Source organism: Myripristis murdjan, chromosome 13, assembly GCF_902150065.1.
Source record: "Myripristis murdjan chromosome 13, fMyrMur1.1, whole genome shotgun sequence".
Lineage (NCBI taxonomy): Eukaryota > Metazoa > Chordata > Actinopteri > Holocentriformes > Holocentridae > Myripristis > Myripristis murdjan.
Window position 1 is genome coordinate 5,484,258 of NC_043992.1, and position 144,179 is coordinate 5,628,436.

The 144,179-nt window shown below is 41.4% G+C and overlaps 3 protein-coding genes and 1 pseudogene across 4 annotated transcripts; 2 read left to right on the forward strand and 2 right to left on the reverse strand.

Moving 5' to 3' along the window:
* Nucleotides 1-4,582: 4,582 nt before the first annotated feature.
* Nucleotides 4,583-29,072, reverse strand: LOC115370538 (pannexin-1-like). Its single transcript, XM_030067567.1, has 9 exons — nucleotides 29,055-29,072; nucleotides 28,638-28,893; nucleotides 25,632-25,851; nucleotides 21,402-21,517; nucleotides 19,116-19,303; nucleotides 16,678-16,956; nucleotides 11,837-12,059; nucleotides 11,038-11,287; nucleotides 4,583-6,841 (listed from the first exon to the last, which is right to left on the reverse strand). Exons 3-9 carry the CDS (start codon nucleotides 25,810-25,812, stop codon nucleotides 6,753-6,755), a joined length of 1,326 nt encoding a protein of 441 aa, XP_029923427.1. The 5' UTR covers nucleotides 25,813-25,851; nucleotides 28,638-28,893; nucleotides 29,055-29,072; the 3' UTR covers nucleotides 4,583-6,752.
* A 2,806-nt stretch (nucleotides 29,073-31,878) lies between these two features.
* Nucleotides 31,879-71,908, forward strand: rsf1a (remodeling and spacing factor 1a). 2 transcript variants are annotated; one of them, XM_030066473.1, is made up of 18 exons: nucleotides 31,879-32,069; nucleotides 34,159-34,250; nucleotides 35,902-35,994; nucleotides 36,172-36,377; nucleotides 37,578-37,708; nucleotides 38,277-38,441; nucleotides 39,694-41,206; nucleotides 47,866-48,070; nucleotides 48,158-48,400; nucleotides 50,772-50,876; nucleotides 51,210-51,289; nucleotides 51,387-51,435; nucleotides 53,148-53,254; nucleotides 53,670-53,737; nucleotides 57,306-57,480; nucleotides 63,086-63,306; nucleotides 64,398-64,598; nucleotides 65,522-71,908. In XM_030066473.1, exons 1-18 carry the CDS (start codon nucleotides 31,916-31,918, stop codon nucleotides 66,331-66,333), a joined length of 4,620 nt encoding a protein of 1,539 aa, XP_029922333.1. In that variant the 5' UTR covers nucleotides 31,879-31,915; the 3' UTR covers nucleotides 66,334-71,908. The 2 variants fall into 2 exon arrangements, with proteins under 2 accessions (XP_029922333.1, XP_029922334.1); XM_030066474.1 differs by having other exon boundaries at nucleotides 47,890-48,070.
* A 13,312-nt stretch (nucleotides 71,909-85,220) lies between these two features.
* zc3h4 (zinc finger CCCH-type containing 4) lies at nucleotides 85,221-107,256 on the forward strand. Its single transcript, XM_030066604.1, has 14 exons — nucleotides 85,221-85,519; nucleotides 91,509-91,815; nucleotides 92,398-92,505; nucleotides 92,735-92,948; nucleotides 93,104-93,264; nucleotides 93,873-93,969; nucleotides 94,903-95,039; nucleotides 95,419-95,535; nucleotides 97,094-97,205; nucleotides 97,878-97,987; nucleotides 98,448-98,926; nucleotides 100,448-100,779; nucleotides 101,478-101,735; nucleotides 103,297-107,256. The coding sequence occupies exons 1-14, from the start codon at nucleotides 85,440-85,442 to the stop codon at nucleotides 104,991-104,993; spliced, it is 4,209 nt and encodes a 1,402-aa protein (XP_029922464.1). The 5' UTR covers nucleotides 85,221-85,439; the 3' UTR covers nucleotides 104,994-107,256.
* Nucleotides 107,257-110,331: 3,075 nt separating this feature from the next.
* LOC115370459 (piggyBac transposable element-derived protein 4-like) lies at nucleotides 110,332-111,691 on the reverse strand (annotated as a pseudogene).
* Between the last annotated feature and the right edge of the window lie 32,488 nt (nucleotides 111,692-144,179).

Genomic DNA, 144,179 nt, shown 5'->3' on the forward strand with positions numbered 1-144,179 from the left:
ACCTGAAAATACATGGACTGAAGGAGAGAGACGATGAAGACATCCGAGAAGTTGTCAAGGAGATCCTGTCAAAGATGAACCCAGTTGACTACATCAGTGGACAGAGTGGTGATCATGCAATTCACCCAGAGGCACCACCGGGACGCTTTCTGGAAATTGTCCAAAAACAATTATATTTTTGCACTGTTCATTGTGCTCTGTATTGATCTAACTGATTTAACTTGAATGCACAAGAGAAGATTTAAATCTCATTTTGCACTAAAGCTTCCATTACTTACCTCCATTAGGGCTGCTTTAGTGTTAGTTTTAAAGCATATGCTTTTCTTTATTGCACTTCCACTTAAAGATCAAATAAGTGGTTCAAGTTACACATGGTCTCAACCAAACATGTTCACCTCCATAGAAATCAGCTTTACCTAAGTTCCAAGCTTGTTGGTTATTTGTGCACTTCTCAAGAGGTGGAGGAGATGGTTCTGTTATGAATGTTTACAACTAAGATATGTTCACTTCCTTTACTTTTGCTCTGATTTTTTTCTTAGCCTGAAGAGGTGGTTCAATTCAAGAAACTTTACTGTATGTTCACAATTGATAGACTTTATGACTTACAATGCAATGAATTCAACCTTTTGAAACAATACTTAATTTTTTATTCCCATTACTATACTTGTTATTAAGATTTTCTAGATAGGGGCTTTCATAGCAGTGGTTAGTTCACCTAAAGCCCACTCTGTTCAAAGAGGCAAGCACCCATCTTTATGTTGTTACATTTTAACTCCCTTTTATGCCTTCTTTATGTTATTCTATTTTTACTTTTGTTTCACTTAACACTAGGGTCTAAGAGATTCTATAAAAAAGAAAGTCAACTTTCCTATTCTGCATGAATGAATCGGCACAATGTTTTCTTCTTCAGGAAACCCACTCGAATTCTGCAGATGAGAAATTCTGGGCAGGTCAGTGGGGTGACAAAATATTCTTTAGTCATGGAACAAATAGGTCAGCAGGGGTCACTGTACTACTACACAATTTCCCTGGGAAGGTCATAACCAAAAGGGATACATCTGGGCACTGGATAATTTGTGTTTTTGAAATAAATGATAGATTTCTAATCCTAGGTAATATATATGGATATAATAATGTTAGCCAAAATAAAACTTTGTTGATTGAAATAGTAAGGAATGTAAAAGCTCTATTACAGAAGAATCCCATTGAAGGTCTTTAGAGGTGATTATAATATGGTAATGGATGAATGGCTTGATAGAGCACCTTCAAAATACCAAAGTCACCATTATAATACTGTTCTAGTTGACTTCTGTAATGCATTCAATTTAAAAGATGCCTGGCGCACTGAAAATCCTAGTATGCAGACTTTTACATGGTTTAAACCTGATGGTTCGATCAAATCTTGGAAGTTTAACTCGAACCTTCTGAAAAGTGAGCCTTTTTGGCAGGAAATCAAAGCAATGATTAAGGATACAGCTGAAGATACAAACCCTACAACTTATTGGGAGAAATGGGAATTTATCAAATATAAAGCACGCCAGATTTCCATCTCAAACAGTAAATTATTAAGCAGGGCTAGTAGAAGGAAAGAATTAATGATCATTAAAGAAATAAATTCTGTTCTATTTGCCTGTATTGAGTGAGAGTGATAAACAAAAACTGATTCCACTGCAATCATCTCTTGATGAAATCTACATAAATAAGGCTAAAGGAGCTTATATTAGATCCAGGGCAGAGTGGATAGAGGAAGGAGAAAGGAGTTCCGCCTATTTTTGTAGACTGGAAAAAAGGAGACAAGAGCGGAATGCTGTAAAGACTTTATTAATTGATAGTCCAGAATGCACTGATCCTGCCAAGATTTCTAAGGAAATATATCGATTTTACGGTAGTCTGTACTCTTCCTCCTATTCAGATGTAGATGCTGAAAATTTCAAGAATCTATGTAATGCAGCCATCACTATGGATGAAGTGGAAAAAGCAATGTCATGCCTGTTTTTAGACAAATCACCGGCTCAGATGGTCTAACTAGTAACTTTTATAGGCATTTCTGGCAAGAAATTAAAGACCTTGTTTTCCATGTGATAAAAGAAATTTCTGAAACCCACATTCTGCCAACTACGATGAAGCAAGGAATCATCACTCTCATTCCTAAACCTGATAAAGACCAAAAAGTAATTGACAACCATAGACCTATAACCCTGCTTAATAATGATTATAAAATATTTACTCACATGTATGCCAATAGATTGAAAACAGATATCACACAAATCATCTCAGAGACACAGTCTGGCTTTATTTAAGGGCGTTCAATTCAAAATAACAGCTTGTGCTTGACCTACTGGATTACAACTCTTTAACTGAAGATGAAGGTTTTATTTTATTTTTAGATTTTTTCAAAGCTTTTGACACAATTGAACACAAGTTTATGTTTCACACTTTAGAATTATTTGGGCTTGGGGAATCTTTTATAGATGTAGTTAGATTCCTTTACAAGGACACTACTAACACAGTTGCTCTAGCACAAGGTATGTCTCTAAGATTCTCGATCGTTAAGGGAATCAAACAAGGGTGTCCAATTTCTTGCCTACTCTTCATAATTGCAGCAGAGAAGCTCTCCATTCTTGTTAAAAAGACTGACTTTGAGAAAGTAACAGTTTTAGGTAAGCAGCTGGTGATAAGCCAACTTGAGGACGACACAACCATTTTTATGAAAGATGGCAGTCAACTTCCCAAAATCCTACAAACAATTGATTTTTTTTCACAGGCCTCTGGTTTAAAACTAAACCTTGAAAAATCCCTGTCAAATCGACTGTGAAATACTTAGGTATACACATTACTAACTTATAGTAGCGCTCTAACTACTCTTAACATCTGGAATATTCTAGATAAATGTAAGTCACTTTTGAATATGTGGTCTCAAAGAGACATCTCTATTATCGGTCGAGTCTTTCTTACAAAAATGGAGAGCATCTCACGATTCATTTACCCGGCTTATTCAAAGTCACTTCCTGACAAGGCGATAAATGCTATAAACCAGGCTAACTTTAATTTTATCTGGAAAAGAAAGTCACACTACATTAAAAAAGGTGTAATGGTGAAAGAGTATACTGATGGTGGTCTCAAAGCCATTGACATTGAATGCATTAATGGCACGATTAAGATTAATTGGCTGCATTCCTTTTTAAAAAAATGAAAACAACTTTTGGTTTCTTATCCCTAAACTAATTTTTGAAAACCTAGCAGGTATCAATCTCCTTTGGAGATGTGATTATGACCCCAGAAAACTCCCTATCAAACTCTCTGCGTTCTATCAACAGGTTTTACTTTACTGGAAAATGATTTATAGCCATAACTTTAGTCCCCATGTCACCCCACTGTGGAACTGCAGATATATAGTCTCTAGAAATAAGTCTTTGTTTAACCAAAAGCGGCTAGAAAAAGGTATATGGTCTGTAATGCATTTATTGGAAGATAACGGAATGTTTATTATGACTTATGAAATTTTTTATGGCAAATTTCACTTGAATGACCACAGACAATTTGACATTGTTGTCAAAGCAATTCCACAAGGACCTATTGTGTCTGCTTGTAATCTTTATCAAAGTAAGGTTACTCCTTGCCTTCCCAATCTTTTGATAAATGGATCTCACTAGCTCAAACTTGTCTAATACCACACTTAGGAAATTCTTTGTTGAGAAATTGTATCCTTTCCTGTCAAATAGAAATTCTATTTTACCGTGTTTCTCCAAAGTGGAAGATGAGCAGTTGAGAAGCAAATTCTTTACCTTTCCAATAGCGCCAAAGAGAAAGGAAGTTCACCTTAACCTTCGTATGACCACTGGACATTTTTGTCCATTTTCAAAATTCAAAACTCCCTCACAGACAATCACCATCCTCACCAGAGTTGATTTTTGGTGAGGGGGTGTCATTCTGGGTGAAATTTCAAAATCACAATCACAAGCACAAAAATCCATTTTTTGACCCTGTAATGCATTTTTAACCTATCCATGACCCTTCGTGGACAAAAATTTCCATTTTTTAGAAAGTGACCACCAAAAGGTCAGGGGGGTAATTTTGGGTTAAATTTGAAAATCCCAACTTTCAGCATGAAAATCCATTATTTGACCCTGTGATGCATTTTTATTACATCCATGACCCTTCGTGGACAAAAATGTCCACCTGTCATTTATCCATTTGTTATTGTTGCTATTTGTACTTATTATCCTCAAAATCTTTGAAGTGACTCATATGGAGTTACACTAAATCATTTTTAACATGGATTTCAAGATTTTAACCCCTTCCAGGCCATTTTGAACACCTCTGGGCGCTGTTTCTATAGAGGGCAAAACCACTAAAAGGGGTGAAAGAGGTGTACCTTAGAAATAAATTGTACTATCTACTGTACTGTTATTGCTCAAGATTTACTGTGTTTATTGTTGTAAATCAAATATAATATTTTTCTCATGTTGAACTCTTATTTTGATTTTATTTCTAAGGTACACCTCTTTCACCTCTCTCAGGTGTTCAAAATGGCCTGAATGATGATGTTGGAGGGATGTTTATGTTAAAATATGGTCTGGGCTGCAATCAACAACAAACAATTTTATTTGGCTATTTCTGGGTATTAAAACAACATGTGTAGTTGTAATAAAAAATAAAAACATCGCCGACTTTTTATGAAATAAAGCCAGTTCCACGAAATCCATGAAATCCACAAGTGTTTCAAACCCACAGAAAGGTACCTGACAAGTTCAATGACAGTGTTGTCCATACATTTATGATTTCAAAAATAGTACTTACAGCTATCCTCACAACACAAAGATCAAATTCTGCCTACTCTGTTGCCAAAGCAGGCAGGATAAATGTCAGTATCAGTACCACAATAACACAAAAACAAACAACAGCAGTTTTTTTTTCATTAAAAATGTCTCAGTGCACAAAATGTAACGCTAAAACATTTAATTGTATGAAAAAAGCACAGAAAAGCATGTAAAAACACATCAGAAACACATGCACTGCAGTGTAAACTAGACATTTACCACATCAGAAAAATATCATGCTAATATCTGAACATGTTCCACTTGGTGCAGCATATACAGGCAACCAAAAACGCTCTTATTCCACATTTACAGTGATAGCTATTTCCTGTGTACAGAGCTGGTTTTCTGGCTGAGACTGAAACAAGTATAGCAAGTGTTTCATTCTGCTTTGAGTTGTCTAAACCGTGAAAATCAACCAGCATTGATAAAATGATTGAAATTAAACCCCAAAACCGGAAATTACCTATACTGAGCACATTACTTACAAATTAATAAGGTATCTGAGGATGTAAACATACAGTGTTTCCCGTGTTTGTGCCACTGTTGTATGTAAACTGTAGATTATCATTAATCTATGAAGGAGAAAACTATCCAGTACACATAACTCAGACACATTTGTTTTTTAAAAGGGAAAACCATTATTTTTCATAGTCTGGACAGTCCAATAAATATGAAATATGAAATTAAACTGGAGAGACCAAACAAACAAACACACAATAACTCTTAACTCTCTTGTTTACTTCATGATTGCAATATTCATTGGCTTGTTTGAGACCAAACATAAAATCATTATCATCATATGATTCCTTATTTAAAGGTAACCCTGTTTAAACCCATGACAGTGGTTTGAAATGTGATTGAAAATTTTACATATTTGCATTCTCCCAGAATGACAGTTAGTGCAAATAAACACCCTGGCTGTTGCTGGACACAACATAATTGCTATTTTGCAGATTTATTTCGGGGGTTTTTTGACAAGAAATTTGTCACAGTCATAAAAATGTGTACATGTGTATGTTGGATTGATTTCATGACTTCACTCCCAGATAAAAAAGTAACTTTTTGCAGTTTTTGAGGCTCTCCTGCAAGGACAGTGATACTCAGCTTAACTGCTAAGGACATGAAAAATAATGTTTTATGTTTTTTTTTTTTTTATTATTTTAATGTGATCCCAATGATTTAGGCAGCCAGGCAACAGTTTGTGTTAAGACGTGGCCAAAAAGTATCTGCAACACACTAACCACGCTGCTTTTACTGTAGCAGATAAATATTTGAATTCAGGGATGTGATCAAAGAAAGAAGTTAAAATAAAAAACAGCACAAATGAAACAGCACAGGAATAGGGGGGAAAAAAATCACATCCCTGACAGGGATAAACATGAAAGTAGGTACAAGCTCTTCATATGTGGAGCATGCTGAATGGGTTTGTCACAAGAACACTCTGATGTGGCTATATCCCATAATTCATAGAGCAGAACAGTCACAGTTTTCAGTATTTTCCTCTGGTGCCAGTTGTATTTGAACTGTAACCTTGACCATTAAGATTCTATTTGTCCTGAAAGCCAAATGATTTCTCTCTCAAGCATCAAATGTTACATCGCCACTCCACCCTCATTACTTCCTCTCATCCTCCTTTAGGTTCTATTTCTTAAATCAATCAAAATGACGGCTATGAATCAAAACCTGGGGGCTGGTGGGATGTTGTCATGTCTGCTTGTCAGGCAGGAAAATATCTCTGAAGTCAGATAAAACCTAAATGTGATGGGTTGAAATTTGAGAAGCGGGTTGAAGGCGGAGCAGAGGGAAGAGGGATAAGCTCACTGGAGGAGACCTCATCCCCATGTGTGGCACAGAAGTGGGTCACCGCTTTTCTCCCAACGAACAAATGCCGGATACCTTGAGCCAGTCTCTTAATGCCATACCAGCAGCCAATCAGATCACTCGATGGCGGACGTTCCCTGCCTCGTTCTGTTTTTTTCCGTCCATTGCCTCACTGTTTTCTGGCAGCAGGGGAGTGAACTCTGGAAAGAAATTAGAATATTTCATGTAACTTTATGAGAGAACCATGTGTCTACAAATATCAAAGAGAACAAATGAATGCATTTTAAGACCTTTTTAAGACTGCTTTCTGGACAAATAATCTCTCTTATTCAAATAAGCATTTCAGTTAAGTGCAAATAAGTACAATATATCTGGTTTAGTACAGACGTTTAGTATAAGTTAGGAATTCATTTCAAATAAATCAACCCATTACTTTTGTTTCACAGAACCTGGGACATTTAAGTATAAGGATTTTCTTCGATAAATATGACAAGTGATTGTAGAGGCAGTGTTATGTTCAGAAGATTTAGAGTTTTGTAACATAGGACAAGTTGAATCATCTGCGGACAAAAAAGACTAATTTTGAATAAAAGAATGGATAAATTAAATTATATATGATTATGATAGATAGATAGATAGATAAAACTTAATTCATCCCCGAAGGGAAATTCAAATATCCAGTAGCTCATTCAAGACTCATTCAAGACAAGAGGTATTGAGATAGACACATAGGACAAACATGCTATTTCATTTGAAACGGCGTCATCCGAGTGTGAATATCTCTGGTACAAGAAAAAAAAAAAGAAAGAAAAAAAAAAAACACCTTATAGTGCAAACACAGCTGACTACGGCATTCAAGCAGCCTCTCCCTAGCAGTTCAGATCGGGCCAAAGCTATAACAACTGCCATCGGAGTTTTTATAAATATATATTTTATATACATTTTGTTTATAATGAGAATATTTATTGGAAAACTTATTACCAGCACTTGGCAGCAGTATTCTATTTTTTTATATATATTTTGTATAATGTTACAATAAAGTTCCTAACAAACATAAAATTGCTTATTTAAAGCACTTTTAAATTTTGTTCCCATACTGTACTGAAAATGTACTGAATTGAGACCCTCAAACCAAGGTATGTACCGAACCGTGATTTTTGTGTATCGTTACACCTCTAGTTATTATGGTGTTCCAGTTGTCTGGGGGTGTTGCCAGGCAGTTGCTATGGTGTTCTGGGTGGTTGCTAGGGCGTTGCCAAAGAGTTACTACGGTGTTGCTGAGGTTGCTAAGGCATTGCAAAGCAGTTTCTATGGTGTCTGGATGTGTTGCTAGGCAGTTGCTATGGTATTCAGGATGGTGGTGCCTAGGCAGTTATATCCCCCTGTTCTGTGGGCGAGACAAACCTCATGATATAGGCTACGACTATTTCCACCCATATTTCTTTCCCGCAAAAACGTGAAATTTGCATGACCCAACTTTCAAACTCTTCCTATGCCGTAAGGTCGATTCTCACGAAACTTGGCACACAGAATCTACACACACTCAAACCAAAAAGTTATCAAAAGAATTTTGATATGACAAAAAATGCCAGTTACAAATTTTTAACTTCCTCACCAATACATACAAAACAGGAAGTACTTTATAGCAATCTTTATAGCAAAAGCAATCTCTGTCTTGAAATAAAGTTTTGAAGCTGTGTAATGGAGAGGCTAGAAAAAATTTGCCCATGTTACACAGATGGGAACAAATTTTGCTTTAAGTGGATTTCTGAGAAATTGGAAAGTTGGATTGCTTAGAAAATTAATAGCACACCTCTCCCCATCAGGCTGCATGTTTTTCGTGTTTGCTGTTTGGGGGTGATGTGAAAACTGGGAAGAGTAGCGAACTGAAATTTCTATAGAAGAATAAAGTAAAATAAAACTAATAACTAGAAAATTTCAGAAGAAATTTTGACTGTGCCTGCTGCTCTAAACGTATAGTGGTTTGTGTAGTTGCCATGGTGCTTGTGCGGTTGCTCAGAAAAACATTAATACACTCCGCAAGGGACAGGAATCTAACCAGGGATCTTCCGACTGCAAGAAATTTTTCTCTGACCTCACTCTTTTCTATAGAGATGTAATATTTGGTTGCCATGTTTATATTAATTCAATTTTACTTTTTACAACAAACAAAACTAACTAAAAGGCAAATCAGAACAGTAAATGTGTGCAATATTTTTAATGTCTCAGTTAACTGTGATAATCTTTTTTTGTAACTTATTGTTTTTTTCGTTGCGTACATCTTTGTTTGAGGTATTGTTTTCGTTGTATTTTGTGTTAGAGCATTGCTGTTCCTTCTGTTTGTAAGCAATCACTGGCTTGAAATAAAGTTTTTGGGGAAAAGAAAAGAAAAAATTCAAAATGGCACCGCCAGCTTTTTATGCTTATATCAGCTGCTGTCGGCGTCACTTTGTTTCATTTGGTATTACTGGATTCAGCAGAAAACACTGAAAAGGTTGATATCTCATATGTTGTTAGAAATTACCATCCATTTGAAGCTAAAACCAAGTGGCTATTTTGACCTGGAAGTGTTAGCACAACCTGGAAGTGTAAGCACAAGTTGCTTTGCTAACAAAGCACAAGTTGACATACACAGACACAGATTTATGAAACACAGTGTGGTCCTGCCATTTAGTGCTTCTCTTTTTTAACTGCATTATGTCATCAGATGAAACATTCTTCAAACTTAAACTTTTTTTTTTTTTTTTTTTGCCAAAGTACAACAGATATCAAGATGATATTTTACACACAGAAAATGCCACTGGTGCTGACCTGTGTAAACTTGAAAGATAATAATTTCATAGTTACACATTTCACATTTTCTCAGACTTCACTCTTTTCTATAGAGACGTAATATTTGGTTGCCATGGTTATGATAATGCCTTTTTTCTTGTTAATATAATTCTACTTTTTACTAAGTTTCATATCCATGAATGTAAATTTGCTGGCAAGAAGTCACAATTCCTTGTATTAATGAAGGAAATGGAGCATTATTTTTTGACTATTTCTTTATCACAAAACAAAAAGGCAATCAATGCGGTAAATATGTGCTGTAGATTTATGTGTGATTTGTGATTTATTTTTTGTTGCAAAAAATCTTTTTATTTATTGATCTTGTTATATTTTGTGTTAGAGTATTGTTGTTCCTTCTGATGTCACAGACATTCATTTTATCGGCTGAAATGGTCTTAAAAGTCCGTCTCACTGAGTGTGTGGTAGAGTGGGGGAGGGGCATCCATTGAAGCAGGCTGCTACAGTCTTCTTTCAATACACTATTGTGTTGAAACATAAACTGCTGTTTCTCCCCAAGTGAAAACAGATATCAAGATGTTATTATGGCACACATAAAGTTCAACTTGTGCTGACCTGTTTAATCTTCAAATGGAGTTTTTTGAGGTTTATGAGGGAATGGTGAGGGTGCAATTCCTGAGATTTTAATGTGTTGCAAAAAAATCAGAAAGTCAGATTGATGTGAAAATTGACACACCGCTTCTCCTCACCAAGACGCACATTTTTCATAGTTGGTGTGTAGACGTAGAGCTGAAATCTGTGGGAGAAGTAGTGAACCAAAATTTGTACAGAAGAAAAAAATAAAATATGTATGCAGAATAGCAGTATGTGTCTGCTTTGTAGCAGGCACATAATAATATTAAGTATGCAGAATAGCAATATGTGTCTGTTTTGCAGCAGGCACATAATAATATTAAGTATGCAGAATAGCAATATGTGTCTGCACATGATAATAATGACTAAAAAAATTTCAGAAGAAATGTTGAATGTGCCTGCTGTCCTATGCCTAGACTAGGTCTTCACACGCTGTCTAACTGAGTGTGTGGAAGGGGCACCCATTGCAGTAGGCTGCCATAGTCTTCTGTCAATATAATATATTGTTCTTCAAACTTAAACTGTTTTTTCTCCTAAACTACAACAGACAAACACAAACAAACAAAGACCACTTTCATGAAAAACAAATTACACAAGGATTCAGGGTGTGATTCTTGCCAGGGTTGGAAACCCTCTGAAAGACGATGTACAGTATCATGGGACACGAAACAGAAACCACAATAATGAAATTGTGAGAAGTGGATGAGCAGCTGATTAAGGCATGTGGTGGGAGGTTTCATCGTGACTTTTACAGACCAAAATCTAAATCACTTCCTTACCTCAATCATATTGCCAGTGAGCGATACTGACCGTCCGATATCTAGTTTTTCTTTAATGGAGGATATCAAACTGATTTATCAGTCTTTCTCTACACCGGATGGCTACCTGCTCAGGATCAGAGTATCAGCTGCAAAAAATACCCAAAAAACTTGAATGAGGCCTCCAGGGAAAACCCAGCCCTCTTCACGCTCACCCTTCAGCTCAGTTCCCATCATCTGATCGGTAATTGAGGCTGGAGTCGTACCACCGGTGCTTATGGGTCCGGTGTTGGCTGGTCTGGGGTTGTCAGTGTTAGTTTTTCTTTGATCTATTTTCCCAACAGTACTGCCAGCTTTGTTCCCATCCACAACATCCGTCTTCACCAGACAGAGAGTCTGCAGCAGACCCATGGAGTCAAAATCCTCCCCGCAGTGTTCACCTCGTCTTCTCAGCAACTCCAGCACCTGGCAGGGACAACACAGCATGTCACACAAACAATATTATATAATGCAGGGATGAACAGTTAGTATATGTAACAGCATATTCCATAGGAATATGATAGGATTAGGACCAAAAAAGAGTTCTGAGAATCTCAGATTAAAATGAGAATTCTTTTTCTCAGAATTTTGAAATTCACCTCAAGACTCTTTTTTGTGTGTGTGTTCCAGTGGTGGTAGATTAGCAATAATAAAACATTTCAGTAAACAAGGTGATGCAGGCAGACCTCCAACTTGGATATAAAATGTAAGATAGAAAATAGGAAATAGATATAGATAGAAAATAGAAATACTACATTTTAATTAATGTACAATTTCATTTTAATTATTTGAATCAAATAAAAAGACTACAAAACAAAGAAGCAAGGTGCAGCAAATGATGCTCAAAATAATCATTGAGAACATTGAGAAAAATTAGTTTAGTGACTGAGATACTGACAAACACATATGAACACAACACACGCACGCACACACACACACACACACACACACACACACACAAAGATGTGCGCACACCTTCATGTATTTGTAGGACTTGAGTTCGCTGAGGTTCTCCTCCAGGAAGAGCAGGTAGAGAGAGAGGTCGTCCCATTGGCCAGCAGGGCTGGGCAGGATGCTTACGGTGGGCAGGGATTGGTAGGTTTCCAGGAAGCTGGCGTAACCATGGCAGAAGAGGGGGCGAAGACTGGCATAGATGACCACAGGAATCAGTGCAATGAATAAGACCAAGTTGACCAGGCTGGAAACAGAAATAAACAAAACTGCCTGTAGTTTGAAAGAAAAATATATCCAGAAACACAGCAGCTTATATCAAGCATCACAGCATCTCCTTTAAGGTCACACTGATCACATGTTGTCCTACATGAAAATATGAAAACCACAAAGCCCTCTGTATGGTTTCCCATGCTGTGACACATTTGACACATTAATAGATTTGGATTTCAACATATGCTACAACACCACACCACATCCTTTTCTTTTTACTCCCTCTTCTTCTATTAAGCAAATTAATATTTTTTCTCCCTCATTATCTTGCCACTGTATGAGGGTTTGTAACATAAATCTAAATCTTGCTAACTGTAATACTGTAGTAGTACTTGAGTATTATAGTTTCCTATTGGGGTCCCGTCTGTCTGAGGGAGTTGTGGATGCACTCCTTGAAGTACATTGCAAGACAAAGAACAATGCAGGTTCGACATAGGGCTGTATAGTAATACTAGTGGTGATAATAGCAGTAATAACAATACTAATAGTGGTTGCAACAACAGTAGTAATCATAATGAGACTGAAAGCAATAATACTGCTACCTCTGATAATAATAATAGTATCTAATAATAATAGCAGGAACAATGATAGCAAGAATAGTAATAATGGTAATTATAGGTCTGACAAGTGGGACTGAGTAACACTAATAATTGGAGTAGTAATAATATGACTAATGACAACTAAAATACATATTGTAGTAATAGGTTTTGAGCAAGATCATGGGGGGGCAGCAGGTGCTCTGTCATCACAGATGCAGACTCCACTGCTCCAGAGGCAGAAATACCTGCTTAAAAGCGACAGAGGGGGAGAAAAGGGAGAGGAGAGAGCACAAAAACTACAGGAGAGAGATGATGGCCAGTTAGTAACATGCATTAATGGAATATGGATATGTGAGGAAGGTTAGATGAGAGACAGGAGAGAGCGAGAGCTCAGTGCATCATGGGAGGGCTCCGGCAGTCTAGGGCTATAGCACATTACTATGGGACACCCAATTATAAGCTTTATCAAAACGTAAGGTTTTAAGCATACTCTTGAACAAAGAGAGGGTGTCTCCTTCTTGGATCCAAATTGGAAGATGGTTCCACAGAAGACGAGTGTGATAGCTGAAGGCTCTGCCTCCCATTGTACTTTTGGATACTCTAGGAACTACAAGTAAGCCTGCATTTTGGGAGCACAGTGGTGGGGTGGTAGGGTACTATGAGGTTATTAAGATAAGATGGTGCCTGACCATTAAGGGCTTTGTAAGCGAGGAGGAGGATATTAAACCCCGAATCAACTGAAGAATCTTTACAGACTTGTTGGGGCAGCCTGAGAGTAAGAAGTTGCAGTAATCCAGCCTAGGACTAACGCATGGACTACTTTTTCTACATCATTTTGAGAAAGGAAGTGCCTGATTTTTGCAATGTTGCGTAGATGAAAAAAGGCAGACATAGAAGTTTGTTTAATGTGGGAGTTAAATGACATATCCTGTTCAAAAATACCTCCAAGATTCCTTGCGGTGGTGCTGGAGGCCAGTGCGATGCTATCAAACTGTATGTAACTCTATGATTAGATAATGCATTTCTGAGGTGTTTAGGGCCTATTACAATAACTTCTGTTTTGACTGAATTTAGTAGTAGAAAATTGCACGTCATCCAGCGATTTATGTCCTAAAGACATGCTTGAAGTTTAGCTCACTGACTGATTTCATCTGGCTTCACTGATAGATATAATTGGGTATCATCTGCATAACAATGAAAATTTATGAGCGTTTCTTAATAGCCTAAAGGGAGCATATCCAAGATGAATAGTGAAGGTCAAGGCACAGAACCTTGTGGAATTCCATGTACAACTTTTGTGTGCATGGAGGATTCATCATTAACATGTACAAACAGAAAGCGATCTGAGAGATAGGACTTAAACCAGTATTTTGCAGTTCCTTTAATGCCAATTAAATGTTCCGGTCTCTGTAATAAGATCAGATGGTCAATGGTGTCGAATGCAGCACTAAGATCTAACAGGACAAGTACAGAGAGAAGTCCTTTGGCCAAGGAAATAAGGAAGTCATTACTTAACTTTCACCAGTGTTGTCTTTGTGCTGTGGTGCCCTCTAAATCCTGATTGAAAGTCCTCAAATAGAGTATTGTTATGAAGAAACTCACACAATTGCTTGGCAGCTATTTTCTCAAGGACCTTAGAGAGAAAGGGACGGTTAGAAATCCGTCTGTGGTTAGCTAAAACACCTGGATGTAGGGTAGAATTTTTAAAGAGGAGGTTTAATCACAGCTAGTTTGAAGGAATGTGGTACATAGCCTGTTAATAAAGACAAATTGATCATATAAAGTCGAGATGTGCAAACAGAGTGTAAAATTTCCTTAAGCAACCTAGTTGGGATGAGGTCTAGGAGACAGGTAAATGGTTTAGATGAGGAAACTGTCACGATTAGTTCAAGAAAGTCGATTGGAGGAAAGCTATCTAAATATATATCAGGCTTTACATCCATGATTAAGGTAAAAGTAAATTATGGACGCAATTAATCTGCCCATATCTTTTTTCAACTAAACATTTAAGTTAAGATTAAACATTTAACTAAACATTAAGGATGTTCTAGGATTTCTCTCTACTGGTAAACATGACAGCTAATAATAAACATAGTATTAGGCTAAACAGATTTAGCATTATAAGAGTTTATTATAAGAAATGTAGACTGCTGCAGGAGAACTTGATTAATTTTGACTATAAGAAATAAACATTGCACAAAAAGTAAGGAAATTTGTGTTTGGTAGATTATTTCTTTGTTGTAATAATGCTTCTTGGCAATAAATCTGATACTGTTGGAAAGCCTGTTTATTTCCCTTTTAAATGGTGCCACATCGGTAAGGAACATGCATTTGTGGGATAAAAAGCAGAGCTGAGTAGAGCGCCCGTGAAAAATTTGGCAAATCTTCTCTGCCAATGCCAAATAGCTTAGGCCAGACAAAAATAATTTCTGGGTTCCGGTTCCCGATCGAGTGTCCCATTTAACCCCCGAGTCAGGTTATTTTATTGGCCTCTGTGTAAATATAAAATAAAATAAAATAAAATAAAGGCACTATGCGACCGAGTGTGATCTTGTTGGCATTGGTCAAAAGTTAAGCAGGGCTTTTATTTTGATCTATGTTGCACTCGCCTTATTTGTGATGTTCTTGCGTAACTTCGGAAAATAACTTCATGGAATCGCGCGTCACCGACAGCACTGGCTGGAAAGAATGGACTTCTGCACGTTGTATGTGATTTGTTCTCGCAAACCACCAGTGAAAATAATCCGACTACAAGAGAAAACCTTTGCAGACGTAGTGAAAGAGGTGAAACAGTGCCATTGTAGATTCGCAAGTGCAGCAGGCTAGAGAAATTCAAGATTTTTAGTTTTGGTGCCCATTAATGGTCAATTGACTCCAAATTTTCGGTTCTGGAGATGTGATAACTTCCTTGTTAGGTATGTTTCAAGGAGGAAGTTAAAAATTTGTAACTTTGGCATTTTTCATGGAATCAAACTTCTTTTGATAACTTTTTGGTTTGAGGGTCCGTAGATTCTATGTGCCAAGTTTCATGGCAATTGGACTTACGGTCTAGGAGGAGTTCAAAATTCTTGGCAACACAACTTTGAGAAAAATATGTATAGGCAGATATGGATGTGGCCTATATCACGAGTTTTGTCTTCAGCCATTGAACGTGTGGATATAAGGCATTTGAATGTGTGACCTATGCTTTGGGAGATAAGGGTCAAAGACATTGACTTACAGAATAGCGCCCCCTATTGGTCGACACGTGTGATTGTTTAAATAAATAAATGGTAAATGGACTGCATTTCTAGAGCGCTTTTCTAGTCTACTGACCACCCAAAGCGCTTTACAATGTTTGCCTGACATTCACCCATTCACACACATTCACACACTGATGGCAGAGGCTATCATGCAAGGTGCCTAGCTGTCCATCAGGAGCACTGAGTGGTTCAGTCTCTTGCTCAAGGACACTTCAACATACTCTGTAGGAGCTGGGGATCGAACCGGGAACCCTCCAATTACCGGATGACCGCTCTACCTCCTAAGCCACACCACCCTTTTTTTGCACCTGAGGTACGTGCTACCTCCTGCACCAAATCCTAAAGTTTCGTTTACATAACTATTACGGTTTAGGCTGCAGTATTAGTTTTAATGATGGAAGAATTAAAAAAAAAATAATAATAATAATAATGATAAAAATCCAAGCTATTACAATAGGGTTCACAGCATCGCTGGTACTGGGAGCCACGCTGCGCTTGCAAGCGTGACCCCCAGCCCATTTGGGCTTGGACCCCTAACAACCCCAAAACTCAGTAATAAACAGTTAAGCGACTACACTGTCACTTTTGGCAAGATAATTGTTCTGTCTTACCTTTTCATAACCAGAAAGGCCAGTTAAAGGTCTTTCAGGTTATGATCTTGGCCTATATCATAACCTATCATAAAGATTATGATATAGGCCAAACTATTTTAATCACTAAAAGAAAAAACAAACACTAAACATCAATATTTACTGTCTTGAAGCTCTGAGACAACACTGAGCAAATGGTAAACCCATTCCACGTAGAATACCTCAACAAGGAGAAGACTCCGACTGCGATGAGCTTGCACTGCACCTTTTCAGGGATGGTGGAGTCGTTACTGAGCAGGCCCTCACGCAGGGCACAGCCAAACTCATCAGTGACAGAGGCCAGGCGGAGGTAGTATGCCAAGTAGACGCAGGCGCACAGCAAGGTGAGTAGGGTCAGGCCGCGACACACCAGGTAGTGGAACAGCAGCGTCCGCGAAAAACGCTTGGTCATCAGGTACTTCTCCACAAGAGGGTACATGAAACAGCCCTCGGTTGGGTCACTGGTCAGCCATGGAGTACATAAGAAGGGAGAAACAACACTGAAGGATATAATTTTGTAGAGTAGCATTTCATCTAGAGACACTATACAGTTGCGTCACAAATCTATGTACCTGGGATGTCATATCACGTGCCAGAGAAGGCTGAGATGAGATGAGTTAAAATACATGATGTAGTCTGGCTGGAATGAAAATCTTGGCATTTTTTTGGTAGCAGGCAATGATAGTCCTGCCCTGCATGTTCCTTGTTCTTGCATTTCTTACCAAAGCATCTTGAGTAGACATCTCTCCACAAAAACAGAAGACATGGAACTGCCTTGCTTGGATTTGAAATTCACCAGGTCAGATGTCACAGGAAATCTGCTGGATTCCTTAAAAGACGCTGGTCTTTTAGTCTAAATCTAGCTAGAGGCCACCACATGTCCACCACCAAGTGTGATGCAGCTGTGATTCCACTACTATTGGTGCCACATACTTGGCACCAATGGATTCTGTTGATTGTCTAGTTTTATATAATACCTGTCCTTTTCCTGTGGCTTCAAAGCTGAGTCTGCTAGAGCTCCTGAAAAACAGCATGTCAGCTGCCGCCGCTGACTGCCAAATGGAGCAGGTTATTCTCATTGCCAAATTTTAAAACAGTTTTATTTGTGGAAAAAGCAATTGAGAGTGGCCGATTTACACCAAAATTTTCACATAGACTCAAAATGGTATGGGAAGCAATTTTCCAAAGTTCCGTTTAAATTGGACCAACTTTTCCCAAGACATACATAAATGAGTATAACAGCACCACCTAGCGGCTGATTTGCACCAAATTTTGCAGACCCTCATACCCCTTTTCCACCAGGGCTGGTTCGAAGCCCGTGCCTGACTTAGCACCAGTTTTTTGGTTTTCCACCGCCCAAGCACCGGCCAAACTGGTTCCAAATCGGTTCCAAGCAAGCACCAACGGCGAGGAGGCTAAACGGGAGCCAGAGACAGAACCGATGACGCGGCCCACCGCGTCATTGGTGGGCAGACTTAACGGGAGCAGTGATCGCTATAAATGTATAGCTAAACATAGTCACCGTTCGTTCCGACCACGAATATGACGGGTAGCCGGCAATAATTGCGTTTTTCGCCTCTGGACCGCAATGTAGGCTTGTAAACACACAAGCAGTATTTGCATCACTACGGTGGGTCGTCCATGTTTGTTGTTGTGATTCCGAGCGAGCGTCTCGCACACCCACGTGATCACGTTTTACGATGACATAATGACGTGGCTCTGACTTGGCTCCGCTTGGCTGTTGGCCGGTGGAAAAGCAAACCGGTTCTTTGTTGGCACCAGTTAAGCACTGGCTCTAGCACCAGCTCCGAACTAGCACCAGGTGTTTTCTGGTTGAAAAGGGGCATCAGTGTCTTATTGGTCACTTAGCTACCAAATTTGGTGTTGATCAGACATACTGTTGCGGAGATATACAGTACTTCCTGTTTTGTACGCATCGGAGATAGAGTAAAAAATTGGTAATCTTTGACATTTTTTGTTGTATCAAAATTCTTTTGATGACTATTTGCTTTGACTATCCTTAGATTCTATGTGCCAGGTTTCGTGAGGATTGAACTTCTGACCTAGGAGGAGTTTGAAAAGTTCAGTTGAGCAAATTTCGCAATTTTATTTATAAGCGCCTTTCTCGACACTCAAGGACACTTTACAAAGATAAAACAAGTACAATCGTTGTTTCGGATGTCTGATGGGAGTGAGTTCCAGAGTTGGGCAGCAGAGCGTCTGAAAGCTCTGCTCCCCAACAACTGCATTTTAATACGAGGTGGGAACAGACAGTTTCTGGCAACAGCAGATGGAGACAGGAGTAAATGGAGTAAATGGAGTAAATGGGTAAATGGAAGAAAAAAAAAATCACATCAACATTTATCTTCTTCAGAAGAAAAATAAATGAGAGAATGAGAACAGGGGGACATGTAGTAACATCAGCTTGTTGCAATAGGGTTTTATGGCAGAGGTTTTGATCTAATTTGGTGGAACACAAGTGCAAAGTATACCGCTATTTTATGCTGTAGTGTGACCAATCATCTCCACCATGCTATCACTTATACATAACACTTAGATTAAGGTATCACATTTAAGTAATAATGCTGTCAATTCCAGCCCCAGACCTCCAGGGTCCTACCTGTCTGCAGTGGGTAGGCCCGAGGTGGCCATGCGCTTGGCCAGGGTGACGGCTCGGTTGTAACACCGGTCCAGCTCCTCCATGATGAAGCCGAGGTCAGACTGCAGCAGCGGCGCCGCGGAAAACCTCCAGAACAATGCCGGGGTGTACATAATCACGGCCACCAGCAGCAGGATGTAGGGGAAGAACTAACAGAGGAGAGAAAATAGAGGGATGAACAGAGCCAGCAGATTGTGTCTTACCTTCACTACAGCTCACTGCTGTTAGTGATGTCAACAAGAACTGACGCTTACATACCAAATCAATACCAACATTTTGAAAATACAAATACAAGTGTTTTCAGCATCAGTAGTATCGACGCAACTTGATAGCTTGTTCTGTAACTCACTGGTCTTATTCTAATGTAGCCTCTGTGTTAAAATACATGTTTCTGTTGGCTTGTTAATATCCGCAAATTAAAGGGATTTCTGTTTTTGCTGCAGTATCAAATCAAGTATCAGGGCACCCTGAATTGCTGTATGTCATTCCCTCTCCCTCCTCCTAGAATTTTAGAATACATGCTTGTTCTGTTCCATTTTATTTAGACTCAACTCACAAAAAAAGAAAAAAAAAAAGTGTAATGAACCTTGAGTCTCTGTGACTATGAGGACCATCAACCACATGCTTACATGCTTATTCCATCTTGCAGTGACTCAGCTGGCGTTTTTTCACACCGGTTGAGTCAGCTGTTTGAAAGTTGGTTGCTTTACAATCAAAAGTAACATTTTTGCATCATAGTCGAGTGTGCAACAGTCTGGCCTCACACGTCACCCTCACATATCACGGCTTTGAACTTGGCTCAGTCCTAGAGTATCAACAGAGTACTAAAGTATGATGTTTACTGTGACAATAAGTGTAACAATTCATTGCATCCAGAAATTCTGCCACTTCAACTGCGATTCACTAAAAGAAATAATAAATTAATAATTAATGAATTGCTCCAACTTCAGTTTGAATCGTAATGAAATGCTTTGAATCTATTCATTCAAAATTTTTAAAAACATGTCTAACAAATCTAACAAAAAACATACTTTGTATTTTTTTTTTAATAGAGTAAGCACTGTACTGTTTAAGTAATTATTGTCTATTTACTTAATAGATGTAAAATGTTGGCTCAACGTACTGAATTAAATCATTGCCTCATTGCTTCACTTGCCTAGATCACTCATCTTCATGGTAACCATCAGAGTCACTGGAATTCGAAGAATCCTTTCTCACGTTTGCTACCGTCTTACTACTAGAATTACCGCAACACATACTCTGTTCTAGTGTAAGCTGCCTAAACTTGTCCAATTTGCAACGTTGTGACATTTTTCTCTCTATCCTCTCTGCCTTCTCTCTATCATCTCTATCCTTTCTGATGCAGATACAAGCTTAAACTATTCACACAAACTTCGCCAGCCCCCTCCTAGCCCACCCCATTCAAAAGTCTAATTGACGTCGCATGCTGTCTTTGGCAGTCAACGTTTGGATTTGAATTGACGTCGATAGATGTCAATGACAGCCAATAAGTTAAACAAAATATGATTTTAACTGTGTAGCTGGTCGGGCAATACAAGAAAAGGCCTGCAGCAATAAACCGCATTTTATGTCACTCTGAAGACACAGTAATGTTACCCATGGCAGTGGTGAAATCGAAGTCCCTGTGCAGCTGATGTTTCAAGCCTGCTGTCTGTAGTGTATCACAGAGGCATTCAATTAGCAGTGAACATCAAGTGCCACACCATGTGCACACCATGTAGCACTACCTATATCCTCCAACATCTCACTCCAAAAACATTTCAATCACGCTCTAAACTCAACAAAAAGGCTAATAGGGGGTCTGCTCCACTGCACGCAAAGAAACTGTACAAAATAACCAACAGCATCTCACCCTCTAACTATTCTTAAAACACAGGCATACTTTCTAGATCAGATGGGAAACACCCTGCTTTTACTGGCTTAAACCTGTGGATCCTTAAACAAAGGTTAAGCTTTAAGCCTGGTTTAATGAAGCTGCTGTAATCATTTCCACAAGGCATAGCACAACAAATGGCTGCTCACTTGTATTTACACCCATATTTTTTACCACATGGCATGACTCATCAACATGCTGCCTGTCACAGACAACTCCCTCCCAGCTGCAAAATACTGTCATGTCTGACTTCCATATGGTGTGTGCAAGTGTTAAATTATAAACCCAATCACTAAAAATAGTTTAGGTAACCATAATCCTGTGTGTATGTGTGTGTGACTGTGTGTATATACCTTGTGCAGCCATAGAGGTAGAGTGTGTGTATGTACAGCTGCCCAGCAGTAGGAGTCAACATATGTAGCCTGACGCCAGGAGAAGTTACTGGGAGCAAAACAGCTGATTTGAGTACCTTAAAGACACACACCCACAGACACAGACACAACATATTATCAGGTCATGTGTCATTTATTTTGATAAGCAATTTTATCAAAAGATTTTAATCACATGTGCTGTAAACAAAACAGAGAACACAAACACATAAAAATAAGATAAGAAAACTGAGTGATAACAACAGGGGATCAGGGTTAGCAAGAGCCAACTGGTTGATTTTATCTTGATCAAGTTAACATTTTGACCTGCAGATTCTTAAATAATCTCAGAAATGACAGTTAGTAGGCAGAAGTTTGAACTGTATGCACAAAAATAATGAGCACATTCATCTTTGTATTAAATGGAGTGACGCAGACTATAAAAAGACAATATCCTCATTTCATTGACTTAAAGGTGTACTACAGTGTTGTGAAAAAGTATCTGCCCCCTTCATGATTTCTTTTTTTTTTGCATATTTGTCACACTTAAATGTTTCAGATCATCAAACAAAATTTGATATTACACAAAGATAACCCAAGCAAATATAAAATACAGTTTTTAAATGATGATTTCATTTATTAAGGGAAAAAGGCTATCAAAACCTACCTGGCCCTATGTGAAAAAGTAATTGCTGCCCCTCCTTGTTAAATCATGACTTAACTGTGATTGACCACATCTTTTTGGAAAGCTGAGTTCAATTTCACAAGCCACACCCAGGCCTGATTACTGTCAGACCTGTTGGATCAAGAAATCACTTAAATAGAACCGGTCTGACAGCGTGAAGTAGGGTAAAAGATCTCAAAAAGCAACACATCATGCTGTGATCTAAAGAAATGAGAAACAAAGTAATTAACATCAATCAGTCTGGAAAGGGTTACAAAGCCACTTCTAAGGCTTTTTGACTGCAGTGAACCACACTGAGAGCCATTATCCACAAATGGAGAAAACTTGGAACAGCGGTGAACCTTCTCAGGAGTGGCTGGCCTACCAAAAATACTCCATCCATTTAATGCCACATTTATTTATTTAATTCCCATTTTAATTAATTAATGACACTTTTAAGTATTTATTTAAAGATGTATTTATATATTTCATTCTGTCTCTTTTGGTCCTCCATACAAGCACAGACAGATTTGGAGGGCGCATAAGCACCCTCCAAAAAAAAAAAAAACAAAACAAAAAAAACAAAACAAAAAAAACAACGCCAGTTTTCTAGATTAATATCGCGTGACAATATATTTCCACGTCAAGTTGGTGCAGTGGGCGCTGAGGCGCCCCTACTATCACGTCAACTTGCTGCTGAGAGTCATGTATACAGGTCGTGTGTGTCAGAAGAAAAGGCAAGGGGGAGGGGGGCGCGGGGGATCAACTTGCGACTGCAGAGGCTGTGAGCAGGTCAATAGCGGTTTTTGACATGGGCTATGCAGCTGAAGGCGCCCCAGCTTGCTGAAAAGGTGATGTGATGGCACCCAGGGCAGCCCGCCGCCCGCTACAGGCGCAGGCGCAGGGGAGTATTAAGGAATAGTAACATGGAAGGGCGCAAGGCAGTAATTTCGCCTAGGGCGGCAACATAGGCAGAACCGCCACTGAGCACAGACATGTTGTATACTGTATAAACAGGATCTGGGAACTGCAAAACATGACCAAGAGTCTTATGGTTCTTTTCCACTAGTACCTACTCAGCTCGACACAGTTTAGGTGGTTTTCCATTACAGTTGAGTACCACCTCGCCGTGGGTGAAGTCGTCATAGCAAGGCGGCGCACCGTCCAGCTCCCTCTGGATTCTTTGGGTCGCCACTAAGCACAGAAAAGTCTCCACGTCTTTATTTGACCACGGTACCGGTTTGCTTGCCGTTTTCTGACTTTGCCAACTTCAGCGATGGTCAATGCGCACGGTCGCTGTTGCCGTTTTTTTTTTTCTTTAAATGCCGGGTTTGGTTTTCGTGAAAGAGTCGCTCTCATGTGTCGTCACTCCCTGTCCAATCAGTGGCCTGCACAATGTTTACATCACATTTCGGCTCGACTCAGCTCGACTGAGCTCGCTTGGAACCCCAGCTGAGTAGGTCCCAAAATAGTATCTGTTACCAGGTACCACCACCTAATGGAAAAGCTCTCAAACCGAGTAGAGTCAAGCCGAGTCGAGCCGAGTAGGTACTAGTGGAAAAGGGCCATTAGAGAAAAGCAGTTTCAAGTTACTTCATGCTACTTCAAGCAGTTTCATGTTACTTTCTCGTGTTTTATACTCTTTGTGACCTGATCTACTGCCTTACTGCTCCTCTTTTTTAGTATTGCCATTTTTATAATGTGCCATTTTTATTACTTGTGATTCCTTTCTTGGTGTTAAGCACCTTGTACTGAACCTGTGTGGCAGAAAGCTGCTACATAAATAAATTTTGACCAATTGATTCAATAATAAAACGAAAAGGAAAAACAAAAGGAAACAAATTGCCAAACAAAATCCAGTAACATTATTTGATAAGTGGTTTCCAGCATACAGCGATCATTTACTTTCCAATTTATCTGTGACTGTGAGTTTGAAGGCCAGTTTCTGGGCTGGTAAGTCCATCTACACTAACAACCATTTAGCACATTCATCCTTCATTTATCTCACTTCTGTTCGAGCTGACTAGTAAAATAAAAATGACTGGTGAACTGCTGAGTTTTAGGTATTTACTAGCCACCTGTCTGGGGATTCAAAAGAGAGATAGTTTACTTCCCTTGTCACCTGTTCATGACTCCAGACAAAGCTGGGTCTCTGCAACATTTTGCTTCTCTCAGTCGCACGTCTGTTTTGACTCAGACTCTTCTTGGTCTTGCCCATTACTGGAAGTTGAATGGACTTTCTAAAAAAAATATTTGCACATTTTGGAGGCAAAACATGAGAAATAAAAAGAGATGGAGTGTGACTTCATTTGTGATCTGACTTCCAGGTCAACGCTCCAATAGTCAAGTTCATTAGAATAAGAACAGGAAATTTGGAAAAAATCATTGTAAATTTGAATTCAAAGCTTCAGTTTTTCACCTGTCCTGTTCTTGATACATTTACAACTCCTGAATTTCATAGTTTTACTGAGGGCACTTGAAAATGGGCATGAGTGCAAATTGATGTACTCTATCAGGATCTGAAAATGTGTGACCTTTTTTGGAACGAGAGCAGTCCAGTGTGGCTCAGTGTTCAGTCAGTCAGAAAAAAACATCAAGGGGAAGGGGGTGTATGGTGACTTGACTTGACCAAAAACAAAAAAACCTACAAGCCACTGAGGGGCTGCTTACTGATAGTAGCCTAATTGTTGTGTTGCCTTTGCCCAGCATGTCAGTAAAATAATTTAAGGTTTCAAACTTCAGCATAGCCGTATTTAAGCGCATTCATTTGAGCATGACAATCCAAACTGATGACCATAGTTCATATATACTTATATCAAACATAACTTACAGGCAAACAAATTAATAGCTGCATGCCGCACTACATATGATGGTCAAAATTGCATGCTTTCCCTGGTAAACACCTGTTCTGTGATTGCTACTTCCCCCATTAGTACTTCACCTTTACTCCAGAAAAGGAACTACAATGAACACATATTACTTCATATACATACTATGAAAACAATACAAAAATGGCTTCAACGGCTTTATATGGGGACTAATTCTAATCCATTTGTCTATTAAAGTTAAATATTTTGTAGCTGTCATCAACTTAGCTAAATATTTAACACTGTAAGTAGGACATCACTAATACCACTTATTCAATAGTAGTACCAAGTATCAACCAATACTGATATCGAAGGTTAGTCAGTAACAAGTACAATCCAATCTTAACAGTGTAGGCTGCAACCTATAATTTGCCGTAACTGGACAAAATAGTTGATATAGATTACTAATTTTTCACCATTTGAGAAATTCAGGCCTCTGTGTGCTACAAACAGAGAAAATCAATTTGCTTTTACTTTTCATGTTTCTCAGGGCTTCTGGAAACGATATTAGTCTTGAGTAAAATCTCAGATAGAGATACTCCATTTAAGCCCAGACAAGGACTGTTCTGGTCTTGACTTGTTTTTGACTCTGCATGGACCCTGTTCTGACTGGACAACCCGCCCTGGTTTTGGAAAACCCTTGTACTTTGATTCAGCCTGTATAAAGTACAGATTACCACTCACCGACAGAGACTTCCTGAGCAAAGGCCAGAGAGATGAGGAGGAGTGGGAGGCCCACCGCCACGCAGGTCACAATCTTGTCGATGGCCAGCTCAGTTCGGACGCTGCGGTATCGAGCCTGGCTGGGCTCCTTCAACAGGAAGTCGCTGAACACGTACTCCGTAGCCACGTGGGCGATGGCCATCTCTCTGCTCACACGTCTACCTGCGATCAATGGTTTCACCTGGAAACACAAAACACAGATCACATACAGTGCATTCATAAAGTATTCAGAACCCCTTCACTTTTTTCACTTTTGTTATGTTGCAGCCTGATGCTATAATCTTTTAAATTCATTTTTTCTCTCATTAATCTACACTCAGTACCCCATAATGTCAAAGTGAAAACAGAATTTTTTGCAAATTTATTAAAAAAGGAAAAACTGAAATATCACATTGACATAAGTATCCAGATCTCATGCAACAACACTTGAAATTTAGCTCAGGTGCCTCCCATTTCTCCTGATAGTTGCTGAGATGTTTCTATGCCTTGATTAGAGAGGTCACTCTGACTGAGCTCCAGAGATCCTGTGTGGAGATGGAACAAAGTTCCAGAAGGACAACCATTACTGCGGTCCTCCACCGATCTGGGCTTTATGGCAGAGTGTCTAGACAAAAGCCTCTCTTCAGTGCAAAACACATGAAAGGCCACTTGGAGTTTGCAAAAAAGCACCTGAAGGACACTCAGACTGTGAGAAACAAGGTTCTCTGGTCTGATGAAACCAACATTGAACTGTATGGCCTAAATTCCAAATATTATGTCTGGAGGAAAGCAGGCACCGCTCATCACCTGCCCAATACCATCCCAACAGTGAAGCATGGTGGTGGCAGCATCATGATGTGGGGGTGTTTTTCAGCAGCAGGGACTGGGAGACTGGTCAGGGCTGAGGGAAAGCTGAATGGAGCAAAATACAGAGACATCGCCTAGGATCTCAGACTGGGCTGAAGGTTCACCCTCCAACATGACAATGACCCTAAGCACACAGCCAAGACAACACAGGAGTGGCATAAGGACAACTCTGTGAACTTCCTAGAATGGCGAAGAAAGTGCCCTGACTTCAACCCAATCGAACATCTCTGGAGAGACCTGAAAATGGCTGTCCACCGTCGGTCCACATCCAACCTGACCGAGCTTGAGAGGATTTGCAAAGAAGAAAGGAAGAAAATCCCCCAATCCAGGTGTGCAAAGCTTGTTACGTCATACCCAAAAAGACTGGAGGCTGTAACTCCTGCCAAAGGTGCTTAAACTAAGTACTGAGTAAAGGGTCTGAATACGTATGTCAATGTGATGTTCCAGTTTTTTCTTTTTAATAAATTTACAAAAAAAAAACTACAATTCTCTTGTCACGTTGTCATTATGGGGTACTGAGTGTAGATTAATGAGAGAAAAAATGAATTTAAATGATTGTAGCATCAGGCAGCAAGATAACCAAAGTGAAAAAAGTAAAGGGGGTCTGAATACTTTCTGAATGCACTGTATTTGCAGAATGCAAAATAGTCTTGGAGCAGATGGTGGTGATTTGCCGAAGTAGGCGATACACACTAGAAAAACTCACCAGTCACCAGAAGTTACCAATATTTGTCTCTTGGCTGGGAGGGCTGGGTGATATGAACAATATCAACTACACAAAACCTTTGACTAGGGCTGGGTAGCAAACTAAGATACCGCACTGCTTAGAAAGTACTGAGTTTCAAAAGATGCCATCGTACTGAAATTCAGTACCGAATGTCGTTCGGTACCGAATTTCAATACCTAAGGACTAAGGAGTAAGTGAGCCAATAAGCATACTTGTACTAAGGTTTAATAATGCTGTTCATTGACTGTCTAAGTTTACAAGTTGTAGACTCTTGCAGGAAAAACACTATATTACACTCTGAAACGAAATAAAATTGATTTTATCACGAGCTTTTATAAAATGGGTATTGAAAAAAGTATCATTTAGGGCCCGGTATCTCAGTCATGGTATTGGTACCAGTACTGGTATTGAAACTTTCTTAACAATACCTAGCCCTAACACCTCCATATCAATATTGTGACAATACTGTAGGATTAAGGTATTCCACAGCAACTTTAATACTGTTAGGCACTTGTGCTATTGTCTAGGCACTGAAGTGTATTTTACAGTTGCACTGGTAAATTATTATGAACACAGCTGTTGGCTAATTATTAAAAATGAATGGTGATAATAAAACCTCAGAATCTCGCTGGTTAAATTCCTTTCCTGATTACCGTGGGTTCCAGTTTCTCTGCTCACACATTTTTCAACCTTAAACTCCAGTTTTGACAGACAACATCCAGTTTAAAATCATATGACATCTTCTTTGGACACTTTCCAAAAAGTATTTGCTCTGTTTTTTTCCTCACCACAAGACCAATGCGTGTTAAATAACTTCTTGAACAGTCGTTCATGACCATGAAACGTGGATGATGTTCTCAAAGACCATGACCAGTCCGTGTGACTGTCTTCCAACAGCAGTCAAATGAGATTAATTTAGAAGTGTTGTTCTTCAATGTAAAACGTAGGCCTGGTTTAACTCCCAATTCAAGTTGCTTATTAAATAGTATTTGCATTTTTGACACTACCGGTTGTGATCAAAATACAACAGAGGGGACACCAAGTGAAGTCCTCGGAAAATTTTTGTGCATCCAAAAAACAGATATTTCGGTTAGAAAGAAAGAAATAGAAAGAAATACATAGAGACCGACAGAGAGAAAACAAGACGAACTTGTTCTTTGGGGATCTAAACACAGCGTAAAAACGGTCACTGAGTTTGTCAGGAATGGACAAGCTTGAGTAAAAATAGTTATATTTTAGAATCAATCACCTGAGCTATCTTCACCCAAACGCTATCTGGAAACACAGGTGGTTACTTTCACTCTTGCGCGGTTAATCAGTAACGCCACCGCTAATTTACCGTGGTAAACCTGCTTGCTAAAACTTTATTTTTAAAAAATACAGCCTGGACTCACCTCCCGGTCGGCTGCTAGCGGAGGAACAACATCACAGGGTTTAATTTGTTGATTTGAGTCGCAAGACTCAAGTTACACAACATGTAGAGCCCCGGGCAGTCGAGACGAAAACATAGGGCAACATTGATGAAGAACCCGCATTCAATAAAAGGACAAAAACAGAACTTTCAGGATGAATCTTCTTCCGGTTGCACAGAACTTCCTCCCTCCTTGCCGCTGCTGTCTTCACGTGCTCGCCGTCAGCTCCGATTTCCCGCTTTCAAACATAAATACAACTTTTGAACATGCTGTTAGATGACTGTGATACCTTAAATATGACAGTTTCACCATGTCACGTGATTATATACGCCTATTTCCCAATGAATGCTAAATGTGCATTTTAATGTTTTTCTATCTTTTTTAAATCATCTCTTTTACCATTAATTAGTGACATGGTTTTCATGTTCTGGCCCTCTTTCTCTTAGATCAGGGGTGTCAAACTGGTGCCATGGAGGGCCGGGAGGCTGCAGGTTTTCATTCCAACCGAAAACTCCACCAGGTGATTTCACTGATCACCCCACCTCCAAGCAGAGAGCAGGGACCAATCAGTGAAATCACCTGGTGGAGTTTTCGGTGGGAATGAAAACCTTCAGCCTCTCGGCCCTCCATGGCACCAGTTTGACACCCCTGTCCTAGATAATCGATTATTAGATCCCCATTTCAGAGACATGCCAATGTGAACTCTACCTTTTGATGCTATAAAAATTGTAACAATATGAAAGCAGTACCACAAAATTAGGTTGACCTCTAGAAAAAAAAAAAAAAAATGTGGGCAATCTTGAGGTAAATGAGGTCACTCACCGCTGCTACATCAGTCAACCCCAACGATCAGCATTTCCTCAGCAAAACAAACAAACAAATAATAAACAATAAATAAATATTATATGTGTGTATTAGACGTAGATATACAAGAGTTCTACAAACACACACACACACACACACACACACACACACACACACACACACACAATTTCCATGACACCAATCTACTACACAGAAAACGAGGGGGAAACGAGGACTTGTTTACAGTCTGAATTTGGGTTCCGACCTTGATTGTAATACTTCCCACTGCCCCTAAAGGCAGCACCCCAGCAGCGTGCCAAAGTGCGCAGCAGGAGCTGATGTTCAATGCTGAATTTAGGTGATTAATACTTTTACATGTATTTCTACTGGATGTTAACACGTATGTCAGGTAGAATACAACACGCGTTTTAAGATACAACCATTATTGTGGACTTACAAAGCAAATATAATTTTAACACGAGCTTGTTACCCACCCCCTTCTGTCTGTAATCCCGCCTCCCTCCCAAAATTACAGCCAATAAGAAGTCAGAGTTCCACCGGCACATCACGGCAACGTCAGCATGGTCCGCCTCACATGCTGTTTCATACCTAATTTAAAGAGAAAAAAATCCACAATCCCAATGTTATTTTTGTAACTGTGAATATAGAATTATGAAAATAAAAATAAATGAGATCTGTGTAAGACTAATTTGCTTTTATTATACCTCTTAAGCATCACTTAAACATGGGTTACAATATTGGGTATGACTGATAAAGGCTGGCCATAGGAGTAAAATGTCTTATTTTTGTGTGAAAACTTTGTAGCTGCTGACTGTAATAGAAATTTTAAAAAAGGAAAAAGAAACAAAAAACAAAAAAACCTCATGATGTTATTGTAGCGCGATGAATTGTGGGCACTTTCTCCCTCCCTGGTCCTCCCAACTTCTCTCCGCTGCGTCAAGTCCCGCAGAAGTAGCCTATATAGACATAAATAGACAGGAAGTATGGAGACTTTTGCCTTCAAAATAAAGGCCACGAATGTGTAACTTCAAATCAAAAAAGAGCTCATGTTCACTATTCGATGAGTGTGTATGTATGTACTAACAGAAAAACATTATTTCAACCAGATTTTGTCCATGGCTCCATCACATTATGATAACAACTACATGCCCTTACCAGAGTTATTATATTATTATTATTATTTTGTATTTTTCATTACTTTTTATTTTTATTTAGTTTTTGTTCTCATTTCAGTTTAGCTTCAGCTAGTTTCTAATGAGGGGTGTTTGTCAGAATAAGTATTCATAAGTATTCATGCTTGTTGTGCTCACACATTTTATGAAACTGACAAAGACAAAACATTTTCTGTAGCTTAGCCTATGCCGACTTTATTTTAGTCAGTTTTGCAAGAACACAATATTGTTTCAGTTAGTTTTCATTTTTTTGCCTAAAGTCTAGTTTGTATTTTTATTTCCCTAAACTAAAATGTGTTTTCACACATAAATTAGTTTTAGTATTTAGTTTAGTTTAGTGAACTATAATACCCTGGTCCTTAAAAACTTTTGTAGCTGTTCCACCGCTAGAGGAGACAGGCACCTGAAAAAGTGATGAAAGATGTAATTTTTTGACATTTCTCAACTTCAGAAAGTGCTCCATCTGTGCTTAGAAAGTAAGACACAGTGTCTTTTATAAGTTGCTTTCTATTTAACTTGTGTTTATTCTCAATTATATTTCAAGTTGGGAAAAAGCAGTGGCTAATTAAAAAATCTCTGCCTTGCTTTCTTCCTTTCTACTTTGCTTTTCTTTCTCCAGCTTCCTTGCCCTATCTTCATCATCTAAGGCAAAGACATTTTATATCACAAAAAAATGAAACAAAGGTATCATTTCATCAACTGTTTACTATTACTCATAACTGTTTGCTGTTACTGTCACTGCACACTTTTTTTTTTTTTTTTTTCACTATAGAACTATTGTCCATCTACTGCATCAATCGTCTACCTACTGCACCAACACCGCCTTGTTTAGTTATATAACAAGGTCACGTCTCCGGGGTTTTCTGTGTGTACTGTATTCATTTCTATTTTATTTTTATTTATTATTGTGTTTTTCTACTGTACAAGCTAATTTTTCAGGATTACAGGCTTTAAAAGTGCTTAAGGCCAATGTGTAGAGTACGAGCTGCTATTTTACTGTAGGCTACAAATATGCTGTGCATTTCTAATTTCTAATTTGGACTGAGTGTATTTACTGCATTACTGCACTGAGCTACTGGCTGCTTAAATTTCCTCTGGGATGATTAAAGTATCTGGCTATCTATTTATCTAAGACATTTACTGTATAAAAAATCAAACGGAAGTGTTTTGTCTCCATTTCGTCCAGCTTGACACTGGTACTTAGCTCTGCTCATTTCGTTCGCAGTCGCATCCCTCTGGCCCTGTTCTCTCAGCCTGGAAAACATGGCTGCTCCGGCGGCAGCGAGGAGCTCCAGTCCGGGGCTCTGCCCGAGCTTCGCAGTGGTCTGCTCCTTCCTGGAGCGCTACGGAGCGGCGCTCGACCTGCCCGAGATGACTTTCCCGCAGATGGAGCGCTATCTCCGGGACACATCGACAGGTGAGATTCAGTGGTGGTGGGAGGTGGTGAGGAGGAAGAAGTGGCGGAAAGCTGCGACACTTGAAACCGAAGGAGAAAGGGGCCTCCTCTCTGCCACCAGCATCATCACGAAGAGTATGTGTATATGTATATGTGGGTGGGTGGGTGGCCTGACAGGGCAAGAGGTACAGGAGTTACTCTGCCAGGCTCCTACTCTTCCTGCCGGGGGGGTGGAGTGGGGTTAGAGCTGAGTGGCAGGCTTGTCGATACTCTGGCGTGGCTAAATATCGATCTGTAAGCGGTAAAGTGAAAACTGTGGAGGCCATGATGCAGTACTGCCGACTGACTACACACACACACACACACACACACACACACACACACACGCACACACACATACACACACATACACACATACACACACATACACAGAGCCGGCTAACCAGTTAGCTCCAGATTGTTGTCAGGTGTAATTTTTCAATCGGCCCGGCCTTTACATTCAGGCTTGGCTTGACATTATATTTTTGTTTTCGCGTGTGTGTATTCTGCGGACATTGGGTCGCGTCGAGTGATTTTAAAAAACAGTAGACGTTTCTTTTTCTTTTTTTCTTTTCTTTTTTTTTTTTTTTTTTTTGGTTAAAGGTAGGGAGGGTGGCTGTCAACTCCGCGCAGGCGCAGCGAGGACGACGTTATCGTTTACTGTAAGTTAGCTTGGTTAGCTCGAATGAAGTGTGTGTGTATATGTGTGTGTATATGTGTATGTACATAGCGACGTTAAAGCCTACAGCTAATGTCACCATCATTATTTCCTAATGTTATGTCAGGTCTTGCCGTATGTCATTGATGTTTTTTGGGACTCGCACCCGTAAAAAAATAAATTGACTAACAGCTCAGCTTGCCAATACTGTGTTCTAGTTGGCTTCCTCAGAAACTTGTTCTGTAATATTAAAAATAATATTTCTTTGAGGTTTTAGTATGTTTATTGTTGACTCTGCGTATTCATCAATTTTTTATGACCTCACTATATTGTACACTTGAATATCAGTTAGAGAATTTCCCTCTTGTAATTATTTTCTTGTTAGACATCACTTTGTTCATGCAGTAACACAGACTTTTTTCATTGTTTTGATTATAGGGAACATATCATCAATACAGTCATCCTTAGGAATTCTCTTTATAGGCCAGCATCTATTTAATGGAAAGACATGGTGGAAACTGTTCCTAAAAACTATTCTTATTTTAAGTTGTCCACTTTTTCGCTTGGAACCCCCAGGCAAGAACCAGTTTGACATATTAAAAATCTCAATATTGAGTAGTGAGGCAGCATTGTGAAAACATTCACAAGTCAATTTACATCACATCATTGGGGTTTATATTAATCCTGTCAGTTCAGAAAACAGTGCATGACATATGTAGCATATAAAACAATATTCACAAGTGTTTTCTCTTTTATTGCTGGTTTTCATGGCATTTCAGTTCTCCCTGGTTGCAATTGCAAGTGCCAGCAATAAGACCCTCAGGATTACACAATAACATGGTTTTCACAAAATTGCTTTTGAATCGCCATTGGCTTTAGCTAGTACGAGCCCCTAAGACCGCATATAAAATACACGTTTAGGTGCATAAATATCAGTTTCTCATTTATACATCTAGCACTGGAGTGCTAGATGGTGCCATTTTTGCACCATTGCTTGAGGAAAAGTAAAATCGCAAAAGTACCAACAAGAATAACACCTATTTACGCTCCATTGTCATTAAACTTTCCCTTCTCATAAAAAAAAAAATCACATAAAGTACATTTATACCTCAAATGTGCATCATTACAATGGGATTATTACACGTCGACCCAAAACTAAATTTATCCTTGCCCATCACAGCTTTTTTTGTGACAGTCTGATGACACTAAATTTTCTCTTCTCCAGCTCTGCTCCACAGGAAGGTCAGAGTTCATGGTCAACTACAGAGTAGCACTTCTGAAGCTTGTAGTCTTGCTGAAGGGCACAACAGTACCATTGCTTGTTGACATGGGTTCAGGCTCCCCCCACCACCACTGTGCATACTAAGAAGAATTAACTTTAATGTGTTGAAAATCCTTCTGTGTGTTCTCCAGTTCCTAAGCCGCTGGTGGAGCTGCATGTGAAGCTGCTCAGAAAGCTGGGGAAGTCCGTCTCTGCTGACCGCTGGGAGAAATACCTGGCTAAGGTGAGGGGTGTGTGTGTGTGTGTGTGTGTGTGTGTGTGTAATGCAGTGCATTTGATGACTTTAAAGGGACACTCAAAATACAGAAAACAAGATATATTCCCACTTTTTGTGAGGTGGATAGATACAGATTGCCAGCTTCTTTGGTGGAAAATAGTCCCCAGTGAAACCCCTTCCCCCTGAGGACTGTGGTTTAGGGTAATTATCTGTGTATCGCGGTGCCAGGAGACAGGGAATATCTTGGCAGACTGGAAAACCTTGTTAAATCACACAGAAACTAGCTAGACTAGGGAATCTCCATCACTGAGGTGATCCGATTCACATCTTGATGCACTGCCAATGTATCAGCGTTGCCAATACATTAAAGATACATATAAAGCAACTACCAATGTGATACAATACAGTTCACCCCTATTGGGATGTAGTGCAATTTGACACGATTTGATTCAACCCAATGTGGTACAATACAATGCAATACCACAGTGTGGAGTTGTGTTGATTCTATTAATGTTCTACTATTTGTTTGCAAGAAGAAATCCTGACAGCTTTGTGAACTCCAGTGCCAGGAGACAGAGAGAAGGGGCCATTACAGTGGTGGTAACATTTTATAACGAGTTTCATTTGTAAATATTGTAAATGGCAATCTGTAAACAATACTTTAAAACTGCATTTTTTCAGTGAGATATGATAATACTCTGTCACATTAATAGAGCTGTGGGTTTGGTAATAGAATCTGATCGTGCAGGGGAAGTGGGTGAACATTTTGATTTTATCCTTTCCATGCTTGAAGCTACAGGTGGTCTTTCTCACGGCCAGAGTGACTGCATGATGTCTCTGGATGTGCACGGGGATGTTAGCAGTGCTACCTGTGTGTTTCACTACTGCAAAACAGTTAGGGAAAACGTGCCGAACAGCAAGGTTTCCCCCTGTCTTATAAAATGTGTGTTTTTTTGAATGTTTGGTAGTTCAGCATGCATTTCTTCATTCTCCATCAACATTTTTGTGGAGATGAAGAGGGAAGGCAGGAGAGAGGGGGAATGCTTGTGTTCTTTGAGTGAGGGGAGCAGGGGTCGTGTGACTTGATGTGATCCCTCACACCCATAGAGAGAGATACAGTATGTGGTAGGGGAGAGAAAACAAGAAGCAAACACACACAATGTGAAAGTAGCAATAATTAGTTGATGCCAAATATAAAACACATTCATGTCATATCTGGATCTAAAGAAACACAAAGTGCTGCATCAACATTTTTTTTCCACAATTCAGTTCCAGCTTTGTACCAATACAGGCCGCCTGAATCAATGTAGCCACAGCTTACATATTAAGCCCCAGTCCATCTTGCTGCATCCCTAATCTGGTAAATGAGAAATATATGCTCATATGTTTTTGCTTTTTTTTTTATGCCATCGGTCAACTGTTCCTTTAAATCACATCAAAACTGCACTGCACAGGGTCACGCTTTTGGCAGCCCTGTCCTGTATTTTTGAAAGATTGAAGGACTTCATTACTCAGAAGTCATGTAATGTGACAATGACATACTGTACACTCCTTTTTGATGAAGGAAGATGAGGGGAGACGGCTGTACATACACCAAGAGATGGAGAGTTTGCACAAGCTACCCTGTTTGCAGTAACTATCTAAATGTTTCTTGCAGGTTTGCCAGGATCTGAACAGCACCTGGGCATGGGAGCTGGAGCAGAAGGGCTACCAGGAGATGACCATGGAGTGCAAGTCCAGTATCCTCAAAGTACGACACCCCTGCCTTCCTGTCATTACCTTAATTTATTCTTTGATACATTGTGTGCGTATTGGTACTGGTAATATTAGAAAATTAGGAATATCCAAAAGCTGAAATACATTAACCCTCTCCTCTTCCTTCTCCTCCCCTTCTCTTCATCTCCCCCTCTTGTTTTGTACCCTGCAGTATCTCTGCGAGTGTCAATTTGATGACAACTTGAAGTTCAAGATGGCTATCAATGAGGAGGATCCAGAGAAGATGCGCCTGCAGCCAATTGGTCGGGACCGGCAGGGTTTGATGTACTGGCTTCAGCTGGACCAGGAGCAGAACATCAGGCTGTACACTGAGGAGCAGGACGACCTGGACGGATCCACCTGGAAGTGTATAGTCAGGTAATACCACTGTTGTAAAGGACAGACTTGATCCAAAATAACATAACATCCAACTTTATGGGTAACGTGATGTACCTTAATGTAAATCAGAAAAGAGCTTCAGAATATGTCTCCAAATCTTTTCTTTTGCACTGATGTTAATATTCTTTCAGGTTGTTATCACCCCTTTAGTTTTTTGTTGGTTTGAGCCATAGTGGGAAAAAAAAGTCTCGGTTGCATGTTTGTCAAGTTTCACACTAAGTAGCTTTTAGCTTGTTTACAGGACAGATTACAGGTTAGATTTTGGCAGCAGGGGCAGGGGAGTCAAAACAAATCCAATTTCAATCCCCGTGACTTTAGCTAAGCGTCATGGGCTTGTCTGTATTTTTCGCCATAACTGACCTTTGCTGGTGTTTCGTAACAGACGTAAACACAGGAAAACATAGCTCAATAATGCAGATTTATTGTGCTCTGATTTCCAAGCAGGAGGAACTTCTCGCCATCAGATGTCACCTCCTTTGTCTTTACAGCCAATTCCTTGCATTTTGAAGTAGTTTCATGTACTTGATTTGGATTGCATTATCACTGCTAATGAATTGCACCACAGGTCACCTTGAAAATTCAAGATTTAATACTTTATTGCCATGTTGACACAATTGGAAGGAATTTGTCTTAGTGCAGCTCTCAGAGGACAAACAAAATACAAAAAAGTGCAAAAAACATTAGTATCATTGCCATTACCATGAAAAGGAGATTGTCACAGTGCAGCTGTCTGGTGCCACCTGAGGTCAGATCAGTTCTAAGTTCATTGTTCTCACCCTCTGAATCAAAAAAGGAGTACAGGCATTGTTTTTTATTCATTATATCCAAGTCTGGACACAGTATGGATTCAAAAGTGTAGTTTAAACAAAGCCAGTCGAGTGGAAAAGCTCTTGGTTCTGTAGTTCTCATCTACACAAATGAACCCTTCCAGTGGAGTTAAATGCTCCAGATTTTAAAAATCAAATGGACAAAGTATCAGTACACCTTTGGCTTATTCTTTTCTTTCTGCTCTATGTGGAAATGAATAGTTTTGAGAGGCTGCAAATACATATCTCCTTTACTTTGTTCTTTTCTGTTCTGCTCTGACTCCGTTTTGAACATTACTTCAGCGTCCAGGCACATTTCATATTAATGATGTCAGTTGTGAAGCAAGCCACTGATCCAAACTGTTTTTTACAGAACTCGTAACGACCTGGCAGAGGCTCTGGAGCTGCTGAAGGCCCAGGTAGAACCAAACCAGGAACAGGACCAGAGGAGATCCAGGAGCACCAGCCCTGCCGAAAGAGAGAGCAGAGAAGACAAAGAAACAGGTAAGGTAGTCAGGAGATGATGAATGGATAGATATTGCTTTGTGTTATAGGTTTTATATGATGATCATTGTGTGGAGAGATGGAACATTAGTGGATGGATAGAGATATCAGAGAGATAAGGACCCCGTTACACAGGACGTGTTTTTAGCAGCAGAAGGCTACTTTATTTATTTTGAGTCAAGCGTTTCGCACACCGCTGTTGTATTTACTGGGTTCTTCACATTTTCAAAGAGTGCCTTGAGCACCCCATGTTGAAAAAAGTTAATCTCAGACCGCCCTATATCACTGTGAAGTTGACATCTGAGTCAGGACTTAGAAAAGTGGATTTATCTTAATCTAAACAGAAAACAGCAGAGCTCCAGGTAAAATAGTGCCTGGTAACTTTATATCATGTTTTTTTTATTGTTTATAGGTTTAAGGTTAGGGTTTGTAATTATATTTAGCTGATCATGTTGACTCTAGCCAATAGCAACTGCTATGTAGGCTTCAACAAAAAAGCTTTGCAGCTACAACAGAAAACGTTTAAGAACCTGTGCAGTCATGTATTCTCACCTTGATACTGACTTAGATTTTCAAGAGGGGATGACAGGACACCAGAAGAAGCCTGAATTAGTTGGTGAGAACTTGAAGGATAGGACCTGTCGCACCAAGCCTGATCCCTTCAGGAATACAGAGGAGCACACTAACAGCAAGATGGCGGCACTTGTAAAGGAAGAAGAACTTCTAAAGAAAGGTAACTGGATGAATGATATTTATGTCAGCCGCTGCCAGGTATCATGAAATTCATTTAGTTTCATGCGGAAGAATTTAAGGTATTTTAAGGTTTGAAGAATGAATAACAGTCTAAAGATTCTACATGAAAAATGTCATTGAAGTGGCTAAATCCTAATATCCTTAATTCATTAATTCATTCAAGATGCTACCTGCCTACCTAGCCAGAATTGGAAAAGAGAAATTATGACAACTTAAAACTGAATGTTTTTATAAATAAATTCTTTATTTAAATCTCAAAATGTCACTGTATCCCTATCTAATGGCACAATGTGCAGCCTGGCTGAGAGCACTTTATCTTTCTTGTTTTTTTTTTAAAAAAGAGCTCTAAGTCTCCCTTGTAGTCAAACAATTATGTGTGTGTGTGTGTGTGTGTGTGTGTGTGTATACATACATTCCGAAGGCGTGGCGGCTTTTATTTTGCCGTGGCGGTGCGCCACAATCAATTACATGTAGCGGAAACCCTGGAATTGCCTGGCAGGAAATAGGTGTGGCCCATTCAATGTGACAACTTCATGTGTTGCTCCTCAACCCAGAGCAAACCTTGCATCAAAATATTGTGGTGAAAGACTGGTCTCATGGGAAGTCACATGACTTTTTGTGGCATTCCATACCGACTGCCACGCCCCCTTTTTACTGAATGACCTGAAAAGCTAATCAGGTGTTCTGTGGCCCATGACATACCTGCTCTGCTAAATTTTTAAGACTGTGTGACTCTGTTCAGAAGTTATGAACCCTTTTGTGATATGCCCCGCCCACTGCCAGTCTTCCTTTAGGCCAAGGGGTGCTGAAAGTTTGGCAATTTTTCCCCGGCCCATGACCAACCTTCTCCCCAAATTTGGTGGAAATTTGAGTTTCTGTTTGAAAGTTATTCCACTGTGTGATGCATACCAATTTATTTTTCCAAACAATAGAAAAAATAGATAATTGCTTTCCTGCTCAGGAGGCTGGAAAGGATAAAAAGCCATCAGCCAGAATTTACTTTAATTTTAATGGCAGCTGATTAAAATTCCCAGCCTGATTGCAAACTACTGTGCTCACATTATTGTGACAATAATCAGTGTTAATATTTCTTACGTGTTAGTTGGTGTTAATAACCACAGCCCTCCATGCTTTCTGCTCCTGCCAGCCTGACCACTCCTTGTTTTTTGTCTGGCCCTTCCTTATTTTGTTGCACCTAAGAGTTTGACCCCTTGTTCTTCTCTGTTTCCCAGTGATAAAGCAGGAGGAGGCAGAGTCTATTAAGCAGGAAAACACAGAGGTTGAAGTCAAACCAGGTAAAACAGACAAGAAAGAGGAGAAGAAAGCAGAGATGGCATCACTGGTCATCGACAACCGTGTCAGCACGATCACCACCATTGTCAAATCAGAATCCAGGGACACTGACATCCCTAGCAATGCCGTGTCTGTTGTCAAAGCGCCGGCATCAGTCAAGACAAAACAGGAAGCAATCAAGGAGGACGAAGCAGAGAGGGCTGTTGTCAGGAGCAACCAGCAGGCCAAGATACCACTGAAGAAACGAGAGCTCAAGCTCGCTGAGGGTTTCCAGGGCAACCGACACCATGGCAACCACCTTAACAAAAACAGCAGTAGCATTATTGTTTGTAACCCCACGGTGATCCAGACAAAGGACAGTCAGGGCAAAGAGGGGAAACTGTCTAACTCATTAGTGCCACCTGTTGGCCTGGTTCCGGCACAGCAACAGCCTCAACGAGCGGATGCAGCATCCATGCCGGAGCTGACTAATGGGAGAATGCCTCTCAAGGATGGACAGAATGGGTTCATTGGGGTCATAGGTCAAGTTGGGGTGATTGGTCATGTTGGAGTGATTCGCAGCCCAGTGTTGGAGCGCCACAGAGCACCTGCCAACGAGCAGCAGGAACAAAATGGGCCAAGTTTGGACCAGCGGAGCATCACAGCTGGGGGGGAGGAAGAGAAGGAGGACAAGAGGTGGGAGGGAGGAGAGAAAGCTCCAGAGAGGGAGGTGAGTCGGCAGTCAGTGCTGGTAAGGAAGGCGCCCATCGAAGGGGAGACAGCAGCAGCAGAGGACCCTCCTGGTGTGCTTATGGAGGCTCAGACAAGAAAACTACCACTATCATCATTATCATCATCCCTCCAATCTGACAGACTCCCTAAAGCTGTAGAGAGAGAAGACCAGTCGGTGTTGGCCAGTGTTTCCTCTCTGTCCCAGTCCAAACAGGAGCTGAAGAAACAGACTGCAGAAGATGATGGTAAAAAAGCGAGAGAGGAGAGATCAGGAGAGGGGGCAAAATCTGGAATCAGCAGTCACGGAAAGAAAGATGAAGACTTGGCAGAGGAGGAGGAGAGCAGGACAGAGGGACCTGGGTGTCCTGGGACAGAGGCAGAGAGGGACAAGGATCAGACAAAGAAGAACAGCACTTCAGGTAAAACAGATGCAGAATCAGAGAGCATTGCTCCACCTCTCAAAAAAGGAGAACAGCAGGATCAAGGGGATCACCAAGGAGAGGGAGCCAGCGTCAGGTCGGACATCCAGCTTAGGCTGAAGGACACTGGGCGTGGATCACAGGACAAACAGGGTCCTCTGGAGGAAGCTTCCTCGGAGCTGCAGAAAGAAGGCATCAGGCTGAAGATCAAGATTCCTCCCCACCGGAGAAACAAGCTCAAGGGAAGAGAGGGGAAGGAGGAGGAGAAAGAGAAGGAGCAAGGGGAAGTAAGGTCACTGAGGAGATCTGCAAGGATTTGCAGGTATGTATTATATTAATGTGTGTGTCTTTATATCATAGAAATGATAAGAACAAGAAAGGGAAGCCACATTCATTTTTATTAGATTTACAGACTCAGATTTTGGAGACTATTATTATAAAATTCACCTTCACGCAGTGATACCTTTTTCCTCCTTGCAGGTAATTATGAGTAATATTGAAGTAAAAAAAATATGATAATATTCAGGCTTTCCTAAACTAAATCTCTTGATCTTTTTTATTTGAGTGTTAGAAGCTAAATGTACACCAGAAACACTGACATTGCAGCATTTTACAGCTTAAGTTTATAATGTTTGTCAATGGAGAAATGGCTCCTTTGGCACCATTGTTGTCACTTCTAGTAGGTTGTCTTCAAACCGAATGAGATTACCACTCCTCATTCTTCTTGATTTCTATGCGATGTTCACAGTTGTCATTGCTGTCCATCTTGCTGTGAAATTGGTGGTTTAGGTGTTGGGCTTTGCCCATCAGTCTCTACCATGTAGGCCTCTATCTGGCCTACATGGTAATTTGAAAAACATGGCCCAATGACCTACTGTATTTAAAAGTCAAAACCTTTAACTCATGTGAAAGCTGTGACACCACTGATATTTAGATGAAACTTCAAGGAATGATGCAATTTTGGCGATGTGCTCTTGTAGGCTATTTAAAAAATTACACTTATGCATCTTGTTACTGATTGGCCCAAGGCCTGCCTGCATCATCTATTCAAAGCAGCAACACAAAATTCTGCCTTTAACACACCATTGTATTTGTAGCACATAGCATTTATTGCTTTAATTCAGAGCCTCTTATGCTGTATAAATGGTTAATAAGAGTGATGCTAATGGAAATGGGCTGTATGTAGCATTACAGCTGGTAATACTACATGTGGGATTTGGTGTGGCTGTCTAGTACTGGAAATGAGCAAAAATGATGCCAAAACATTGAGTGGAGGAACAGCTCAGGAGGCAGAAGTCCATACAAAAAAATGGTTTTATTTACCAAAACAACAAACAAACCAAAAGTCCCAGAAAGGTTAACGGAGCAAAGAAACTGAAAAACAAACAAAAAAAACCAATACTGCCTCATAGCAAGCAGCCATCAAAGCAATACAGCCTCACCGCAAGTTGCCACCAAAAGGACAATCCACTTCCTCACTGCCAGTCTGGCTTTTTATACCTCTCCTGGCCCCTCCCTATTTGGACCACTCCATTAGACAGGGGACAAGCAGCCAAGAGAGGGAAACACAATATAGTTCACATTTCACTACTGGGGAAAAAAAGAAAAAAAAAACATTAATGTACATCAGTGTTCAAAAATACTGCATTTACAAACATACAAACCTAATTCAGACAAATCTCTCATCTCTTCTGATTGACTAAATGAGCAGCAAAAGGTTATAGAGGGAACCTTTTCACATTTCCCCCTCCCCTGGAAGCTCGCCATCAGGATGGCGAGACAGGAAGTCTGACACAACATTGGCATCTCTAGCAGCCATCTGGAGTTGTTTGAGTCTCTCATTTTATTGAGCCACTGCAGGGCCCAGTGGTCAGTTTCTAGTTTGAAGTCTCTGCCCAGCAGATAGTATTTGAAGGTCTCCAAGGCCCACTTTATAGCCAGACACTCCAGTTCAATGGCTGAGTACCTGGTCTCTCGTGGCCATAGTTTCCGACTGACATAAGCCACTGGCTTTCGGTCATTTCCTTCACCCTGAAGCAGGACAGCCCCCAGACCCACACCAAAGGCATCTGTTTGGACAACAAAAGGTTGTTTGAAGTCTGGGCTCTGTAATACTGGTTCAGTGCAGAGTGCCCCATTCAGGTCAAGGAATGCTTGTTCATGCTTTTCCTCCCATGGCAGTTGATTAGGGTTGGATTTCCATGTTGGGTCTGTTAAAGGGACTGCTTGGGTGGCGAAGTGGGGAACAAATTGCCGGTACCACCCAGCTAAGCCAAGGAAGGACCTGAGCTCCTTCTTCATGCCTGGACGATGACAGTCCTTCACTGCCTGCACCTTGTCTTGTTGGGGCCGGATCACTCCACAGCCCAGCAAATAGCCCAGATACTTCGCTTCCAGTTGGGCCAGAGAACACTTTTTGGGCTGAACCATCAGTCCTGCCTTCTGAAGCCGCTGTAGAATGACGCAGATGGTCCTCCCAGGTGAGACTGAAAATGACAATGTCATCCAGTTAGGCAGCTGAAAAGGCTCCTGTTCCCTCCAAGACCTTGTCCATAAGCCACTGGAAAGTTGCTGGAGCACCCTGTAGACCGAATGGCATGACAGTAAACTGGAAAAGACCCTGGGGATTTCTAAAGGCAGTGTACTGTTGGGCTTCTGGAGCAAGAGGCACCTGCCAATACCCTTTGCATAAGTCCAAAGTGCTAATGTATTGAGCCTGGCCAACACGCTCAAGGCAGTCATCTAGTCTGGGAGTTGGGTAAGCATCAAACTTTGCCTGGGAGTTAAGTTTACAAAAGTCAATACAAAATCTAATGGTGCCATCTTTCTTAAGCACTAGCACTACAGGACTACTCCACTCACTGTGTGACCTTTCGATGATCACCAGTGACATCATTACCTCCAGTTCTTCCTTTAGGGCAGGGAGCAGCCGCTGTGGGACCCGGTACATCTTCTGGCGGACAGGTGTAGGATTGTCCAGGATGATGCTGTATTCCACCAGGGTGGTGTAACCCGGTTTGTCTTGGAACAAATCTGGAGGAACAGTGGCCAACAGCTCCCTCTGCATCTCTGGGGATAGGTGTGAGAGGTCCAGGTGAATTTGAGTTTCACCTTTGTCTCTGGGAAAAAACTGATCAGTTTAATCCTGCTCCATCTTTATAGCCTGGACCAAGAGCTGCTGGCTGGCATGAACAGGCTGGGGTTGCCATTCTTTGAGGAGGTTGACATGATATGTCTGCTTCTTCTTGTGATGGTGAGGCATGTCAAGGTCATATGTAGCTGGACCCATCTTCCTGAGAATTATAAATGGTCCCTGCCACTTGGCTAGCAGCTTGTTCTCCGTGGTGGATAGCAGCAGCAGGACCTCCTGCCCTGGTTGAAAAACTCTGGCCTTGGCTTTCTTATCAAACCAGTCCTTTTGTCTCTGTTGGGCTTCCTCCATGTTGGCATGCACTAGTGTTGTCATCTGCTCCATCTTCTCTCTCATTTGTAGGACATACTGGAGGACAGGGACTGGCTGTGCGCTGCTAGGTGGCTCCCAGGTGTCTCTGAGCACATCAAGGGGTCGTCTCACTTGCCTCCCATACAAGAGTTCAAAGGGCGAGTATCCTGTTGAAGCTTGAGGGACCTCCCTGTAAGAGAAAAGCAGACACGGCAGCTAACAGTCCCAGTCTTTTCCATCTTCAGCCACAAACTTCCTTAGCACCGCCTTCAGGTTTTGGTTATACCTTTCCACTAACCCATCAGTCTGGGGATGGTAAGGAATGATCCTAATACTCTTAATCCCTAACAGACTATACACCTGGTGTAGGGTCTGGGATAGAAAAGCAGTTCCGTGGTCTGTCACTATTTCTTGGGGGATGGCCACCTGGGAAAAAAGCTGCATGAGAGCAGGGGCTATGGCCCTAGCAGTAATACATCTCAGAGGAAAAGCTTCTGGGTAACGAGGAGCGTAGTCACATATTACCAGTATGTACCTGTAACTTGACTTAGACTGCTCTAGAGGCCCTACAATATCCATGCTAATCCTGGAAAATGGAACATAAGTTATTGGCATGGGCTGCAAAGGGAACTGCTTGCCTTTCCTGTGACTGGTCAGCTGACACTCAGGACAGGTTTTACAAAACTTTTGAATATCCACATACAAGCCTGGCCAAAAGAATTTACTGGCAATACGGTCTAAAGTCTTAACACTGCCCAGGTGACCTGCCCAAGGTATACTGTGGCCCAGTGTCAAAACTTTCTCTCTCAAGCTTTGTGGTACTACCAGCTGCTCAGCGGCTCCCCCTTCTGGCTGATGGTATAACAATCCCTTCCTCAACAGATAACTCTCTCCGGCCAAGGAGGGGGCTACACCTGTGCTCACTCCATCTATCTCAGTTATCTTGTCAAAGGCAGTCTGTAGAGTGATGTCCTCCCTCTGTAGCTGGCTGAGGTCCCTAGGAACTTCCCACCAACTCCACCAAGTGTCTCCTGCTGACTGCTCAGGTTCTGAGGCCTGTGACTGCTGCTGCTTTACGGTCCCCATCAACTTCTCCCTCTTTCTCTGCCGCTTACTCTTCTTAACCTTACCATTACTTTCCCTTGGGAGCTCTGCCCGGCTAAAGGGAAGCTGTTCCAGCCAGTATGAGTGAGTATTGGGTTCTGGAGACTGGCTGGCAACCGCTCTGGTTTTTGCTGGGGTTACCACCATGTTAACTGGCTTTTTCTCCTCCAGTAGCTTGGGTAGCTTAGGTATATCTTGGCCTAGCAGTACTGGGGGACTCAAACCTGGCACTACACCAACCTCCAAAAGGTAAGACTGACCTTGCACTTCAAGATACACATGCACTGTAGGATAAGGACGTTTATCACCATGCACACACCAAACATCTACCTCCCCATCACCAATCTGCTGCTGCTGAACTAGGTAGGGCATGACCATAGTCTGCGTGCTGGCTGAGTCTAATAGTCCAGTGGCTGGTGTGCCATTAACTGAGACTGTGGCAGTTTGCATTTTACCCCTAACTTCTTGAACACTTACTTGCGGTGCAGTGGGCCTGGGAACACAACACATTGCATGGGCACCTATAACTTTTAGGGCTGGACATTTGGGCTTTATGTGACTTTATGTGACCTTCCTTTCCACAAAAATAACAGGTTCAGTTTATTTTTCCTGCTGTACTCTCAGGGAATCTTATATCTGGCCCTCTGCATTCCTCCCTAAGATTGAGACCATCCCACCAAACCCCGCATACTTACCCTTGGGTGTGGTTGGTTGCTGATTGTTGTCATGCCGGAAGACTTTTGGTCCCCTCCATGCCGACATGAACGCCTCTACCAGCTCCGCAGCTCTTTGGCCAGTCTGAGGATTGTGTTCTTTCACCCACACTCAGGGCAACAGAGTGCAGAGAAACTGCTCCAGGATCAGGACCTCCCCGACCTCTTCCACTGTCTTTTGTGCTGGCTTCACCCATTTCTTGTAGAGGTCTTTAAGTCGATGGTAAAGCTCCCAAGGAGTCTCCCCTGGGCGGATGTCTGGTTCCTGGATTCTCTGACGATACATTTCTCCATTTATCTCATATTTTGCAACAATGGCATCTCTGACGTTATTATAGTCCATTGACTCATTCACATCCATAGCAACATAGGTACTTCTGGCCTTACCAGTCAGATGGGGGAACAGTTGCACAGCCCACTCTGCCCGGGGCCACCTGTAGGCTGTGGCTAGCCGCTCAGATGTGGTCAGATATTGTTCAATATCATCCCCCTCTTCCAATTTTGGGATGATGGCTCTGCTCCAGGTTGCTGACCCCATTTGGAGGTGAGGATTGACATCTGGTGTTGTAGGTCCACTAATATAACAGGTGGAACCTCTGATGATACACCCCTTTGTTCTGGGCCATCAGGCTCCTGACTCATTTTGACTGCTGACCGCCTGTGTGCCTCCATCTCGTCCCGCACCTGGTTCAGCTGGACCTGGACACTGCTCCTGATTGCAGGCCTCTCTCTCCTCGATCTGCATCTGTCTCTGCAGCAAGGCATACAGCTGATCAAAGCCTCCTTTGTCCTGTCCCCTGGGATCACCATTGTCTTCTCCCATGGCCAGGTCCTCCATGCCCTTTTCCAGGGTCTCTCTGCATAGCCCTCTGCGCGCTCCTGGTGGTATAGTGCCCTGGTTTCTTCTTGTCCTCCAGTCTCTCAGTGATAAAAAACAAATCCCACCACTGCCACCAATTGTAGCATTACGGCTGGTAATACTATATGTGGGATTTTGGTGTGGCTGTCTAGTACTGGAAATTAGCAAAAATGATACCAAAACGTTGAGTGGAGGAACAGCTCAGAGGCAGAAGTCCATACAAAAAAATGGTTTTATTTACCAAAACAACAAACAAACCAAAAGTCCCAGAAAAGTTAACAGAGCAAACAAACTGAAAAAAAAAACAAAAAACATCTGCAACAATACTGCCTCATAGCAAGCAGCCATCAAAACAGGTATAAAAAGTCTGGCTTTTTATACCTCTCCTGGCCGCTCCCTATTTGGACCATTCCATTAGACAGGGGACAAGCAGCCAAGAGAGGGAAACACAATATAGTTCATATTTCACTACTGGGGAAAAAAGAAAAAAAAAAAAAACATTAATGTACATCAGTGTTCAAAAATACTGCATTTACAAACATACAAACCTAATTCAGACAAATCTCTCATCTCTTCTGATTGACTAAAAGAGCACATATCAGTGGCCCCACCCAGTACCCTATTTGGCACAGGTGGCCTGACATGGGAAAAGGATATACAGGGAACCTTTTCGCACCGTGGATGTTGTGAACTAAACATGACCACAACATGAATACATGAACATGACCACACTCATGTTCATGTATTCATGTTGCTGCAATGTAAGCATTTTTCACAGCTTGTACAAGGTTAAGTGTGAGCATCAAGTTTCATTCACCACCATTAACCCCTGTTCACTCCCGTCCACACCTCCTCTCTTGAAGATCCTCTGCTTTGCCGATCTGCAGGCCGAGCTCAAAGGTGGCTGAGAGCCAGCGCAAGAAAGCAGAGAGGAAGCAGGCGCTGCCTTCTAGAGTGAAGGAGGAGGAGGAAGAGGAGGAGGAGGAGGAAGAGGACGAAGAACAGCAGAGGTCACCACCAAAGAAAGACAGAAAAGCAGAGTCTGTTGGGCAAACAAGAAAACGAAGGGTAACAGATTTCTTGAATTTCTGTGTTTTTCTCTGTACATCATATTGATAACTGCACACTGAAATCATATTTTTTTTGCATCCTCAGGGTAAACGGAGGCATCGGCGTGCCAGGTGGTCCAACCCTCGGTCTAAGAGGCGTAAACTGAAAGAGGGAGTGCAGGAGGAGGAGAGGGGCAGGGGGCAAAGGGACGAGGAGGAGGACAAACGGAGGGAGCGAGGGGAGGAAGAGATGGAAGGAGGGAGCGACTCTGAGGAGTCCAGTCAGTCCGAGGAGGTTCCCAACGAAGACGCCTGCACACACTGTGGCCTGCCCAACCACCCTGAACTGGTGAGAGCGGACTGTTTGAGTGATGGTAGCTCATACTAGTATCTTAAATTTGTTTACTGTAGTCATTTGAAAACCTTGTTACTAGGGCTGGGTTAAAAAATCAATTTAATCGATTTTAATCAATTCCCTTTTAAATAGTTCGATATCGATTCATAAAATCCAAAAATCGTTCTTTTAATTGAACTATTTTTTTCTTCTTTGGACGTATGGTGCAGAGAAGAAGCCTGTGGTATCAACCCAGCTAGTCTCGCGTGACCAGCATTTAGCGCTGCATTTCATGGCACGAGATCTCATGGGATGTTGTTACTGCCAGTAGTCAAACAACATGGCTGGAGCAAGTACACCACTGAAGGCACCGCCAGCGAGTTTGAAAGCTGATGTTTGGATGTATTTCAGATTTAACAAGCACGAGGAAAACGACGACTTGGACAAAAAACAAGCGATATTAAGCATTATTACATGAGAGGGTGTGCTTGACTGTCAAGATTGTCACAATAGTAATGCGTCATCATTGAAGTATTCTCTCCGTTTCAGCGGAAATACATGAGATCTAACGTTAACTAGTCCTTGTCAGCCAGCCAACTTGGGCTTATCATGTTTTCTGTACGTCGTGATTCCCCAAAACTGAATAAATACCACACATAGCAACACAAAACTGCTTTGCTAGCTCAATCATGTTGTAGCTAGAATATCCACTGGAAAAATTTTTTTTTTCATGGACTGATAGTTATACTTCTGCCGACTTCTCAGTCATTTTTAATCTAACAGGTGCCGTGACAACGACTCAGCAGCACAGCTGATCTTTATCTACAACCAACTTATATCAACAGTTATATTTAAATGCAGGCTCCTGCTTTCCAGTGTCGGCAACATATATCTTTAAATAAACTCACGGGCAGATGTTTTATTTCAGCTGGGGGTGTGTCACTCCAATTTAACGTCAGCTCCGATTAATGTGGCTAAGCAGCAAAAGTAACAAAAGTAAGCAGTAACATTAAGGCTGAACAGTTACATCATTTCAACCCCACCTTTCGGGGGCTTTTGCTAATCACCTTTTCAGGCAATTATCAATTTACCTCTGAAATAAAGAGGACAGTTTTCACAGATGTGTTGATTTATTAAATGTTCATTTCAGTATACAGATGCAAACAAATTGACAAATTAATTAAATCAATGGCCTAGGCAGCTCATAAAGAATAAACAAATGAATAACGATTAATAGGCTGATTAATAACTGATAACATTAACACATTAATAACAAGAACAAAGTTATAGCCAACAAAACGGTCCATTGTGCAGGCGAACAAAGTTGACAGTGGCTTTTGATGCAGGTTTCGGTGAAACATCGGAGTAATATTTTCAGTGATGAAAATATTATTTTAATTTGAGCACGGCTAGCCGTGCTGTCATGCTCATTTGAGCACATTCTAAACGTCTGATTGACCTATCAGGTTGATCAGTCGGATCTATGTGTTGTATAATGCAAGATATGCAGCAGCAAGGTAAAATACTGTGGAAATACGACGAATCTCCGCAACCTTTTAACAAGACATCACCCAGAAACACAGTCGGCATGGCTCAAACAAGCCAACCTGGAGCAGGTATTGGCGTGTAAGTTACCAGCAAACTCTAAACGTGCACACAAAATAACTGAGGCTGTTGCTATTTTTATATGGAAGTACATACGACCATACAGCGTCGTTGAAAACGATGGTTTCCGAAGCCTCATTAAAACTCTGGAGCCATGCATTATTTCTCGAATCGAATCGAATCGAATCGGGACCTTGTAATATCGAATTGAATCGATCTGGAAAATCTGAATCAATACCCAGCCCTACATGTTACTCTAGATTGCTGAGTTTCATGGTTTCACTTGAACTTAAGGGTTAAATTTTCCGCTGTGTTGAAAAGTTTCTCCAATCTCTTTGGCTTAAGAGAGACAGCAGACAACAACTGGCAGAAGGAACCTTTTAATTCCTTGAAAAGTTACCCTGGTAATTAGGGATGCATGATAATATCAGCACATCATTGGTATCTGCCAATGTCAGCTTTAAAACGAAATACCAGTATTAGACTGAAATGAAAATTCCTGCCAATATGTGAAATAGGTCAGATTTGCCCTGATTGTGGCTGTTGTCAAGATGATCTCTGGGAGAGTATCATCCAAGCCTGTTTAACTAGGATGAATCTTACAGTTCTGTTGGAAAGAAGCTGTTGCATAAAATAAATATTGGATGTTATACATACATATTAGACATCGGCAAAAAATCCAGTATCTTGGTTCTCTTCTGGTAATACTTTATCCAGGTTATCTGGGTAGAAAACCAGCTAATGTGTGTGTGTGTGTGTGTGTGTGCGGGTGTCTCCACAGATCCTGCTTTGTGACTCTTGTGACAGTGGTTACCACACTGCCTGCTTGCGGCCGCCTCTCATGCTGATTCCAGATGGAGAGTGGTTCTGCCCGCCCTGCCAACATGTATGTTAGCTGTGTGTGTGTGACAAAATGAGACAGCTCTAATTCAAAATGTAGTAAACATGCTTTTACATTCAGCAAATCTATACATATATTTCAATGTAACGGATGTACCAGACATTGACTAATCAGCATATGACTGTTACTGGTGATTACATCCTCATAAACATAACTATTTCATAAGGAAGCATATTACAAAATCACTGATCATTTCAGTCATAGTTCAGTCAGAATTTTACTTACATGTGAGCAATCAGGTTGAAATACAAAAGAGTCACAAGTCGTAAAATGACAAGATACATGGTTGTTTGATTGTCCTCCATCGTGCTGCTGTAGAAGCTGCTGTGTGAGAGACTGGAGGAGCAGTTGCAGAATCTGGACAGTGCTCTAAAGAAGAAGGAAAGGGCTGAGAGGAGGTAAGCATACACACACAGATTGACTTTGTAACTATTTATTATCCCAAATCTAAATTCATGTGTATTTTGTACCTCCTCTCTCTCCCTGTCCATCCAGGAGAGAGCGTCTGGTCTATGTGGGAATCAGTGTAGAGAACATCATTCCTGTGAGTACATTCACTCATGCATTCAAAACTTTAATTGTTTATTTGTTTACTTGTTTCCTTAGTTGCTACCTGGGTAGTAACTATTCTTCCTGAGGTCCACACAATAAAAAAAAAAAAAAAAAAAAAAAAAACCCACAAGACCAATTCACCACATACAACACAATACAATACAACCCACATAGCCCAAACCAAAACCCATACACCCCAACTCAGCCTCCCAGCACCCTGTAGATCACTGCATACCCACCCAGAACAAGACACATCACAACAAAATGGGTAGTCTTCTCTTCTTTGCTATATTTTCCTTTTTAGATGCTTATATGGCAGCTGTGTAGTATTCAAAGTTGGGTTGTACACTATGTCATCCATTTAGTAAAACAAAATAGAAAGAGTTGTAGTAAACACTCATGTAGGTGGAGAAAACTTTGACAAGGAGGATATAGATTTAGAGCAGGAGCAGCAACCATCATGCTTTTTCCAGTCCCTGGCTTTGAAACAGCATTTAGACCATGAAGCAGTAGTACTGCATTCCAGAGATGTTGGCAAGCTGGAAATTTTAAATTCCTACTGGAGAAAATGCAGCTGAATGGTCCTAAAAGGCAGAATTCAAAGTGGAAATTCAGACAAATATATCAGCTATATCAAGTTTCTAAGATGCAGTTACCTGTAATGTCAGCATTGGGACATGCACTGTAAACACTACACTCCATTACTGTTAGCCTATATAATACTTAAATACCCCTTTTCCACCAAAGCGGTTCCAGGGCTGGTTTGGGGCCAGCGCCTGACTTAGCACCAGTTCTTTTGTTTTCCATGACCCAAGCATGGGCCAAACTAGTTCCAAATCGGTTCCAAGCAAGCACCAACTTCAAGCAGGGGCTAAACAGGAGCCAGAGAAAGAACTGATTACGCGACCCCCCACGCCATTGGTGGGCGGGGTTACAGACCCAAACGGGAACAGCGAACGCTATAATCGTATAGCTAAACATAGTCACCATTCGTTCCGACCATGAATCTGACGGGTAGCCAGCGATAAATGCGTTTTTTGCCTCTGGATTTCATTGTAGGCTTGTAAACACACAAGCAGTACTTGCGTTTGTCATCCATGTGTGTTATTGTGATTCCAAGCGAGCGTCTCGCACACCCACGTCATCAGGTTTTCCGCTGACGTAATGACGTGGCTCTGACTTGACTCCGGTTGGCTCTTGGCCGGTGGAAAAGCAAACCGGTTCTTTGTTGGAACCAGTTAAGCACTGGCTCTAGCACCAGCAGCGAACTAGCACCAGGTGCTTTTTGGTGGAAAAGGGGCAAAAATGTACTCATATTAGATTCTCACCTTAAATTTAAATTTAACCCTAAATTTACCAGCTGCGCTCCCACTTTCTAAAAAACAGTCACTGAAGTGAGAATCATTACCTAATGTCTGGAAATTTCTGACTTCTGACTTTAAATGGGCTACGCCGTTAAACGCTCTTTTGTGAAACCCATACAAATGAAATTCTTTGAAACAGCTCTCAGCCTGAGTGGAAATGGAAACTCATATTTATACGTATTATTATTAATGGCAAAAGCAGTAGTATTGGTACACTAACTGATAAAGTGATGATATAAATCCTAGACCACATGGCTATGCCCACTGACTCAGTGAAAAGGAAATGTTGGTTTTCATTGTACTGCACAACCCTGAAAAGCACCTGTCATATTTGTTCAAGGAGGGAGATGAAGAGGAAGAGGAGAAATCAGTGAAGAAGAAAGATTCCAAAAAGAGTAAAAACCTTGGGAGGAGGTCGACCAGAACCAGGAAGTGCATCAGCTACAGGTGAGTGAGGTGTGGCAGTGGTAGTTTTAAAGTTAAAGGGCGAGGCTTCTGACTGGAGGGTATTTCTGTCTGTATTTCAAATTCAGTTTTGACTGATGTACCACCTTAAATGCCGGCATGGCTCTTATTTAAATGCTTGGGTATAAAAAAGAGGGGAAAAAAAAGCGTGAATTGCAGTTGTGTCCAAAAAAGATGTGGCGATTTGCGATCGTTTGACAATCGTTTTGTAAAATTCTTAAGTAGCTGGCAAAAAATGTAGCAAATTGTTCAAATCACAAGACTTTGTAATATATTTACAAGGAAATCTAGTCTTCACAAATTCTTAAAACAGGAACACGACAAACTAACAGTAACAGTAAAATTAATAGCAGTGTGTGTGTGTGTGTGTGTGTGTGTGTGTGTGTGTGTGTTACAGGTTTGATGACTTTGATGACGCCATTGATGAGGCCATAGAGGAGGATATCAGAGAGGTTTGTGGAGGAGGTGAGAAGACATGTCTGGGAAATAAATGTGTGTGTGTTATGTTGTTCACCAAACATTGATACACTGCAATATCAGAGAGCTTCCATTCAGTTTTTAGATATATTAAGGAATTTTATGAAAAAAGATCAGTTGTTGACACAATATGGTGCAACCATAGAAACTGAGTTCGGCAGAATGGGCATAGTTAGGGAATTCTAGCATTGTGAGCCTACCTGCAGCCATCCTTGAGCAACTGATTGATTAACTTTGACAGAAAAAGGATGACTGGTTGCTCTATATTATCAAACAAAGATTGAGAAAGTGTTGGGAGTTCCTGGAAACATACATAAGAGAGCAATCCAGGCACTTCAAATATAACAATATAATGTAATATATAATAACTAGACAAAAATGTCAGAGGAAATTTTGAATGTGCCTGCTGTTACGTATAGTGGTTTGTGTAGTTGCCATGGTCTTGCTCAGAAACAAAACCAACAACCTGTGGTGAAGATGGGATTTGAACTGGGGATCCTTCAGTTACAAACACACAGCACTACCCACTGAGCCGCACTTACTCCACTGTCTGTGATAGCAGTAAATTCCAATTTGGTATGTATTTGAGGTTGCTATGATGGATTGAGCATAAGATGCTGAAAAAGTAGATTACATTATCTGTATGTTAGTTTCAAGAAAATGTGTGAAGGCACACAGACAAAAAGTACCTGTTTAACAGACAGTGTGAGGGCATGGCAAAAACTAGCAAAAACGCTTAAAAAATGGTGCCGCTGGCTTTTGATTGACCCATTGGAGCAAGCTGCTAGTCTTCTTTCAATATACTGTTCTAACCTAACCTGTGTTTTCTACCAAAGTACAACAGATATCAAGATGACATTTTACACACAGAAAACTTGCCACTGGTGCTGACCTGTGTAAACTTGAAATAGAAAGATATGAATAATTTCATAGTTAAGAAAATTCTCTCAGACCTCAATCTTTTCTATAGAGATGTAATGTTTGGTTTCCATGTTTAGATTAATTTAATTTTACTTTTTTTGTAAGTTTCATATCCATAAATTTGCAGGCAATAAGCCACAATTCCTTGTATTAAGAAAGGAAGTGGAGCATTATTTGTTGACTCTTTGTTGACTATAAATGTGTACAATGTTTCTTTGAGTTAACTGTGATAGTCTTTTTTGTAACTTTTTTTGTTGTTGTTGCATATATCACAAATTTCATAGTTAATACGAAAATTGGTGAGGAGAAGTGGTGTGTCAATTTTCAAATTGATCTGACTTTCCGTTTTTTCACAGTAACACATTCAACTAGCAGAAATTGCAACCTCACCATTCCCTCATAATTTACCCGAAAAACTCCATTTCAAGTTTTAAACAGGTCAGCACAAAATAAATCACACATAAATCCATAGCACATATTTACTGCGGTGACTGACTTTTTGTTTTGTCATGAAGAAATAGTCAAAAAATAATGCTCCATTGCCTTCATTAATACAAGGAATTGTGGCTTCTTGCCAGCAAATTTACATTCATGGGTATGAAACTTTGTAAAAAGTAAAATTAAATTAATAAAAGAGGCATTCATATCGTCCATGTTATCATAAACATGGCCACCGAATATGACCTATATAGAAAAGAGTGAAGTCTGAGAAAATTTCATTAACTATGAAATTATTAATTAAACAGGACAGCACCAGTGACATTTTTTGGTGTGTAAAATATCATCTTGATATTTGCTATACTTGAGAAGAAAACACAGTTTCAGTTTGAAGACTGATGACGATGCAGTTAAAAAAGAGAAGCACTAGAAGGCAGCACCATACTGTGTTACATAAATGTGTGTCTCTGTATGTCTGTGACGTCTTCCTTCATTAATACAAGGAATTGTGGCTTTTGCCTGCAAATTCACATTTATGGATATGAAACTTAGCAAAAAGTAAAATTAAATAAATATAAACATGGCAACATCTCTATAGAAAAGAGTAAAGTATGAGAAAATTTTCTTAACTATGGAATTATTAATATCTTTTCATTTGAAGTTTAAACTGGTCAGCACTAGTGGAATTTTTTTTGTGTAAAATGTCATCTTGATATCTGTTGAACCTTGGGAGAAAACACAGGTTAACTTTGAAGAATGTTTCAGCAGATGATATGATGCAGTTAAAAAGGAGAACCACTAGATGGCAGCACCATTCTGTGTTACACTGAGTTACATTAAATTTCAGAAGTGATGGGGGTTGGAATGTTCAAGAGTAAGACTTTATTCATTCATTGATTCATTGATTCATTCATAACTCAATCCTTTCATCATTTTTTGCTGAATCCACCAGTATCAAATTGAAACAAAGTGACACTGGCAGTGGACAATAGCAACATCAAAAGCTGGCGGCACCATTTTGAAAAACATTTTTGCCAGCTGTAATGCCCTCACATTGCCTGTTAGACAGGTACTTGTGTGTATGTGCCTTCACACATTTTTTGTAACTAATGTACAGATGGGGTACATCAACTTTTTCAGCATCTTCTGCTAAATCTAGTGGTAGCAGCTTCAAATCAATAACATTTTGAAATTTACATCAATGAGAAGCACAGTAGATGAACTGGCTCAGTGGGTAGAGCAGTAGTCTTGCAGTCGGAAGATCCCTGATTTGATTCCCGTCCCTTGCGGAGTGTATTAATGTTTTTCTGAGCAAGACCATGGCAACTACACAAACCACCATATGCGTAGAGCAACAGGCACATTCAACCTTTCCACTGAAATTTTCTAGTTATAATATAATATTATAACGGTACGACTGGAATGCTTGGGGTGCCAGTTAGGTCAGCGCCTAACAATACGTCATCAGGGTGTGAGTCCGAATTTTTTTTTTGTCAATTAGTCAACCGTACATAAGGTTCAAAAGATGAGGAAAAGAAACAAAACCCCTTCCTTGAACCCATAAAAGCATATAACCAAAGCCAACAGATCCAAACAACTCAATACCACCACAAGGAGTTTTCAGTTCAAATTGAATGTATTGAAGCAAATCATAGGCAAGGAATCAACCAAGAAGTCAGCAACAGGAAAGGCAGCAACAGGGGAAAAAAACCAACAAAGAAATCAGTTAGTTGTCACATTTTTCTGATGTGCTGCAGGAATTATTAAAAATGATTAGAAGCTAATTCAGACTATTGTTACTGTAAGCTAATTAGATGTTGTCAGGTAAGTTAATCCTAATGAACTGCGGTGTTCAAAATTATTGAATAAGATTTATGCCAAAGCCACCAACAACCTTTCAGGAAGCCCAACTACTCTGAAAACCAGTGATTTTTTTTAATCTGAATTAAAATCAAGAGCTAAAAATTTGTTTTTGATTTTTTGTCAGAATTATTTAATTCTTCTTCTTATGAAAACAGAAGCGTTAGCTCATCCAACATAAACACATTCTTCTGCCGGTGCCATGACATCACTGAATGTGTACAATTACCCCTTTCAGTTTCTATGGCTGTAACCTGCAAATTAAATAAATAATTAAATAAATAAGTGAAGTTGTGTATGACTGTGGCTCAAGGAGAAATGGGATTTGCTGTTGTAGGTGGGGGGCGGGGCAAAGACATGGCCTACATCCTATCAGAAGAGGGGAAGGAGACCCAGCGACCAATCAGAAGCCAGGCTCGTTCTGCACGGAACAGGAGGAGGCGGAGACTGAACGACCTGGAGAGTGATAGCACTGTCGCGGAGAGCGAAGAGGAGTTCATGCTCAGCAACAGGTAACACAGAATCGGAGTTTTAAATGATGTAGTCAGGGTTGGAAATTACCACCAATTGATGGTAAACATTGGTAAACAATTATCAGTTTATGTTTTTAGGACTGTAGTAGCATACAGGCTAGCGGAGGAGACTTGTGATGGGAAGTGTGCAGGTTTGAATCCCTGGCCTGGCTGGGCAAATATAGGGGGGTGAAGTTAATGAGTAGCAGTCTCCCTTCGCACAAGACTGTGGTTGTTCCCATGCATGTACATGAGGAGCTTTGTGAAGGTAAAATACAGCAACACTTGAGAAAACTCACAACTGAATGAATCTGTTACAATCTATGTAGATTATCTCCAATGCAATGTCGCCCCCAGCTGGTGGTAATAGTGAAAGAGTCACATATACAGCAAATGCATTATGCAGGATAGTGAAACTTGCCAGGGTCATTCCATGCCATTTCAACAAATTTTCAGGACATCCCACGCACTTGGGGCTCAAAAAATTCTGAAATTTTCACCAGTTGTTCCTCATTTATCCAAAAGGCACACAGTAAAATTTTACTTTGCTCGGATGGACACTTTTTGAGATATGGTCAATTTAGTGAGGGGGTTATGTGTCGGTTTTGGCGCGATTTTCGCACATCCTTATTTTTCCTCTATTTTCAGGTGTTAGTATCTCAGGAACTACACCATATAGGAAATTGAAATGTGGTACAATAATACACCTCCACCAACTCTCTTACAACATACAAAGATCTGTCATACATCATAACTGGTAGGCATGCCAGCCCCTCAAAAATGGAAAAAAAAACTCAGGCTTCGTGGTCGACCATGTTTGGGCCTTCAAAAAACAACTTTGTATTTGCACCAGCTTCTTGATTTTTTTCAGAGCTTTGAGATACATACATGGACTGTTCAAAGAATTAATGGTTAGTCAGATATATGCATTGGTTTCTGGATGACAGCCTCTCCAAATCCAAAAAAAAGTTTTTGTGTCAGTTCAAAGCTTACTCTTTCTTAGGATATAAAACAATTTTTCTTTATGCAAGTTCTTCATTATTATTTTTGATCCCAAACATGGGGCTATTTCACCACTTGTGAATATTGAAATTCCTCAATATTAGACCATTGTAGCTTGCTTCTGTGTCTTATATTCATTTATGTTTATTATTTGTTCATTATTAACCTAAAATATAATGACCATTGCATCAGAAATGTATTTATTTGTCACAACATCAACATTTTCATGAACTTTTTACCAAATCTCTTAAGCTGCACATTCATGCAGTTCGGGTTTTCGCTTCCAAATTTCCACAGTAAAGTACCCATTCTGATTTTCACCATACATAAAATATGCATAAAATTGACTACTTTACAAATTGAAACCATTTTGGTGTGATTATCCTCAAAATTGAAAAAATTGTAAAATGTCATACATTTTTTTCAATTTTTAAAAAATGAAGAATGGGCACACAATGGGCACTTTACTGCACAGTGAAGTGCCCATTCTGTGTGACATTTTACGTTTTTTTTTGGCCGTATTTCAAAAAGTATCCATCCGAGCAAACTAAAATTTTACAATGTGCCTATTGGATAAATAAAGAAGTGGTCAAAATTTCAGAATTTTTTGAGACCCAAATGTGTGGGCCATTTGTTGAAATGACATGGAATGACCCGCCAGCATTCACTGGCTTGGTCCTGTACATCAAGAAAAAAAAACACTTATTGTGGTTTTTGAAATGAGCACAGCATGAGCATGCAGGTATCACAGTACATAAAATTTTAATATTGTATTGAGAGGGAGCCTTTTCAGAATGCCTTGAGGTCCAGATGTGAAGGACATCTATGACCTATAGGTGAAACTCATTCATTCAGACAGTAGATGCAGAGAGGCTGCATTTTATTTTTGCTTTTAAAATTTGTTAAAAGCAAAAAATGCTCATTTATTAGTGTATTTGATGATAATCTTCCAGGTGAAAAGGAAGGCTGTATTTTATTTTGGTTTTGTTTTATCAATATTGCACTGGAAGTTCTAGCAAGACTTTGTGCTTCCTTTGTGCCTCCCATTGCCCATCCTTACAGGTAGATGATGCCTGGAGTGCTTGCTTGCTGTAATTAAAATGTGCCTGTACCTTCGTGTAGCTTAATTTATTGTGTTCTAATATCTACACTATATTACCAAAAGTATTCGCTCACCTGCCTTTACTCATACTATGAACTGAAGTGCCATCCCATTCCTAACCCATAGAGTTCAATATGATGTCGGTCCACCTTTTGCAGCTATTACAGCTTCAACTCTTCTGGGAAGACTGTCCACAAGGTTGAGGAGAGTGTTTATAGGAATTTTTGACCATTCTTCCAAAAGCGCATTGGTGAGGTCACACACTGATGTTGGTCGAGAAGGCCTGGCTCTCAGTCTCCGCTCTAATTCATCCCAAAGGTGTTCTATCGGGTTCAGGTCAGGACTCTGTGCAGGCCAGTCAAGTTCATCCACACCAGACTCTGTCATCCATGTCTTTATGGGCCTTGCTTTGTGCACTGGTGCACAGTCATGTTGGAAGAGGAAGGGGCCCGCTCCAAACTGTTCCCACAAGGTTGGGAGCATGGAATTGTCCAAAATGTTTTTGTATCCTGAAGCATTCAAAGTTCCTTTCACTTGAACTAAGGGGCCAAGCCCAGCTCCTGAAAAACAACCCCACACCATAATTCCTCCTCCACCAAATTTCACAGTCGGCACAATGCAGTCTGAAATGTACCGTTCTCCTGGCAACCTCCAAACCCAGACTCGTCCATCAGATTTCCAGATGGAAAAGCATGATTCATCACTCCAGAGAACGCGTCTCCACTGCTCTAGAGGCCAGTGGCGGCGTGCTTTACACCATTGCATCCGACGCTTTGCATTGCACTTGGTGATGTGTGGCTTGGCTGCAGCTGCTCGGCCATGGAAACCCATTCCATGAAGCTCTCTGCGTACTGTACTTGGGCTAATCTGAAGGTCACATGAAGTTTGTAGCTCTGTAGCAATTGACTGTGCAGAAAGTCGGCGACCTCTTTGCACTATGCGCTTCAGCATCCGCTGACCCCTCTCCGTCACTTTACGTGGCCTACCACTTCGTGGCTGAGTTGCTGTTGTTCCCAAACGCTTCCATTTTGTTATAATAGAGCTGACAGTTGACTGTGGAATATTTAGGAGCGAGGAAATTTCACGACTGGATTTGTTGCACAGGTGGCATCCTATGACAGTTCCACGCTGGAATTCACTGAGCTCCTGAGAGCGGCCCATTCTTTCACAAATGTCTTGTTTCACAGTCTGCATGCCTGAGTGCTTGATTTTATACACCTGTGGCCAGGCCAAGTGATTAGGACACCTGATTCTGATCATTTGAATGGGTGAGCGAATACTTTTGGTAATATAGTGTATGTACCTGGACAGAATAAAAGACTTGTGCACACTGTCCCCTTCACTTGCTTTTAGAGATATTTAGTAACAATATTTTGGTAGCCAGTGTGTCTTTTGTCTCTGTCTTTGCTGACCTGTGGCCTTCTCCACACAAATGTCAATCCACAGGTGTGCAAAAGTAATGATCTTGTAATATCTCTGTCCCTGATAATCATGCTATTTTAAAGATCTACATTCATGCTCAGGTGCCCCACTGATGGTCACTCAACTCATTTTCAGCCAAGGCTATTTGGCTACTTAAATGTCAATACAGTTTCAGTTGTAAACACAACAGATATTGGCCAAATCCACGGGCCAAAATCTCCCCCGAGAGCAAGCACAGGGCGACAGTGGCAACGAAAAAGCCCTTTAAACAGTGCCAAAACCCTCAAGCAGAACTGGGCTCTGGGTGGGCGGTCACCTGCCATGATTGGAGGGGGGAGGTTCTGCCTCCACTTATACCTTTGGATACTCTAAGAACCACAAGTAATCCTGCAGGCTGGTGGCAACGCACTATGAGCTTATTCAGATAACATGGTGCCTGACCAGTAAGGGCTTTGAAAGTGAGGAGGAGGATTTTAAATTCTATTTTGGATTTTACAGGGAGCCAATGCAGAGAAGCTAATATGGGAGTAATATGATCTCTCCTCTTAGTTCCAGTCAATACACGTGCAGCAGCATCCTGAATCAACTGAAGAGTCTTTAGAGACTCGTTGAGGCAGCCTGAGAGTAAAGAGTTGCAGAAATCCAGCCTAGAAGTAACAAATGCATGGACAAGTTTCTCTGCATCTTTTTGAGAAATGATTTTTCCAAGATTCCTTGTGGTGGTGCTGGAGGCCAATGTGATTCTATCATGATTAGATAATGCTTTTCTGTGGTATTTAGGGCCTATTACAACAACTTCAGTTTTGTCTGAATTTAGTAGTAGAGAATTGCACGTCATCCAGTTATTTATGTCTGAAGACATGCTTGGAGTTTAGCTAACTAACTGATTTCATCTGGCTTCACTGATAGATATAATTGGGTATCATCTGCATAACAATGAAAATTTATGGAGTGTTTCCTAATAATATTGCCTAAAGGCAGCATATCCAAAATGAATAGTAAAGGTCCAAGCACAGAACCTTGTGGAACTCCATGTAGAACTTCTGTGTATGGAGGATTTATCATTAATATGTTCAAATTAAAAGCGATCTGCTAGATAGGACTTAAACCAGTTTAGTGCAGTTCCTTTAATGCCAATTAAATGTCCCAGTCTCTATAAGAACATAATAATGAGATCAGATGGTCAATGGTGTCAAATGCAGCACTAAGATCTAACAGGACAAGTACAGAGAGAAGTCCTTTGTCCGAAGCAAAAGGTCATTAGTAAACTTTACCAGTGCTGTCTCTGTGCTGTGGTGCTCTAAATCCTCAGTCCTCAGAGTATTGTTTGTTGACTATTGACTATTGTTATCACAGCTAGTTTAAAGGAGCGTGCTACATAGCCTGTTAATAAAGACAGAGTGATCATCTTAAGTAGAGATTTGCCAACAGAGAGTAGAATTTCCATAAGCAACCTGGTTGGGATGGGGTCTAGGGGACAGGTAGATGGTTTAGATGGCAAAATTGTCTTGATTAGTTCAGGAACATCGATTGGAGAAAAGCAATCCAAATATATGTATCAGGTTAATGACATTAGTAACTAAGGTTCCAATGTTTGAAGATAGGTCGGTGTTGGTAAGAGGCAGAAGACAGTTAATTTTGTCTCTGATGGTGATTTTCTTATTATTAAAGAAGTTCATGAAGTCATTATTACTGATAGCTATAGGAACGCATGGATCAATGGAGCTATGACTGTTAGTCAGTCTTGCCATGGTGCTGAAAAGAAACCTAGAGTTGATTTGATAGCACATTATCTTTTATTTGCACTGAGCTTGTTCTTCATTCTGGCATTCTTAAAACTGATTGTACTTATTGCCATTAAGGGGCAATGCAACATTTGTAGGAGACATACTGTTGCTCTCTCTCTCTCGTACTCTCTCTCACTCACACACACACACACACACACAATTTAATTTCAATTGAATGGCATAAAAGTTTTATGAACAATTTTGCCAAAGCATCAAAATACTACTTTCTCTGTCTCTCTCTCTCCCTTTCCCAACCTAACCTCAACATTTGTGTCATTTTTTTGTCTTACAGCTCAGAAGAAGAGGAGTTTGGTCTGTCGGGGGTGGATGACGACGATGAAGATGAAGTTGACGATGTGGGCAGTGATGCTGGCAGCTCGGCCAGTGGGGCGTGCTCCAGACGGGCACCTAAATACCGACCCAGCATGACCCAGCGCAGGGCCAGGAAAAGGCTGAGACAACCAAGGAGACGCTTTTCTGAGGAAGAGGAGGAGGACAGCAATGAAGAGATGGGTGAGTCACGAGAAGGAAAACTGCCAAGCTGTGACTTTTTTTCCCCAACTGCTGAGACAGTAGACAAAACAATGACTACGTTTACATGCACACCATATTCCGGTTCAGGTCAATATTCCAGTTAAGGTAACTGCGCTGTGGCAACTGGAATATTCCGTTTACATGTTACTTGGCATGTTCCCGTGTTTCGGCGTATTCCACTCTCTTACATAATGCGACACTCAGCTGCGGGGGGCAGCAGCACGCGTATAGGCGTCTGGTCTGCTGGAAAAACAGACGAAGAAGTCTTCTTCGTCTTCTTCTTTTTCTTCTTCTTCTGTCGCTATTTCTATGTTTTCTCCCAACGATATCCTCCATGATATTTAAGTCTTTCATTAGCTGAAGGCAGACTGCAGTCTCCTGGCTCTTGCTGCTGTTTGCCATGCCATTTTCCCCGCTTGCAGTAACCATAGCAACAAAGACGCCACAGAATTCCTTGCGAGTCGAGCATGCGCAGTCGTGACTGAATATTCCGGTTCAGGGCATTTTCCGACTAAGGTGTTTACATGGCACAATATTCTGGTTGGAACAGGCATATGCCAGGGGTCTTATTCGGAATTCTCTCCAACCGGAATATGACCTTAATCGGATTTGGTGCGTGCTTACATGACTCGTGCACAACCGGAATATTGTGAATATTCCGGTTAATACAGGAATAAGGTGTGCATGTAAACGTGCTCAATGGGTTACAATAACAAACAAGATAATACAGAGAATATGAGACACACATGACAGAAATCATCAATGAGTGTGTGTAACCAAATATCACAATTTTAGTTTCTATAGTTAATAACTGTTAAATGTGATAGTATTGAAACAACCGATTTCATTTCATTCAGTAGAATGAATGAATGTCACTTATAGTTAAAATTGGTTAAAATATTGATATAGGATGCAAATGGAATTAAAATTTTGTAAAGGTTATTACAGTTAATTGTTAAATAAAATTAAATAAAGTTCTTAGGACTCATTTAATTAATAGTTTTTATTAGTAATTATAGTCTTATTGTCTTTTTCTTTTTCTCTGTCTCTCTCTCTCTGTCTCTGTCCAGACTCTGAGCGGTCATCAGACAAGACCGACAGTGACGTAGACAGGAAGAGACGGGGTGGCCTGAGGCGAGGCCAGCACCAGCAGGTCAACTACTGCGAGGCGTCCGATTCGTCAGACAACTCCCAGGCATCCACCAATAAGGACAAAGTTAAATCCTATGGCAAAAAGCGCAAGCAACATCTCTCCAGTGACTACAGTGATGGTCAGTCACCAACAGCAACCTCAACGCCCCCCACAAAAATTGGAGTCAAATCATTTTGTGTTAAGTCAATTCAGGAAGTAGAGTTTCAGATAGCATAATAACTATAGGCTGGTTTTACTTTGAGTTTTATATTGATCTAAATAGTGAACTGAGCCTTAGGGTGGCAGGGTAAAAGTTTGACGGTGGAAAAGTACTTTTTTTGGTACTTTTCCATGTTAAATGAAATGAAAATCTATAAAGCAATAGTAATTGGTGATATTTGCCCTATAATCTTCATCAACATTTAATGCTGTTTTACAGTAAACTCATTCACATAAGGTCAGGAGCTGAGTTTCCATCCAAGTATTTTATGTAAATTATATGTTGAGTTGATTGGCCAAGATGCAAAGCCAGATGCACATGATTTTCTTAATTTCAGTTTTCTTATTCAAAAGCTGTTTTAAACCTAAACCTAACCTTAACTCTAGCCTGTTAATTCTAACCTCCATTTGCCCTTTCATAGTCACGAATAGAGACAAAAAAGATAAAAGACATCTTTTATGATAATGGTTTTACACTTGGTTATGGTGGATAAGGGTTTTGACAAGTACATCCTGCTATTCTGTAGTGCATGTCCACAAAGCCTTGTTATTCACCATTAACCCAGTAGACAGAAATTGGCAAAACTGGACAGAAATCATTTTTGTTTGTTTGTTTGTTTGTTTTACATTCCTTAAATTTCTTTAAAATTTGCTTGGCAGTTGGATGGAAACACAAGAGATTAACAGCTGGCAGCTGTCCAGTGTTCACATGGTTTTCTGCTTTCAGTTTCATTCACTACTATTGTCAGTATTTCACCAGCCAGGTTTTGAACTGACAGTTGACTGGCTACAATCCCATTTCATTACTCAGTTCTGTCCTGAATACTTTTTTTTTCTTTCCAGCATCGGCCTCCTCCAGAGACTCAGAAGATGATGATGACTATGAAGAGGAAGAGGAAGATGACCAGAGGAGAAGAGGGAAGAGGAGGAGGAGAGATGAAGAAGACTTAAGAAGAACCAGGAGGAGGGTAGAGAGGAGGAGAGATGAAGACGCTGAGGAAGAGGAGGAGGATGAAGAAAGAGAGATGAGGAGGCGAATGAAGAGGAGGCTAGCGGAAGAGGCAGAGACGGAAAAGCTGAGGAGGTTGAAGAGGAAAGAGAAGGAGGAGGAGGACTTGGAGAAGATGGGCAGGGGTAAGAGGAGGGAGATGCTGTCACAGCAGCGCCGCAAACGGCTAGCCCAGATGCTGAGGAAACGACGGCCGTCGACCGATGATGAGGACGAGGAAGAATCGGAGGAGACCGAATCGTCATCTGAAGAGGATCGTCCGATCCGCAAAAGACTCAACCGCATCGACTCTGATGATGATGATGAAGCGGAGGAAGAGGACGAGGAAGAAGATGACAACGAGGAAGAGGAAAGGCAGGACACATTGACCAAAAAGTCTTCAGCCGCAGAGAGAAATTCTCGCATTACCGAGGCCGAAAACAAGGATGACCATGATGCTCAGGAAAAGGGGAGGGACCGCAGCCCGTCCCCATCAAATGGACATCGGACATCCAGAGGCCCAACAAACCCCGGGGCCGGAAATCCTGCTGTATCCAGGGACAGTGCAGGGTTGGGCAGGCAGGGCCGGCGCAATGGTCCCTTATATCCAGAGGAGGACGGCCAGACGGACTTATTGAACTCTGCAAAGAACAGTCCACAGTCATGATGGCTGTTTGTGTGAATAATGCTGGCTAGTTTTTTTTTCTTTTATTCTTTTAACTGTCATGCCTTTCACCAACAACCACCTTTTTAAAAAAAAAAAAAAGAAAAAACTGGATATCTCTCTCCCTTCCTCTGTCCCCTCTACCTCTTTTTCCTCTTTCGTTCCACCTTTTGCCTCTTTCCCATTTTTTCCTCTTCACCCTTTTTTCCTCTTCACCCTCCCTCCTCTTCCTCGCTGCTGTATTGTGGTAGAGTGCTATCCATCATGACTTGCCATCACAATAGAAACTCACTAGCACCCAGTGTTGCCCATCATCGCCCCTGGCACATTGTAACAGCCAGCCTACCGGACCAAAAGCATCCTAGACCAGGAGTGGCAGCACTTCATGTTTCAGTGGACACACACACACACACACACACACACATACATCCATACATATATTCACACTCACAGCTAGACGTTGAGCTGTTGTCTCCTTAAACTCTATGTCAGCCCAAGCCAGGTTGTGTCATTGCCTCTTTCTGGTGTGTGAGCCGCTGACAAGCCACCGCAGGATGAGCCTAAATTCACTCCATCTGGGCCAGAAAAGGTTTAAAAGTGTCTGGTTCAAATGGACACAGTGGTCCATTCATAGCATACCTCATTTTAAAGCACTTCGTCATTCTCATGGCACTTAATAACCCACTAGCGAGGCCACTGAGTGTCCCAGTGTCAAACCGAACACTTGGCTAGTCGACCCCTGGGTGAGGTGGCTGCTGGGTGAGGTTGGAGAGACCGTCCTATTACCAGACCGGCCCACATTTGAACTACACAACAGCCAAAATGTCTGTTCAAACTGTAGAGTCTCTACCTGCTTATTCATGCTACGTTACTCATTTAAATAGCCAAATACTCCTAAGAGGTCACACGTCCCCTTGTTTTTTCTCACTCATTGAAATTGTGAATATGTTCACATGCACACTAATAATATGCCTCAGTCAAAGCAATAGTACAGCTACTGCCTTGTTGAGATCAAGTTTTTGATACATTGGGGCATGTAAATGGCTTTGATTTGTGTAGGCTTTCAAACTACACATCAAAAGTCACCAGACACTGTAACCTAGACGTATTTATAAAGCCAATAATGTGATGCAGTGCATATAAACATAGATATTATCAAAACATCACAATAATATGTATAGATTATTAAAATAATCTATGAAAACCAGGTCACTGGAGAAAACCCAAGCATGGGAATAAAACTGAAATTTAGCTGTAATCAGATTGCACCTTGCAAGGCAGACAAACAGTTTCCTGTCACCCACTCTGACTACACCTGCTCTATTGGCCATTTATCATTTGTGTCTACAAATCTTAACAGTCGAAACTGACATTTTACAACTTTGTATGAAACCTCAAAAATGTACTAGAAAGAGTGGCTGGTCGAAACAAGCTTATTCTGAGAATGTAATCAAGCTTTTGTGTAAGTTATCCTTAAAGGAAACTTGGACAAATTTTTTTACACTCAGAGTCAACTTGGTAAGCCCCCGCAGCAGAATACAACATTTCCGAATCCATATTGGTTCTGTTGCCAATATTGTGTTTTAAATCCTGTAATACTCTGTTACGTATTTGTTTATGGCTATTCCAACTGACCTGAACATGTTCAGTTTTAAGGTTTGTTTTTGATATTTAGCTTAAGATCATTGAGATTTTCTCTAATGTTCTCCATTTTCTATACTCAAACTCAACTGGACATAAAACACAAATCAATAAAACATGGCATCAGGAGGTGATTCAGGCTAAATAGGGGGATGACACACTGGTCATTTTGGTATGCAGGGATCATAGAGGATCCATCGGTCAAAGTAGAGGATCCAACTAGAATGGCAGACATACAGCGCCAGACATCCAGCAGCCAAAGTGTTCGGTTTCAGATTGGCAACTTCGTCTTTCCATATTTTCACCAAGCCTTGTGTTGGTCTGCACATGTTTGCTGTACATACTCTGTCTGTATGCTGTTCCTTGTAAAATAATAGATGTTCTGTTCTCTTAGTCCTCTTGTAAAATATAGTGTTATATTTTCTATATGAAGGAGAGGAGGATAGATGCTGCTGTGAGTGATGTGTGGGTCGTTAGGGTTTCAATTGTGAGTTCATCAGCAGTTAAGTTGTTTTGTTCATTTGAGGCTCTGCAGCCAATTGCTTTATGTTTGCAAAATTCAACCAGCCTGGAGCCTGTTCAGGAGTGCAATTTTTCACACGTTAACAAAAGAAACAAATAGTGTCTTGTTTTAAAGCCCAGCATCTTCTATCTGAAGGAGTTTATATTTCACGTCCCTGAGGCAAACCCCAGATAAGAGAGTCTAGTTTGGAGTTTTTAAGAAGGAAAGAGGTTTTGATTTGTTTTAGGCTCAGTTTAGGAAATGAACACCAGTAACCAGCCAAATTCTCCCACATGTTGGCAGGGCTGTTTTGTTTTGTTTTGTGTTGTTTTGTTTTGTGTTGTGTTGTTTTGTTACCAGCCACCTTAGATGGTAGCCAGCCAACATTTGAACACCTTTTTAAAACCATTTGCTTGTTAAAGTAGATAATGATGTTGGTGAAATGAGGGATTACACAGATAAAACTTAGTCAAGTGGTTAAAATGGAAGAATTCTTGTAACTGTATACAGTCAAGTCATTGTTTAGGTTTTAAATTAAAGTTTTTCTCTTTGTCCACTCTCCCTCTAGAAAGAGCTTGGTCTGGTTTTACCACGTTACTGCCTCTATCCCACGACTGAGAAATACTGGTTCCAATTATTTTATTTAATGATTTCCCCCTTCAATTGACAAACAGTTAGACATGACATCAAAAGTTACTGACACCCTACTATCTCTTTCTGTATTTCTGTCTGTCTTTTTTAATCAATTTTCTGGAAAAGGATTTTGGAGCTGAAAACAGCAACTTGTCTGTCTGTGGCTTGGGTTTTGATCTTTTGAGACTGTACATGTTCCCGGTTTTCTTTGGATCCACAGTTGATGCAGCTGGAGAGAAAAAGCCTGCATGACTGAGATAGTTCCACATGGATACAGTTCTCTCAGCTTTAAATCTGTCTGCCTTGCTGAGTACTCTCTGAAACAGTGTTTTCAAAATTATGGGTTGGGACGTAGAGTAAAATTTGCTTCTTAAATAGTTGTAATTTCTTTTAATTAGCCCAAGTCACAATCAGAAGATAAATGCACTCAGTTTGGGTCCCCACATTACCTTACAGGTAGGTTGTAACTGGTGTTATTGCTAGGAACAATGTGAACTTCCTTCATTCGGATGCAGCACTGAAAGCACTAAAAGTAGTTTGAAATTACACTAAAATTGTTTTCAAGTTGCAAAACTCTTAAGGCATGACTTATACATATGACAGAAAGTGCAGTTTATTATGCAATCAAGTGGAATTTCCTGTCCATGTAATGTACCTTGGACCATCTCAAGAAGTGCAGCTGGATGAGGTCAAAGGATTGTATTCTCCGAGATCTTGAGAAGTCATAAAACAGAAAATGCACACTCATGAAACTACTGAAAACAATTGTAATTATTATTATTTTTTCAAACGGTCTGCTTTTGCACAGTAAGAATAGTTTTGTAAATAACCTTTAAGAGAGGTTTTTGTGCTGAATTCACAGTCTGCTGTCAGCGTACAGTTCTTACAGGGCAAGATTGACCAAGAGAAAGTGAAAAGTGTATTTTCAAAGCTGTATTTCATCTGTGCAAAATATGCATTTGTCACTTGTCAGAAGATTAAAATGGAAGGTTGCTGAATAAGAACTGTACAACAGAAAGAGCAGTTAAAGTGAAACTGTGCAACTGATTTTGTATGAAAAGGAGAGAATTTCTGTGTTTTTACTTTTTTACTTCCATTTCATTTTAAAATTAGATGTGAACATTTAGTGAGTCTGGCACTTTACTACATTTGCCTCTATGTACCAAGCATCTCATGTAATGAGTGCTGACATACAACAAATATAGATTGAATCATAGAGAATTTTCCGTAGGCATGTAAGCTTACCAGTAATCTTAGATCGTGGCCTTAAGACTAATTTCTGAAAAATGATCTTTGGTCATAGACTGTATCTTATTGTTTAATCATTTCAAAGAACTTTAATAAAAAAAAAAATGTTTATACCATTGAAACCTCCTAATGATAAATGTTTAGTTTTAGCTTTTGATTTATCAAAGAAATTTGGAGAAAATCATTGTAACTGAGTGATTTTGGCATCAAGGTTAGTTTTTGAGAAATAACATCTTTTGGCTCAATTTTGGGTCATAAGCAGCAAGATCTGTGCACAAGAACCTTTTCGAAACAAGGCTGCTGGTTTAGCAAAAGCAAGATCATTGTAGCCCTTTGGGTGAAAAACTGAGCAGAGATCATGGTTAACACTTCTTGGAGTAACCAGGGCTGGAAGTCCTAGTTCCTAAAAGCTTGGTACATACTGGCTCTGCTCTCTCAGGCAGATTGAAATGGGCTGGTTGCAGACGTAGGTTGAACAGCATTGGCTAAATAATCCCTAGCATCTGTTTTATGCCATTTGGAGGACCAGGTGGGTGGTGTTTACTGCGTCAGTAAACTCAGTAAACTCATTCACAGCAAAGTACTTTTCTGTGATGTAACGATCTATGGTTTCTGGGATTCTTTTGTCCTGCGTGAAAAGCAACCCACCTGTTTGGCACCTAAGTACTCATTAACAAACCGCACAAAGAAAACACAAATGCTGTTTGGCCCGAGTCTGATGGGTTGCACAGATATGGATTAAGCCTTTTAGATGTCTACATCAGAAATAGGACAGATAAGTAAGCATCTTCATCAAAACTCATTGTTGTGTTTTTCCATCTGTTGATTAAACTGTTATGAACATGAAGATTACCATCCTCAGTGGAGCATTTAGCTGGTTTAACTGATGTCAGACCAGGCATTTTAGACAATACTAGAGTATTTGATTTGGTCATTTTAATGTAAAAAACAAAACAAAAACTAATTGTATAAACTGTATATGTCAGGGTGACCCACAACAGCTTTTCGTTGATTTGGAAAGCTGCAATATTTTACTGCCTTTTAAATGGCAAATTACAAAAAAAAAAAAAAAAAAACACTGTTGAACAATTACATGAAAAAATAAAGGACAAAAAAAAATACAGGACAAACTGTCATGAGAGCCTGTTGTCTGCAGCTTTTCCACCATTACTGGAGCAGTTGACTGGTTGAGATGCGATTCTTACTAAAAGTTCAGTACACCTGATCTCTGCAACTCTAGTTTAAACCCATGTTTACATGTGGTTTAAGCTTTTAACACAGACTCGTGATAGTTCAGCTAGACTGGATCTTGGTACTTCAGTATGCTGATCGCAATGTACACTGAACATTATTCTTTTTTCTTTTTCTTTTTTTGTGAAATCTATTTCAGAAGCAAGCAGGCTTAATCTGTGTTCGTGCCACCAGCCCATAATTGTTCCACTGAATGTGATGTAGATCTGTTCTCACTGTTCAAAAAGCCTCTGTGGCGGTTTCTATTTGTTGAAAATGTCCAGTCCAAGTAATGTGGAATAAAACAGGCACCACCAGTGTGAATGCGGCTCCTTCCATCTCTATGTTGTACTGTACTGTAGTATCGCTGTAACATAGATGTTTTCTAAGTTATTAAAAACCAACATCCCAAGCATCTCCTCAAGATTGCACCTCATCTGTGTCTTATTTCCTCTTGGCTGTCTAAATGTTTATTAACCTATCCTACATCACTCCTTTTCCAGTGGTTGTGTGAGTGTTAGGTGGTTCCCTGTTGGCCGCGTTTCATTACATGCAGACCTTGTATATAGAGGATTTGATGATTCACCACTAAAACCAAAAACGTCTTTATTTCCATTTCATAATAAAATATCCTTTAGGACGGGGTTTCTCAACGGGGGTGGTACTGCCCCCCAGGGGGCTTTCAAAGAAGGTCAGGGGCCATTGGAAACAATTCTTTTGACAGGGGGGCGTTTGGGGGCATTGAGGATCTTTGAAAAAAAAAATAAAACATACATTTGTATGCGAAAGTTTGTGCAGCCCTTTAAAAACAGCATATTTTGGTGATTTTTTACTGGAAAAGATGTAAAAATAGTCTCTGGTATATGGAAAAAAGACAGTATTATCAGGAAACAATGTGTCGTTACATTTTATTTCATAAATTGAACAAAAATACAAAAATAAAAAACATCATTTTGGCATTTGCAAAAGTTTGTGCACCCTGAGAGTTTCAAAGTGTCAGATTCTTTTTACAAGCTCAGACTTTTACCAGCTCGTTAGGCCTGAAGCATATGTCAGCAATTGTCATTAGAAAGCGCCATGTGGTGCCAATTTCAGGGTTTCTTAAATACTCTGTCGCCACAAACTTTGTGCAAACACTCAACCATGGGTTCCTCTAAGCAGCTGTGTAAGACAGTGAAAATGAAAGTTATTGATGCCCACAATGCAGGGGAGGGCTACAAGAAGATAGCAAAGCGTTATCAGCTTGTAGTTTCCACAGTGCAATATATAATTAAAGGCCCCATGGCATGAAAAATGCAATTTTTGTTGTTTTTACGTGATAGGGAAGGTCTTGGGGCCACATAAATACTGTCCCATGCATTTCACCTATGATAAATGGAGAAGCGCACACAGCCTGTTTTTTGAAACTCTCTGTAAAACGAATGGATTGCACTTCCGTTACTTCATGATGTCATGATGTCATGATGTCATGATGTCGGTGACTCCGCCCACAGCCCGCCTCTGCTCCCCAGGCAACAAGCTCACAAGCTAGCAAACTTAGCCAGTCCGACTCCGCTCCCAGGGCAACAAGCTCACAACATATTTACAACATATTTAACAAACATAACTTACCATTCTGAAATATCCTGTAATAAACTGTTTTATCAACCCGACACAATACAATGCCGGCTTCGTCTGTGGTTCGGGATCAGAGTCGGGCTCAAACATGTACAGTCATATAACATCACCCTCAGCGGTAGCCATGACAATCATACATAATATAGATCTATATAAAATTATAATTCCTGTTTACCGGTGAGCACCGCTGAGCTCCGGTGAGCAACATAGGTTTCAGTTACTTGCTTGTGATTGGCCCGACCATATGTCACTCAGAAAACAGTCAGCCAATCAGTGGAGAGGTGCTGATTCTCTCTTCTGATTGGCTAAACGAACTGTGCTGCCAGAGCTCTGGGAGAAAGGCGAGAGAGAGGAGCTGTGAAACTATATTTGGCAGACCAGAAGTACTCAAAACCACAAATACATCTTTCTAGGGATATCAGCAGTTGAAATAAAACCCTGGAAAAGTGTACAGCATGGGGCCTTTAAGAGATGGCAGTTCAGATCAGATCAAGTGAACTTTATTGTCCCCCAGGGGGAAATTTAGTTTGGACAGGAAAAAGTGTCGGATGCAGCCTCAGTCACAACATCAAAAAGAAGCATCCTTGATGTATATTAACAAATGACATGAATACGGCCACTCACATGAGTATAACAAGAATATAACAAGAGCCTGGCCCTAGAACAAGTACACTGGAGCAACAAATTAATATTAAGGTTGAAGCTCAGCCCTCAAAGAACGTAAAAAAAAAGTTAAAGCAATTCATAGAAATTAAAATGAGGTAGTAATGTACCCCAGAGAATTAAAACAGAATACTCAAGAAAAAGTGTAGAATGCAACCATAAAATTGCGAATGACAATTCTTAAAGAAAAAAAAAAAATTTTTTTTGGATAAATAAAGTAATAACATACCCAGTAGAGTTAAAATAGCATAATGCTCAGGAAGGAAAAGTGCAAAATGCAACCACTGGTAAAGAAGAAGTTATTGAGCACACAAATAATAAACAACAATATTGCACGGTCAGTGTTAAAACACTAGATAAACCAACGGCTTCACTAGTCAGTCTAGTCAGCACTTTACTGTAGAACACTGCCACCTGCAGGGCGTGGCAATACCTGTTTTTATGGATTTGAGACACAACATGAAAAAGGCTCCATCTTCCCCAAGTCCCAAGTAGCCAAGAGGACAACTTATCAAAGTGAACAATGTTTATTTACAACGCGAGAGAGAATAATGTACAAAATAAAACACTTGTATCTTCAGGGGGAACTAAGGCCAGTATAACAAACAAAACAATTCTAACTGAAAAGCAACAAAATCTAATCCTAACAAAGAAACCAAACAACAAATACTTACCTCCCTAACTTAACATAAACAGGAGAAAAAGAAGGGTTAACCAAAATGGCAGTTCACCCAGGCTCTAGATATAAACTACTTCCTCAAAGGCTCAGCAAACAACAAAGGGATGGCCAGTTGGGAGATGAGGAGGACAAGGATCGCCTGCTGCCACCAGACTGTTGCCATCTTGGGTTTTATATAGTCCTTCTCTTGAAGGATCAGCCAATCCATGGAGACTGGAGAGCCTCAGCCAATCCTGCATCAGTCACAGCACACTTCTACTTACCTGGAACAAAGAGGGCAAAAAGACAGAGCACACACTCCAACAAAAAGAACAACGACAGTCGTAGCACCCGCTTTCCTAAGAATGAAACATCCCCCTATAATGTTTAATTCCTGAAAAAAACAACCTTCAAAATCTAGAAAGGGCATCCGCAATAACATTTTCAGTTCCTTTCTTATGACATATTTGCAAGTTAAAATCTTGCAGTAGAAGAGAGCAGTGCATAAGCCTCTGGTTCGAGTTGCACATCTGGGACAGAAATACAAGCGGGTTGTGGTCTGTGAAAACCTGGACTGATTGTGAGCTGGACCCAAGATATACTTCAAAATGCTGCAAAGCGAGCAGCAGAGCGAGCGCTTCCTTTTCTATGGTGATATAGTTTAACTGGTGTTTACTGAACTTTTTAGAAAAGTAACAAATAGGATGGTCAATGGACTGCTTGTCTTCCTGCAAAAGAACAGCGCCTGCACCACATGCGCTGGCATCTACTTCTAGCTTGAAGGGCCGTGTGAAACAGGGCGCAGTAAGGACAGGTGTACTGCACAGTAACGCCTTAGCAGACTTGAAAGCAGCCTGACAGGCGGGGGTCCAGACAAAGGTTTTCAAAGGACTAACTAGACTAGTTAGAGGAGCCACAACATCTGAAAAATTTCTGCAAAACCCACGGTAATAGCCACACATGCCAAGAAAACGATGCAATGCTTTTTTGACTGTGGAACTGGGAATGTGACTCCCGTCTATCGCCCCAGCACACTGGGGGAAACCCCACCTCTTTCTGAAGTCTTGCAGCACCTCCTGGAGATCGTCTCCCTGAGGTAGTTTAATGTAGTCAGGCATGAGGACATGATGCGCAGCTTTGCAAAACTCATGGACAATAGAGCAAACAGAGGACTTCGCAATGCCAAACAGGTTGGCCAAGGTGCGGTAACCTGCCCCCGTTGCTAACCAATACAGCCCCACTCCCACTCGCTTTTTCAAAGAGATGGACGACGTGTCTTGCCTTGAGAGTCTCGAGGCGAGACATGTCTCTTTGAAAAAGGAGTAGTTCAACTGGAAAGCACTGAACTTTTGAGTAAAAGTTCACAGGCCGATCTACACTGTTAGTGTCTTTTTGAAGCAGCACCGCTTCTGCCCCCACGTCACTCGCATCCACCTGTAACTCAAAGGGCCAATCCATCCATGGAGCTGCAAGGACAGTAGATGAGCACAGCACAGATTTGACATTATCAAAAGCCTTCTGACATGAAGATGACCAAACAAAACGGGTGTCCCCCTTTAACAGGACAGTCAGGGGTGCTACCACAATGGAAAAGTTTTTACAAAAACTGCGATAGTACCCTACCAGACCGAGGAAACGCTGCAGCTTTTTTCGTGGTGGGGACTGGGTACCTCTCCACAGCACTCACCTTGGCCTGCACAGCACACACTTGCCCCTGCCACACAACTTTTCCCAGGTAAACCACAGTACCCTTAGCAAACTCACACTTTCCTAGGTTTACTGTCAAACGGGCATCACTCAGGCGACCAAACAAGCTGTTAATATGGGCTAGATGTTCTTCCCACGTATCGCTGTGAATAACCACATCATCCAAGTAGACTGCGCAGCCCCCCAACCCGGACACCACCATGTTCATTAACCGCTGGAACGTCGCCAGTGCATTTCTCAATCCAAAATTCATCACAGTGTAAGCAAATAAACCAAAAGGTGTAATAAATGCGGAGATCTCCTTTGCCCTGTCAGTCAGCAGGATCTGCCAGTATCCCTTCAAGAGATTGAACTTACTAACAAAAATGTGCCACACCAACCTGGTCTATGCAATCCTCAATTCTTGGTAACGGGAACGCATCAGGTTTTGAAACTGTGTTTACCTTGCGGTAATCTGTGCAAAATCTGGGACTTTTATCAGCTTTCTCAATGAGCAAACATGGTGATGCCCAACTAGAGAATGATGTATTTATGCACTACTTATGGCAGACCCAGCGAAGCAACCAGCGATTGGCGACCCCACCTGCAGCCTCAGCCGTGTCCCGAGCAAACTGCTCCACGTTCACGCCACACTACAACCCGCCACACTACAAAATGTGATGAACCACATTTTATACTCAGATCTCCCTCCAGGTTTCCCGAAGGTGTCAAATGTGTGTGTTTGTGGTTTAAATCTGCTGCCATGGTCACTGAGCAAGGATGTTTGTTCATTATGACTGGGAAGCCAAGACAAAAATCAAGAAAAAGGATTCATGGTTGAAATGTAGCAGCAATACAGCTGAAAACAAGGAGAAAGAAGTGAAAAACAAACAAAAAACTAAGCCAACAAAATATCAGGTTGTTGTTTCACACATTGATGTTGCTGCATTGTACAGCCTTGTTTAGCCTTGTTTTTTTTCTTTTTTTTTCTTTTTTTTTTTTTTGCACTGGTCAGGGGGGACTTGGCTGAAAAAAATATTTCAAAGGGGATACATTATTGAAAAAGTTTGAGAGCCACTGTTTAGAGTATACACTTTTCCACATGTAGGAGCACCTAAAGGACACATTTTCTCACATGATAGTGCACCTCATCATGTTTTGTCTACTGAGCACATATTACATGGATCTGCTTATAATTTTCTATATTAAATAAAAAATAAAATAAATCATTACCACTTATCTTTTACAATGCAAAACCTAGGTTTTTCCAACCGTCCGACCTTTCATGTGCATTTGTTTGTGCAGACAAAAAAGGAAATCACTTGTTTTGCATTTTAGGTATAGGCAGTAAACGATAGGTGATCCTTCTGGACAATTTTTTTTCAGCTCTTAAATCTGAGCCTTCAAAAAGAAAAAAAAACTCAACCTTTTCTTGAGTCTGAATGTTTTCTTTTTTTTTTTTTTTTCTTCAGGGAAACAATGAAAAACAGAATAATCAGCATGCGTCTAAAATTTTACATTTTAGCCATTTTGCCAAATAACTTTGTACCTAAAATATTTCAAGTTATCTTTAGCCCACAGGATTGTTACATTTGTACAATTCCATAGGCATATTTCTAAACAATAGGCTATAGAAATACATCATCAACAAGTGTCAACAGTGACATTGTGCATACAAGTTTGCCCTGACACTTGACTGAAAGGCAGGAACATTAACCCTATCTGATGGACCCCTCCGTGCCATCATATCCAAAACCAGACTCTTCTATTTTACAGCAATGATACACATTTATGCTAGTCTGTAATCTGTTTATGAAGATGTTTTTTTATCTGGTGGTTAATGAGACAAGTATATTGTTCTCATGTTCTGACATTACCAGATAATCTGGACTGGACATCGGGACTGACCAAGGACTCAGACCAGATTTCTCCCCCAGTTGTTGAGAGGGGTGAATCAGGGTTTAATCAGCCCCAAAGTAGTCCTAGCCAATCTTAAGGAGTTTTCTTCAGAGTTTAGTTTATTGACTTATTTGACAGGGGCCATGTGCAGAACAGATCATGTACCAGAGTTAGCTATATTGCTAATTTTCATCTGTGGTCCCTGGGCAGGGTGCTAACATTATTTACATAAAAACATTACACAACAACAAATAGACATTACAGACACTTCCACTTCCACACTTCCAGTAGGGCAACATTAGTAATACATTCAAAAATGACAACACCATATTAATCACACAGGGCATAGTCCTTGTTAGGTTCAGTTAAAACAAGATTAATGATCGCATGACTGATTCTCCTTCAACCAGGCCTTTAGTGATAATTTAAAACTGTTGAGGTTTACAGCGTCTCTGATGTGAAGTGGGATTGAGTTCCATTTTTGTACTGCTTTAAATGAAAAAGCTGATTGTCCAAAAGCAGTCCTTCTAAATTGTGTGTGACAGTCACCTCTCACTGAGGCCCTTGAAGCCCTTGCATTGTCCCTGCAGAATGACATGCATTGCTTGAGCGGCGGTGATGCAAGGTTATGTATCACTTTATACTTTAAGCACATGTCAGCATAGCAGAGAAAACATTAAAAGGTAAACAAGTTATGTTTTTTTATGATTGTACAGTGATGGTAATTTCTTGATGGTAATTTCTTATCAAGCACCTTCATAGCCTGTTTATAGAGGGTGTACAGTGGTTTCAGTGTTGTCACACCTGCCTGGGACCAACTAGCACAGCGGTAAGATAGATATGAGAAGATCATTGAGTGCAAGAACAATTTGGCAGCAGACATGGGTAATTGGTGCCTGATGTGTATAAAAATGATTTAAGTTAGCTCTGACACTTTTGACTATTTTTTTTTTATATGTTTTTAAAAATTGGAATCAGTAATAATCCCTAAGTATTTAAAATTGTAAAAAAAAATGTATAACCTCTCCCTTAACAAGTATGTCTGGTTGGTGCTGATTATAATTTCTCTTGTTAGAGAAATACATACCTACTGTTTTATCCACATTAAGGGTAAGACAGCTATTAGTTAACCAATCAGACACTTAATCTAGTACAGCAGTACGTTCTGCTGCAGCCTGCTCTCTGCTTTTTGCATGTGTGTAGATGCTTGTGTCATCTGCATACATTTGGATATTGACCTCTGGGCAGGTCAATGGTAAATCATTAATATATAAACTAAACAGTGGTCCTAAAATTGACCCCTGTGGCACTCCAATGGTGCGATTAACTAGGGGAGAGGATACCTCAGCAACTCTAGTACACTGCTTCCTTGAGTAAGTAGGATTCTATCCATGCCAAGGCTTTGGATGAAAAATGTAACTTTGACAGCATAGATAACAGAACATTATGGTTGACTGTGTCAAAGACTTATTTACAGTCAAGAAAGACAGCACCAATGACACCTCCCCCATCTAGCTTGGCTTTAATCTGTTCTATGAAAAGCAACTGAGACATTTGCCATCTCAGTTGAATGGTATTTTCTAAACCCAAATTGCATTGGGTGTAATGGAAAGTTGCCTTGATCTAAATAGGCTACCAGCTGGTCACAAACTACCCTTTCAGCTACCTTAGACATGATGGGTAGGATACTCATGGGCCTGTAGTTAATTACATTGGTTGCATCCCCAGACTTAAACACAGGAGTAATTATTGCGGTCTTCCAAGCATTGGGGAAAAGGCTTTGCTTAATAGAATAGAATAGAAGATACTTTATTCACCCCACACGGAAATTCAGGTATCCAGCAGCTCAAAAAACACAAACATATAACATATAATAATAAATAAATAAATATAAAAAATACATAATAAAAGCATCATAAAAGCAGCACAATTATTGCTCAAGTCCAGTCGAAATGTATATGTGGGGGGTTGGTGGTGGGGGTTTGGGAAGTGTCAAAAGGCCTTCAAAGGTGTTAAAGAACCTTATGGCTGTGGGGACAAAGGACCTTTTAAACCTCTCCGTCCTGCAGCGCAGTGATTTTAGCCGCTCACTGCAGTTGCTCCTCTGTCCAGCCAGGATGTTGTGGAGAGGATGGTTCACATTGTCCATTATTGCCTGCAGCCTCTTCAGCATGCGCCCCTCCACCACAGTTGTCAGTCCGTCCAGCTTCCTGCCCAGCACTGAGCTGGCCTTTTTCACCAGCTTGTCCAGGTGCCTTCTGTCTCTGTCCGTCATGCTGCCTCCCCAACAGACTGCAGCATAAAACAAAGAGCTTGCCACCACAGTCTGGTAGAACATATGCAGCAGGTCACTGCAGACTTCAAATGACCTTAGCCTCTTCATGTATCTACAATGTAGAAAGTAGTAAAAATAAAGAAAAAACATTGAATGAGAAGGTGTGTCCAAACTTTTGACTGGTAGTGTGTGTGTGTGTGTGTGTGTGTGTGTGTGTGTGTGTGTATATATATATATATATATATATATGTATATATATATATATATGTATGTATGTATATATATTTACACACACACACACATATATATACACATCATTAATCTACAGTCAGTAGCCTATAATGACAAAGTGAAAACAGGATTTTGGTAAATTTATTAAAAAGGAAAAAACTGAAATATCACATTAATTCACATTTCTTTAAATCTAAATGTAGTACAGATGCCTTCGAAAAATCATTATTTATTATCACCGGGATCTGGTCTGAATTTTTAAGGAAAACAGGGACCAAGACCAAAAAAATAGGATGTATTCTTTTCTCCTTGTTCAATCCATGTAGCTCTGGATCTGACATAGGCACCTTGTGCCCTTTGGGTACACAGGTCATCTACCCCTCCAGCAGATGGCGCCCTAGGCAACTGCCTATACTGCCTATGCCCAGAGCCAGCCATCATTTTGAATTTGCTCCAACAAAACCTTCACTTCTTTAACATAATTTTCTAACTTTAACAGTTCAGCATTAAACATCCAATAACCCTTTCTACATTTTGAATAACATTCAGGTTTCAGTGTAATTTCAATTATACAATGGTCTGTTGAGGGAGCAGCAGATACTGATACTTTAGACACAAACTGTGATTTCTGGAGTCACCAACCATAGATCTATTCTGGATCTTGAATAATGTGACCAGATTTCTCAAATGAAATCCGGGGACATTTCCAGCTTTGAGGTTAAAAAAATAAATAAATGTTATAATTATGAAATAAAGAAACAGAGACAATTTTAGTTTCATTTATTTTGACCAAATAGACCAGCAAAAAAACACCAGTATGTGCCAAGAATGCATATTTTACACATTCTTCTGATCATTTAATGACCATCAATCAGATATTAACCAGATAAACCTAAAATAAACTATGGTATAAAAAGCAAGAACGTGACCCTTATTTGGGTCAATGAGCACGTTTACATGCACACCTTATTCCTGTATTAACCGGAATATTCGCAATATTCCGGTTGCACACGTGTCATGTAAACACGCACCGAACCCGATTAAGGTCATATTCCGGTTGGAGAGAATTCCGAATAAGACCCCTGGCATGTGCCTGTTCCAACCGGAATATTGAGGCATGTAAACACCTTAGTCGGAAAATGCCCCGAACCGGAATATTCAGTCACGACTGCGCATGCTCGACCTGCAAGGAATTCTGTGGCGTCTTTGTTGCTGTGGTTACCTGCAATCGGGGAAAATGGCATGGCAAACAGCAGCAAGAGCCAGGAGACTGCAGTCCGCCTTCAGCTAATGAAAGACTTAAATATCATGGAGGATATCGATGGGAGAAAACATAGAACTAGCGACAGAAGAAAAAGAAGAAGACTTCTTTGTCTGTATTTCCGGCAGACCAGACGCCTATACGCATACTGCTGCCCCCCGCGGCTGAGTGTCGCATTACGTAAGAGAGTGGAATACGCCAAAACACGGGGGCATGCCAAGTAACATGTAAACGGAATATTCCAGTTGCCGCTGCGCAGTTACCTTTGTCGGAATATTGACCCGAACCGGAATATGGTGCGCATGTAAACGTACTCATTAATTAGGCATAGTTACGGCTGCTAAGGCTTAGCGGCTGTAACTATGCCTAACTATGCAAAAAAAAAAAAAAAAAAAAAGGCATGGCAAGTGCACTCTGCTCGCTCGGGCTTCCTGCGCGCAACAAGACATACCATTCATAATATGCTTAAATCGGGGACATTTCCGGGGACAGTTTTTGCCGGGGACAGGTCATCCAAAACGGGGAGTGTCCCCAGAAACCTAGGACGCCTGGTCACCGTAATCTTGAACTAGTACCATATTATAATAATAATATAAAGCACCATCTCCTTCATTTGTTTAACATCTTAACTGGTAGGACTACATGACGGCATTCCTTTTTCAACTAGATCCGTTTACCATTGATTAATCCAAAGGGATTGAGAAAATAAGTTTTGTCCCCGGCCTGTCTCACTTCTTGAATTTTAGGCCATAGAACAAGGGTGTCAAACTGGTGCCATGGAGGGCCGAGAGGAACCAATCAGTAAAATCACCTGGTGGAGTTTTCATTTGGAATGAAAACCTGCAGCCTCTCGGCCCTCCATGGCACCAGTTTGACACCCCTGCCATAGAGCTTCTCTGGCTTGTTTATCTGGTGTAGTCAGGTCTTCTAAGAAATAGACCTCGGCCTGTTTGCACATTTCAGACTGCTTCATCATTCTCCAGAATCCATCTCTGTGTTGACGTTTGACAAACTTGACGATGATCTGGCGAGTTCTCTTTTCCTATTTCTTCCCACGTAGTGAACTGTGTCAACGATGTCGCCCATCTTCTGGGCTCAAAGTGGTGCGATTTTCTTGAGAAGATTAATCACATCCTCTCGAGTGTTCTCATTCACAATTGGTGAGTATTTATTGCAAACAGCATGGACTTAACCATTTTCAAAGCTGGAAGCCTTTATTTGGTGAGTTTAGAGGGGAATCTTCAAGCTTGCTGAAGTTTCTTTTCTCAGGTCCGGCGTTAGTTGCCTCTATTGTGAAGTCAAGACTATCAAGAGTGCCGGGTACATCAACCTTCTTGTTGTTGCTAACGTTAGCTTTGTCATTTGTTGTCATATTTTGACCTTTTTCATGGATTCTTTCCTGGGCTCTTTTTCTTTTTTTGTGTTTGGCATTTAGGATGGTAGTCCAGCACTTTTGTTGAGGGGAATTAGTCCAAATTTATCACTTTTAGTGTGCATTCTACAAAGTCCGGCCGCTCAATCCGCCATCTTGCCTACCCCCAACAGCTAGCAAGCCAGCTAGACACAGTTGATGCTGGTGACATGGTGACGCAGTGCTGTAAAGCATTGCTTCCCTTCCGTGACACGCTCTGTCACTGAATTGAATGAAGACAAAAAGACAGCGCGGTGCATCTAGTCTGTGACAATTCCTGTTGATTGCAGTGAATCCAATCAAAATTTCAATAGGTGCCTACCTCTTCCGGTTTGAGCAAATGTTGATGTGTGTTTTCCCAATTTGTGGTTGTGTTTTCTGTTTGCCTTTGTGATTGTTGATTTGTTGTGGTGTGTTCTGATTTGTCATTGTGTTTTCTCTTTTGTTCATTTGTTTTGCAGTTTGTTGTGTTGTTATTTTCCATTGTGTTTTTTTATTTGTTCTTGTGTTTTCCTATTTGCTGTTGTTTTTTTCCTATTTGTCTTTGTGATTTGCACTTCACTGCCATCATACACTATGTTTAATGAGAATAATACTGACATGTAGGCCTATAGTAGGGACAGGAAACCCTGCTCCATGCATAGCCCTGCATCTTTTCAGATATCTCCTGCTATCTCCAGGGCCGCTAACTTTTTACTTCAGCTTGGCATGAGATGAAGGGCGGGGCATAATAAATTGACCAATATTCATGGAAACTGACCCACCTGCTTCTCTCTGGCCTTACTTATGCAACAGCCTTACAGAACATCACCATATGACTTGGATAACTAAAGCTGATTAAACTTAAACATGGGGGTTGCTACTCTCAATACGCAGAAGCCCACCTACAAAGTCTAACAACTGCAACAGTGTACAAACAACACTGGGAATCCGGAGAAAATTTCAGAGCGACAGAGTCGCAGAGACCATAGTAACTCACTGTCTCCTGCGCGAATGCGCACGACTGAGAGGAGATACAGAAAAAGCTTACGGAGATTACTCTAAGCAGCATTTTTGGCAATAAGTTACAATATAACAGATATGTGTATATTCCTTGCTTTCTCCTCATGGTCCGAATAACTCGCTGTTGGAAGTATAAACTGCACAGCGCACAGAGGCTACTAACTACTCATTAGCCTGCATATTAAAATACAGACAAGGTGTATTCGCCCAGACTCACCTCAGTTATGGTTCTCCCCTCGTCTGACATACCCCCGCTGCCTCAAGTTGTGATGTGCACAAAATCTCCTGACGCTCCTAAGGGAGCATCCTCGCGGTACACCCATAGCCAGTAAATTCTCCGAGATTTCCTTGAAATCATGTATGCTCTGTAACATGTCCGGGAAAATAGTTTTATATTGTTCCAGACCAGCCATTGCATGGACCAAAGTGTGCCAGACTTTGTGACCGGATGTAAGCCTTGAACGCAGGCGTGATGATGATGGACGAGAAATGCTGTCCCGCCAGCAAATGAGACATAGAGCCCGCGGTCAGCAGGGGCTGATAACAATAAATCGAAAAACAAGTTTTTTTCTGGTTTTGGTTTAATTGTTATTTCTACTCCCAATTTGAAGACGAAAACGGGAAAAGCATGTGATCTTCCGAAAAAAATGAAATAAGGTGTGAAATATTTCTTTAACCTGTCATCAAACAAATTGAATAAAGCTTTTGACGGAGGGTACACGGACCGTTTTGTCTATGACAGTAAATCTAATTCACTAAAACGAACGTGCATTAAGAATGAACCTGCCAGACAAGCTAAGGGGCAAATTTTGCCCTTTGCAAAGCCACATTCGGCAATTTCCGCGACGGCGTACAAAGACGTTTTACGCGGTGACATCATCCCCGGAGAAATCCGCCTTTTCTCTTTGGAGAGGACGGCCGGCCATTTTAAGTTAATCAGTCGTCATTTCACATCGCTACTGTAGGACGGAGAACGTCAGGACCCAATTTCATCATTACTTCTCTTAGAACTGTTAGTGGAGAATTGCCTACTATGAACTGAAATTCTACCTAAAACCAACTAACTAGTAGATCCAAGTGAAGTGACGCATAATCCAGTAGATTCCTTTATCGAGTTGTAATTTTTTTGCACCTCAATGTAGCTAGAGGATAATGGCTGTGGAAAGCATGACTGTCCATCCAAACTCCCCAACTACCAACCACGAACACACCAGTCTCCTGACTGACGAAAGGTCGAGTAATTCTACAATCATATTTAAATGAAATTATTTATTTGTCCTGTGCTTTTAAGACAAAAGCCCGGGTTTCTTTGTTTCTTTTTCATTTTTTTCTTTCAAAGGGATTAAACTCGCCTTTTTCTGGAAAACAAGTACAGAGGTAACGAACGCCATGTTGACACGACAACGCCAACAACTGGGAGGTCAAATACAGTCTGGGAAATTTATTCCCCGTGTTTTTATGAACGTTACCACAATCAACGATAAATCGATTCGGGCGAATTTGTCTGAAGAAAAATAGACGAGGTCGAAAACGACTGATCCAAGCCTAACGTCCATCATCATAGCAGCCAATTCGGCTACTATAAAGCCATCGAGTGAATTGCTTGCCCATTTAGGCGAAAAGTGAAATGATTACTGAAACGTTAATTAAATGAGTTATGTGAGTGTCGGCACAATCGAGCTAATGGGGAAAAAACACCTGCGAAATCTGTTTTTTTTTTTTCTTCCTAACGGTGGGCCTGATCCAGCTAACTTAGCTTAGCTTCTTAGCCAGCTAAATCTACAGCTTGATGAGAGAGGAGCTAGCGTTAGGCTAATAGCCGTTGAAAGAAGTTAGCGTTCGGTTAATAGCCAACAGCAGTTTGTCAGTATTCATGGTACACAATCTCAAAAGTTAACCCCTAGATACGTTTTAGGATTGAGTTAAGTGTAACCAGCATTGCCATAGCAGCTTGAATTATATTCGATCGATGTAAGTTATTTCATCGTGACAATCTATTCAAACCGTTTAAGTCAACGGTCGTTTGGCTGACGAAAGTTTGCCATCTAGCTAGCTGTCTGCTAGCTAACGTTACGCAGTTAGAATTTTATTTTCTTCATCGCCTTTCTGATCCCTTCACACCAGAAAAATGGCTTTTCAATTCCCCGATCACCCCTGATAATTAAGATTTCCCCCACCTACCAGTAACTGATTAGTTTCAAAATATTGACTTCGGGAAAGTATTGACCCTTTTTGCCTTTCATTTACCTTCAATAGACAGCTAGCTTTCCAAAAGACTGTGCTTGTGTATGTCTTAACATTTTGTTTTTGTTTTCAGTCGTGCCCACACTGACTTGTGCCAAACACCAACCAAAGTCCCACAAAAATGTTGTAAAACGTTTGCAAAGCATCCAAGAAGTGCTTCAAGTCAAACACAAAAAGTTTCCCTCTCCACAGTACCCCGGTTGGAAAAATTGTTGTATGTTATACCCCTCTTAAAACAGCTTATCCCCCTTTCCAGTTGCCCCCTATGCCCTCCCCAACCCCATCAAGTGTCCCTAAAACGTAAGGAAAAACCTTTTGTCAATGGTTTGAGAGCAAAATATGAAGAAACCCTCTCACAGTAAGTATTCCCCATCATTTTCCTCCAGGCCCTTTGCTTATGGCACTTATTAACTGTGCATTCATTCATTGTTTCAGCTAATATCCCTTAATGCATGGCAACTTATGTCAGTGCAGCTGTACTTGACCGTAGACCAGAATCATCTTTGCTCATGCTGATCTTCAAAACTTTCACAGTTGACTTTTGCAGCAGTGTGTGCTTAGGCATAGGGGATTTTTTGTAATCACTTTGGCATTAATGGTTATGAATCCAAATGTAAAACTTGCTTGGCATTTTTTTTTTTTTTTTATGGATAGATTCCTCACAGACTTGGCTGCTGTTATGTTCATTTTTTAGCAGTGCTTCTGTAGTAGCTGTGCTGGCCTATGAAGTTAGTAACAGTTTCTCATGTTTACAGGTGTGTTTAGCCCAGGTTTTGGTTAGTTTGAGTTGGAAGATTGTCAGGTTGTTAGCCTTTAAAACTCATATAGTCTACACCAGTGGTTCTCACATGGGGGTATATGAGATCAATCAGTAAAACAAGTCATGCATAATTCCTGAAATAATTAGCCTGTGCTACAGTAAGTTCAATAAAAATGTAAATGTCAGTTTTATAAACCACATTTTATTCCCTCCGGGTATCCCGAGGGTGTCAAATTTGTGAGTGTCTGCATTGAATCTGCTGCTGTGGTTGCCAAGCAAATTTGTTTGTTCAGTTTTACTAGCAAGCCAGACAAAAAACAAGTAAAATGGATTGGTGGTTGAAAATGCAGCAGCGATACAACTGAAAACAATGAGAAAGAATTGAAAAAGAAGCAAACACAGAGTCAACAAAACATGCTCAGTATCAGGTTGTGTGACACTGATGGAGCTTGAGTTTTTTTTCCCAAAGTTTTGTATTTTTTAATTTGATTGATTGATTGATTGCAGAGGGTACTTGGCTAAAAAAAAAAAATGAAGGGGTGCATTATTGAAAAAGGCTTGAGAACCACTGGTCTGCACCAATGCATTACATTCATTTCATGTCAAAGTTTAGGTTGAAGTTTCCCTGTATTTTCAGTTTTTATTTTAATTGACAAACTTTAAGTAAGGTTGTGTGTGTGTGTGTGAGTGTGAGTGTGTGTGTGTGTGTGTGTGTGTGTGTCCAACAAGTTAGAGAGGCCAGCAGCCAGCTTTTGCCCACAGAGTCCCAGCCACTAGCACAAGAGAAATCCTTGTGTCCAGTGAAGCCCAGGCCTGTTTATGTGTGAGAGACCTTGCCTTGACATGTCTTGATTAACAGGCCAGCTGTATAGAATGTGGTAATGCTGAGTTTGAGATGTGACTCAGCTGCTGACATTGTAATCTTTGGCTTGTTGTTTGTTAGCCCAAAAAACATTTGTAGAGAGGAGGGAATAAATAGACAACAGTGGAAAAGTGCCCTAGACATGCTCTGATTTGCACACTTGTAATGGACCAATGGTGCATTATAACACTGGAATATATACATTATGCTGTATAGGGACCTTCTCCACACAGAATGACTCAAGGAAGATGATTAAGCAGAAAGAGGGGCAGCCTCAGTGGGTTAATTGTCAATAAAATGGTGTTTTCTGACCCATAATAAAAAAAAAAAACACATGGGATATAAAACAGTTAGGGTATTAAACATCTTGAAAGTACAAAAAATCATCTTTGGAGCATCTCCAGAATATACCTTGGGCTTGAAACTCACTTGTGGTTGAGGCCTTTGCCATATTGACTTTTCTAGAGAATGTCAGTTACCATGAATTCTATATGAATTCATGGTGCACCAGTTATACATGTGCTTTGGGTAGATATTTATAGTTGTATACTTTAGAATCAATAGTGCACAGTGTGACGGGTTTTTGTTTGTTTGGTTTTTCATTTTTATTTTTAGCTCCATTCAGAATGAAATATGCTTAACAGAAGGCAGTGACATCGGGAAACTTATTTGTCAATTGGTTAGGTTTGTCTTTTACCTGTAGATGCACATGGTGCCCATGATAGCACAATGTAGAAGAGTTTGGCCCTGGTTATTTTATTCTGGTGTGGTGAGGATGTGATGTGGTGTCTGGTGAACAACGCATAGCTGACATTTTGTGTCACAGCAGTCTTGACTCCCCAGCACCAGACATGCCCAGCCCAGCTCTGTGTGTACATTGGCTACAGTTTCACTGTGTGCTCCCCTCAGAATAGAAAACCCATCTGTTTCTGAAAAATCAGATATTGTAAGATATCGGCCAGCCAGTGAGAAGTAATACTGTTCACATTATCAGGTGTCATTTGCTAAACCACATATTCGTGGCGTCAGGTTTCCCTCCTGGCCTTTGGTAGGCAGTACTTGTTGTGGGCCTGCTGTGGATGTAGGCCTTTGTTGAAAAAAGCCAAGACTCCATTTATTCAGGTAGAGAGCAAATAATACCGCAGTATTTGTCTTTTCATTGTTACTGAGTTCAGACCCCTGTGTCATAAATCACATCGTGGTATGCTGCACCGCTGTCCGCTGCTGGAAAGGGCATATGAAACAATGACCAGCCTCACTGTGGCTGTACAGTATGGCAGTTTTGTTTTAGTAAGAGGTCTAGTATTTGAAAAACATGAGGTTTTCCTCATAAAATGATGGCCAGCAAGCAAGTAAAGCTGATTATGGGCAACTGTCAAACTTAACAAGTTTAATCACAAAATTGGTTTGATTTTGATAGCAGAATCTGTTTTTGGAATTTTGACTGACAGCAGGTGGCAGCCATTTTCCCCTCAGAATGCAAAGATGAATAGATTCATTTGGAATTAAACCTAACATCTGTTATGTTTGATTTACTAACAATACAAAACCTTCTCCGGACAAAATGAAGCATGTTAAATTTGCTATCTGCCCTTACTCTCCTTAGTGCTCCTGCTCCTCCTGTCCCTCTCAATATATTGCCTGCTCTGTAATAACACCCCCATTCCCCCCCCTTCCCTCCGCCCCCACCCTCTATGGTGTGGGGCCACGCCTGCATGTGAGCCATGTGAATTAGGATTCTGTGGTTGTGCTCACATTGTCCCATGTGAGTCCCCTGCCCCAGCGTTTGACAACAGTAACTGCAGATTAATTAGACTGCACGGCCCTAAAACACTGACGTGACTGATGATTTCCCTCAGCACTGGCCAGGGTTGTGGTTTCATGGTTTGACATTTGTGTGTCAGCGAAAATACTAGGTAAATTTTAGCTCAAATCTGTTCTTCAGGCCCGGGGTGTAGTTCAGTCATCAGTTTGAGATAATTCCTTGCCTTAAACTAAGGATGAAGTAAGTGGTATTTGTGGTGAATTTTTGGGCAGTGGTTTAAAGGAGCATTGTGAGAAACTTGGATGACTGTGCTAACACAGCTGACTGCATCACACACACATTTTCTGCTCGCATGAAGTGAAATCATCGATCAAGCCTCAAAATTTTTGATAAGAAACAAGCTGTTGTTTCTTGTGCAGCGCCATAATTTTCTGCAATACAAAAAATAAACATAGGGAGTGCTGCTTGGTGCAAGAAATGTCCTTTGCACAAAGTAATCAACAGGTGTTCTTTGTAGTGGGTACCACATGACAGAAGTGGAAAAAATAGAGGGCATGAGACATTTCATAGTGATGTGCAGAAGCCAAAAGTGTGTGTTTTAACTGGTTATGTGGACTATTTAAAAACTAACCCACACATTTCAGTTGAAACGATTTTTGTCAGTATCATTGTCAGTTTTTAACAATTCACATTACTGAAATTGCAACATGGCCAAGTAAAATATCCAAATCATAGGAGATTTTTTTAGATACAGATAAAATGTGTGACAAAGGAACATTACAAGTGAAATATTTAGGGCTGTATGAGACTCACAATTTCCAGAGTCGACTCAGTTGACAGTTTGTCTTCCTTGTCCGTTTGCACATTTTCACCTGCATTTCATCACAGTCCACACTCTTCTCCCACTGGCTAAATTGGGTGGCATCTGGTTTAGTTTGGTATTGTAGTTGTGTCTTCATTTCGCGCACTTGCATATGAAATGTTTTCATATTGATTAGTGTGGCTTCATTGCTCTCTGGTAATTCTTTCGTTTATCCAATTAATTGCACATATGCCAGTTCTAAAAGGATATAAAAATTCACTTAGAGACTCGAGAATGTGTCTTGTTTTTTTGTCATATTGCAATGCCCAGTAACTTAAAAAAACTTTTTGATTTATACAGATGATGTGTGCCAGTATTACTTCTCTGGGAAAATTATGAATGTATTCTCACCTAAATTTTTCTGCCAGATTTTAGATTTTGGCAAAACACCTTGAACCTCTGTACTGTTATCCAGAATGGTTCATCACCGTCCACTGAAAATGAACCACTAACAGTTAGTTTTTATTGTTCATTTAGTTGTTTTTATTTATTGTTAAATTGGTTTTAAGGTCTTCAGCAACTGTTTTTGAAATGTGCTGCACAAAGGATGTTTGGTCTTTCTTGCTGTAGTTGTAATAACATTGATGATTCTTTTTTCACCTAGTAATTGAATTTGATGAAGGTCAGAGTGATGTCGACCTGTTTTAGTTACATTTATGATTATTTTGAGATACAGTTAAAGATCAGGTAAAATAACTGCCCTCCCTATGTATTTTTCCCATTTGCAGGCAAGAGGATGGAGAGCTGGAGGAGGGCGAGCTGGAGGATGACGGAGGGGAGATGGAAGAGGAGGAGATGGGTTCAGGTGGAGCTGCACCAGGAGGTGGAGACGGCGTAGAGGAGGGAGACGCAGGAGGAGGAGCAGACACCGGAGGGGATGGGGCCAATGAGAGGCCTCAGCGCAGCAGGGAGCGCCACGCCAGTACGGGCTCGGATGACGACAGGGCCCACCGCCGGAAGAGGAAGAGGAAGAAAGAGAGGGAGCGGGAGAAGGAGAAGAGGAGGGCCAAGAAACGACGTAAATCCAAACACAAAGTAAGCCTAAAGTCACATTCATTACAGTGGTGTTTTTGTACTAGGTTTCCCAGTGATCACTTGATCATCTGTTAATCAAACGGTGTGGGTGGGACTTGGATTTTCTGTTGATGGAGTTTGAGTTTCTGTAGGTGGCATCCATGCTAACTACCCAGTTCTTAGGTCTTTGGGAAAGTGACAGTTGTAGGGATGGCTATTGGTGTTTTCATAGATATTTCATGATATTTACACACAAGGTTTTTGGTTACATTCATTAGTAATGTGGATAAGATGACCAATCAGGCAGAAGCACATAACAGAACAGATAAAACATCTGATATGTTCAGAAAATTGCATCCCTTTCATGTAATACAGCCTTTAAAACAACAAAAATCGATCACTTTTGGTCATTCAGAGGATTTTAGATTGAATAACTATTGATTTATAGCAGTTTTCTGTCGGGAGTAGAAAAATTGGCATATATTCATATGAAAATATTGGGGATTTCTTTCCAAAAAGAATTGAACCTATGTCATGCCCCTGCCTCTTTCTCTTTATTTTTTTCAGTAACATTACATGTGTTTGCCTCTCTCTCCTCTCCAGCGCCATGCGTCCTCTGATGATGACCACTCGGACTACAGCGATGACTCGGACTACAGTCCCAGTGAGAAGAGGAAGTATAGAGACTACAGTCCTCAGTACCCCCCTTCTGTAAGTCTGGCAAGTAAACACACAGGTTAAATCTGTGTTTACACCATCAAATATGCCCAGGGCCTTGTCTCTAATTCACAGCACAGCGTTCCCACAAGTCAAGTTTTAAACCCCAGCGGATCTTCAAAATTAAGTGTTTCTGTATAGCTGATGTACCTGTAGTTTAAACAGGGAATCTAAAATGACAAAAGACACAAAGTATAATACTTGGACCACGATCTGTCTTTAGTCTCATGGGGGCTACGGAGGCTCAAAGAAGAGCAGCTACATGAAGATGGACAAGCAGAGCTATGGAGGCTATGACGACTACGATGAAGACACCTATGATGGGGAGGAGGAGGATGACATGGGGGACGAGGATTATGACGACTTTACCAAGGAGCTCAACCAGTACCGCAAGGCCAAGGAGGGTGGAGGTGGGCCTGGCAACCGCGGAGGTCGAGGTAAGTCGTTGATGGCTGGTTGAAAAGCTCTGTATTGTGTAATAGAACCATTTTAATTTGTGAACATCTACATGATATGTACTCAGCCACCCAGTGTGACTGGTGCTGTAAATCATTCACATTCTCTCTTCTCTTTCCTTGCTTGGTTTCTGCAGGGGGCAAAGGTCGTATGAAGAACCAGAGGGGCCGTGGAGGGATGAGGGGAGGGAGGAGAGGAGGAAGAGGAGGAGGGAGGGGAAGAGGGGGACGAGGTGGAGGAGGAAAGATTGGAGGAGAGAACGACGATGGAGATGGCTACGGAGGAGATGACATGGAGGTAATTTGGTGTACCTCAGAAATGGCGTCATAATTTGTTTTGTATTTTTCAAAACTGATACAGCAAGGAGGATGAAAGGGAGACACACAGAGTTCTGGTAGGAGTTTGGCGTATTCTGACTTTTTCAAACCCACAGTCCATTTGTATTGGTTCAGAATTCATGTGAAGACAGAGTGGTTGTGCGCACATCCAGTCCTGTTTTAGGCCAGGTGCCGGATAATCAGAGGATCCAAACAAGAAAAAGGTGGAAAATCCGCACACTGAATTGGAGCTCCCAATAAACTTTATTGACTAAAAAGACGACGTTTCGACCAAAATCGTTTCGACCAGGGTTTGAAATAATTGCTGTAAAAATGAGGTGTGAAAGCACACTTAACCAACCCTCTTTACCACACTATCTAACCAACTACATTCTGTGGGCTCAACGCATAGAAATCTTTTAGCCTAACAAATGCAGAGATTATTCACTATTTACAATCCATACAATTTACTATGACAGGTAAACATGTAGCCTTCACCTCTCAAACCTTATTTTTCACATTGTGATGTTGAGTTCTATTGTGTGAAACATCAAGTGACACTCCATGCCATGAATTGTGTTTTCACAGTATGGTGAAGATGAGTATGACAACATGGGGGACAATGACTATGATGACTACTCAAAAGAGCTCAACCAGTACAGGAAGTCCAAAGACAGAGGCAGAGGTGAGTGGGGACCTGAGTTCTTTGTCCAGTCTTTCATGTGATTTTTCACAAGGAGGCACTGTGACTTCTTTGAAGCAAACAAGCAGATATGAGTCTGTGAAACATGGCTGTTTCTGGCCATCTCCAGTAGGAAACATCAGCTGAACAAGTTTGGACAAGTTTGCTTTTTTGGAACCTAGGCCCTATTTGCAGATTTATCTGGCATCAACCCTAGACATAGAGACCATCATTTCAGTGGTCAGTGGGGCAATTGTAAATGGCTTTGAAGAAGTAAAATATTGTTCCTTACCAAAATTGGAAGCTTGGTGTAAACTCTCGGAACGTTCTCTTGAACAAAGTTTCGCAAACTGATAATTTCATCAACAGAACTACTGCGTCAGGAACAGAACTGCTTTATAACTCAAATCACACACACACATTTTATTTTTTTCCGTATTTTGTCCATTTTGTCTCTGGAATTTTTAGCAGACTGACCAAATCTAATCTCGTTGTGTTGTAATGTACAATGACAATAAAGGCATTCAATTTAATTCAATTCAAATCAGCTCCATAAATTGCCTGATTTTAATTTTAAATGTGTCACTCACCGACTGTCACCTGTGTGTACTGGGGGAAGGAAGGGGGCTGAGGAAATGGAGTAGTGGATGTATAAATGTATAAAACACTAAGTAAGTAAATAAATTTATAAAGTACGTTTAAACACAGCTGACCAAAATGCTGTACAGAGGTGATTTCACTGAGAAGTGTCTTCTCTCTGCTTAAAGTTGGGGTAATCAGTGAAATCACCTGGTGGAGTTTTCAGTTTGAATGAAATCCTGCAGCCTCTTGGCCCTCAGTGGCGCCAGTTTGACACATGTGGCTTAGCCCAGAAAACAAATTCACAGTCAAATTCCTGCTCCTTTCTCCTGTTCTCGGCCTCTGTCTTCACATTAGGTGGAAAAGGTGGCCGTGGGCGTGGCAGAGGTAAAGGAGGGCGTGGCATGAACCGAGGAGGGAAGGGCCGTAACCGAGGGAGAGGAAGGGGAGACCACGGGAACGATGATGACAACAATGGAGACATGGACATGGAGGTGAGACTTTTTTAAAATCAACAAACCAGAGCCACTCTCTGAAAATAGTTTGAGTGGTTTGTCTCAAGTGATTTTGCATTTTTATCTGTGACTGAGCACACTTATTTTTTTCTTGTAGTGTCCTAAGTCACACTCACATAGTTAATTTTACACTGTGAGCTTGCCTTAGGGTTCTTTGGAACAAGTCACTTAAGGGGGAGCCCCATTTTCCCAGCCAGTGATTCAAAGTTGTCAAGTGAAATTACTGCCCATGTATTGTACTTGGAAAACAAAGATTGTGATTATCTTTCTCCTTTCATTGCTTTACACTTTGCTCCTTTGCTCTGTATGTGTGTGTGTGTGTGTGTGTGTGTGTGTGTGTGTGTGTGTGTGTGTTTAGGATGGAGGTGGAGGAGGAGGAGATGGTGGACTGGGGAGGAGGAATCAGAACGAGAAGCACCAGGATAAGAAAGGAAAGGCGATCTGCAAGTACTACATCGAGGGAAGATGTACCTGGGTGAGGCAGTGTAAAAAGTTCTTGCTTGAACATTGAGGATCTAGCCTAGAATAGAGAAGGTTGTCCATTTACAGATGACACAGTTAAGACTGCATAATACTGGAAGTTTTATAATGTAGATGCTTGTTCAGTGCTGGAAATAGGCATGGGCGGGGTTAACCGGGTACCCGACTATCCGAGGGGAGAATTTGCTACTCAGTTATCCACGGCATACAAAAGTGCCCAGTCCAGCTTAGGATCAAACTACATAATCACGTCATGGTTCGGGTATTCTTGATGTTAAACATTTTTGGATCAAACAATATGGTTTTTCGTTTTGTAAAAGCATATTTTTATCAAGACTTTTCAAGCGTATGGAGTTGGCCCTGCCTATAGGCTAGAGCAAAAAGAATGTAGAGAGCAGGGAGGGAGAGGCTATCGCGTCTGTTAGAAAACATTCTGAAACATTAACGTCATTGTTCAGTGATTCTCAAATTTCAAATTTAAGCACAACTCTTGTAATATAATTGGATTCCAGTCGTAAGAAAACGACGACAAGAAAAAAGGGCACGCCCGTATTGCTTTGACTGTCGAGGTGAGCTGCACACAAGAAACAGCAAACAGAAGTGGACAAAGAGTTGCAATGGACGGGTAAATTTAGTCTAGATTGTAATGCTGGTCGATGCATTTTGGGATAGTCGTGTCTGTGAAATAACCACTCTTTAACAAACAGAGCTCATTTAACCTGTTGCCTTGCACATTGATTTATGCTATTCCCAGTGCGATGTAATGTTAGCTAACTGAGAGACACAACGCACTCACATTTACGCATAATAAATAAGCATTTATACATGTTTATTTTATTTACTCGGTCATGGATAAAACATGAAAGCAGTCTACCACCAAGATAACAATGACTGTGAAAACAGTTTTCTCCTCGATTAAACGGGTGTATTGATGTGCTGTATATGAACGATTTTATGTGTCCCCTTTTAACCTAATTACTTGGGTACTCGAGTAGGCCCAGGCTAGGTTACTCGGTTATAAAATGAGTCGAAATGCGCATCCCTAGCTGGAAACTCTGTTGCCGTTAAAAATATTTTAACAGCTGTCAGTGGAATGAAAGTAAATTTCAGTATACAATAGGGCAAGTCATTTTTCTGCGGCTTTTATAAATGCTAACTGCTTTTTTTAATTGAATCAGGCTACACTCAGTAGCTTGATCAGAATTTCACTGTAAAACATTTTGTTTGTTGTTCTTGTGTGTTTGATTCTTTTTAATGCCATACAGTTGATGGTGATGATAGTTTTTGCATGACCGGCTGTTGTCAAACATTGAAACTTGACAACTCTGGGCTCCAGGTAGCCCAAACACCAACATGATGTTTTTGTTGTTCAGTAACATGGCTCCACATTGCTCATGTATTGAGGCTGAGCAACGTATTGATCAGATGTTGATTTTGCCTAAAAAACAGGGAGAGGCACCATATCAGACACAGAAATAGTCAGCAAAATAGAGTACTCTTGAATTTTCTATCTGAAAAACAAAGTACAATAACAAACCTCTTTTGGCCACCAGGGGGACCACTGCAATTTCAGTCATGACATTGAGCTGCCGAAGAAGAAGGAGCTGTGCAAGTTCTACATCACTGGCTACTGTGCCCGAGCTGAGCACTGTCCCTATATGCATGATATCCTTCACTGCTGTACGGACTTAGATTGTCTTTATCAGCCCCAGGGGTTTTGGGCACCCTTTTAAGTGTAGCATTATTCAGTTAAATGAAAATTACCTTAATCACTTTATAGAGATTAATCAAAAGTAAGGCTGATGTAGGATTTCTGGGTTAATACCAGTTTGGAAAATGCATTTAAAGCATAGTTGATTGATTTTTTTTTTTTAATCCAAAATGATGAGATTTTGGAAAACTTGGACTGTTTAAAAAATATATATTCTGATCATTAAAATGATAAGAAAATGATTCTGCACCACTGTTAAAATAATTAGAAAGTCAATGATGATTTGAGATAAGTCAGTAATTTGAGATGTATCATAAATATAGCACTCTCAAGACCAAAATAGCACTAAGAAATATACTTGAATTGATTAATTCCAAAGAGGTGATTTTGACAAGATATCAACTTAAGTAGATGAATAATCCATATTGGCCAGTGATATCGCTGCATCTGGGAAAACTACTTTCACCTAAGATACCTTGCTTGGTAGTATAGACTGACTTACAATTTCAGTCAACAGCATTTTATGGCAATGCAGCAAACCCAGGATTAGGATGAAAATTCAAACAGATGTTTGATTTAGTTTTTATCTAGTTGGTTAGTGGTGATGTTCCTTGACCAGGCAGTACGTGATTTCCCCTGCAAGCTGTTCCACACCACCGGGAACTGTGTCAACGGAGACGAATGTATGTTCTCCCATGAAGCCCTGACTGATGACACCCAGGAGCTGCTTAACAAGGTGACATCCTTTCAGCAAATGATTCATCTTCTCTTCTGTCTTCTCCTGCATTTTTCATGAGCTCTGCAGATCCTAAAAAGGCCTAAAATGTGTTAAATTGAGCTATTTATATTCATGGCCTAACCAAGGTCTTAAATTAAGTAAAATATACCTTTTATGTTTTGAAAGCTGCTTTTAAAATTTTGTTTTGTCAATGCACTTCTTTTCCAGTCAGAAATCATCCCCATTCATGGTGACCTGTATTCCAGTACTGTTTTCATTTTTCACATTGCTTTTTGTGGCCAAGTTGGTCTTTATCTTCCAAGCGGCATTATTAAATAGCTCTTAGGTGGGTTTCTGCTGCCAAAGACCAGACAATTGCAGATCACCTAGATCTTAGTTTTAGTTTCAGGAATGGCTGGATTTTGTTTTCCTCTCCTCCTTTGACCCCTGTCTTTCTCTTGTTATTGTGTTAATCTAGATGTTGGCGGAGGATGCCGAGGCCGGCGCAGAAGACGAGAAGGAGGTGGAGGAGCTGAAGAAGCAAGGGATCAACCCTCTGCCCAAACCCCCTCCAGGAGTTGGCCTCCTCCCCACGCCTCCTCGACTCGGCCCTCCAGACACCAACACCGGCCCAGGGGATTTCAGTGGGCCAATGGGCGGTGACTTTGTCATTCCCCCTGTGCCCCACCAAGGGCCCATGGCCAACAAATGTCCCCCAGGACCTGGACCTGGACCTGGACCTGTCCCTGCACCTAACCCCTGTGCTGGTCCCCCTCTCCCTGGCCCTGAAGCAGGACCCTACCAAGGAGGCCCTGCAAACCCCAGTGTGCCCCCTCCTCCTATGGGCCCCCCTCCTCCCTGTGGTGGAGGAGGAGGTGGTGCAGGGAAGAAGATCCCCTCGCTGTTTGAGATTAAAGTTCAGCCAACAGGACAGCTTGCTCAGAAACTGGCTGTCAGGTGAGAGATCAGAGGATACACACACATGCAGGATATGATAGCATGATGATATAGTGGTTAGCATCACAGAAAAGGGTCCTGTGTTTAAAAGCTGGCGTCCCAGTGTTTGCTTGGGTTTCTTCCAGGTGCTCCAGTTTCCCATGCCACCAAAAACATATGTTAGGTTAAAGCATTTATACTAGGTTCTCAAAGTAAGGCTTAAAATTGGAGGTGGTCCCCAGATGCTGTACAGTGTATGCCTACTTTTCCTAAAACTTTGGATGGGTTTAATGCAGAAGACTAATTTCCCAAAAAGGATTAATAAAGGATAGTAATGTTCTTTTATTTTCATTTTTGCCAATATAGCTCAAATTCTAATCCACAGTGAGAGAGTGTTCAACAGAAAAAAAGAGAGCTCTAAAGACTAGATTACTGACATAGCTGTCAAGGTGGCTCTTCCATGTTATAAATAAATATAATCCTACACCTTTAAGTATATTGATTTTACAGTATATTGTATATTGTGAATATTCTGCATAATAATTTATGCTCTGCGTGAAAACTGTAAGGAAGCAATTTGAAGACATCATAATCTCAGTTAACTTCTCATGGGCATTTGTCATTATTTTTGGCTTTTTATAGGCTAAATGTGTCATCGGTTAATAGCAAAAGGCAGTAGATTTAATAGTGAGCTGCAGCCCCAGTAATGCATATATGCTTGGCATACACCCCCATGTAGACACACACTTTTGGGTCAAACTCCAGTTTGGCAAGATGTTGTACTAGGGATCAAAACCAGAGTGTACAGATTCAAACCATTGATTACAATGAGCATTCTTGCATATTCTTTAATTGAAATAATCTGTTGTGAATTGTAGTAAAGTTCTTATTTTGCTGAATCTCTTCACTACTCTTTGAGAACCATTATAGCAAAGAGTCACTTCTACCATGTTTGCACTGAGCAATTACTTGTTCCATGAGGGAAGTGTTATTAGATAGGTAGATTAGATAGATAGATAGATAGATAGATAGATAGATAGATAGATAGATATACTTTATTGATCCCAACCAGGGAAATTCTGGTGTTCCAGCAGCAACAGTAGAAACATATAATAAAGTTAAATAAAATAGAATAAAAGCTAAATATATACAATAAAGACTATAAAGGCTAAAACTAAAAATATACAATAAGGGCTAACCTAAGAAAAAGAGATATGAGATGTGAAATATACATATGGTAATGAATATGAAATATACAGATGGAATTGAAGCATATACATGATTGTATAGATAAGGAGAGTGAGCATGAAACCCCAAGAACCAAGAACCAAGTGGCAGAACCCGACGCCTGGTACTGGGATTCAGGAACTAACCGACTTGATTCGGCCTCTTAAGGAATTAAAATTATTATAAAATTATAATTATTATTATTGTGTCACACACTTGATTTGTTTTCACCTAGGACTACCTGCTAAATTTTTTTTTAAAAAGTTGTGTAAAAGTGGTATACGTAAATCCAAACCTCTTTTCTCTGCCTTCAAGGAGTCAGACACCTAGCGGGAACCAGAGTCAGACAGGAGCACCTGGGCCCCAAGTGGCCCCCGGTGGCCCCCCGGCTCGCTTCCCAGGCCCACCAGGACCCCCTTGCATGATGGGTTCTGACATGCAGAACATGGGCCCCGGCATGGGCATGAACCAGGGACCACCAAACATGGGACCTGGAGGACCGGCCATGATGGCAGGCTTCGGGTCAGGTGACGGCGCTCCACATGGAGGTGTCATGCCTCCTGGACCTCCGCAGGGTGGAGGAAACTTCTACGACAACCTCTACAATCAGCAGGAGGGCGTGAAGATGGATGGAGTGACAGCGCAAGGTGAGAGTGGCTTTGGATAATCATTTAAACTGCACATTTCCATGATAGCATATTAGGACCATTACTTTGGGTGAGGGATTACAGAGCCAGTGAGGAAAGAGGTAATATTCTCAGAAATCAGAGGAGATCAGAGGATACACACACATGCAGGATATGATAGCATGATGATATAGTGGTTAGCATCACAGAAAAGGGTCCTGTGTTTAAAAGCTGGCGTCCCAGTGTTTGCTTGGGTTTCTTCCAGGTGCTCCAGTTTCCCATGCCACCAAAAACATATATGTTAGGTTAAAGCATTTATACTAGGTTCTCAAAGTAAGGCTTAAAATTGGAGGTGGTCCCCAGATGGTGTACAGTGTATGCCTACTTTTCCTAAAACTTTGGATGGGTTTAATGCAGAAGACTAATTTCCCAAAAAGGATTAATAAAGGATAGTAATGTTCTTTTATAATGTTCTTGTGATATTTACAAGAAAAAACTTTGAGAAAAAAAAATGACTTTTTTTTAAGGAACCACATCACTTCACTTTGCTGAATATGGTTCTTGGTTCCTTGACCAAACTTGACTTTTTTTCTCGTAAATTTACCACTTTAATCTGATAGAATATCAGAGATTTTTTTTATTGGAATATTACCACCACCCACCCCACCCTGTACATTTCTCTAGGTTCACTGAAGCTAAACTCTCTCCTCTCACTCCAGGTGACAACTACCAGGGCTTTGGTGGGATAGATGAAAGAGGAGGGGGAGGAGGAGGTGGCAAATTTGACGATCAGTCAGGCAGCCAAGATGGTTCTACAAACACAGCGTCAACAAATCAAGGAGGGATTTCGGTGCCTGATTTCCTGCCTCCGGCCCAGCGTGTTTTGTTCATGAGGATCCAACAGAAACAACAGGAGGAGGAGGAGAGGGCACGCAGGCTGGCCGAGGGAGGAGCAGAGAAGAACAGAGATGCTGAAGGTAAAGAAGAACCTTGTGTTAATGTGCACCTTCAATTTAATTGTGACCTGCACCCTTAAAATCCATGTCTCACTTTGTCTTGAAGCTTAAAAAGCTTAAAGATTGTCCTTAATGGGAACCAAGTTTTTTGCTTAAACTGCCTGATCATGGCTAAAATAGTAACATTTTGTTAAATATTCTAATCATTTGTCTTGATTTGCAGACAAAAATAATTTTGATATACTTGTGACATCTGACATAATCATTTTGACTTTAGTCAGCTCTGAACAAAATGTGACAGTATTGCCAGTATGTTAAAAATGATATTAATTGTTGAAACACAAATCACATTATACTATTATATACAGATGACTGCGCAACTCTTTCCAGCTGACAGTTTATAATATTGCAATGTAAACAGCACAAATACTGACATAGACTGCTTATTATTATAATATTTTTGTAATGATACACTGCTGATAATAGTATTCCTTAACAGTATCTTTGACCTCAAGTTCACACCAGTTTTGAGCAGATGCTTGAGAAATTCACTCTGACTTGATTTAAAGCCCAATTGGAACGAGGCAGGTCTCTTTGGATGAAAGTGTAAATATCAAGCTCTAGAAAAATGTGTGTGAAAGTAGTAGATAGAAGACCTGGTTTAGCTAAGAATACATTGCCCTCAACTTTTTTTTTTTTTTTATTATGACCAAATAATTCTGCAGGGGACCAGGATAAACCAGTCCCACATGCAGATGATGTTACTAATGCAGAAAACGAGTACATAAACGATGAGTTTTATACCTACTAGAGTAGGTGTTTTCCCCTTACATCAGCATTGTAAAACTCAGGTTAGATTGCCGTTTTGGTTTTGATTCACTGCCAGGATCCCACATTTTTCCAGTCAAACTGCATTAAAACACCAGGGAGTCCAGGCCTGCAACATTTGCTTACACTCTAAATAATATGAATGTACCCGCTGTGTGCATGTCCCAGGTACTATGTCCATAATGGGGTTGAGACCCTCGCTCTAATGTGAACACTGATCAGTAACAAATCACGCAGGAGTTTCAATACTGAACTGAGCTGGAAAAGAAGGAACACACAGGAATTAAGAACTTGAAGAACACTGGTAGTTTTTTGTGGCATAGAAGTGAAGCAGGCTGCTGTTTTGTAAAAAATTTACACAAATACAAATGCACTTGATAGTTGATCGAGTTCTTACACAAATCCAGAAAGTCTTAAGTCATTTCTCAGCGGGGTGGGAGATTGTACCAAGTACAAAACTGATACTGATTACAAAACTGAATACAAAGTATTGATTGATACCAGGTACCCTGTAGTGACAGTGTAGACTTAGTGTGAGATCTCCAGAAAAACTAGTGAATATGAAATGATTCTTTGTCCCTGTGTGTCAACAAAGGACGCTTTTATCGCTAACATGTAACTTAAGGCTTTTGGTATCAGATATAAGCCTTGATTAATAATAATAATAAGATGCAGATACTGGCACTGATACTGACATCATTATCTTTGCATCCCCTCTCAACATTTAACATGTTAAAATTTTTCACTCTACCAGGTGACTCAGGGAACTGGTACTCCAGTGAGGATGAGGACGGTGGCGGCAGTGTGACCTCAATTTTGAAGACGCTCCGCCAACAGACACAAGCTCCACCCAAATCAGACGGGCCCCCAAGTGACCCTCGCCTCCAGAAGACTTCTCCTGCCCAACCTCCATCCCGCCCTGCTGACCCACGCCTCACCCGGGACCCCCGTCTGGCTCGAGCCACTGAGTTGGCCCAGACCCAAGACTCTAGCCACTCAACCCCCGCCCTGTCTTCCTCTGGGCCCCCAGCAGATCCCAGACTGGCCCGATTTGCTGCTACAGCCTCAGCTGCGTCGTCCTCTGTAACCCCCCCTGTACCTAAGGCTGAACCCCCTTTGGTGTACAAGCCCCCACCGCTCACTGCCCCAGCAGCAGAGGAGGAAGAGACAGAGCGGGTGCTCAGGGACAAGCCAGTGCCGATTCCTCTGGATCCCCTGATGGGCATGGTGCTGCGGGACCCCCGGTCCCAGCTGCAGCAGTTCAGCCACATCAAGAAGGACATTATTCTGCATGTCCCACCCTTCGCTAAGACCATCACTTGGTCACCCGAGGACCTTCTTCCACTCCCTTTACCCAAGCAGGACCTCTTGCCGCTCCCGCCAGGCATTCCACCTGTCTCGTCGCTGGACCCCCGGCTGTCCCGTGCCCAGCAGCAGCTCCATACGGCCCTCCCTCACACCCAGCCTCCTCCACAGCTCCCGCCTTCCTCATTGGACCCTCCTGCTCCTGCTCCCTCCACCTCCTCCCTGCCTGACTTTGAGCTGTTGTCCCGCATCCTGAAGACCGTCAGCTCAAGCCCATCCCAGACCACCTCCCCTCCTCTCCTGCCTGTCCCTCCTCCTGCAGTATCCCTGCTGGGCACCCCTCCCCCTGCGCCTCCTGCCTCGGTGGATAAGCCTGTTGACCCCCGGACGGCCCGCAAGCCCCTTGCCGATCCCCGCCTCCAGCCTCAAAAGTCGGCTCTGAAGCAGCCATTGGAGCCCACGCCCCCCCCTGCCCCCTCTGCTGCGCCTGCTTTTACCTCCAGCTCCTCCTCCCCCGCCATCGCCCCCTACGACCCCCGGCTGCTCTCTTCAGGTGGGGTGGGGCGTGGTGTAGGAACAGGAGCACCAGGGGGCGCCAGTGTCCTAAGTGGCATTAGCCTTTATGACCCTCGGACTAACAAACCAGGCAGCCCTGGCACCAGCAACGGCTCCAACAGCTCGCCCAACTCAGCCAGCACAGAGTCCCGGTCTGGCGACTCCACGGTGGCCAAACCAAAATCCAAGGAGCCACTGTTTGTTCGGAAGTCGGCTCTGGACCAGCCGGAGACCGAGAAGAGTGGAGAGCAGGCGACTGACCGATACAACAGCTACAACCGGCCGCGGCCCAAGCCAGCGCCCTCACCCAACTCAACAACTCAGGGTGGGGCCGCTGCCGGGGCAGCCGCAGCCGGAGGCCAGGGTGCTGCCGGCGCTGCTGCGGAGCTGGCACCCGCGGGCGTCCACAACTTGCCAGTGTCGTCCCTGTTCAGTATGGTGAAACAGGTGACCAAGCCCAGCGGGACAGGCAGCCCATTTGGAGGAAGCAGCCCAGCACAGTCCGACCAGGCTGCCACGGAGCAGGACAACGCCTCGCTGAAGGACGTTTTCAAAGGCTTTGACCCCACAGCCTCGCCCTTCTGCCAGTGACCTCTGACCTTTAACCCCCGTCCATGCCGGCTTTTTGTTTTAAAATGTTCGGGCACTGAAAAGATCAGTGAGCAGAAAGTGAGCAGTGCACTGGCCACTGCCTCTAAGACTTGTGTGAATGTTTCTGTCACACGCCTACATGTTTCCAGCAAAGTCACACACACAAACACACACACACAGACTCACACACATCCTACCACAGTGTTGCAGATTAGATTCTATAAGAGACTTCTGGGTTTTGGTGAGGGTAGGAATCTAAGGGGAGGGTTGGAAGTTGAATCTCTATTTTAAAGTAAAAATTATGATGTATAAATAAATGTATTCTCCACGCTTGATGAAAATAATTATACAGACAGCAGCAGAAACGCATTGATATTGACTGTATTTTTTAGCTCTCGTTTTGTTGTCTCATATTTTCTGTGTTCCAGCTCCTTGTCCTTACAGGATGTTATGTCAGGGCAATACAAATTGGCCAGCAACGGGAAAAAAATAGGATAAGAAGTTCAAAAGTCTGTCCAAATATTTCTTGGCACAACTGCAGCTCCTTTGTAAATACGCAGCAACACAGAGGGAACTCCTTGGGCACTATCTGCCCATCAGATTGCCCCTTGTCACTGCTTTTACACTGACTGCACCCTTTAATTCCCAGATAAACATTTTACATTTCTCTCTGCCTACAAAAAAAAAAAAAAACTGAAAATGTAGTTTGTCACGCACTCACTGCCACACCCCATGTACGATTTGCTTGATTTAAATTTTTTTCTACTTCTTTTGCACTGTCGTGTGTGTCCCCTGAGGACTGTAATAGTTGAGTTCACATTTTTAATGTCTGTTCCCCCTCCAGCTGTTCATATCACTTTTGACTTAAGGCATTTAGCTCTTACCCAGAGCAGTTCACAGTATGCACAGGTGGGGTGGCTGTTACTGCAGTTGACCTGTGACCTCTTGGTTATGGGACAGCCTCTCTAACCACTATGCCACCCCACTCTAACATCCCCAATTTATCCCCTTCACTGTCCCATAAATGTGCTGTTGGACCTCCTCAGACTTTGAATTTGAGGAAAGGCTTGTAAGCAAATATGTAATCATCAGCTGTAAGTGAAGATCTTGTTTTATCAGTCTGAAAATGTCAAGCATCCATTGTTTAAAAAAAAAAAAAAAAAAAGCTTATTTAGCCAAGATGTAACTGGTGGTGATCTCCTGTGCACTTAACTTGGTTCAGATGGCTCCCACGTCACCCTGCTGCACTGATTTGAGCACGCTGGCAGTCAGCTGTAACACCGCCTAGTGTTTGTGATTGGTTGCTGAATATTGATGTCGCCTTCTTTACAGCTGCAACCTGTAAACAAGATATTATCTGGTCAGCTGATGTTTTTCTCTGCCATCTTTACACCTTCATGATCAGGATTCTTTTCACCCGCTGGAAACAGTGGTTAAGGAATTCCAGATATCAACTCCCACGTTTTACTTGCTTGTTAGCCAAATGTTTTTGTTTTTATTTTTGTTTTCTGACCCTGAATGGAAAAAGATCTTATGGAGTGGCTACAAAAATTACAGGCCCAGCTAGTGGCTAGTGGGGCTAGTGGCTGGTGGTAAAGTACTACTTGAGGTACGACAATCAAAACTAGACTAGACTACAAAAATCCAATCAATACCTCTACAATAACTCTGAAAACAGCTGAATCTTGCAGGAAAAAAGAACCATGTGGCTGTTTTTGCAGATCTTCTGATTCGTAAGCTGCTCTGAAAATCTCAGTGTTAATGTAGATCGGAAGTGCAGCAAATGAATCGGGTGGGGATGGAGAACAGCTGCAGCCATGTTGCCTTAAGAGCCAGTGATATGCTTGCACAGTGTGTTCCAAAAAAAAAAAAAAGTTTAGATTATTTGCAGGTCACTGTAAAGGAGGATGAAGGCTTTTTGCGTTCATCTCTGACTGTCATTCTAGAGGTTTTTTCAATTTCAGAAGATTGTTCAAGTGAGACAGACAAAATGTTAGGATCTGTCCTGTCGTCGTTCCCTGTCTGTCTTGTGTGAAAATGTTGATCATTTTAATTTATTTTTTTATACTTGGCTAAAATATGCCTCCTCACTTGACATTTTTGAGCTGAATCATTGTACGTGATAGGCATTTGTTGTTGTTATTACCATTCACCTCAGTGGGATGCAGGCAGCCTGTAACAGTGAAGCGAGGAGAAAAGACATGTTTTTTTTTGTTGTTGTTTTTTTTTTTATTATTTGCTTCTGTGTATAAGGATTGTCAAACTAACAAAAATCCTCTCTTGGCTTACTCCTGCCAGCCGTGAAAATGCTTGTTAAGGAGAACTGAGTCTCTGCTATAAAATAAGAGTGAAATTTATTGTTCTTCCATTGGTTCTATGGCTTTTTTTTTTTTTTTTTTTTCCTGTAAATTTGTCTTGTTTTTTCTGCTTTGTAAATTGGGGGGGAGGGGCATTTTCTAACCGTACACTGTAGGTGAGGTTGTGAAAGTATTTAAATAAAGGCAATACATGATCAACCAGGTTGATGATCTGCCTTGTGATTTCTTTTTATTACCCCAGTTTTAACCAGTTCATAGCAGCCATTCATGTGAAGTAGAACTCAGTCTGTTCTCATACTTGTTTCCTCCATGCTTGCACAAGGTAGTCTGAAAAAAAAAAGCTATGCTGTAGCATAAAAAAAAAAAAAAAAAAACCTTGAGCAAAATGCTGTACAAAGCTAAAATAGGATGCATAAAATGGAATAGGATTACACACTACACAATTGCACATCACAAGTCATACACAAGTTTGGTGTGGGAAAAAAAGTGTGAAACAAAGGGGAACGTGAAGTGGAAGTAATCCTACTCAGGACTTTAAACTAAAACTAGGAATTGTTGAAAAAGTTACAAAAAGTGCAAGAGAAGTTTTTTCCACTTCTAATGCCATCATTACCGTATATTTTCTGTATTTGACCCCAAAAGTAAAAGAAAAACATTTTTTCCAAGTTTTTTCATAAAGCTTTCTAGTTTTCTAGTAAATTTACCACCATTAAATCTCAGAGACTGTGATTTTTTTTCTTGTAAATTTACAACTTCAGTTTTTTTTTTCTTGTAATATCAACCCCCTTCCCTCCTTCCCTTTTTTTCTTGGCAGTGATCACTACACCACAAGGTTGCCACATGAGACTGTTGTGGAATTTATTGATTTAAGTAAAAGCTTAAGACCAAGATCTTTGTGTGAGTTTTATTCTTGCAAGAAGGTCAATCAGCTTACAGTGTCAAGACAGTCTGTAGAGTGAAGACAAGGCTCTGCCCTTGACAAAAGTATTTATACTCACTTCTGCCCATCATGTGAATAAATGTTACATGATGAATGCCTGCAGCCTTGAAGCAATTTTGTACACCAACAGGATGACTACAGAAATATTTTCTCAGTTGGTGTGAGTGAGTGTGGAAGTTTTGTCACGCAATGTACTGGAACAATACACAAACAATGATATTTGTATTTTCAAATACAATTCCCCCTTTTGATTATACTTGATCACATAAGAAAGGAAAATAACCAAAACAATCACACCAAAACAATCTTCAACACAACAGAACAATAACATCAATCACAGGTGATAGTATGTACAGCATGTGAACACATTAACTGACTGTTAAAATCCTGACCGTTCAATTAACAGCACCATAAGAATACATGGTTAAATGGGGGACAGAGGTCTCAGCATCTGAGGAGGAGTTGGTGTGGGAATGAGGAATCCAGTCAGGTTTTGGGTAAAGGTCAGGGGCTTGAAGTAAGGCCACTTTATCAGACTGTAGCTGTAGCATTTGGGTGGAAATGGACTTGTCAGTAGTGTGTATGACCAGGGCTCTAATGAAAGGGAGAAGACAGCAACCACAGAAGGCAAACAATACAAGCACTACCAAGCAGCTGGTGAAAATGGGCAGTAAGAAAGCTTTCCATCTACTCAGCAGAGAATCAAGCCAGTCAGACCAGAGGGGTATTCCTGAAAGGAGGTTCAACAAACTCTGAGTCTATCCCTGAACTCTGAGTTGACTGATACCCCTTTTCCACCAGGGCTTGTTTGGAGCCGGTGCCTGACTTAGCACCAGTTCTTTGGTTTTCCACCGCCCAAGCAGGGGCCAAACTGGTGCCAAACTGGTTCCAAACTGGTGCTAGGCAAGCACCGACTCCGAGCAGGGGCTAAACAGGAGCCAGAGAAAGAACCGATGACGCGTCATTGGTGGGCGGACTTACAGACTCAAACGGGAGCAGCGAACGCTATAAACGTAAAGCTAAACATAGTCACCGTTCGTTCCGACCATGAATACGACGGGCGGCCGGCAATAATTGCGTTTTTCGCCTCTGGACCGCAATGTAGGCTTGTAAAGACACAAGCAGTATTTGCATCGCTATGGTGGGTCGTCCATGTTTGTTGTTGTGATTCCAAGCGAGCGTCTCGCACACCCACGTGATCACGTTTTACGCTGACGTAATGACGTGTCTCTAACTTGGTTCCGCTTGGCTCTTGGCCGGTGGAAAAGCAAATCGGTTCTTTGTTGGCACCAGTTAAGCACCGGCTCTAGCACCAGCTCCGAACTAGCACCAGGTGTTTTTTGGTGGAAAAGGGGCATTAGGGGCCGTTTACACGACAACGGTTTTCACAAACAACGGTAAACTTTTGTTGTGGTTTGGCCTTTCATTTACACGACAACTGTGTTTTAGGTGCTTGAAAAAACACAAAATTTTGAAACCGGATTCCAGAGTGGAATTTTTTGATAACGCCGCTCTCCCCGCCGCCGTGTAAACTGGCAATACGAAATTCTTGTGAAAACGATGATGACACGGCCTCACTTCACGCGTGACTATGACGTTTTCAGCCATGCGCAAACAGGAAGACAACAACAACAACGCCGCGCCACCAAAGCATTTGTACGCAGGTGCGCGGTGCTATTCTGTGGTGTTACATTGCAAAGTTACACCGCCACCTACTGGCCTGGCATGCACACTACAGCGTTTTCAGTTGTTTTTGCGAATCTGTGTGTACGAGGATCGTACTCACAGCGTTATTGTATAAACATGGAACTTTTTAAAAATGCAAAGGAATAAGTTTTCCGATTTCATCAGAACTGTTGTCGTTTAAACCCCTAACAAAATGTTGTTTTAACACGTCCTCTCACTTAATATCCCACTTAGTAACTTAGATTAACACATGATACAGTGTTTACACATTTTTATTTTATACATATTTAAGTAATTTAAAATGTGACGATGTGTACATGAACACTCAATAAAATACAAATTAACCAAAAAAAAAAAAAAAAGAAAAAAAAAAAGATTAACAGTTGAGTCCTGCTCAGCCAACAGAAAGAAGGCATCCAGGATTTATTTCAGTCCACACTACAAAAGCATTGTATGCAGAGACATCCAGCATGTTGTAGAATACAACCATTGGCCACCTTTTGGTCTGCCGTTTGCAGGTGTATGTGCCAGTGACCTTGTCAAGGTTGTCCACTCCTCCTTTATTTTTTTTGTAATCGAGGATCACATTTGGCTTTTTGTCCTCCCTACTGCTCACAGCAGCATTCTTGTGGAGAGTGGACATCACAATGACATCTTTGGGTTTTTTTTGGGACAGTATGAAACTGTTGAGGTTGTCTCCGTAAATGCAAACTTCAAGGAGAGAGGAGCCCTGTCCTTTGTTCCAAGAAGTGCAGGAGGAAGCTCAGGTTTGTTTTTCCTCACTGTTCCAACCATGGTCAGCTTTTTCTTCATCAGTTCTTGGCCAAGGCCATAAGATGTGAAGAAGTTGTCACATGTTATATTGTGATCCTGGAGACCCTTTGTCATATCAAGGACCACCCGCTTGCCCTGATTCTTTTCTGGGACTCCACTGGCAGATTTCCCTGTGTATATTTGCATGTTCCATGCATAGCCGTTTCTTGCCTCGCATGCTACCCAGATTTTGATGCCATATTTTCCAGGCTTGCTTGGGATATACTGCCTGAAGGGACAGCGGCCTCGAAACGGGACTAGCCATTCATCTACGGTAACCTCTGGCCCTGGATTGTACATATAAGGCAAGCGTTCCACCCATTTGTCCCAAACATCCCTAATGGCAGCAAGTTTGTCATTCGCACGACGAGCAACTCTTGTCTCCCTAACCCACAGAAAATACTCCTACCTGTCTCAGCATCCCATAAGCTGGCAGTAGCCTCATTATTGGATCTGTACACACCAGCAAGCAGCAACAGTCCAATGTAGGCATCCAGGTGTGTTTTGTCGATTACCTTCCAGCTGTCACCAAACACCTTTCTCCCTTCCATATTTGTCATTTCAAGCAGGATCTTCTTGACAAATGGTGGTATGAACAGCTCAAAAGCTGACTTGATGTTGTGAACATGTGACACAGCATATCGAGTAGGCCCCGAGGTCATTTTGATGATGTTCTGAGTTGGTGCTCTGCCCTGCGTGTCATACGGGATTGATGACCATGAAATGTCACCTTTTTTGGATCTGTAGACCTCACTTAGAGCATGTGTGTCATTTGGGCTCTCCTCTTCATCAGAGGAGTCTTCATCATGTTCAGGATCATACTCAACATGATCCTCTTCCTCAGAAACCTCCTTAGTGTCACTTGGCTCTCTGTCATCACTGTCATTCTCATCCCCATGAAGGATTTGCTCCAGAGCCTCTTCAAAAGGAATAATATCCATCCTATATCTCCTGCTCATGGTGAAGTTGACTGATGCTGCTCCAGAATGAAAATGACCAAACTAACAAACCACAAAAGCCCTGTGTGTGTGTGTGTGTGTGTGTGTGTGTGTGTGTGTGTGTGTGTGTGTGTGTGTGTGTGTGTGTGTGTGTGTGTGTGTGTGTGTGAGAGAGAGAAAGGTTCTGAGGTTCTGTTCCCTTGGGGGGAAGACACAGGGTGAGGGGTTTCCCACAATGTGTGTATATGTGTATGTGTGTCTATTTTTAGGCCAAATGTATCAAAATTTGGCGAGAAAGGTTTGATTCCCGTGGAAGGAAGACAGGGTGGCAGGTGGCAGGTGTGAGGTGTTTGAGGTGTGTGTGTGTGTGTGTGTGTGTGTGTGTGTGTGTGTGTGTGTGTGTGTGTGTGTGTGTGTGTGTCTATTTTTAGGCCACATGTATCAAAATTTTGCGAGAAAGGTTTGATTCCCGTGGAAGGAATATAGGGTGGCAGGTGGCAGGTGTGTCTGTGTCTGTGTGTCTGTAGGCTATGTGTGAGTTTGGGGGGACATGGGAGGTTGGAGAGGGGGAGATTGGGCCACACTCAGCTGGGTCATATTTGAGCCATAACACCACAGTCATAACTTTTTTTTTTTTTTTTTTTTTTTTTTTTTTTTTGGAGACCCTCAGAATGATCAAAACTTTTGAAATTTTATTTTGTTGTGTTAAAATAGCTGTTTCTGGGGATATCATGAAGCCTTGCTTCAACAGGAAAATGTAAAAGGTACTTTTTACATATCTAAAGTTGAAAACAGGTCAAAAATGACCCTAACACAATAATTAAGTGGGCGAGACCAAAAAAAATCGCCGAAGGCCTTCCAGAAGGCTAGCTAACGCCATCTGGTGCGTAGTGTTGACTGTGAGAGGCATAGAGAGCGCAATGATGGAAGACGAGAGTGATATTGTGGCTAGCTTAATAAGTTTTATTGACGACGTTTCGACCAAACGGTCTTCCTCAGGCAACTATACAGGAGTGACATGGCAAATGGCAGGTGTATATATAGGCCGAAAGCCTGGTGACATCACAGCTCTGGCAATTATCAATCAAGCCAGGCGGCCTCAAGTGAGCCATATATGGGCATATATGGGCTAATATTCCCACCATACAATACAATGCAATATACACAATAAATACATGCACATGCATACATACAATATGTGCACGATGTACAGATTATTATAAGGAAACCATACAAAGACACAACAAAGGCATGAGATCACAGTCTGCAAAAAGTTTTATAGCTAATCAACACTGTTCGGAGAAAAGACATACCAAATATCAGATATTTGGTATGTCTTTTCTCCGAACAGTGTTTTATAATAATCTGGACAAACTTTATGACGCTGCCATTGACCACTTCACAAAGAAGGATCGACGGATGGACTTTGTTTACCTGTAAATAAGGTATGTTGCCAAACTTGCCACAGCCGGCCTGTTTATTCTTTGTATGGGATTAATATTACCGGGTGACCTTAGCTAATTTGTATTAATTGCAGAAGTGGTATGTAAAAATGATTGAAATCATCATTGCATTTAATTAAGGTGACTGGAAGGTGGAAGGTGATTTTACTGAGGGTTTTCATGATTTGACTTGGTCAAGGTGTGATTTGTGATGTGCCATTATTTCGTAGCGCTGTCCATGGTGATGAAATGGACCCAGCGGTGGCCGTGTTAGGGTAGGGAGACAGTGTGACGGGGTTATATTCTGAGCAAATTTTATATTTCCAGATGTTGGATATGTATGGTGTTTATTTTCTTTCAACTGTGTAGCCTAAACGATCTCCAGTTTTTGTGAGTAGTTTATGTTGAGTCGGTTGCTTGTTACTTAGGATGGAATCGCTATATGGCCTATTTTTGAGATCTATACATCATCGTAAACTGGAGGATTGCATTTGTTTATCCCACTCAACTTCTGGCACTGTTGCCTTTTTGTGTAATAATGTCTTTTCTTGGCTGTGATGACTGACATGAGGGCCCAGGTGTAATACTCATGGTTCGCCACTGCACGACATGTAATCTGGGTTGCAAGATTCTCTCGCGGCGTTAAGCATTTCGAATCAGTTCGGCTTCGATATCAATCAGGAATGAATGGGCAACAGCTTAACAGCTAACATGTGGGATGAGACAGGTAGAAACTCAGGGTTTCTTATAGTAAACCTATATGTTCACAGAGTCTGTTACCATGGTGACTGGTGGTATTTTTTATGAACTACAATGAGAAAGTGTCAGACTCTCAAAATAAAGTAAAAATAATAATGTACTTTGTGTGTTCAGCTAATCTATGTGTTTAAGTGGTGTGTGTGTGTGTTAAGACTGTGACTCTGCACCGCGTCCAGTACGAGCAAAGTTTTCCAACTGACTTTATATCAAAAACCAGCCGGTAAGAGCAAGCAGATGGTAAAAAAACAAAACAAAACAAAACAAAACAAAAAAAAAACCAACTGCTGTAGAGGCAGTGAGAGACGCCATGCGAGTCGCATTCAGCCTGTCTGCTCAAAAGCAGTGTCTGTTGTCTGTTACCAATCAAGTTTAGCAGAAACTCTACTGACGATCAGTGATTACAAACCAAGGGAAGAGCGAGCTCGAAAAAACCTGACTGCTACTGAGGAGAGACGTGACATGAGCTGTCAGACCTGAGAGAGTGACAGTGAGGTTGTCACTGTGTGTGACTGTGTGAGCGATGCACCGCTGCAGTGAACTATGTGTGTGTAGGGGAGGGGCGCTGTGTGTGATTGGCCTATCACACAACGTGGACACAGTCAGCTACCCAATGAGGATTTTCATCCATCACGAGCACAGATATTGACTCATATTACTCGGATCATACTCGTACCGGTCAAAAGTGCTTTATCCGTACCGGATACTCGTTTCAGCCGAGTATCCGGCTCAACCCTAGTTACCAGGCCTAATAGAATGTAATAACATCCCGGGTAACACTTCACAATAAGAGTACAACAATTAACGCTCCATGTTACATTAGAATCATTGGTTGTAAGATCTTTGTTCCAGCCCTCATATATTTTTTGGCGTGAATAATTATCTACCTGTGCTTCTGTGAGACGGCTGTACACTCTCCCTATTAATTTCTTTTTTTCTCCTGAGTTTAGAAATAGCCTCTCCAAGGGTGAGGGTTCTGTGTTGTAATTTAAGACAACGTTTTCTGTTATCCAACTTTTTGATTGAAGATATCTAAGTATTTTCTTATTAGTTAAATTGAATTCTCTTGCCAGTTGTTCAAATGGCTTTATATTGTTTTGAGAAGTAATATCTCTGATAGTTCTTATTCCTTTGTCACTCCATGATCTCCACTTCAGTTTCTCCTTCTGTATGGTGATGGATGGGTTGTTCCACAAGGATGTATTCTTCGGGATACTAAATTCTATTCACAGAATATGTTTATTCTTTCCCATGTTCTTAGTGTACTATTTGTGACAAAATAGACATTTTTAATTTTTTGCTTTGTAAATATGGCTAAAAGCAGTTTTTTTGACCCAAGCTGATGATCCTCTATGTTTATCCACATATCTCCCTCTGATCTGTTAATGATTTTATTAATATAAAAGGACTGAGCAGAATAGTAGTACAGCTTAAGATTTGGGAAATTAAACCCTCCTTCTTTTCTATTATTCTGAAGTAGTTTCCTACTCAATCTATGAGCCTTATTTGTCCAGATGAATGAACTGAATAATTTATTAATAGTTTAAAAAAAAAAAAAAAAAAAAAAAAAAAAAGTCCTTAGGGGGAATCACTGCTATTATCTGGAAGAGGAACAGGAATTTGGGAAGCCATATCAATCAATCTTCAATCTCAATCAATCTTTATTTATATAGCGTCAAATCACAGCAGAAGTTATCTCATGACGCTTTACAGGTAGAGCAGGTAAAGACCACGCTCTACAAATTACAGTAGAAAAAACAAAGAAACCCAACAGATTCCCTCCTGAGCATGCTCTTGGCAACAGTGACAAGGTACAACTCCCCTTTAACGGGAAGAACCCTCAGGTAGAACTCAGGGCGGGCAGTCATCTACCTCTACCAGTTGGGTGAAGAGGGGAGAGAAAGAGACAGAGACAGGGAGATGAGGACAAACTGGGACAAATGACAACAGCAGAACAACAGAGTATCCTGACAGGTGGTCTAGATGGTAGTGACATGCAGCATCCAGCCTTCTCGTCTGCAGCTGGATGACCTTCCAGGATGGCAGGACAGTATGACCTAGACAAGACACAGAAAGCACAACGAAAGCAAAAGGGGGTGAAGGACTCTGGAGCAATAACATGCACTGAATAAAAAGGAGGGGGGTATAGAGAGGGAGAAGAAGAGAAAAGAAGAAAAGAGAAGGAGAGGGAAGATTAGGAAAGAGGAAAGTGCTCAGAGCATTATATGAAGTCCCCCGACAGTATAGGCCTATACCTGCATAACTAAGGGCTGGTCCAGGGCAACCTGGGCTGGCCCTAACTATAAGCTTTGTCAAGAGGAAGGTTTTAAGTCTACTCTTAAAGGTAGAGAGAGAATCTGCCCTCCGAACATTTTAAGCAAATTTATTCTGCCAATTAGATTGATAGGAAGGTCTACCCATTTATCTAAACTAGACTTAAGATATTTAATTAATAATGCATAATCTAAACTGATCTAAACTGATGCTGAAACTGAACACGCCAAATACTTAATCTTTTCCTTTTGCCATTTAAAGTTGTATTTTCATAGGTCGTGTTTTTTAGGTAAGTGTCCCGTTGTCGATAGGAGTTATGTTTTTTATGATGTCATTTTTTTTTTAAGTGCAACACCGCTGCAGCGGCAAAGGAGAGGGAGACGGCATGGGAGAACATGCTCAGGTCAATGCATAAGTTAAACGTAGTCCGTTGCAATCAATAATATTACAGGGGAAAACTGCTTGAATTACTGCTGGCCTATTAATTTATTTCATTTGGGTGACGTGGAACGGTAACGCTCAAAAAGATAATTGTCTGGAAATGCTAAAACATCTATGTGCGGTCTTATAACCATCTCCCGATGAATATTTAATTCTCTGCGCAGTAACACTGCACCTTCATCCACGGGATGGTTGTCGAAAGGACATGCCATGTTCGTGAAAAAAGACGCCACCTAACTACTAATGGACTTCTAATAAAGGCCTACTGACTGTTTTTTAATTATTATTTTTTAAATAACAGACGGCAGAACTAATATGCCACGCCAAAACTCGCCTGCTGACTGAATGAATGACAAAGTTAAATCCCATGTGTGGCTGAAAGAGGGCGGACACAGAGAGAAACTCGAGGTTTCATGAGAAAAACCTGGTCCCGACCAGGTTAGTTTCATGGAGTCTGTTACTGCGGTAACTGACCGAGAGCTTAAGTTACCTCCCTCTGTGAAACATGCTAGAGTTACCTCTCTTTCTCTGCTTTGAGTTACCTCCCTTTGTGAAACGGAAAACTCAGAGTTTCCCTCATTTCAGGGTTAACAGACTCAGAGTTTTCACTAAACCTGCTTTGTGAAACAGACCCAAGATTTGCTGCACCAAAACAAAAACGGTTCGCTTTTCTTTGCACTCACCTGTAAACAGGGACGGTTTTTGCTATGGGCAATGTGGGCAACCGCCCAGGGCGCAATCTACTTGGGGGCGCACAAGCGCCGCCCAAAAAAAAAAAAAAAAGGTGCATCCGCAAAAAAAAAAAAAAAAAAAAAACGTTTCTAAACTAATATCGCTCATTTCCATGTCAAGTTGGTGCAGTGGGCGCTAAGGCGCCCCTACTATCACGTCAACTTGCTGCTGAGAGTCATGTATACAGGTCGTGTGTGTCAGAAGAAAAGACAAGGGGGAGGGGGGCGCGGGGGATCAACTTGCGACTGCAGAGGCTGTGCGCAGGTTGTGAGTCTCAGGAAAAGCAAAGGGGAGGGGGGCGGGGGATAGACTAACCTCTGATATGAAAGATCCCAGGCCAAACAACACAAACTGCTGCTTCCAAATAAATTGTATTTCATTCATAAAATTAATATAGACCCCTTATAGCCTCTTGCTAATATGTTGCAACGTAGCCACAGAAGTTTTTTTTTTTTTTTTTTTTTTTTTTGGTTTTTAGTTTGCTGAACTAGCAACTATTAGAATTTTAGGCATCATGTCATGGAATTAATTTCACCCATAGGCTAGTTTGTGTTTGCAACACAACAAGTGCAAGTTCACATTGGCCTGTTAGTCTGTGGATTTGGTAAACAATACGTCCTGACTGTGGAATTTTTAATTTTTTTTGCTATACGTGGGTCTGTGGTAACCTAAATAACTTCCTATACACTGACATGACATTTTGTAAGCTATATGTGATATAGCTTTATGAGTAATTTCTAGTGTGTTATTCTTAGTTAACAGGATGTTAACAAATGATAGGCCTGATGTGGTGGGGGTGGGGGGGTGGGGGACGGTTCGCCCAGGGCGCAAAACTAGCCAGGACCGCCTCTGCCTGTAAAAAGTCTTTGTACTCTTTTCCATGATGCTTCTTCAGATGCTTTATTAAGTCCGTTGTGTTACAACGTCCGGTTTTGCTAACACCCCTTGAGACACTCATATTGCAAACGTTGTGCTTGACTACAGCTCTGCAGGCTTTTGCTCACGTGACGAAAACACAGGCACATGGCAACTATGGCGTCAGCTCGTCTGTGTTACGGCATGTCACGCAAAGTAAAGTTAAGATATATGAGATAGCTTGGGCTTATGGATCGGATCGGACGGGTTCTAATAAAAAATACCCGATCCAGTCATTTTGGCCTGGATCGGACTCGATACCGATCCAGTGGATCGGATCGGACCATCCCTAATTTTCACCTGCGTCTCCGCCCCTCCCTCTCCCCCCACACCACTTCAATCCTTGTTCACAGCCTTGTCACCTCCCGTATTGATTACTGTAACTCTCTTCTTTTCGGCCTCCCTCACAAATCCCTCCATAAGCTTCAAATGGTCCAGAACTCAGCTGCCCGCATCATCACCAAAACCCCTTCATTTCACCACATTACCCCTGTCCTGCAGCAACTCCACTGGCTCCCGGTTAAATTCAGAATAGACCACAAAATCCTTCTATATACCTTCAAGGCCATCCATAACGTCGCCGCTCCCTATCTGTCGGACCTCCTCCACATTGCCTTATCCTCCCGTTCCCTCAGATCCTCCTCCTCCATCCACCTCACTGTGCCCTCCGCCTGCCTCAGCACCATGGGGAGCAGAGCCTTCAGCCGCTCTACTCCCAAACTCTGGAACTCACTCCCTCTGGACATCCGTAATACTGACTCTTTTCCTCTGTTCAAATTTAGACTCAAAACTCATCTGTTTAAAACTGCATACTCTCTGTAATTACATTGTTTCCACTGTATTTTATATAGTCTTTTACCTGTGTTTTTATTGCTTGCTTCATCTTTTGTAAAGTGTCCTTGAGTGTTTTTTGAAAGGCACTTATAAATAAAATTGATTATTATTATTATTATTATTATTATTATTATTATTACCTGTTTTTATACCTTTCATGAACTCCTCCAATTATGAGGCAAAGATTACAATCCCATCTTCCAATTTTAGTTTTACAGTTGATATGATTTTTTTTTTTTTTTTTACACCATCAAACTTCTTAATTAACGTTTTACTTACATACACATTTAACTTACATAATGGTGTCTAGGGTTTGCACCCCCTACTAAACAATAATAATGTATATTTAATAAAAGTGATTACACCATCAGATTACATATCATGAGTACTGTCTGAATAACTTCATACTTTAATAAAAAATAACTGATTTTATTAATTAAATAAATAATTCTAATAATTCCACAGACTGAAAGACTGATTAAAGAATCACTTCCAACATGTTGATCCTCTTCAGTAAAGACAAGTAGACTCTTGTGAGAGGAGGCAGTGGGATTTACAGCAAGTCTTAATTTTGTGATACCTTGGTCCCAACAATACCACAGTTAGGACACGGGTGTTAGCCGTCATCTGAGCCGCGCTCTCACTTGTTCACAGTAATTAAATCAACATGTCGTGAGTGCTTTGGTGATGATATACAGATGTTTTAAAATGCTGCCTGAACTATAACACCTTTAAGAATTATTTCTGAACCCTCTTGGTCCTGGTTGTCTATCTGCCTGCTTTTTTTGCTCCTGCTCTCCTTCCTCAGGCCTCTAAAACAGTCTGATCAGTAATCTGCTTAATTCCCCACTCCGGAAAGCTACCTGCGCCAGGTGTAAATTTAGAAGAGCAAATCCTCTTACAGGCTGACACAGGCTGGGATTTGGAGTTGGACATCACACCAGCTGTATTTCTGCTTTAAGACTGATGGGGGCGACCTGTGTGACCACTGAAGAGAGTGACTGACCCATCTGCTCAAGACCCACTATTTCCAGACTTTGTCCGCCCCCCCAACCCTTTGATCTCCATTTTATAGATGTGCAGTGTTTTTGAAGATGTGTATTAATGGTATTTTTTTTTTTTCCTTTTTCCCCACTAGTGTCATGGTGCTTATTGAAATGTAAACTATATTACTGTGTGGACCAGGTTTCAGTGGGGATTTCCATCTCTTGGCTGTCTGTCCCTTGTGGAATGGATTAGTCCAATTAGGGCGGGGCCAGGAGAGGTATGTAAAGCCAGATTGTCATTGAGGGAGTTTGGCTGGTAACAGCTTGCTGTGAGGCTGTGTTGTTTCAGGTTGTTTCAGTTTGTTTGCTCCTTGTTCATTTTTCTCGGACTTTTGGCTTGATTGTTTTTGTTTTTGTTGTTGTTGTTGCTTCTTCTGCCTCCTGAGCTGTTCCTCCAGTCATCATTTTTATATCATTTTTACTCACCTCCAGTGCTAGACAGCCACACAATCCCGCATGTAGACTTACTAATTGTAATGTAACAGTGTTTAATGGAGAGGTTCTAGAAATAATGGAGATCTATTCCATCCAGTAAGCTGGCGGAGGGACTGCTGGGCTAAAAATGAATCAAATAAAAATGGAAAAACAATTCTGTTCTGTGATAGCTTTTGCCCACACTTCACGCTATAGGAGTGTCTCTGTCTTTTAGCTGCTGTTTATATGCTGCTGAGAATAAGAGTGCCATCCAAATGTCAAAAATGCAGAGATGTTCTGCTTCTGTGTCTCAGGAGTTATTCATGTGTTTATCACATCACAACTGAACTACTGTGTTTACTTTGGCCTTCCCCCAGTCTTCATTATCTCACCTACAGATGGCCCAAAATGTTGCTGCCAGGATGTTGACCAGTATTAAAAAATGCGAGCACATCACCCTGGTCCTAGTCTCTCTTCATTGGCTTCCTGTCCATTTTAGAATTCAGTTTAAAATCGTATTGATATACATTCAAGGTTCATAATGGTCAGGCCCCATGTTACATCACAGACCTTATTCACTGGCACTAAGCTCCCAGGTCTCTCAGATCTGACAACAAATCTCTCTTATATGTCTCGTGTTCACGACTAAAACTAACAGCCGACAGAGACTTTGCAGTCGCTGCACCATGATTGTGGAATCAGTTGGTGTTAGAGATTAGATGTACGCCTTCCATCCAGAAATTTTTATTCACTGGGCTTTTTGGCCCACTAACTTTGAAATTTCTTGTCTCTATAACTTTTTATGTGTGCCTTGTTGCTTATTGTTGGTTATTTATTTATTTTTCACTTTTATTCATGCCGTGCCCAAGCACATTTGACCCCAAAATCCGGATTATTTGACTAGTGTGAGCACTTCGTTCCATGCTTCAGTACAGTACACTTCCTCCACTCTGGCATGGTTGGAGGAGGCGTGCTTCAGCATGGCACGGGCGTTCATGCACGAGCACATGCACGGTCACGCACGCAGCACGTGAATGTGGCCTCCTTAGGTGCCATGTGGGTTTATGGGTGGGTTTGCCACATAGGAAAGATGTGGTATGTGTCAGAAAATCACAGGATTTGAATGTCAGTTCAGTGGATACAATTCTGACATCTGCCAGCATAATGAGAGAGACTAAGTAAGTAATATTTCAAAAAAGAAAAAAACAACCCTCAATTTCCATGATTAAACTTGTAAATTTATGGGGAAAAAAACTTGACTATTCTCTGAGATTAAAGAGGAAAACACTTGAAAATTCAGTGATTATAAAGTCACAGATTTACAGGAAAAAAACTTGGTCATGGGACCGCATAGATTTCACTTTGCTGCCGCTTGCCATGTATTCCACCTGCAGTTGATGACCCCACAAAATGTGATGATGTGCGTCCCGGAGGCAATCGCGCTTAAGCGTGGTGAGTGCAGGCCAGCGGGGGGACTGGGGAGGGGGAGCATTCATGCTTCAGCATGATACGGAGCAACTGGGCCTAATGTGAGTACGCCCTAAAAGATGCCCTTCTCACCTTTTTGGAGCCCAAAGGTCTCTAACACCTTCACTCCCCACATAAAGCTGGACTGGCATTTGTCAGTTATGGCCTGTGAAAGAGTTTTGAATAAACATTGTCAGCAGCACTTTGGATTCCAGCTAGCCATCAGTGTTGAGCTACAGTAAGATTGCTTGTCAGGATCAAAGACCTTCAAACCAAATGGACACAGATAACAGTTCCCAAGCCTCAGCAGGAGGATTCACACATCGGCAAGGCCATTATGCGTCACAACCAAATCAGCAACCTGGCATTCTTTGTTTAACGAAGAACAGCCAAAGATGTACATGACTGACTTGCAGAGTAAGACACTAAACCCCCAGTTATGCACACACAGTCAGAGGAAACCACTGGATGGTGCTCTTCTTGTTTCCATGTTCACCCAGTGGAGGGAATGACTGTTCATTACAAATGGACTATATTCCATATGAAATGTAATGAAACCCAATGCAAATGCTCTGTGTTAAGACCAGCAAAGGTTAGGTGTATGTTGTAATAGATAGCAGATCTATGCAGCCATCTAATCTGGGGCAATATGTGGGATTGTTAAAATAGGTAATCAGTGTGTCTTAGCCAGGTTTATTAATGGCATCAAAAATGACATCTGGCAATGTCATGCCAGATGTCTTTCTACTCCTTAGGATGAGCAGAAAGTGGATGTAGTATATTCTCATTGGTCTCACATTAGACCAACTTGGTTTCATTTATAAAAGTTTGGCAATTTTTAATAGATGCTGCATCCTGCCTTAAGTACCTGAGAGTCAGGGACAGAGCATGAGAGTCCGTTTGCTATCCGAGAGCAAAGCGTCCCGAGCTCAGGCTCTGATGTCACTTCACTGACCATGACTCCCTCCCTGGACTCCGCTGCTACAATCCAGCCCTCTCCTGCTAACCAATCTTCACCACTGCTCTGCACAAAGTTATCCCAAGGCATAAGCAAGTATCTCTCCTTGCTTAGGTTCCTGGTGCTAATTTTTAATTGGCTCATGTTCTCCCAAGACAGACCTAAATTAACATTCAGAACTACGCGGTGCTGAGTTATCAGGTACATGGTGGTTGAATATTGCTTGGTATAACTTTTATTTTATTTTATTGGGTCATAATCTTTCCATCTGTGTATTTGTTCCTGCCACAGCTTGTTTATTTCCTTACCATTTCATTCCATATGTGCATCACCTTGTTTATTTACATGTATATAGTAGATAGTAATTGTAGCTGTTATAAAGTGTTTTTTAATTCATGTCAGTTGTTTGAGTATTTTATGAGTGGAAGTATGCTTAGGCTATCAGTACTGTGGTAATATTCCTGGTGTAAGCTGCTCTCTTGCCGTTCACCAAGAGAGGTAGTTTTGATCGGTAGTTATTATTATTAAAATCACCAGGACTTCCATGTTATCTGATTATAAAGTATTCTTTTGTGGGGTCATCAACTGCAGGTGGAATACACGGCAAGCGGCAGCAAAGTGAAATCTATGTGGTCCCATGACCAAGTTTTTTTCCCCGTAAATTTCTGACTTTATAATCACTGAATTTTCAAGTGTTTTCCTCTTTAATCTCAGAGAATAGTCAAGTTTTTTTCCCATAAATTTACAAGTTTAATCATGGAAATTGAGGGTTGTTTTTTTCTTTTTCGAAATATTACTTACTTAGCCTCTCTCATTATGCTGGCTGTATCCACTAAACTGACATTCAAATCCTGTGATTTTCTGACACATACCACATCTTTCCTGTGTGGCAAACCCACCCATAAACCCGCATGGCACCTAAGGAAGTCAACGCAACCCCAAAAAGTTTTTCCACTATAGTATTCATGCAGTATCAGGACTTTGACCCAACACTGTATCGGTATCTTCCTGACCCATCTGGGAGGACACGGCATGCTAGAGTGAAAATCCCAGCAGGGTCAGACTAAACAGTGCGCACACACCACTGTCACTGTGTTGTGATTTGGTCATAATGTAATCAGTAGGACAGGCATACCCTAGAGATGATGCTGACTAGATATTTACTGCCTCAAATAACTAAACTTTAAATAACTATAAGTATAAATAATAGCTTATTTTGCTTTTAAATCTCTTATTATTGTCATCATTGGGTGAAAACATCATGAAGCTTTCAGCCCTATCCATGCTGAGAGAGACCTATAAGTTGATTTTTCTTTACTCAAACAAGTTTTTGCTGAGGATTAAGAGGAACTTTCATACATAAGGGCCTAGGGCTGCACGATTATGGCCAAAATAATAATCAGGATTATTTTGATCAATATTGTAATCACGATTATTCATCACAATTATTCACCATGTTAGGGAAAGCATCTGTATTTTTATTGCACTACTTTTAAACAAACAATATGTGAACAGTTTTCAGTGCAAAATGAAACTTCAAATAAGAATAAACGCTTAATAATAATAAAAAAGTAAAATTTACCCAAGAATTTAAAATTTACCAAGGGCTAACTGAATAAATATGCTATTACAGAGTGCAAACACAAAGTACAACTCAGTGGAAACAATTGCAGCTTATACAGAAAAGGCACTGACATTAGGGTTAGGCCTACAGGTTTCTGGCAATAAACAGCAGCCTGTCAACATTTTCTGGTTTGAGAGACGAGCGAAGGCAGGGCAATACATTTCCTCCAGTGCTAAAGACGAATTATTTGACTCGTGTGAGCGCTCCGTTCCGTGCTTGAACACAGTACACTTCCCCCGCTCTGGCATGGTTGGAGAGGGTGTGCTCCAGCACAGTACGGGCGTTCATGCACGAGCACATGCACGGTCATGCACACAGCGCACGAACGTGGATATGACGTAAATCATGCAACTTTCCTCCTGCCTCTGCAAAATCGTTTAATGCACGCAGTGATTACCGGCGAATGGCCGCATTGCGCAATCAATAATCAACCATGTTATCTGGGTCATTGTCCATTGTGCTGCTGCAATCGCGTATAAACAAGTCGATTTATAATGGAAGGTATATATGGCAGTCTGTGTGAGCCACGCACCTGTCAGATCCGGCACCGGCCGGCATCAGGTGGGCCGGCCGCGGCACCGCACGGTGTGCGTGGCCACCTGGTTGAATGTAGCAGCCAGCTGACATGTAGCTCCGGCTGTCAGTTGGACGCTTTCTGAAGAAGGAGGAAGTTACCTCCGAAACTGTCAAGGTAAATAAACATCCCATGTCTGATTAAAAGAAACAAAAACGTCTTTTAGTTAAAAGGAAGACATGATGAATGTATTTGAACTACAGGGGACTGAACCCCCAATCCCCTGCTGGCCTGCACTCACATTACCCCAAGCCCAACCGTGCTCAAGCACGATTGCCTCCAGTACGCACATCATCATGTTGAAATACAACACACGTATGGTCTGATGTCATCATAAATTGACTTTTGTTTTTACGCAGTTGCAGCAGCACAATGGACAGTGATACAGACAACATGGTTGGTTATTGATTGCGCAAGGTGGTGAGTCGCAGTTAATCACGCTGCGCGCATAAAGCAAGTTTTGCAGAGGCAGGAGGAAACACGGGAGGGACAGTCACATAATTTACATCATATCCACATTCACGCGCTGCGTGCGTGCATGTGCTCGTGCATGAACGCCCATACCGTACTGAAGCACACCTCCTCCAACCGTGCCAGAGTGGGGCAAGTGTACTGTACTGAAGCACGGAACGGAGCGCTCACACTAGTCAAATAATCCGGATTTTGGGGTGAAACATGCTTGGGCACGGCACAAATAAAAGTGAAAAATAAATAAATAACCATCAGTAAGCAACAAGGCACACATAAAAAGTTATAGAGACAAGAAATTTCACGGTTAGTGGGCCAAAAAGGCCAGTGAATAAAAATTTCTGGATGGAAGGCGTACATCTAATGTGTAACAACAACTGATTCCACAATCATGGTGCAATGTTTTTGTCACGGGTATAGCATGTGACTTCAGGTAACCAACAAACTTCTCCTGGGGAATGGTTCTGACCCAAAACAGCAGGCACCAATTAAGCACGACCGTCCAACTAAAATGTCCTAAAAGTTCCTGGAACTTGGTTTTAGTATCATCTCCTGAACTGAGTCAAAATCAGGTTCCAGAAACTTTACCTGGAACTGTGTGAAAACCGGCGGAAACACTTCTACACCTTGCTATGTCCTTACAGTCAAGATGGGCTGTAATGAACTTTTTGCCGATGAAGCCCTTTTAAAACTGATTCACTGACCTCAGAAGTGCCTGGACCTCAAGTGAAGCTGTTCTCCTTAAATACTAAAGAGTTGACATTTAGGCAAGAGACGGTTTATACCCAATAGGAGACAGCCGGTGTTCCTCTAGCTCCATGGAAAAAAAATTGTTTTAGTTTCTTTTGCAGCCAAGTGTAATTATTTGCTATTTTCAGCAAGTACTTTCGTCTGTTGCACTCTCTATATTGAAATCTTATCTTTAGGCCCCACAAACATCTTGTGGTTTACTAGCTATCTTAGTCTGCAAGGATTCCTTGCGTCAATGCCAAGCTAGCTGACATTTATATCTCAAATGGATGGATTCTCGCACTTTTCACCGTAAAAGTCTGCATATCGACCCCAGAAAAATAGGCTAACATTGTTGAAATGTTATTATCGCCACTAGGAATCCATTCCAGGTCTACTTATTATGGATCATGCAAACAGAATCTATGGACTATTTGATTTAGCTTAGTTTTGAAGGTTAATAAAATAGCTAGATAATAAGCAAGGTAACACATAGCCATCCTGCTCTGTCTGTGGTAAACCCTGGCCATCTGGTGCTCTGAGGAGTTTAAAACAAACTCTGTTCCTACTGGACTGAGGTCGGTTTGGTATTACTGCACCATGGGGTCACAATTAAAGCACATTACATTTTACATTTCCTGTTCATATCATCAGAATATCCAGCAAACAAATGATATTTTCTCACTGTCTCAGATGCTCCCATCTCAGTTTACTGAACTTGAGTCACTCTGACAGAGAACAGACTGAACAGTGTTTGCCATGGCCTTCAGCTGAGGCGCTCCTGATGAATAGATTAGCTGTGTGTGTGTGTGTGTGTGTGTGTGTGTGTGTGTGTGTGTGTGTGTGTGCGTTACAGATGTGGTTATGTTAAAGCACAAAGACATTAGATTTGTTATTTCCATAACCATTGAAATGAGCCAGAGGATAAAAAGTTATAGAACACTGGGTGAAGAACAGTTCCCATGTTCTCTTGGCTTACAGTGGGGCAGAAAATATACACACACACACACACACACACACAGCCTTCCCCTCAACCCCACTTCCTGTCCCTGTTGAAAAAACTCCTCCCATCACTTTTCCTGGGAACACTCCTCTGTGCTCTCCTTCCTTCCTTCTTGCTTCTCCTTTCCTTTCCTTTCCTTTCCTTTCTCCTCTCCTCTTCCTTTATTCCTTTCCTTTCTTTACCCTACCTTTACTCTCTGTTATCCTTTCCTTTGCATGATTGTTTTTCTTCAAGAGGAAGCTTTTTTCCCCTCCATTTCCAATAAAAGACACATTACATTGAAACCAGTTTCTGGAAACCGTTTACTAGATGTTCCATTTTTCCTTTAACTGTCCCTCCTGCCATTCAGGCAAATTCCCCGTAACTCTGATTCTTTCCGTTTCTCCTCCTGTTTTCCTGCATATTGTTCAGGGAGGGACGAGCCCGTTTCTCCTGTTTTTGATGGATTACTTCGCCAAAGTCTAAACAATGCTGTGGATTTCCTGTCAAAGAGAAACAGAACATAAAATTCTCGGTCAAACGCCCATAGGCCCCAGCCTGTCTGTCTCTCTATCTGTCTATCTGTCTGTCTGTCTGCACCCCCGATGGAAAATTGATACAACTGAAGCTTTTTCTGTTGTACGTGATCCTTGTACGTGGTGATTTGACAGCTAAACTGATTGTCATGGCCCTGACCTGATGAAACCTGCTAAGAGACGACATTCTGCTGTGTAACTTCAAAAACACACCTGGTGTGTCCAACAGAGAGTAGGCCTAAGCATTATTTTTCTTTTTACTTTTCTTTTTTTTTTTCTTTTTTTTAATTTCCTGTCTGTTTTTTAGGAGTTAAGTGTTTGTTTGTCTTTTGTCAGACAGCAGTGTTCAGCTCTGCTCTTGCATTAGCTAGTTATGATGTGCTAACAGTAATTCACGTTACATACCTTGTGGTTGCTCTTTGGTCAGGAAATCAGTTTAATAAACTACAGCTTATTGGAAATTGAGATGTTTTAGTTGGCTGTGGTGCATGTGTTCATGGGCAGTCCTATTATTTTAAGTTTTATAATTTTATTTATGCACAGACAGGACAGAGCGTGCCTAGTGGAATGACTTTATACTCTATTAGGGGGAAAGGTTGTGTTCTGAGGACCAAAAAAACGGGGGTACAAATGAAAAGTTTGAATCCAAAATGTTACAAACGTTTGGAAAAATGTTAAAATGTGAAAGATTATTTACAATATTTAATCCTTCAGTATTTTTAAACTATAAAGGGCCTAAAATGTAATCACCTCAGACAAGCTGGATATATCTTTGTAGGCCACCAACATTAGAACTTGCAGCCTTTCAGTCAAACAACATCTGTGGTGAGAGCCTCTTTATTTCTCTGGACTCGAACAGACGGACTGATTGAGCCACAGCTTCACTGAGAACCACAGGAACAACTTCAAATGATGAACAAGAGTTAGTGTGAAGCCTCCGACATCAACATACTCACTTCCTGTTGTGGACCAGACCGACCAATCAGCAGCACAGATTCATCCTCCATGACGAAAACTGGCCCGGACCTGGCACATGTCCAAATACAGGCTTACTCAAGCGGACACACACACACACACACACACACACACACATTTTTCTACTCAGTACTGAGGTAAACACTGGCACAGGATTTTGGACTTGCTTCTCCTGGGTTTTCTCACACACACACACACACACACACACACACACACACATTCAAACACAGTCCACTTCTCAGACCTGCTGTTTTGCCAAGGTAAACACTGATGAAAGATTCTGCCCAGTTTCCCACTGTTGCTTAATATCTTGATGTTTTTTTCGAATGCATTCAAACTAGTGTACACACTACTCTCTTTATCTCTCTCTCTCTCTCTCTCTCTCTCTTTCACACACACACACACACACACACACATACATACACTATTCTCTGTTGGAAGCCATCCAGTGTCTATGAGGCGTGAGCTGAATGTTTGTTTGACTTACAGTTCAGGTCGTGGTTCCTAGCTCAAACCTGTCAATCAAACACACACGCACACACGCACACGCACACACACACACACACACACACACACACACACACACACACACACACACACGCACGGACCTAAATGCAAATATTAGCTGATACACAAACACATAAACATGTGTCTGTATGCACACATACACTCACACACAACACACACACACACACACACACACACACACACATTCACAAATACACAATCCAAAAAGATGTGCACATACACACATCTACCTGTGCACAAACACACATACACATTCATAGATGCATATACATACATACAAATATATATAACAAATGCACATACATAGACATTCATAAACCACACACACACACACACACACACACACACAAAGAGAGCAGTCCAGGCTAAGTGATAAGCAGAAGGACAACCATCTGGCCGCTCCCCTTCCTCTCTTTTTGTGCTGGTGTCTATTTCTGAGTGTTTGTTTTAGCCTGGACAGGGCCCTGACCTGTACGCACACACACACACACACACACACACACACACACACACACACACATAATGACTGAGAGAGGGAGAAGGAGAGAGAGAGAGAGAGAGAGAGGAGGGGGCAGAGGAAAGAGGAAGGGAGGCACCAGAGAAGGGGGGGATTTGTGGGAACGGAAGGAGGCTAGAAAGGCCGGAGGAATGGCCCTGTGGAAAGAGAGAGAGAGGACAGGGCGGGTTGTGCATCTGAGTGTGTGTGTGTGTGTGTGTGTGTGTGTGTGTGAGTGAGAGAGAGAGAAAGAGAGGGAGGGAGGGAGTGATTGAGAAATAGAGGGACTGACATAGTAGTTGTGGTTAAATGGGGCAGAAAACATCAGAGTGGAGAAAGTGATAGTGTGTGTGTGGGTATGTGTGTGTGTGTGACTATTTGTGTAAACCAATGTGTGTGTATGTGCTTATATGTATGCATTAATGCAAAAGCGCTCATAGAAGGGATAATGTATGTGTGATGTGTTGTGATTGTGTATTTTATGTGTGCGCGTGCGCGTGCACGAGTGTGCGTGTGTGTGTGTGTGTGTGTCTGTGTGTGAGTGCATTTACGTAACAGCTGAGTGTCTTGAGGCTGGACTGACACATTTACAGTATCCCTGGCTGTTTTTCTGCCCTTGCTCCTCTTACATCACTCATTGTTTTGTTTTGTTTTTTTCAATGGCCGGTTTGCTGGAACAGAAAAGCTCCTGTGGAAAAACTGAGGAGCGTGAGTGAAGTGTTTACAGCCACACTCATCACAAGAAGACTGGCAGCCGCTGAGATGCTGTAACTCTCTCTTGTGGGTTAAAACTGCAAAGAAAAAAAACTGCAGATCAGAAGTGAAAGTTTAGGTTGGAAAGTTGGAGGGGGGAGTGGGGGGCACCGTTATCAGGAGGTCAGAGATTTTTTTTTCCACATTAACTCAAGACACTCAGCTCAAATGCACACATTTTCTATCTATGTGCTGCTTTTGAATGCAAACTTAAAAGAGTACTTTGCTAAACATTCCGCCAGATCTGCATTATCACAGTGTGGGCCGTATATGCAAATGAACAATGTTTACCTTCCCTCCATGTAGCCTGTGCCCAGAGCTCCCCCCCCATTTTCCGGCAAAAGTTCTCTAGATGATATCCAGTGGCCAACTTCAGCATTTTTTAGTCAGCGGGGCGTGACTAAGGTGACTGTATTCTCAAAGCCCTAAACTGGGACCCTTTAAATGGACCACACGTTCATGCACAGGCACATGTATATGCACTTAAGCATTTTCATCAGGATGGGGGACAATTATTGGTTCTGCCGGAAAGACCGTAAGTGTCACAGGCCAGCAAAAGCCTTCACAATGACACACTGATTGACTGACATACATACAGACAAATCAGGGTTGAATTCAGATGTGTGGTGCATTGTTTGTGTTTTTTTTTTTTTTTCTTAATATTGTGTTCAGTAATAATTAGTGCAAGATAGAACATGATAAAAGTCTCAGTAAGTTCTGAAAACAAGTACAGAATTTGAATTATTATTTTAATTGCGGTGAAAACTGGGACAATTTGGTAGTGAATGTTGAAAATGGGCACATTTTAGTTTACAGATATTCATTGGGAATGTAGACACCCAGATTCAAACCAGGAACAAAGCCGGACAAACCAGGACATTGGGTGACTGCAGGAGAAATGCCTGAGCATAGAGCAAATGCAATACTGACAGTGTTTTGTTAATAACAAAGCTGCATTACAGTGTGAAAACATGCAATCCTTTTATGGGGCTTGTTCGAACCAACTTAGCACACAAAACGCTGCCTCAGTTTGTTGCCCACTTATCAGTGTAGATATGGACTTCTTTGGAAGTCTGGCTGTGAAAGACAGCAAGGAGCTGTTACTGCATGTCTGCACATTCATTTAGAATTTAGTATTTGTATTAACCTAATATTAATCTAATGTGTGGATTGGCCTCTTCTCTCTTCAGCCAGTGACTACGTTTACATGCACACCATATTCCGGTTCGGGTCAATATTCCGGTTAAGATAACTGCGCCGCGGCAACTGGAATATTCCGTTTACATGTTACTTGGCATGCCCCCGTGTTTCGGCGTATTCCACTCTCTTACGTAATGCGACACTCAGCCGCGGGGGGCAGCAGTATGCGTATACGTGTCTGGTCTGCCGGAAATACAGACGAAGAAGTCTTCTTCTTTTACTTCTGTCGCTAGTTCTATGTTTTCTCCCATCGATATCCTCCGTGATATTTAAGTCTTTCATTAGCTGAAGGCGGACTGCGGTCTCCTGGCTCTTGCTGCTGTTCGCCATGCCGTTTTCCCCGCTTGCAGGTAACCATAGCAACAAAGACGCCACAGAATTCTTGCGAGTCGAGCATGTGCAGTCGTGACTGAATATTCCGGTTCAGGGCATTTTCCGACTAAGATGTTTACATGCCCCAATATTCCGGTTGGAACAGGCATATGCCAGGGGGCTTATTCGGAATTCTCTCCAACCGGACTATGACCTTAATTGGGTTCGGTGCATGTTTACATGACACGTGTGCAACCGGAATATTGCAAATATTCCGGTTAATACAGGAATAAGGTGTGCATGTAAACGTGCTCAATGACTACGTTTACATGCACACCATATTCCGGTTCGGGTCAATATTCCGGTTAAGGTAACTGCGCTGCAACAACTGGAATATTCCGTTTACATGTTACTTGGCATATTCCCGTGTTTCGGCGTATTCCACTCTCTTGCGTAATGCGACATTCCTTATTCGAAACACCTTATTCAGAAAATTACCTTAACCAGAATATTGACCCGAATTGGAATATGGTGTGCATGTAAACGTAGTCAGTCAGTCTCTATGGGAAAAGATTACAACGTTGGGGTTTGGTTGCTAAACAACACAGAGACTCAGCCACAGTGAGATATCTGTGTCAAAATGTTTAGTTTACCTTTAGCTAAAGAGCTACTTCAACTTAAAAATAGTTACAGAAATCAAATAACCCAGTTACAATAGACATGTATATACATAAATAAAATGTCTTATTTTTAACTAGCCTATGAAAAGAGTGTTTACGTAAAAACATTCATTTTCCTTCTCAAGAATTTGCCTATGGAGCCGTCAGGAAACAGCGATGTCTGAATTCAGTGTGTCATTTATGAGATCTGATGCCTCTCAGCTTGCTACATCATCAGCTATGCAATCACCAAGTTTCCACTACAGAGAACAGCAAATTCAAATGGCTACTGTAAGCATTTTTTAGGTAAAAGGATACACCAATGAGTCAGGCAATGAGTTTACATAGGTAGACATTTTCACAATCCATCCTCCATGACCACCTGTCTGCCTGCTATGTGAGTATGTTTTTTGTGCATTTCAGCATTTTCAGTATGAGTAATGGGTGCTTGGTGTGTTTTTGGTTTATGCCTGGGCCCCTCATGTCTGGATGGCATGCAGCGGGGGCCCTGAGGTCAGATTTGAACCCAGGACACTGTGATCAAGACTCAGCCCTGACACATAGAGCACGTTTACATGCACACCTTATTCCTGTATTAACCGGAATATTCGCAATATTCCGGTTGCGCACGTGTCATGTAAACACGCACCGAACCCGATTAAGGTCATATTCCGGTTGGAGAGAATTCCGAATAAGCCCCCTGGAATATTCCTGTTCCAACCGGAATATTGGGGCATGTAACCACCTTAGTCGGAAAACTCCCCGAACCGGAATATTCAGTCACGACTGCGCATGCTCGACTTACAAGGACTTCTGTGGCGTCTTCGTTGCTATGGTTACCTGCAAGCGGGGAAAACAGCATGGCGAACAGCAGCAAGAGCCAGGAAACTGCAGTCCACCTTCAGCTAATGAAAGACTTAAATATCATGGAGTATATCGATGAGGGAAAACATAGAAATAGCGACAGAAGAAGAAGAAAAAGTAGAATAAGACGAGGAAGAAGACTTCTTCGTCTGTTTTTCCGGCAGACCAGACGCCTATACGCGTACTGCTGCCCCCCGCGGCTGAGTGTCGCATTACGTCAGAGAGTGGAATACGCCGAAACACGGGGGCATGCCAAGTAACATGTAAACGGAATATTCCAGTTGCCGCGGCGCGGTTACCGTAACCGGAATATTGAGCCGAACCGGAATATGGTGTGCATGTAAACGTACTCATAGTGTGCGCTCGTATCCAGTGTGCTACCAGGGTGCCCCCCTTTTATTAAAAATAAAACATTTTGTTGCACCTTACCTTTCCTGCTTGGTCTGCTTTTCAGTTCTGCTGGCATTCATGACAGAAACGGTGTTATCAGTAGTTACAGCTGAGTTAGCTGCCAAACAGCAATGTGAAGCCCTGTCATGCTTGTTAATGCTAATTGCTTGAAATCAGCCATATGTCACACGTCTTACATCACGTGTGAACAACAGATAAACAACATGTGAGCACAACTCTGGTTTTTGATGGTGGTGGTTGGTGATGGTGGAGCTTCAGTAATACATTGATCATGATTCACTAGTTTCAAATTGGTGGTATCCAACCAATGTCCACCTTAAAGGCAGAATGAGCAGGGCTTGTTGGTTGTGGTTTGTAAACCGCCAGCGGGTGAAAGCCAACCCCAGATTCACTCATGTTATGGAACAAGCTTTGTACTTTTTTCTGCTGTCCGTGATTTTTGTAGCTTCCTATTGGAAGTTGTGCCATTGATCTGGCCCCGTCTGCTGTGATTGGCTGGGAACTACACACGCACTGCCCAAAGGTCAATGCCCAGAAGAGTCCCAAGCTCAGCAAAACAAGAAAATCCAGGCACAGTGCAGAGTCTCTGCAGATACACACACCAACACACACTTCTAGTGGCTCAGAAATTATGATTGAGAGTGATTATATTAGTATGAGCCTATACATTGTTTTGTGGGAAAATCCTACTCATTTTGCCTTTAAACTTGAGAGCACAGTCCTGTCTGTGTAATAAGTTGAAAAAATAAAAACAGCCTCTCCAAAGGCCCGTTTCCACCAGAATGTTCCTGGTAGTATTTGGGGGGCAGGAGCTACTACAGGAACGTCCTCTTGCTCGGCCCTCTCAACTGCCGTGTCTCCACTGAGAGGGCCGAGGAGGAGGAAGGTTCCTGTAAAGTTACCGGGCTCTGGATGTGAAGTAATCGTTGCGCGACCATTTTGCCCAGGGCATCAAAATGCGTGTTGTTAGCGTCCCTAAAAATGCCAGCTAAAAAGCGTGTTGTTAGCGTTATCTAACGTTAGCTAGCACATTAGCGTTAGCTTGTTAGTGTTGGTCATGTTGCTAGGGACGCGAATGTAACCTAACGTTAGCTAAAGCTAATGCTAGCATCCCTAAAAATGCCGGCTATTTTATCGCTTTCTGTTGACACCTCATCGCGCCGGGAGTAAATCCAATCAGCGCCAAGTAAACTCCAAGCCCCACCCAGGAGTTTTTCGGGGCCGCTCAGAGTCCCTACCCCAAGGCAGGAACTTGTTTAGCCCCTGTAAAAGTTCAGGAACTCTCTCCTTCGGGGTGGTTCCTGCGGTGGAGGCACGCAACAACGGCCCCGGCCCCGTAAAATTACCCCAAAGTTCCTGCGGTGGAAACGGGCCTCAAGTTAGCCAAGCTACTTGGGAAATAGGAATCTTAAGTTCCTCAAACATGTTTTTATTTTGTCAACCAAGGATTTAAGCTTCCTATTATAAAAAAAGCACCAGCATTTGCTCAACTGTCCTTATCTTGTTTTTGGACATCTCCCTTTAAAATGAAACTCTCCCCTTGACTAGAAATCGTCTAAGACCTCCACAAAGAATGCAACTGTTAATTTATCAACAATCAAAGTATAAAGAGAGCGGAAACAAGGCCTCCTCCTCCATGCTGAGTGAAATAAAGTGCACAGCTGGACAAACCACTTCACTTCCTCTCCCACTCTCTTGTGTCATCTCTCACTCTGATCAGAGAAGCCTCTTTCTCTCTGTTTATCCCTTTTTCCCTCTGACAGCGTCTCCGTGTCTCATTGTAGTTATTTGTATATTTTTTTATGACCAAATGAAAGCAGTAAACACAGGCAAGAGGCTTTTTAAACGCCACTCTCCTTACTCCCCTCATCCCCCTTCCAGTCTCTGTGATTTGTTCCAATCACAGCCATTAAATGGAAACACATGTGGGCTCATTTACTCACAGATTCCCAGGATTCCTGGAGGTGAGGTCACTCTCTCACCTAGCTCTCCTTGTGTTAGCTGTGCAGTGACCATGATTTTTACTGCGAGGCTGTTCCCACCCGGTATTAACAACTGTCCTGAGAAATACCAGTGGACAGCTGTCAGTCTGTCTGTACACACCTGGCATCAACATGCATCTCCAAGTGCATCTTGCCTGCTCACTTGTGTTCGGATCTCACTTTCCCGCTCTATATGCAAATCAACACGGATCAGTTCAGGGAGAGAAAGAGAGAGAAAAGGAGAGAGAGAGAGAGAGAGAGAGAGAGAGAGAGAGAGAGAGAGAGAGAGAGAGAGAGAGAGAGAGAGAGATCGTAAAATGAAATTTCTGCTTTTCCAGTCCCCCTTCCATGCAAAAACAAACAAACAAACAAAAAACAGCATTTAACAGCAGGTATTTAATGGAGGAGACATCCTTGCACACTCCAGCCTCATTTTAATAGGTTGGTAACTCAAAGCAGAGAAAGAGGGGTAACTCTAGCCTGTTTCACAGAGGGAGGTAACTTAAGCTCTCGGTCAGTTACCGCAGTAACAAACTCCATGAAACTAACCTGGTCGGGACCAGGTTTTTCTCATGAAACCTCGAAGTTTCTCTCTGTGTCCGCCTTCTTTCAGCCACACGGTATTTAACTTCTTCATTCATTCAGTCAGCAGGTGAGTTTTGGCGTGGCATATTAGTTCTGCCATATGTTAATTGAAAAAAAAAAAACAGTCAGTAGGCCATTAGTCGTTAGGTGGCGTCTTTTTTCACGAACATGGCATGTCCTTTCGACAACCATCCCGTGGATGAAGGTGCAGTGTTACTGCGCAGAGAATTAAATATTCATCGGGAGATGGTTATAAGACCGCGCATAGATGTTTTAGCATTTCCAGACAATTATCTTTTTGAGCGTTACCGTTCCACGTCACCTAAATGAAATAAATGAATAGGCCAGCAGTAATTCAAGCAGTTTTCCCCTGTAATATTGATTGCAACGGACTACTTTTAAACTTACGCATTGACCTGAGCAGCAATGTTCTCCCACGCCGTCTGCAACAACGTTGCAGCGGTGTTGCACTTTAAAAAAAAAACAAAAAAAAAACGTTCAAACTCGCTGTATGAATGCATTAAGATTTCCAATTCAGTTCAGTTGTTGTCACATATTTTCCTTCTTTCTTTAGGGGACCAGAATAGTTGTTGTACAGTGAATGTGGTGTTTTTAGATGTCAGTATCAAGCAAATTACATCCACGTATTATTAACAACTTTTAAAGTGACAAAAAGAATCGGATCGGTATCGGTATCGGCCGATTCTCAAGACTGCAGTATCGGTATCGGTATCGGATGTGAAAAAGTGGTATTTAGCCATCCCTAATGATAACCATATGGACTTAACACTCAAAATGGATTTTTCCACATTTTTCAAATGTGTATGTCATATACGCATGATACTGACTGACTCTGACACTGACTCTGAATCAGTGGAAATGACTCAACAATGAAGCTCTTGTGTGTGTGTGTGTGTCTGTGTGTGTGTGTGTGGGGGGGGGGTTACTCAGCAATTCCACCTTGCTGAGTGACCCTGTTGCATAACCCACCATGAAAGTAGAAAGATTAGTTCCGGCTGTTTTCCTGCCAGTCTGAGTGGCTCCAAGGGACTAACACAGTGCAGTTTCTCAATCCGGCCAATCAATAGATTTCTTCTTCTTCTTCTTCTAGTTCTTCTTCTTCTGCCCCTCTTCTTCTTGTTCCTCCTCTTTTGACTTTTCAATAACCTCTGCACAACTAATAGACTCGCACACTAGTGCACATGGGGTTAAATGTTGCTTCACACTAGTGCACGATTCTAACATGGGGATAAAAGTTGCTTTGTAACAACACACACACACACACACACACACTCACACATACATATTCGCCCTCCTCTAGGCACCCTGTTCAGGCTCTGTTGGCATCACCGCATACTGAATGTCCTCTGACCCTTGCAGGATCAAAGGGGAGGTGTGTGTGTGTGTGTATGTGTGTGTGTGAGGGAGAGACAGAGAAAGGGAGAGAGAAAGAGTACTACACCAGTTTGCATGTGGCAGGACCACAAACTCATGGATCCTACCTCATATTGTACTGATTACATTCCAAATTACTCAGCTAATGTCATAACTTACGGTGTGTGTGTGTGTGTGTGTGTGTGTGTGTGTGTTTATGTGTGTGTGTGTGTGTGTGTGTTTGTGTTTGTGTTTGTGTGTGTGTGTGTGTGTGTGTGTGTGTGTGTGTGTGCGTGTGTGCATCCAAGGACATGTGTGCACGCTGTGTGTGAGATAACCACATCTTCCAGAGAACTGTTGTGTGATTCTCTGGCCCCGCTTATCTAGTTTGCACATTCCATCACTTCTTCAGACACAGAAGAGAGAGAGAGAGAGAGAGAGAGAGAGAGAGATAAAGAGAGTGTGGATGTGTTTGTGGAAGTATGTTTTCTCTTGGTTTTAGAAAATCCTCCGGTAACTGCTTAAAGTCAACTTTTATGTGTACTTGAACCACATGAGGCCAACATAATATCTCAGGCTGTTTGGAGGCTGATCTGCTGTGATGCAAGTTCAGCTAAAACACACACGCGTGCCTATCCTGCAGATGGTGAACAATGCTGCCACAATGCTGCAAGATGGGCATACTGGGACTGGTCTTAATTTGCTTCGCAAGTGTGCCACAAGAGCAATGTAAACTGGATGTGTGTGCAGTCTGACTCCTGAATAGCAGACGTTTGCATTCTCGCAGGTCTGTTAAATCCTTGTTACCTGCTGTAATGACACACAGTCTGCATGCTGTGGCCACAAACATAAATGCCCCTCCAGGCCTTCACTGCACCAGCAGGGCTGATTTAAGGGCCAATTAAATGTCTAATTATTCCCTACCTGTAAAGTCCTGCAGAACATCATCAAGGGAAAATAAGGGAAGCAGGCGCCCCGGTAGCTCACTGGATAGGAGTGTGCACCATACGTTAAGGCTGAGCCCTAATCGCAGCATCCTGGGTTCGAATCTGACCTCAGGCCATTTGCTGAATGTCATTCCCTCTCTCTTTCTTACCTTTCCCGTGTCTCTCTACTGTGTCTGTCAAATAAAGTAGAAATGCCTAAATAAATAAATAAAATTATAAATAAATAATTGCACAACTAAATCAGATTTATTAAAGGATATTTCCAATTATTTTCAAATTTTCAAATTGTGTCTGATTTTCCTATTTTTCGCCATCATGACGATTGTGTCCAGAAAATCCCCATTTACTTCACAGAGGAGCTGTACACATTTTCAGATGCTCTAGTGTGATGCTGCTTAGTACACACACACACACACACACACACACACACACACACACACACACACACACACATACAAATGGCCAGTCAAAAAAAAAAAAAAAGGCTGCAACAACATTTCAGTAATAATACTCTAACCTGTGACTTTTTTCAGATGCTGTTTGCACCAAAATATTTTATGCATGAGCAATGTTCAATGGACAGATTGGACACCTGCACATGCACATTTTATAAATATCTCACTGTGGTTTATTTCATTAGTTTGCTCCTGGACTGCAGTTCCTGCCTGCCTGCCTGCTGCTCAGCAAAAGAACAGCCTTCATCACCTCCACTCTGCCTGTCACAGCAAGAGGTCACTCAGATCTTTTTAATCAGTTGGATTAAGAGAGAGAGAGAGAAATTAAGAGAAACCATGACCCAGTACATTCACTGGCAGGCCAACTGGTTTCCAATGTGGAGATAAAGGGAAGCCCAGAATAAATTCGGTGTAATTCTGCAAGGCCAGTTATCAGTGTAGCATATTTGACCACACACACGCACACACGCACACACACACACACACACACACACACACACACACACACACATACAAGAACATCTTGTATGCAGGTTTGGGCTACTTTCTGTCTTTTGTTTCACACCTTTTGACCTCTAACCTCTTTGATAGCCTCTCCTTCACGCCAGCTGATCAAAGAGTCTGGCTGAGGTGGCTGTCCGTGCTGTTTTAGGTGTAAATCTTCAAAGTGTTTCTCAGAAGCTTTGGCCAACTTTCAGTATGAATGAATATCATTGTCTGGTCCCTGAGACAGAGTGAGGCCTGCAACAGCTCTGTGCTGTTTCAGTCACCACAGTGCCTCCTGTAATGTCCTCAGCCCTCTGGTCTGCTGTGTCAAGTCCACCAGAGTCAGGAGAGGAGTACAGGAAGTCAGGTGGTTTTCTATCTTTTAAAAACAAAGCTTAAAACATATCCTTAGTTGTGCACAATAAAATAAAATAAATGACTTAAAAAACAAGGTTACACTCCATATAGATTACACCCCATAGTGAATACAATTATATAATGTAATTGCCAGATTGATGGACATCCATCCAAGTTGTCTAAGGTGTAGTCTAAGGTGTCTGGATGCTTTTTTGTGTGTTTCCAGTAAATTGATAAATAAGTTTTTGTTTGTTTGTTTGTTTTTTTTGTTTTTTTCAATTCCCCATCCCTTTTTATATTGGCTTTTGTCTTTGATTTTTTTACTTTAGTGGCCTATGCTGTGGCTCTGGAAAATTCACAACCACCTTCTAGCAACAGTAATGGTGGTTGCATTGGTGAGGCTCCCCTTTTGCTTTTATGCCCCTGAACTGTGGCACACACACACTGCCCCTGGATATCAGATCAGCATGCTCGCGTGGTATTTTTAAAAGGAAACTTAAAGACCTGACTTTTATTTTGGAGTGATGTTATAGCCCTAGTTTTTCAGTTTAATCGTTGATTTTCATGTTTACTTTTATCCTTTTTTTATTTTATTTTATTATATTTATATTTTTATTGACCCTCATTTATTTCTTTTTAACATTTATTAGGTCTTATTGTTGTAATTTTTAGTCAAAGATTATTTAATTTAATTTAATTTTAATGTTCTTTCAATCTTGCAATGTGAAGCAGTGTGGGCTGCATGTTTGTGTGAGAGGTGCTATATAAATACAGTTGTGTTGCGTTGTATTATGGAAGTCATAACCGGATGTCTTTCCGTTTTCATTCGGACCAACTTGTGTCCAGTCCCGCGGCGGACCGCGCCTCTTTCACTTTCTCCGCTGACAGCGCCGCCCGCCCCCCCCTCCGTTCGCTGCCACCGAGCCACAGCGGCCAGTAAGAGGTTTACCTGTCGTGGAAACTGACGCATACTGACGTCTGTCCAGCTGGACTCAAGGACTAAAACACTAAGCGATTTCTCTGTCCACGCCGGAGTGAGAAACAACCCTTTAAATTGGGCAAGTATATGACGATATTTGCTTTTATCATGAGTTTATTTTGAATTTTTGTTATTATTATCGCACATTTTCACTGGGTTTCCATCTGCTCGGTGCTTGGTGGCCAGCGAGGCCAGATCACCTGTTGAATAGATCTTTTGTTTTCTATTATGTTTCCCACAGAAAGGGAAAAAGAAAACTGAGCACTGTATCATTTGGTCTGCCAACATAATACAGAGCGTTTGACTGGCGTCAGGGTGAAGGTGCGCAATGTTAACGTGCGCACTTTGGACAAGTACTGACGAGAAAACCCATCTAAAATAAGAACTATCTATCTGTTTATTTGTGGAAACGAATTAAGCCACTTTTAAAAGAGTCTGCCTTGGATCTTACCAGTTAAACTGAACATTAAAAGTCTATCTAACTCTACAACGTGAACATGTGACTTTAAAGAAAAGGGACATAAATCAAGGCGTTTCTGGAAGTGATTTTTTTGTTGTTGTTGTTTTGTTTTTGCTGGTGTCCGTTTTCCTTTCCGTTTTCCACCTTTTTAATCACTGGTAATGTTTCACAGTTTAAACGCGTGCAGGCTTCAGTCGACCTAATATAGGTTATGATGGATCTAATTTCTAAGCAGATTACAAGGGTTACACCAGAGCTGGGATAGCTTGACGCCCTGGACGCCTTGTTCCCTAATCATTCACTGAAAATAGGAAGAAACCAATCACCGATGGGTAAACTAAGTAAATGTATGGTTCACCAACATGTGCGACCTGGGACCCGCAGTTAATTACTCTGCTGTATGATGTTATGCTGTCCCAATAATCTCCTCCTGCCTGACATCATGTCAAGTTGCACGCTAGTATCGCGATTTCGCGCGGATATCGTTTAAAACTAAACAAAGCAAAATAAAACAGATAAGTAATAATGACAAAGTATCGTCTTTCACCAAGCAATGTAATCCTTAACGACATAGTTGCTAAGCGACGCAGAAGTTGCAGTTTTATGTGGTTTAGCGCATTAATATTTGCGTTATGTAGTTCGGTCGCAGGTGAGCCGCTGGTATTTTTGGACGGTTCCAAACGCGTCTCAGCCAATAAGAACGGAAGACTGGAGCTATACATTTATATTAGTGTTCTACAAGAACCAGTGAATTAGCTGAGGGTGTCCCCGATACAGGCTCGTTACATAATGACCGTGTTAGAGGAGTTGAACGCGACTTTATTTTGGAACTTTTTTGCTAAATTAGCTGATCCTCGTGTTTCAACTGTGTTTCAACTCGTAATAGGAATATTAAATCCACTCCCTCTAAACTCATCACCAACCACTTTATTTCTAGTAAAGTAAAGTGGGCGTTGGTCAGCTTTGCTTGCATTGTGAAAACAAATGGACCAGACAGACAAGCAAGAGGCTTTTTGGCAATAACTGCCTGCTGTGCGTTATGTGTGTGTGTTTGTCAGGCCACAGCAATTCCTGCAAGATCACAGGGTTCAGCAGTGGATCAGTGTGGCTCCCTGATAGTCACCTGCCTGTCCTGTAATGGAGTCAGGGGGCAATAGGAGGTCTGATTAATACGTGACCAAATGTGAGAGCAGAAACAGATGTGAGATCAGCCTCCTCCATGGCTGATTGCATCATCAGCAATTGCCTACATTCCTCCTTTGAAGGGTGCATGCATGGAGGAAAGAAACACTAACAAGTTGCACCAAGTATTTCCTCTCGTGTGGCCATCAGTATCTGCCAGTAGGTAAACTTTCCATTGAAGGAAATAAGGAAGGATTTGTGCATGTGTGTCTATCTGCTTGGAGACTTTGATTGACTGAATGTCCCCAGTAATTGCATTGAGTCATTATCTACTTACACTCATGTTCACTGAAATTCATATGAAATACGACAATTCATACCACCCAGCTCAGCTAGATTTCTCCAAGCAGCTCACACAGCATAATCCCATTTTTTCTCTCACCAAATGATCCAAACATACATCTCATCATCTATTGTGTTTTCTTCACTTGCAATCTAGTTGCAATCGCACGCTGCAGTTGCAAGCAGAAATGTCTGACAGTGCGAAATAGAAAAAGGTGGAAAATGGTATAGTAATGCATAATCGCTGTCCACGCCTATATCTGTGTCCATTATTTTTTATTTTCCACTGCCTTGTCTTCTGTTGCATAATCCTCGGTCAGGGTGCTCCAGCATTTGCACAAACAGGGCATTGTCAGTGAGGAAAATATAGGAGATAATGAGGTGAATATTGGACGCACAGTGCAGTCATGTAGCTACAGAACACTTGAATTGTGAGGGATGAAATGGAACTGAGGGAGCAGTTTCTCTTTGAGGGAGTTGAACTTAAACATGTACAATTTACAATTTGGGGTGAACTGTTTCTTTAAGGGACCAGCTGTGGAGCTTCCCTGTGTGTTAAAAATTCCTGGATGAGAGTGAAACAAAATCACAGAAAGACAAGAGAAACTATCATGTCAACACTTCAGCAGGAGTGTCTTCATGGATTGACTTCATCTCCCTGAACCAGTTTAAAACCCATATTGTTATCATTTTTCCATGTATTTGCAATGTTACAATGATGGATTGCTGTTGTTTCTGTTGCATTCCGGCACGCCAGCAGTGCAAGTCTTTAACACAGATGGTTTGTTAACACAACCGTTTGCTTCATTTGTTCCATCTCTTTGCTTTGAGAATAGAGTAGCTGTTGTTTTCCTATTTGTGGCAAACTGAAGACTGACAAGTTAATGCTTTATTCTTAATGACTCCCGGTGTATTAAATTAGACTGAGTTAGCTTGAAGATCTTTAATATATCTGTGGCTCAGCAGCAGAATTGACAGAGACAGAGAGCAGCCTGTCGAATGGGACTGAATG

Coding starts and splice junctions, on each gene's coding strand:
- zc3h4 (XM_030066604.1), top strand. CDS start 85,440: ATGGCTGTGGAAAGCATGACTGTCCATCCAAACTCCCCAACTACCAAC. Junction 93,265..93,872: donor ACGGAGGAGATGACATGGAG/GTAATTTGGTGT, acceptor GTGTTTTCACAG/TATGGTGAAGATGAGTATGA. Junction 97,206..97,877: donor GCACTGTCCCTATATGCATG/ATATCCTTCACT, acceptor ACCAGGCAGTAC/GTGATTTCCCCTGCAAGCTG.
- LOC115370538 (XM_030067567.1), bottom strand. CDS start 25,812: ATGGCCATCGCCCACGTGGCTACGGAGTACGTGTTCAGCGACTTCCTG. Junction 12,060..16,677: donor GGAGTCTTCTCCTTGTTGAG/GTATTCTACGTG, acceptor TTCTGTTTCCAG/CCTGGTCAACTTGGTCTTAT. Junction 11,288..11,836: donor AGTCCTACAAATACATGAAG/GTGTGCGCACAT, acceptor TGTCCCTGCCAG/GTGCTGGAGTTGCTGAGAAG.
- rsf1a (XM_030066473.1), top strand. CDS start 31,916: ATGGCTGCTCCGGCGGCAGCGAGGAGCTCCAGTCCGGGGCTCTGCCCG. Junction 32,070..34,158: donor TCTCCGGGACACATCGACAG/GTGAGATTCAGT, acceptor TGTGTTCTCCAG/TTCCTAAGCCGCTGGTGGAG. Junction 38,442..39,693: donor AGAAGAACTTCTAAAGAAAG/GTAACTGGATGA, acceptor TCTGTTTCCCAG/TGATAAAGCAGGAGGAGGCA.